Below are 144,179 nucleotides of genomic sequence, written 5' to 3' on the forward strand. Positions count from 1 at the left end.
TGTCCATAATGGGCAGCATTAATACCACATGACAGCTAAGGTCAGAAGAGCTTTATTTAACAGCTGGTCTTATGTCTGTGACCCCTCCTGTTGTTCATTGATAAGCCTGAAACATGCACTTGTCAAGGTTCAGATGCACATTTAGCAAATATGGCACTAGCCATCGATCATCTTAAGTTAAGATACTTTATTGATCCCAAGTTGGGAAATGTTTTTGTTACAGCAGCATGTACTACTTTGTTCTACTCCACTACAATTCAGAGGTTAACCTGGTATTTTTACTCTACTACATTTATTTTTGTTACTTTGCAGATTCTGATTAATGATGTGAAATATACACAACCCTTAAATCAGACTTTAGTTACACCTGAGTAAAATTCAGCCTTATCAGTTTGTCTGTTTTGCACATCCTCCTGTTAATATCTTTGGACGTCCTGCACTAAACTGTTTTATTGTAGAGATCACTACAGTATCTTCTTGATATTTTCCATTCTATATTTCTATCATTGACCCCTATTTTGTATGTAGGCTACTCTTAATATTTAAATGTTTTCATCAAATATAACTTATTCAACAACTAAATTCAATAACGTGCTTTAACCACTAGGAGGTGCGGTTTAGACCAGTGGTCTAGTTAATAAAACATAATAATATCGTACATAATATGACTATAAACTTTATTGTGAAATTAAAACAGAACGTTAAAGGAAAATACAGTTTCAGTCTCTCGATGTGAAGCTTATGCATTGTACCATGAACTTGTATAGACTTGTAACAGTCAACTGCATGAGGAGTTGGAAAGGTAGTTCAGAAAATCAGTAATATCTTTAAAAACTACAAAAAAGTCCCTTTCTATCAGCTGTGCACCGTTATGGTGTAAATACAGACTATCTACTAATTGGATCAAATATAAAAGTCAGCCGAATTAGTGTTGATACTGCAAGGAGACGTATTGTGTGAAAAGAAATGGAAGATGTTGTTTAATTGTTGATATATTTATGGTCCACGTCACGTATTCAGTTTTGGCGGCATCTCTTCCAGTTTGTCAAAAGATCTTCTGATCAGGGCTCTATAAATACATATCTAGGGCAGATATGTAATATTTAATGCAGCCGAACCGTGTATTGCAATGCCGTTATGTGATGACTTTCAAAGAGAAAAGCAAGAACACTCGGAATAAAGTATTATTTTATTTTTTTTAAATGTTTTCCGATTTCATATCACATAAACACCATATCCCGACGTGCATTGCGGCGTGATTTTAGCCTATCAAAACCTCTGAAAACAGAAATGTGTCTCTCAGAATCGAAAGAGAAAAACCTATGGGAAAAACACAAAAGCATTGTACACAATTTAAACCAATTAATGTCGTATAATTAACTAGGATAAACTGATGTTTTTTAGTGGATGAGTAGTGCAGATATCACTGTTAAATCATTTGATCATTGGTTTTATTATGAAAACGGCGAGACCGGAAATACTGTTTTCAACCCGTAACTTTACATGGAAGCTTGCCGCATATACACGTTCTCCTGACGAAACCTCAAATCATCTTCGTAATATCTATCAAACTATAGATCCTACATATCGACTGGACGTGGATTCTAAAAGTACAATATATACTTCTCACTAGAAATCTAATCATAAAGCGTTTTAATGGCCAAACTATCCTACAATTTAGGATTTTACAGAGAGGGTTATTTGTGAATAAACAACCCTCTGTAACGTTTGCATTGAACGGGAGCACTAGAGGCCGACAATTTTAAAACGTAATTATAGGTCGTATTAAGCGCTTGAACAAACGACATATTTGGTCGTAATAAGGGCTTAAACAATCGACCCATTTGGTCGTATGAGTTGGAGGACTTGTTGTTTATTTAATGTATTTTACAGGCAGCCACTAACCATTAAATGTTATTATCACTGAGAAATGATGATGAAAAGCCACTGTGACTGTGTTTAAACTCATAAGCACAAAAAAACACTCTTATTCTAGTATTAATATACAAATGTCAAGATGTTCATACGAAGAATCGTAAATGAACAGCATTAAAAGTTAAACTTTCAGTTTAAGCAATAAATGTATGCCAGTCTGGAAATTACAGGAAAAGACTCAGTTTAATGCTGTCTAATTGTAAATGTTCTTAAATTAAACTTCCCAATAAATTAAGCAAAGTAAATCATCAGCTGAATCTGATAAACAAGTTTGAAACTGATGAAGAGAGGAAGAATATCATTGTGTATGATACAAAACAAGATATGACATCACGTCTCTAAACCCAAGCCTCTCCCGTGCAGAATCCTCTCGCCGGGTGCGTTGGCGCCGCCTATAATCCCCCAGGAGGCTGAGGCTGGAGGAGCGTTTCAGCTCAGGAGCTCTGAGCTGCAGGGACTATGCCGAACGGGTGTCCGCACTAAGTTCGGTATCGATATGGTGCTCCTGGGGGAGCCCGGGACCACCAGGTCATCTAAGGAGGGGGGAACCGGCCCAGGTCGGACACGGAGCAGGTCAAAGCCTCCATGCCGCTCAGTAGTGGGATCGTGCCTGTGAATAGACGCTGTAGTGAAGCCTGAGCTATACAGCGGGACCCAATACACACTCTGTATAGAGAACAGCAGTGACGCGTCCTAAAACCCGGAAGTAAACTTCTTCCGGTTCCTTCGTCAAAAACGCAATGCAATTTCTCCATAGGATTTTGGAAAATAGCTCAAAATAAGGTCTGTGGTTGTCACACATTTAAGAGAGGGATCACGTTTTGTTCAGCCGGATAATGTCCACTTGTCAACCCTACTTTTATAATTTTTGAATTATAAATCTAGTCGCCAGAAGCAAAATGCTAACGTTATGCTATAAACGAACTACAAGCTAGTACAGCAGCAGTGTCGCAAGACTTCAACGTCACGCCAACTTAAGATCGTTTCAACTGACTTGCACTGAAACTGCACTTTGAACACTTTAAATATATTATTAACATTTTAAACTGTCTACCCTGGTTATCTAGGCCCTTTTTTTGTTTGTTTAATGTATACCACGTTTATCTAGGCCCTTTTTGTTTTGTTTTATGTATACATGTCACACTGTGGGAAACGATATTTCTGGATGTATAACACATGTAGAATTTTTAACAATAAAGCTGACTTTGACTTCCGCGTGCTTGCATATTTTAACAAAGCTTTTCATTTTAGCCACACTGAATTTAACTAGAAGTCATGGCTGTCAATGACCAGTCTGATATCGTTTTACAAAGATGACAAGAAGTGTAGATAGAGGAGAGAACCACTATAAGTCAGGACACGTACAACAGTGCAGCCGAGATGAAGGTGTGCTTACCGGTGTTGTCAGGGCTAGCATGAGGGACAAGGTTTATAGTGTCGGTGAGTAGTGATAGCAAGAGTACCGTTAACCGAGAGTTAATTTATTCACATTAGTGACATTAATTCCCATCAACAAATCCATTTTATGTGTCACATGAAATCTTTATTACAAATATCACACACCAGAAAACACAGAAATATCCATGAAATAAACATACAGTATATAGACTATAAACAATTAAAGCGATAATTGGGAAGGCATTACAAATGTAAATATATTTTAAATAATAAAACAATCCCACCACCACAGGTATCTACAGGAGAAGAGGGAATTCTCTCCACAAAATGTGAATGCCCACGTGGAGAATGGAAATGCAGTCATGCGGCTGCATTAGCCATCTTTGCCATCCACAATTTCAGCTGCACTGACACCCTCTGTCAGTGGAAGAAGCCAAAGGCAGCTAAATGTACGCATTCAGTGGAGGAGCTATTTCCTCCAACCAATAACTCATTCAACCCGCTGACAAGAGAGCCCACCTCCGAAGATCATGACTGGCTGAGGGACAGACTCTGGGGCAGGTTCTCAGGAATTTCTTGGCTTCTCTCCCCCGAGCCAGAAGAGGAACACTACAGCTTGGAAACACTTACGGCCCGTCCACACCACAGCTTCGAAAGCTTCAAAAACGGTTTCCAACGCGTCTGCCCATTCACTTTGAATGGGGTGATGTCACTTTTAGCCGAACTGCATTGTGGGAAGCAGAGCGGAGCTTTCCTGGCCTTTCAGGCTGCAAAAGTTGAGCAATGTTCAACTTTTGTAGCTTCTGAAGCTTTCGGTGGAAGCGTCAGCCAATCAAATCATATGCCAGTACAAGCTCTATCCAATCAAACCGCTGCTTGTGTGTCAGGGGCGGGAGATTCATGTGATTGGTTGTTGGTCGAGCTTCCCACACGCCCAGCTCCAAGCTTTTTTTGAAGCTGTAGTGTGAACGGGCCGTTACTGTTCCTGAAATTATCAAATCTGTTGGGCATCAGTTACCTGAGGCAATTGTGGCAAGCATGGCATTGTCTGAGGAGCAACAGAGGGCAATTCAGGTGGCTACACTGGTCAGCGAACCAACCCAAACTGGCATTTGTTCAGGAAAGGAAGGTTGACTGCCAGCAACTTTGGAGCTGTCCTGAGGTCAAAACGTGTGACTGCTTCCCTTATTGCCAGGGTGCTAGGGCAACAACAGGCCCTTGATGGTGTTTTGTCTGTACAGTGGGGGACTATGAATGAATGTGAGGGCGTCAGGGCATTCACCACTGCAACCCAGATGCAGGTCCATGAGTCAGGTTTGTGGCTCTCCCAATCAGGATTGTTGGGGGCATCTCCAGATGGTCTGGAGGTAAAGTGTCCCTACGGAGCCAGGGAAATGACAATTAGTGAAGCATTGCAAATCAAGGGCTTCTGTATCAGTAAGGAAGGAGTAACATTCAGCCTGCGTGAGGAGCATCCTTACTGGCACCAAGTGCAAGGTCAGCTTCACCTCACTGCAAGAAAGAAGAAGAAATTAAGAAATTGTGAATCGTTTTTAATTTACATTTACTCGCCTTTGCAATGTTGTAGTTGTTAGGGTGTTAGGTTTCCTGTCAGCTCGTCTGTTGGGAAGATATAAAATATTAGTTTCATGGAAGTCACACCGTCACATATAAGAGCATTAAGACATACAGTACATAGGCTAAAACAAAAACATCTAAAGATATAACCTTGCACTTTGATAAGTCTCGTGAACATTTTCACTATTTTGACATTTTTATAGATCAAAATTGAACTAAAGAAATAAAGGTAGATTAATCCATATTGAAAATAGGTGTCAGCTACTACACTAATTATATTAGTTATATTTCTTAATTAAGATAAGATATTACTGTATTGATCCCAATTTGGGAAATGTTTGTGTTGCAGCAGCATAACAAGAAAAACTAAATATAAGTTATTATATATACAAAAGTATGTGAGGGATGGAATATTAAATTGAATATAAATGTACATGTGATTTTACGTCCAAGAGAAGCTATGGAGCAGAGAGTTCTCTGCCAGGCAGAGGTGATTTGTTATTAGTTCAATATGTCAAACTGATTTCCCTGACTACAATCTTTAGTTACATGGTGACACGTTATGCTGCTTGTACTACAGATACTAATGATAGGCAGGTACTTGCTTTCAAGCAGAACACAGGGGGAAAACAAACTTAGCGGGAGTGTTTACGTGTTCGGCGTAATGACGTACAACGGCCTCGACAATTTCTGTAGTCCTATTCAGCCACTCGGTAACAACCATCGTTTTTCAGACACATAAACTCTAAAAATCACCAGTGGGGTCACTGCTGATGTATTTAATGTCGTAGAACAAAACGTGATTGATCTCTTAAATTTGTGTCAACCACAGACCTTATTAGTGCGAATGCTGTTTACAGCATTCCACTATGTTACTTCAAATCTTTATTCTTCCCCTTAAACTTATTTCAGCCAATACTTTGGCTCTCCATAACTTCAGCTTATTTTCAGTTACAGAAACCATTCAAATATTAAACTATTCAGCCTGTTCAGGAATCGATGGGAAACATTCAACTTTTTCAAAAATATTTCATACTTTTTGAAATATTCAGCTTTTTAAACAATTTTTTTAACATTGAAGTCAATGGGAGATGCCTTCAAATCAGCCAATACTTTAGCTCTCCATAACTTCAGCTTACTTTCAGCTACAGAAACCATTCAAATATTAAACTATTCAGCCTTTTCAGCAATTGATAAGAAACCTTCAACTTTTTCAAAAATATTTAGCTTTTTAAACAATTTTTTTAACATTGAAGTCAATGGGAGATGCCTTCAAATCCTGTTTTCCTACACTTTGCGCCAAATGCATCTCCTTCCACATAATTTCAGCCAGACCCTTCATTCCAACTTTCAAATGACCACAAGACCTTCAGCTATTCAAACTTGACTTTTACTTTTGATATCTTTTAAACATTCTGAGATATTGAATTTAGTTTGGAGCTTGGTAGAGAGGCATTTTTCAGATTTTTACATTAGAGTGGATGGGAGCAGCTCGTTAACTCTAGAGTGCTTAGATCTCAAAACAGAGTCCAGGACAGCTCAAAATGCTCCCCCAAAAATGTTTTAAACTTGCCATACTTCCCAAACCCTACACTCCTCAGACATATTTTTAGGAAAACCTCTCCTAGGTTGGAAAATAAAAAAAGATTAAGAAAAAATATTAAACAAAATGCCTCTTGAGGGCATGAAGAGAGAAAAAGTCCAGCTAGCTCCCAATTGATTCCCCTGTTAAATTGTTCTGGATCTTTCTTCAGAGCAAGGAGAAGTACACTTAGACAAACTGCTCTCATCTCCACATTGTACACACAAAACCCAAAAAAACAACATATTTCAGTTAATTGGGGTTCCCTGATGCTCACGGTCTGCTCATTTTTTGATAAGAGCCATAGTTTTTGAACAGGTGGCAAAATTGTCAGATATAATCCTCAATGCATTCTTATGGGACTCAGTGCTGCAGTTGGTTGTCATGGTGTTGCTGCGCAGATTGGAGCCACACACACGTGAGTGACATCATCAGAGCATTCTCTCTCTCTCTCGCTCTCTCTCTCTCTCTCTCTCTCTCTCTCTCTCTCTCTCTCTCTCTCTCTCTCTCTCTCTCTCACACACACATAGGGTGACCAGATGTCCCGCTTTGCGCGGGACTGCACAGCATTTTCCCGACTTTTGGTGCGTCCCGCAAATTGAGACGATGTCCCGCATATTTCATTTTGATTGGCTAAAACGCTTTTCTTTAAAATCAGATTCATCCAATGGCTGTTGAGAAAGCAGGGAAGGCTATCATCAGGGGGCTGTGTTTGCTGTCAATCAAACTGTAACACACGGCGGGTGCTGGTCAAGTGTTAACCAATGAGAGTAACTCACTCACACACACCCCCCCACCCCGCCAAACAACAACAACGAACACAGGCGACGCAGCAGGTTATGGAAAATGGAGGAAACTGAAACTACAGCTAAGAAGAAAAGAAGATGCACATACAACAACGACTGGGAAGACACTTACCCGTGGGTGCAGCCAGTGCATGGGCGACTCTCAGAGAGTTTTGCAATATTTGCAAGAGTAATTTTTAAATTTCACATGGCGGTGAATACGACATCAAAAGACACAGAGAATGCGATTCTCACAAGAAACGTGTCGCTCAAAAAGAGACATCCCACTCTATGGAGACATTCCTACTCAAACCAAAAAATGATGGCCACTCAGACAAGGTAACAGCAGCAGAAATAACCAGTGTTTACCATACAGTGCAACACTCCCATTCATACCGGTCAAATGACTGGTAACAAGCTAGCGCCGACCATTTTTCCAAACTCTGAGATAGCAAAGAAAATGTCATGTGGTCGTACAAAAGCAGCGTCCATAATAACAGATGTGCTTGCCCCTGCCTCTGTGGAGAGTTGTTTGACAGAGTCAAATTTGATGTATTATTATGTTTCTGTTCCCTCCTGGCCAGTGTTGGTTTTATTTTTATCTATTAATTTATGTTGTGCCTACTTGTACAGGTAATACTGACTAGTTGAATTAAGAAGATGCATTTCTAAACACTTGAAGTGAATAATGCCTGCTGCCTTAGTTTACTTTTCTTTATTAAAAAACTGCATTTTGACTTCACTTTCTGCTCAGTTGTTATATATTTGTTACGTTTTTTTTCTTCCGGGGGTTGGGGGGTGCTGTTGAGAGGGTGTCCCACATTGTCCCACACAACCATACTCCTTGTCCCACATTTGGTTTGTTGGGATCTGGTCACCCTACACACACACACACACACACACACACACACACACACACACACACACACACACACACACACACACACACACACACACACACACACACACACACACACACACACACACACACACACACACACACACACACACACTCTCTCTCTCACACACACAGACACAAACACTCTCTCTCACACACACACTCACACACACAGACACACACACTCCCTCTCTCTCACACACAGACACACACACACACTCTCTCTCTCACACACACACACACACACAGACACACACACACCGATGATGATGAATGATCAAGAGAAGAGAGAGAGGGAGATCAAGAGAAGAGCGAGAGTAATGTAACCTCCTAATGTAATGTATAACTCCTATGAAAATGTTCAAAAAGTGCTCAAACTTCACATGTGTGCTAACAGTCCAGCCGTGAAGACATATACGGGACAGTTTTGAGATTTATTCAAATGATGTTGCCATGGCAACACAATGCTCACCATGAAACACGGTTTTCTCATAACTTCAGTGAAAATGCTCGAAATTGCCCAAAACGTCACAGGTTTGGTAACGATGCAGCCATCAACACATCTAAGAGTATTATGGGGTGTCATCAAATGCCATTGCCATGGTGACAGATAATTCACCATCAAGTTATTCAAAAGTTTACAGTTCAAATATTCTGCTGCTTTCCCAAGCCTTTTTACTTTCTTTTCTCATCTTAATACAAATTCATTCACTACTACTTACATCTGGTATTTAACTCCTTCAGCCTATTTTCAGCTGCAGAAACCATTCAACTATTACATTATTCAGCTAGTTCAGGACATCAAGGCTATACATGTTGTTGTTTATACCTTTTTTTTTAAACCTTTTCTTTTAAATATTAAGCTTTTTCTGCATTTGTTTAGCTAAAAGCAGCTACCATTCAGCTAATAACACATTCAGCTTTTTCTGCATTTTCAGCTAAATTCAGCCATAAATGTTCACAGTTTACAGCATTCGCACGCATTTTCTGCAGGAAATGCATTTTCTAGTTTCGAGCTATTTTCCAAAACCCTATGGAGAAAATGCATTGCTTTTTGACGAAGGAACCAGAAGTGCTAAAAATGCTAACTTACTTCCGGGTTTTAGGACGCGTCACTGCGGTTCTCTATACTCTGAACACACACCTGGGACAACACACTGGGGCCCTTTCTCATTTCTCGAACTCCCCTCCTCGACTCCCCTCCTCGACTCCTATCCTCGATACTTAGTCCCGCCATCAGGAGATGCGAGCGGAGGAGCCGAGGAGGGGAACCGAGGAGAGAGGAGGGGAAGCAGCAGGCGGTTAGAGAAATGAGAACTCGGCTGCAGTCGGATAGTTTAAAAATCAGCTCCTAAATTCTAACCCTATCGTCTATTCCTTGACCTCTGAGTGAAACGTCACGGGGTTAAGGGATAGTGGATAGGAGAATTCAAAAGGACTTAGGAGAAGAGACTGCGGTACTTTAGAAAATCCGAATGCACTTTCACTATCCGACGTGTTTATGATGCGCCAGCGGACGTCATTGTGTGCGTCTGCTGCTGTGGGGAAACCATGGAAACCACAGTTTTCTATACAGCGGACTACAACATGGATGTTTAATAAGAACGAGGGACTACTGTGAACTCATCTAGAGACTCTGCACCGTGCTCTGATGCTGCTGCTTTGCTTTATGAACGTGGACAACAGAGAAACATATTGACCAAAGTTGGAATTGAAATACAAAAGGAAAGTGAAACTTATGCTCGTCCCCCTCTCCCTCCGGTCCACATTAATACAAATGATCCCAATACGTATGATTGTATGAACTAAAGATCTTAAAATCAATACAGATGTATTTATTATAAACGTTAGACCATCTATCACGGTGTATATCACCATTCAAACATCTTTTAAAAGTTGAACAAACCCCACACAGCTCAGTAAAGACTGAAATGTTGACTTTATTTGATAATTTCAGTGAAAACTAACGTTCATATTTCTCTTTTTGATTATAATACTGATGAACGTTCAAAACAAAGCACTTTGGCAACTTACCACCTATGTTTTAAAATGCTTAATAAGCACCGTAACTTTCATGATATCATTTCTCGGTCATAATCGGTTGTTTCCGTGAACGGCCGACTGTTGAGTGACGGCAAATGCTGCGGCTGCAAGGCATTGTGGGGCAGCATTTTCGCTTCTCCTGTCGGTTAGGGAGGTCCAGTGGTTCCTAAGCTAAAGGAGGTTATAAAGGAAGTTTGAAACCTCCTTTCCTATCATTCTCATCATTCTAGAGAATTCGAACGGCACTTATCATGGCTGCCACTGAGGGACTTCCGGGTCATTTAACTCCTTTAGGAAGGTTCCTAAGCTAAATGGACTATTCGACTTCAGCCCTACTCTCCTCTGAGCGGTCATTTGAAAGAGACGTCCATTAATGATGACAGAAGGCACAGCAGCCCTCTGTCTGATGGACAGATGTGTTCATGATGACTTATATATTTACTTTGATTCATTCACAGTGCGGTGTAATGAGACAATAACAGGCTACAGATGCGGACACGCACACACACATATGTATATATTTATATAAATATATACAATTTCAGAATCAAACAGAGCACTCTCATAATAACGTAACACTATCAGAGACTGGATATATCCCCCCCCCCCCCCCCCCTCTCCCCTCTGGTCGCTACAATGAGGAAAATAAATTACGGGCCAAAAGTTGTATTTACAAGTATTACAAGTAAGCAGAGGACACCAAACCAACAGAGTCTAGACCTGTCTGTCCGCTGCATCTACGCACACACTGTACCACACACACCTACACAGTACACACTGTACCACACGCACGCACATACAGCTCCTAAAACAGGCTACAGCCGTTGTGTATTTTATTGTGAAGCACTAAATGGTTTTAGAAAAATATCAACTCTTTGTTTGCAGATATCTACTAAACTAAAGCAAATAAAGAGAGTATGCCTGTTATACTGAGTGATATGTATTATACACACTGCTCTGCTTTCTGCACGGACCTCACAGCTGTTCTCACTGTAAACATCGCGTCGCGATGAAAGCAGTTAATAAAATAATATCCAGGGGATGCATGCAGAGCTGTCATTGGCTGAGATAAGTCCGGGTGTGCGTCACGACTCTTTGAAACATCTCTGTTGCCGGAAATGCATCCACGAAGGAGCCGTGGAGGACCGTGGAGGACCCATCAGTGTATCCTCGGTTATAGCTCATCCAGAGAGCCTCCTCGACGACCGAGGGGTGGAGGAGTCGAAGAGGGGGATTTGATGAAATGAGAAAGGGCCATACTCAACAACAATGTGTTTACATGTTGCAGCTTCATCTCTCTACATTTATTTGGATCTTCACATGGAAACCTTCACAAACCACTTATCCTACAGCGCCTCCTCCTGGCGGAGAGCAGCAAGGAGCATCAATATATCACACCAATTCATTACACAATTTAAATCCCATGTCCATTCACAGTTCACATCTCTTGTCTCATTCAAAAGACAAGACAAAATAAATACCTTAAAACTGTCATTGCAATGTTTCTGCATGTTTAACGGCTTCGAAAGCCGTCATTTGCCGGAGGTCCAGATTGTTTTTTGTTTAGTTTTCTTGGGACTTATCTTATTTGTTATGCATGGTAACACCATTTGGGTGATTTTGACCGACGGAGTTTGGGTATGGCTTTATATTACACAGTAAACCACTGCTTATCAAGGACCACATTCTTTATAATTTTAGGCCATTAAAATGTAACTTGCATCTCCTCTCTTTCATGAACATATTTAGAAAACAACCAAATAACTCAAATCAATCTCCAAAACCCGTTTTAAACATCCTTGGAGAAGGGTTATAAGTAGCGGTATAAGTGATTCATTTTAATCAAACCCTTGTTAATGACCTCAAAGATTTAACTAACCTGATTGTTATACATGTCAGTCTGTCACATCACGTTACAACTCTACAGAAATAGTAGGCTACTTAACAGAGAAAGACAATTCCCATATAAATACAAAAAAGGTCAAGAGTCTGGAAAAAGTCTTGATTCTTGAAAATAATCTGTTGTTCAAAGTTAATCCAAACATAGACATGTATCTCTTTTTTTAAGTTTTGACGCTTTCTCTTATTTAACAGATGAAAAATATTTTACCAATTACTTCACTAAGCCAATCGCTTTAACTACTTCTGCTTTGGCTTCACATTTGCCAAGCCTTTTAAATGTAAAGAGAACAAGTTATCTTTTCTACGAAAATATTATAGGACAGGACTCAACGGTCCCTTGTTTACAATAGAAAAATGCAATTTTAGATCAAATGTATCTATGGTGTAGCAAGTTCAGTTTTGAAATAGAGCGAGCAAAGGACAATAACGTCTGTAAAAACGGGACAAACAGTTACAGGTTCAAACGACTTTAAATACATATGTTAACGCACAAGGTTTAATTTCTAGAATAAAGTGAATAACCCCATTCATTCATTTGTAATAGTTGTTGTCCACTCCAGGCCTGTAGGTGGCGGTATGCACCTTTGGTTTGTAGTCCGCCAGTTAAATCCAGAAAAAGAAATACTCACTGCGCATGTATAACAATCTGTTGTTTCGGGCGGGATGATTCAAAACAAGATGGATTTGATATCTGCGGTGCAGTTTCTGAAGTTAAATCAAATTCCCCCAGGTAACATTTTGTATTTCATGTATGCTTGAAACTACCATATTTTATGACTTAACGGGGAGTAAATAAATGGTAGGCTATACTTTTGGCCGACCTGTAAACATAACGTAGTTATTTCCCGGGTTCTGTTCCCTGCCTTAGTTTACCTTCCAAATTAAACATTGCCTCCTGCTTTGGAAGCTAAACAGGTCAAACGGAACTTCAGACATTATATCTGAAGTGTTGTATATCAGTGGCTATTTCTGCAAAACAACTCTGAAGCTGCTTTAGCCGTATTGTAACGTTACAAAGAATAAACAAGTTCTGAAAGTGTTGGAGTATACACTGAACCAAACCCTTTACATCTTAATTATTACATGTTACTTGTTAGACGCTTTTATCCAAAGCGACTTAAATACTCAATACTGTGGGCAATCCCCACAGGAGCAATTTGGGGTGAAGTGTCTTGGCCAGGGACACAACGACATGCTGAATGCAGTGGGGTTTGAACCTGTGACCCCCCCCTGATCCGAACACCAACGCTCTATCCACTGCACCACACGCCTCCTTAATGTTAAACCTAAGATAAACCTTTACATGTTGTCCTTTTTTGCATGCACTTAGTCCTGGCCCTGAAACATTAACCCGTTTTTTATTTCCCACATAATTCTCCAAAGTTCAGTGTGTTGTGGTGGTGTGTCACTTTAGTTAATTTGATAATAACTTGTGATTTACAGAATGGGTCGACGCAGTGTGGGACTCAGAGTTCACAGAGAGAACCCCACTGGAGGACAGCATAGAGGACGAACTCGCAGTCAGTGAGAACAAGTCCTTTAAGACCCTGTACCAGTGTTTACTGGTCCATGCTGCTGACCAACAACAACAACAATCTGCAGGCAGAGATGGAGCGTCACAGGTAAAACTCATCCTGCACCTTCTGTACACAGATAGAAGGATTACTGAGAAGGAGATACAGGCTGTATAGCATGTCTTACTCTAGTGATGTGTGCATATGTTTAATACGACATACTTCTAATAATCCCTGAGGAAAAATAAACGTTTTACTTATTATTATTTGATTACATTAAACACATTGGCCAACACACACACATTCACAAACAGGACCTAGGAGAGGGTGTCAAAGTTTGGTGTCATGCTCAAGGACACCTCGGCAGTGCCAAGGAGGTGAACTGGCACCTCTCCAACTATAACTCTGCACTCTGTGTTTTGGTCCGATTGGGACTTGAACCTGCAACCCCTTGGTTCGCAAGCCAAGTCCCTACAGACATAAAACTGCAGCCAATATACAGCGGCTCATGTTTATATTTAACTGTGGTGTGTACATATAACAACAACATGAGTCTGTTAAATGTGAACATGCAAAGATGTTTGTAATTGAACTGATGTGATCATCTGGTTATCAGAGTGACAGTCTGTGGGAGGAACAGTAAAGGATGTGCAGAGAACAGACTGGGGCAGAGAAGCAATAGATCAGCTGCTCATCCATCATGTTGGTCACATACCCGACATTAGCTGTATGTATTAATGGGGGATATCTGTTTTCTCCTGTCTGGTTGAACCAATAAGCACTGTCTGTCTGTATGTCTATCTTTCTCCCATAATGCCCTGCAGAGTATCTGGGCGATCCTGGGGGAGAACAAGGTGTCCATAAAGTCTCTGGTGGCTGTGCTTTCCTTCTTTGTCCTGGGAGGAAAAGCTAAAACAGCCAACATCCAGCACAGGGTGAGCAGTCTGCACGCCGCCTCCATCTACCTGCTGCTGCTGGGAATACCAGGTAAGGAAATCTGAAAAATATACACCTTTTTAGAGCAGGGGTGCCCAACCTTTTTTGAACCGAGAGCTACTTTTAAAGTAGCCAGTCTGCCGAGATCTACCAGTCCAAATAGAGAGGCGTAGCCATTACTGACAGCCTACTGCCAGGTAAATACACACTTCTACTTGTATAAAACTGACCTTCGTACGATGAATACTTCATAAAATACTGCAGATCCTTTATCTTACCTCTTTCTAATCTACACACATACAAGTATTTAACTGAAGTTACATAACAGTGTTGTTGATACAGAGTTGGAGTTTATCCACACGTCACACTACAGTGGGTAATGTTTTCAAGAAACATTGAACAGTGCTGCCACATATGACACAGGGAAAAAAGAAAATACTCTGAACCCTTTCTTTGCCATTATATAAAAATAGTGTTGCTACAAAAGTATAAATTAGGCTTACTAATAAGACAACTCAGATCTGAAGCTACACAGGAATCTGCTGCCAAAGTGCAATAAAAAAAGACAAAATTAATAGAATCAAACCCTTTTTTTGTTGCATTTTAGTAGAGTATAAAAATAAATGCCTTTAAAATAGGATGCAAGCAACACTAGTTTCTTAACCTGAATTGATAATAGACTATAATCAATTTAAACAGAACAGATCTTAATGTTTGCATTCTTATACCATTTTGTACAATAATTATAATGAATAAGTTCAAACAAACTAAAACTTACAGCTGATTAATAACGATATCTAACTTGAGTTTTTATTATATCAAAAACCTGTTGAAATGCTACTGTTATTTTTTACTGTCCCCCAAAAGCGCGTCAGCAGCCTCCAGGAATGCTTCTTTCACAACTTCGCCGTCTTTGAAAGACTTCATGTGTTTCGCAAGAACGTGACTGACACAATGAGATGCTATGGTAGCAGCCTTGCTCTTGTTGTTGGGCCTGGTGAAAATGGACTGCTGTGCATTTAGCTGTCCTTTCAGGCCCCTCCCCTTTTGGAGCGTAGGGCAGAATTAGGAGGGAATTCCGTCTCGTAGCGTTTGTGCACTGTTTTGAAATGTCGCTCCTAAATGACCCTTCTTCGATAAAGCCACGCTCGCATTGCAGATGAGACAGATGGACTTTGAATTGGAATAGATACAAAAATAATCATCCTCCCACTCGGAGTGAAAATGATATATTTGGGGCTTTTTTGCTTCTGCCATTGCGGTCTTGTGTCTGTACGGACTGTCACTCCTGTTGACACGGACAACGTCAGCGAACTAGTGCCCACTGCCCACAAGTCACGCCCCGACACATGGGGTCACGTCGGCCAATCGCAAAGCTTTGATGCATTCAAGTGCATTATTCTGGCACAGGAAGATTATGTTATAGGACATTAACGATAAAACGGAATATTGTTGTTCTATTTTTAGACACATCTCGCGATCGACTGGGAATCTCCCCGCGATCGACCGGTCGGGCACCCCTGTTTTAGAGGGTCTGCATATGATACAGTTGCAAGGTCTAATTTGTAGCCATTGTGTGTGAACACATTTGGAAGCAGTTTTTAAATAAACTAGTTTATCCAGATAATCAAAACACTTTATTTGGAGATGAAAATGAAAGAAAGCTCATTTTACATTTTGTAAAAGTGCACTTAATTACTGCTGTAGCTAGGTCTTAGTTGAAACAGGAAGTGTGTTTGTAAACTAAGGTTTACAACAGACTGTTGGGTGATTACTTTAGAGCAGGGGTAGCCAACACGGTGCCCGCGGGCATAGGGGTGGGCGATATTGAAAAATATAATATCACGATATTTTTCAAGCAGTATCACGATAGACGATATTTTTTTCATGTCGGTTATTATGGTTATTTTTCAAGTTACTTAACAGTACAACCACCTACAAGGCAACAAAAACTAAAATAAAAAGGAGTAACAGACCAAAATACCATTTCAAGCTGGTTTTAATTCTGCAATGAATCCCTGAATGAACAATTCAACAGGAATTTTGATATGGCTTCCTCAGTGTTCAAGTAGGTAGGCCTACACCCTACACAACAAACGTTAACACTGGTTTCTTCACCAAGTAAAGTGCACTCTCTTGCTAAATAAAATAAAAATATTCAAGGCACAGTTTCTCAGTATAAAAATGCATTTTCTGTTTTAGGTAGCACTAGCAGTGATGTAACATCAATAAACATGAAAAAGAGAGTAAAACATAACTAGAGAATGCAATTCCTGAAGAAATTGCTAGTGGGAATGCTATATGCTGAACATCTGACGCTAAACTGCTATGCTGAAATGTAATGTGTAAGAAGAAAGTGAAGAATTTAGATTGAAATGATACATGAACACTGGGGGCTTGAATGTGTGATAAGAGAAGCAAATAAAGTAAAAAGGCTTGGAAAAGCAGCAGAATATTTGAACTGCTGAACTAACTTGATGGCGAATGATCTGTCGCCATGGCAACGACATTTGATGACACCCCATCAGAGATGGGGTCGTTACTAAAAAAAAGTAATATATTACATATTACTTTTAAAAAAAAGTAATATATTACACTACTTCGTTACTATCTACATAAAGTAATTTGTTACTTTACTCGTTACTTTACTCGTTACTTTACTCTCAGGGCCGGCCCGCCCCTCCCTACAGGCAGATCACGCAGACTGCTAAAGTTTCAAATGTTCTCTTTAGTTCACGCATAAGACTGATCCAGATAGCTCCTGAATGTTTTCCTATCTGACCATGGCTGTCCTCTGTCTCCTGCTATCTGACCGTGGCTGTCCTCTGTCTCCTGCTATCTGACCGTGGCTGTCCTCTGTCTCCTGCTATCTGTATATTTTGCGCAGTCTATCTCTGCTCACGCTGTTGCGTCAGCGTGTTCTCCTGCGTGTTGGCCATGTGTTGCACTGGAGCCAGACTTCAGCCGAGCACGTACGAACTGCGCATGCGTGAGTGGCAATAACTCTCCTTACCAGCAGGCAGCGGTAGTGTGTATTCGTCATTCAAAACAAGCAACAACCGGAAAACAGAGAAGAAGAACTACGTGTGTGTGATATAAATAAACAACAGCTATGTGCGTTAGCTTCACCTAGCATGTGTTCTTTGCAGGTGTTTGTTGAGGTTTGATTATGACTGATTTTAGAAAGTAACGAAGTAACGCGTGTCGGGGCAATGTTAGTAACTGTAGTGTGATTACTGGATTATAAAAGTAGCGCGTTACACTACTCCGTTACCGACAAAGTAATATTATTACAGTAACGCGTTACAAAGTAACGCGTTACACCCAACTCTGCACCCCATAATACGCTTCGATGCGTTGATGGCTGCATCGTTACCAAACCTGTGAAGTTTTGGGCCGTTTGGAGCATTTTCACTGAAGTTATGAGAACCATGTTTCAAGGCGAGCATTGTGTTGCCATGGTAACACAATGCTGTTGGCACACATGTGAAGTTTGAGCACTTTTTGAAAATGTTCATAGGAGTTATTCATTACATTAGGAGGTTACATTACTCTCTCTCTTCTCTTGATCTTCGGCATATGATGATGACACCCCATAATTGACGTAGAGCTGTTGAGGGCAGGACCATTAACCTTTATCTGAAGTCTGCTGCTCTGAGCATGTCAGTTGGAGTGAAGACATCATCGTGTTCCATGACACAGGTGTTTATATTTTAGCTAACGAGCTAAATTGCTATGCTGATATGTAATGTGTAAGAAGAAAGTGAAGAATTTAGATTAAAATGAAATGTGTACGAAGAAAGTGAAGAATTTAGATTGAAATGATACATGAACACTGGGGGCTTGAATGTGTGATAAGAGAAGAAAATAAAGTAAAAAGGCTTGGAAAAGCAGCAGAATATTTGAACTGCAAACTTCTGAACTAACTTGATGGCGAATGATCTGTCGCCATGGCAACGGCATTTGATGACACCCCATAATATGCTTAGATGCGTTGATGGCTGCATCGTTACCAAACCTGTGAAGTTTTGGGGCGTTTGGAGCAGCTTCACTGAAGTTATGAGAAAACCGTGTTTCATGGCGAGCATTGTGTTGCCATGGCAACAGCATTTGAAGAAATCTCAAAACTGTCCCGTAGATGTCTTCACGGCTGGACTGTTAGCACAAATGTGAAGTTTGAGCACTTTTTAAACATTTGTATAGGAGTTAGAGATGTCCCGATCACGTGATCGGGGATCGGAGCCACACACGTGATTTTCAAAAGATCGGAATCGGGAGAAAAAGATCAGGGATCTAGATCTTTTTTTGGTTTTTTTATCAATTTTTTTTTTTTTTTAATTGAATGTTACAAAACAAAAATGACCATGTTCACGTCTTAAAGTCATCCTGAGGCCTTAGTTTTGGTTTAAAACTACACGACATCATGTATGTGTTGCTTCTTTTGGGCTTTCATAGTGCTTATTTCTCTCAAATCTGGCAACAGAGTGGGCGCAGTGTCGAATAGTAGCAGTAAGCTAACAAGAGGCTACGTTCAGCTGGTGACTCGGGAGTCGGGACAGAGAAAATGTCAGGAGTTTGGAAGTATTATAACATTGAAAGTGAAGGCAGTGTAACAGCCAGATGCAATGTTTGCAAGGCGGAGGTTCCGCGTGGTGGAAAGAACAGAGCTACGTTCAACACGACCAATCTAATATGCCACCTGAGAAACAAACACCATCAACAACACGACGAGTACATAACGGCCACTCAGGTAACGGCACTGAAACAACCGACACTTTCAGAGACTTTTTCAGAAACAAGTCCTGTTTCTCGCTTGAGGCCAGGAAAAGGCTAGTCACTGTGACCTTTTTACCTGTGCTGGACTATGGTGATTTGTTGTATATGAATGCACCTGCCAATTACCTGAGCAAATTGGATGCTGCGTATCACAGTGCTCTGAGATTTGTCACAAATTGTAAAGCGCTTACACATCACTGTACACTGTATACCAAGGCAGGTCTGCCATCACTCTCTGTACGGAGGCTCAGTCACTGGTACACTTTTATTTATAAAGCTATGTTGGGCAAACTCCCGTATTACATCTGTTCTCTGGTAAAGCAGAAAGTTGCGGGCAGCTATTGTCTGAGATCGCAGGATGTGGTCTTGTTAGATGTGCCAAGAGTGAGGACTGTCTTAGGTAAGACGGCTTTTATGTGCGCAGCTCCACTTGCTTGGAACAGCCTACAGTCCAAATTAAAATTGAGCAATTTTATTTCTCTGAATGTTTTTAAGGCCCGTCTGCACGAGATGCTTTCTGACACTATGGGTGTTTATAAGTGTTGGTGAATATGTAATTATGATGTCCTCTATTGTTTGTTTTTATGTTGTTTTTAAGTTTCATGTGGAACTAAATTGATGCAGGTCTCCCTTGTAAAAGAGATCCATGATCTCAAGGGACCTATCTGTCTAAATAAAGGTTTGAAATGAAATGAAAAGGAAAGAGAAACTGCCCCAGAACAGTGAAAAGGCCAAACAAATAACAGCCAAGATAGCTGAATTCATCGCGTTGGATGGCCAGCCGTTATCTGTTACCTTTGTTTTCTCTTAATGCATTGCATAAAGATCGGATCGGGAAAAATCGGTAAAGGCAGAGTGTCAAAATCAAATGATCGGAATCGGATCGGGAGCAAAAAAAGGTGATCGGGACATCCCTAATAGGAGTTATAGCGACATCACGTTTTATGGCGAGGGATGCGTTTCCATGGAAACAGCATATGGTGAGATCTCAGATTTCGCGTAGAGCTGTTGAGTTATGGACCGGTGATATACAAATGAAGATTCAGGGACGATTGGACCGTGTCGATTGGACTTACAGCGACATCCTGTTTCATGGCTAGTTGTCTGTCGCCATGGCAACGGCATTTAAAGATACCCCATAATACGCTTAGATGCGTTGATGGCTGCATTGTTACCAAACCTGTGGTATATATGGTGCAAAATGCGAGAGCGTGTAAACCCTGATGTGAGCATTTGCAGAAAAAAAATCTGAGCTTATGTGCATACATTTACACTTGTATAAAATATCCACGTAACTGTGAACCAAATTTACACTTGTAAAAAAATATCCACGTAACTGTGAACCAAATTTACACTTGTAAAAAATATCCACGTAACTGTGAACCAAATTTGAAGTCACAGAAGAAGAAAAAAAGTTTTGTAGCTTGTAGAAAAAAAATAAACTTAGTGATGAAATGTTCACTTGCAGAAAAATACATATTTTTTAAATATATTTTCCATTACAACTGCAACTTGGTTATTACAACCTCTCAAATCAGTCATTACAACTTGACAAATCTGCTCTGTGGCAGTATAAATAGACGAATCTGCGGTCTTGACTTTTGCTACACTTCTTGCGATAAATGTGTCGCAAAAGTAATTTTCACCTGTAGATGTGGGGGAGGGAGGGGGGTTGGAGCGAAGGGGCGGAGCTATCAGAACGACGAGGCTTGGGTCAGTCACTCATGCCCCTTTCACACCAGCGCCTTTTCAGCTCCGGCTCGGAGCTAGAGCCTGAAAAGCGCCGGGTTTTCCAGTTCACACCGGAGCTGCGCCGGCTCTTAGCTCCGGAATCCGCTTCATTTCCAGCTCCAAAAAATTGTCGGTCCAGAGGCAAGAGCTTTGGAGCTAAGAGGTGACGTCGCTTACGTCTCTCTTACGTCGAGGCGTGCAGGAAACTAAACCCACCTCCCATGGGTCGACTGTCATGCCTGCCTACAAGCAGTAGTGCCTATAAACACACTTTATAAAGTCAGGCAACACTAACCAGGCTTCGTGTGATTCTGTTTATTTGTGCCTTACTTTGACCATCCGTTCGCTGTTATCGATCATTGTGGAGAGAGGCAGACGTGTTGTTTTGTATTATTGCAGCTATCGGATGCAAGTAGTCAGTTTAGCTTCGGTTGCTATGCTAACATCACCCGTTTTATACCAGAGAAACTTTCATAACAGCGTTGTGATACCAAACAGTGTCAATTCAGACTGACACACATTCACTTAGGCTAAGGGAACTGGGGATATGCATCAGCTGCTTGTGTGAGTCGGACAGTGAATACTTTAGAGCGGCCGCTGCAGTGTGAGCTAACGGGAGCTAACGGGAGAATAAACTCCTGTGGAAGAGCAGCCAGCACTGCAGCGGTCGGTAAATGCTGCAGAAACACATTAATAAACAATGAACCACGGCACTCTGGAGCAAAGTATAGGGTTGGAGAAGTCGTTATTCAATTTATTCTGGCTTCGTGTGATTAAAAGCAACACGATCATCGACCCGACGCAGTTGTTGTTGTGAGCTGCCGTAATGGCTGCCGTTTGGGGGCAAATCAGCGATGTAAACGGTGACGTCATGACGCAGCAAGGGCAGCTCTGGGGCGCCAGTGGGCGGTGTGCACAGAGCGGGAGCTGAAAAGGGAAACCGGAGCTGAACCAGAAAAGCTCCCGCTCGGAGCTAGAAACTGAAAAGCGCTGGTGTGAAAGCCGCAACAGTCACAGCCACAGTCAGGTCGAACCGGATGACTGCGGGGCTAACGGTTTATGTCGCTACCACTGACATGGCGCGTCAATCAACGGTAAGTTTTGCCCATTACTTCTCCAGTATTACTTTGAATATTATTATTGTGATTGAGGATTAAATCCGCTTTGAAGACCACCTTTTTATATCGTGCAGTTTAGCGGCGAAATGACGTCAGTTAGCCAGCTAACGCTAGCTTTGTTGAGTTTATGCTAGCTAAACAAGTAGTGGTTATAGTCTACAGCAGTAATTCATATATTATAGCCTACTGCTTTGGCACTAACGGTTGATAACCGTTTATGAAAATAAAACCAATTGAAATGTACTGAAATATTGACAAGTTTTATAATTGTCTTGGGCTCCTGCTGTGTTTTTAAAGCCTTTGTAAATTATCCATGCTATTTAGCTAACGTCGAAGTAGTGTATGTGAAATCAACCTCACAATAAGATGTGTGTATAATACAATTATTAATGTCATATTTCAAGATGATTACTTAGATATTACAATATGGTTGGTTGAGCTGGAGTTCATTATTGAGCTTACATGTTAACGTCAGTCATCTGAAGAACGAACCCAAACCTTGTTGTTTTTATTAATTGCATTACCAAATGGGTATCAAATAAACAGTAAGCATTGGTAACACAACTTCCAAAGTTACAGTAAAATAAAAAGGACCCTGGCTCGGACAATACACAATCCAACATGTTCAACAGAAGAGAATCAGTTGTATTGTTTGTATACATGGTTCTTTACATATATATCTGTTTGTTTAAGGTGTCCAGGTGATGCAGACAGGCTGGACCAGAGAGTGAGAGACAGAACTGGACTCCTCACAGCAGTGAACTTCAGCACAGGTACAAAGACTTTTTTTCATACTGTACCAAGAATCAAGAAAAATATTGGTTTAAATAAATGAAGTATTGACTTGAATACACTGATATACATTCCATTAAACAATACTAAATACTAGATCACCTACACATCAGTGAAGTTGAGGGTTTTTTCCATGCAAAAGGTTACATTTAGATGTTAACAAGCAATATGACTTTGTGAGCTTTCTAATTTAATGTATTGAAGGCAAAGCTATTTAACACATAGTGAGAACTGCTACTATTTATCTCTCAATATTGTCTGTAAAAAACGTGGTAAAAGTTATTCTTTCAGTGAGACAACAGAGCAAGCTTCTACAGTTCCACTACGTTTTGATAACAGTTCAATATTATTTTGATAATAACATATATTTCAATGTTGATGAATTTCATACTGTTCATTCATAATCTGATCACAATTAAAAAATAATTATATCAACAGCCCCTAAACACACCTCTTTCACAAATAACACACTTGTTCTGCAATAATGTTTTATGTTTCCTGTCATTTTTGTTAGGAAAGGACATGCCTGAAAGACACGACTCGGCATCTCCTCTTTCTCTGAGGGTCAAGAAGAACATCCAAGAGGAACATTAAAGGCTGATGTTATGAGATTATAAGACCAGGACAGGACATTCACTAAGAAACTACTTTTATTGTGAAAACAAAGATCTGCACACCGAATATTTTTGTAGTCTATCAGGACCATAATTTGTTTGTGACGCTGCCTGCACCTCGGAGAAGGGGTGGTTATAGTCAGGCTTATAAAGTGTGGCGAAAAACACAGTCAGCTGATGGGATGCATCTATTTCCACATCTACACTCCATCAGCTGATTATTTCTATTTGCCTCGCTTTATGAGCTTCACATCACTTGTGCCTTGTACCGCAGAGTTTGCAACGTCACGAATAAATGGGGCCAATCTTCAGTCAGATGTGAATGTGTAATCAAGGAGTGCAAATACAAATACAATTTATTGAAATGTGAACCAAAAGTTAATCAAACATGTTTTAAATAAAAAGCACATATGGACAGAAGGTGTAAACCTATTAAATGTATAAGTAAATACATTTAGTCAAATAAAGTGACAGACTAGGCCTGTGCAGTTGGTATCAGCTATGCCCAGCATGGGCTCCTCCATCAGGCCTGGTCCTCCTCGCAGAGGAAAGACCCTCAGTCCTCTCCAAACCAACAGACAGGACGTCCATCACATAGAGGTTTCTCCCTGAAGTCTCTGCAGCCCTCTGGACACCACGCCGTCTCAATCCGTCCACACTGAATATGAGAGGGGGAAATTAAAATAATAAATGCTTTAGACAATAAGAAATATAAAGTTAACTGTTGAGTTACTTAGTTTTTTTAGATTATCAATACTATTACTGTATAACTAATATCTCAGGTTAAGAGGCACATTCAAATAAAGATTGGTCTTTAAATACATTTTGTCTTTTGAATTGTTTGTCTAAAGTCAAGCATCTAGAACTGGTACTTGTAGTTTTACTGATACAGTCTGGTTATTATGCTGTTTGGAGGAGGCATCACAGGTAAGAGTACTAACTAGCTACCATCACATGTACCTTAGCTTGACTTAAATGTATTAAACGTATAATTAAGTGATATCAAAATATAAATAACTAATGTCATGCAAACATATTAATATGTGCTTGATTCCAGAGTTGAATTTAGCACAATTGCATACAAACGTGAAGGGATTTTAAGATTCTGAAGTCTTCGTTCTAAATAGAAAATAGCATGGATAATTTACAAAGGCTTTAAAAACACAGCAGGAGCCCAAGACAATTATAACACTTGTCATTATTTCAGTACAGTTCAATTGGTTTTATTTTTCATAAACGGTTATCAAGCGTTAGTGCCAAAGCAGTAGGCTATACTATATGAATTACTGCTGTAGACTACAACTAGGGTTGGGTATCGTTTGAATTTCCACGATTCCGATTCTAGTTTTCGATTCCGATTCTTAACGATTCTCAATTCTGATTCTTTGAGGGGCAGGGTAAAAAAATGATACATGCTTCTTTCACCAAAAAAAAACAACATTTATTTGAGTGACTGAAGCTACAACACAGCAACAGTCCAACTTTTAAAGGAAACCCCCCCCCCCCCCCCCCCCCCCATTTAAAAACAGTTCTTATTGAGGAAAACAAGCATATCTGCCTTCTCAGGCAGTATGCGTGAGCGTTCAGCACAGATTGTGTCACCAGCAGTCGAGAAAACACGTTCACTGGGTGTAGAGGAAGCCTGGATACATAAATATGAGAAGGCCATGTCTGACAGGCAAGGATAGGTTGTTCTCATGTTCCACCACCAGGCCGCAGCGTCATCAGAAGTAACTATGCGTGGCATAGCCTTGTACATGTGCAGCTCCTTCTCTACCTGGTCCTGGATGGACATGGAATTCTGCTGTGGTGTCACCTTTTGGGCATCCTCATCAGCAAACAGCTCCTCCAATGGGGTCATTTTGGGGGTTTTGCAGGGATGCATTTGCTAAATGAATAAAGAACAACATATCACACAAAAGGAAACTTCCATTCAAAGCATAGATCATGATTAAGAAACCTCGCATATATATATTTTTTGCAAACATACACTTACATTCTCCTCTGCCTCACTCTCCATTCCTTCCATGTTCTCATCACCATCTCCTCCACAGTCTAGATCTGTTGACTACAGATAACAATTGGCATTATTTATGATCAATATTTTAATGATTGAGGAGACATTATTTGTTCATGAATAACATTTCACCTTCTCAGAGTCGGTCAGATTTTTGGCCAGGAACTTCCCCTTGATCCGGTCCCAGACAGCAGCATTATCGTCCATCTTTTGTTTGAAGCGTGGATCCAAAGCAGTAGCCTCTTCCAGAAAGCTCCTGATTTCATCACTCTGAACACAATTATTGAAAATGTAGGATTAAGTCATGAATATAATTATTTAATGTATTCTTCATTAACTTCTTTATAGCCTCAGTTATTTTACCTGGTAACGCTTTGACAGATTTCCCCAAACTTGCTTTTTAAGGTTGGACACAAATACTGTGTCCCCATCAGTAACAGTAAAATGCATCTCAAGCTTTTTGAGAATGGGCAGAATCTGTCCAGATGTCGGGTTCTTTTCCGAAGAAACGCAGAGGGTGTACATAACCCTCATCAGTCTGATGAAGTCCTCTGCCCGCCTGAGGTCTTCGTCAGTGAACCGGGCAAGTCTGAGTGATAAAGAATATTTGTATTATTAACTATAAGTTACAAATATTACATTTTAAACAAAAACAATGCTGTTTGACAAGGGAACTGCTCCTCTTTAAATCCATCACTTATCCACACTAATCAGTATAGTTTACATTGCTAGCTACTTTTTAAGTCATCTACATTTGCATTACCACATGCTTATAGTGACAACTCTCTGCACTAGTTCTGGTGGCTAGACAATCACTTCCCTGATAATGAAGTATTAGTGTTTTGTATGAGTCATATAACTATAAGCTACTGGATGCCATTTTCTTTTGGATCCATAAAGTAGCTATATTTTTTATCTATCAGTCTGACTACCTGTCCCTCTCCGTAGGCTTTCTCAACCGTTGATCCAAGCTGGCTGCCTGAATTGCTGGGTATTGCTCGAGAAATCTCTCCAGCATTAGGTGGAGAGAATTCCAGCGAGTTCTCACATCAAGTATGAGCGAGTGTTGAGGCAGCTCTGACAAACAAGAAAATCACAAATACTTTAACATATGGGATATCAATTTAACATGGAGTAGTTATCATTTGACATGTATGTTTTACATAGTTTTTGAAATGTTAATACCTGAAAAACGCATACAGTGCTTTGTATTGCAAAAAACAAGCATTATTTAATTAAATACAATTCACAACAATCAAATGAATGTAACTCAGTGAGTCTTACTTAGGATAGCCTGCTTCTCCTGGAGCACGGTCTTAGCCATTACCTCTTAATCCACACAACAAGTGCACGGATCTTTGCTATCCATTGAGACATGATGGCCAATGAGTAGAGACTCTGTGCTGCCAGATTCAAAGTGTGAGCAAAGCAGCCCAGCTTCACAAATTGGAGCCTGTGTATGGCTACATCCATATTTGCAGCATTGTCAACTGTGACTGCCATTATTTTGTCAAAAATGCCAAAATCTGTCAAGACATCTGCAATCTCCTCTGCTATGACGATTCCTGTCTGGGCTTTGTAGACAGTCTTGGTTTGGAGCACTTTTTGCCTCATTTTGCCTTCCACTAAATAGTGTGCTGTGACAGTAAGGTAGTGGTCTTGCGCAATACTAGTCCAGCCGTCAGATGTGAGGGCAACATGGCTAACTTCACTAAGCTCAGTGATTATATTTGACTTTTCAATCTCATACCAAGATGGTATTAATTGATTTGTCAGATAATCTCTGGTAGGGGGGGTGTAGTTGGGGTTAAGAGTAAAAAGCATGTCCCTGTAAACACAAAAATGATATTGTTATTGTGGGTGAGGTCTGGGCAGCTAGAAAATGTGTATAATTGTCTTTGTGTACCAAAATATAGGTGCTTCTACTTCTGAGAAGGGATGCAGCCTTTTCACCACAAAAGCGGTGACTTTTCTGTGGCACTCCTCACGTTTCTCTACTGTCATCTTTCCCTTTGCTGCTAAGGTGAATGGGTTGACACGGGCTTGGACGGGCTTGTTAGCTTGAGCCGTTGTAGCCGGGCAACTACGCGACCGCAAACTTTCATCTACAAAAATATAGAATATCCACACATTTTACACACAACCTCTCAAACAAAACAACCATCCTTTAGTTTTGAGTGATGTTAATTTACATACCTGATTGCGAGGGCTCCGCTGAGGGAGTGCTCGGTGTTGGTTGAGCCGGGACGACAGCGGAAGACGACGTTGGTTGTGAGGCGGACGGAGACTGGCGAAACAGGTTGAAAACGGTACACTCCTTGATCTGTATACCGTGCAGGCGAAGGTGTTTCGTCATATTGGTCGTGTTCCCTCCTTTGGAGGAAATAAGTTTGGAACAGGTGTTGCACTCTGCCGACCCATTGTCTTTCCTAACAAAGTGAAGCCACACTTTAGAGCGTCTACCGCTCATGGTGATCCCAGGTTAAGCTGTGTAGAAGTGTAGGTACAACGCTACATTTCCCGCCCCAGTAGGCTACGGAGAGTGGCGAGAGAAATTTCCTCAGGCATCGAAAAGCGGAACCGAAATTCACATTTCTAAACGATGCTGTTGGAATCGAAATGTTGGAACCGGTTCCGGTTCGGAACCGGTTCTCGGTACCCAACCCTAACTACAACCACTACTTGTTTAACTCAACAAAGCTAGCGTTAGCTGGCTAACTGGCATTATTTTGCCGATAAACTGCACGATATAAAAAGGTGGTCTTCAAAGTGGATTTAATCCTCAATCACAATAATAATATATATATATAATATATATAAGTAATACTGGGGAAGTAATGGGCAAAACTTACCGTTGATTGACGCGCCATGTCAGCGGTAGCGACACGAACCGTTAGCGAACCGTTGGCCCCGCAGTCATCCGGTTCGACCTGACTGTGGCTGTGACTGTGAGTGACTGACCCAAGCCTCGTCGTTCTGATAGCTCCGCCCCTTCGCTCCAACCCCCCCTCCCTCCCCCACATCTACAGGTGAAAATTACTTTTGCAACACATTTATCACAAGAAGTGTAGCAAAAGTCAAGACCGCAGATTCGTCGATTTATACTGCCACAGAGCAGATTCGTCAAGTTGTAATTTCTGATTTGAGAGGTTGTAATAACCAAGTTGCATTTGTAATGGAAAATATATTTAAAAAATGTGTATTTTTCTGCACTAAGTTCATTTTTTTTCTACAAGCTACAAAACTTTTTTTCTTCTTCTGTGACTTCAAATTTGGTTCACTACGGAGCCCTGGAGGGTTCATGGAGAGAAAAATAAATGAAGCGTGCGCACGAGTTACTAAAGCGTGCGCACGGGTTACTAAAGCATGCGCACGAGTTACTGAAGCGTGGCCTCGTTTTGTGTGTGTGCGTGTGTTTGGGCATTTGTTTATGATAGTATCGTTCGTTCCGGTGCACTCCGGCAGGACTATAGCACATCGAGATTAAGATTAAACGAATTTCTTTCATTTGGGAATACACATATAACTATGGAGAACCAGATTTGTGTAAATTACTGTTCGTGGTAATTTGAAAACAAATGCCGGTGGTGTCGGACAAACACACACACACACACACACACACACACACACACACACACACACACACACACACACACACACACACACACACACACACACACACACACACACACACACACACACACACACACACATCATGTGCCCCGGTGACAGGACATCTCCTTCATAAAACGAGGGGAATACTCTGGTAGTTCGATGTGTGTAGAGGTGTGTGTGGTTGAACGTAGCAGCCTCGATCTCTATTCAGCGGTTCTAATGAAGGGAAACGCAGTGAAGTAAACAGTAAAAGGCACCGCTCTTTGCAGCTGGTGCTGCTCTTCTCAGATTCTGCTGAATTACACATTACTGCCTCCAGTGCCCTGTACGACGAAGCCAGTTCAACAGACCCTGGATATGTTTGATTTACCTGGCTTAACTAACCCTAACAAACGCGATGTCGCTAAGTGGTCCTACGAAGCTGGTTATCAACTCAGCAAATCAACCAGGGTTTCTCTGTCCGGTTGAGAGTGCGTTCACGTGAAAGGGACGGGGTTACCAACATTTGACCAATCACAAACATGGAGACGGGTGCTGACAGCGCAGCGTCATACTTCATGAATGAATAGTGTAAATAGCAAATCCTGCTTCGTAGTACAGGCCACTGGTGCCACAGAGATTTCATAAAGTGAAGGAGGTTTTCCTTCTATAAAACTGCTGTGGGCAGCAGATACTGTAAGTCACGGACAGGAATCCCTCAAAATAAATAAAACGTGGCCACGTTTTACTTTCTCGTTCGCACGAGTAAATAAAGCGTGGGCACGAGTTAATAAAGCGTGCGCACTGCGCAAGAGTTAATAAAGGGTGGCCACGTTTTATTTATTTTTCTCTCAATGAACCCTCCAGGGCTCCGTAGTTCACAGTTACGTGGATATTTTATACAAGTGTACATTTGGTTCACAGTTACGTGGATATTTTATACAAGTGTACATTTGGTTCACAGTTACGTGGATATTTTATACAAGTGTAAATGTATGCACACAAGCTAAGATTTTTTTTATGCAAGTGCTCACATCAGGTTTTACACGCTCTCGCATTTTGCACCATATCTACCTTCATAAGTTTTGGGCTGTTTGGAGAATTTTCACTGAAGTTATGAGAAAACCTTGTTTTAACATTACTCTCTTCTCTCCCTCTTCGGCATATGATGACACCCCATAATTGAAGTAGAGCTGTTGAGGACAGGACCTTTAACCATTATCTGAAGTTTGCTGCTCTAAGCATGTCAGTTGGAGCGATGACATCATCGTGTTCCATGACACAGGTGTTTATATTTGAGCTAACGAGGTGTCCAGAGATCAAAGGTTTCCATTGTTCTGAATGAGAGATAAACCTCTTACATGTGAACGTTTTGTGGAAGAACCGTAACAGATATCTGTGAAATTTCAAAACGTGAAGCATGGCAAGGAAGTTGAGTATCTGAAGTGTAATTTCTGTGTAGTTCCGGGTTAATAATGTAGCCAGTTTGGCAAAGGTGTGCGGCTGCTACCTTGAGGAAATATCTGTTCTGGCGCTTTTAAAGCAACTTTGAGATTTTAACAGTATCAGGGGCACGCAGGCCATGGTGGCCGTAGGATGTACAATTATTTTCGGGGCTTCACGGCCAGACCGGCCGTCATAGCCGCCGTGAAAATTCTACCCTGGTGCACTATCACGATAGATATGATATCTCTGAAAAGGCATATCGTGGAGACCTAATATCGAGTCGCACGCGGGGCATGTTCTAAAAATAGCTCGCCAAGCAAATCCAAAATGTAAAAAATACACAAAACAAAAAAGGAAATGTAATTAAAATAATCTACCCTAGGCCTATGCATAAACAAAACCTCAATCATAGCGAAATCTATCTACTTACTACAACTATATACAGGGTTCGTACGGGTGCTTGAAATCCTTGAAAATGCTTGAAATTTGAGGTGGTGTTTTCAAGGTTGGGAAAGTGCTTACATTTTGGGAATGGTGCTTGAAATTGAGATAAAGTGCTTGAAAATGTAAATGCTTTACTTTTACAATAAATTGCTGTCTGACTGAATAGTTCGCTTTTTAGATTAAAAGAAAAGAATTGCTTCGCTTCTACATGAAACCGCTCCGCTGCACCTTCCCGCGCTATGCGCGCAACCTGCAGGTGTTTGTGTTACGTGTGACCTGGGCATTCTGATGAGAGATAGATGACTGTGTGCCAGGAGGTTGCCGTTTCCATGAGCGTTGGCTGGCAGAAGACAAATACAAGCCATGGCTAAGACGAGGGTCAAGCCCACGAGTAGCCTCCTGCAAAGTTTGCAACATAATGATGGGAGAGTCTGCGCTGACGAGCAACATGAAAGGTACGCCGTAGAAGAGCATTTTAGATTAGGCTAACGTTGCATGTTACGTTTGTTTAAGCTAACGTTAGCGAGCTGAATAGCGAACTCCATGAGGGATAATAATAATTGCAGGGGACAATCATTTCAGAGGAGCGTACCTATGTTATGTGCGTTACAGTTGCCATCGTGTGGTGTTCAGAGGATGAAGCTCTCACGGCATTTCATGTTATAGTCACGAAATATAATCTATTGATTCGACACAGAGCGATTTTGAAAGCAATGTATTTCTACTGGTAGTATGTTTCGTGCCTAAACCAAATGTGACTTGCTCTATCGAAATCAGTCACATTGACCCGTAGACACATTTTCGTTTGTATTACTGTTCTGGGGGAAGCTCGCGAGTGTGTTTGTGTATTTTTGCGTTTGTGTATTTTTGCGTTTGTGTACCGGGAAACACTTACAAGAAACACCGGCTGTTGTTATGCTTGCTGTGACGTTACATTAGTCCGTTCTCTGCTTGTAATTATGCCGAAGCTTCAAAGTTGTATTTATCATCTGAATTTGCCGAAACAAGTTTAATATTCTGAAAGCCAATACTTTGTTTATTTGAAAACAGATGAAAACAAACTGTCTTTTATATAAAATTGAAGTATTATACAAGTACAACTACATTTTGCTTTAATCCCATGTAATTGTAGAATGAACACAGTCTTCCTTTGAAGATGTATAAGTCAGGAGTCTTGAGTAGTCAACATTACCTAAAGTCATTGTACACATTTGTAAATATTATTTTCCACTTGTTACCATTGTGAGTCTATTTGTATGCAGCTCTGCGTGATTTTGTGGCTACAATTCAGGCTAATACATATATATTATATATATATATATAATATAATAAAAGTACAAGTACTCAGATCTTGTAGTGAAATTATAAGTATTCAGATCTTGTACTTAGTAAAAGTAGAAGTACCAGAGTGTAGGAATACTCTGTCACAGTAAAAGTCCTGCATTCAAAATGTTCCTCAAGTAAAAGTAGAAAAGTATTCTCATGAAAATGTAGTGAAAGTAGCGACAGTAAAAGTAGTCGCAGATTGGTCCATTTCAGAATAATATATCTGATATGTTTTATAATGATTGATCATGAAAGTGTTCTCAAAGCTGGTGAAGGTGCAGCTAGTCTGAAGTACTTTGTATACTGCTTGTGGATTTACTCCAGGTGGAACTAAAGTCTGATTTAACACTTGATTATATTTCACATCATTCATCCAGATCTGTGAAGTAACTAAAAGGTATTAAATACATGTAGTGGAGGAAAAGTACACCATGTACCTCTGACTTATGTTCACTGCCAACCTAAAAGTACCTCAACAATTAATCAATAATGTATTGAAAAGTTATTTGGCTGATTATTTTATATTGGCTCAGCCAGGTTATATGGGAGGCCCAGTCTACATACAGATCACTTAGTTTTCTTTTCTTTAATTTTTCATCCTGGTGTAGAATGCTATTACGAAACACACATTTGGTTATTTATAGCATAAAGAACACCTGATTTAATGTGAGGTAGGGAAATAATCATTTGAGTATGTGTATATAAATACGTAATTTACAACAGCTGTAAGATGCTTGAAAAGCTGGAAAATGCACCTTGAAAATGCTTAAAGTGCTTGAATTTGACTTTGGAAAAGGTGTAAGAACCCTGTATATATCTATCTAACACCCCTCCTCCCCGACCCCACAATGAACCAATTGTCGACCAATCACGTTCTTGCTTGATTTGTGGGACCAGCGTTCAGTCAGGAAGAAAAGCAATGTGGAGCGGCAGCCGCACACTTCATAAGGAGTGTGACCGTGATTTTCCTTATGGCAGAATCTACAACACATCAGCTCCATTGAACAGCCTAGTCGAGCCAGCCTATACAACACATGAGGGGCAGAGTTTTACTCTGTGTGTTGCAACTTGCATATTTATTTATTGCACTTGACGCACACACACGCATGGCGTTATTTCCACTGGGAACAATTTTCGAAATCCTGTTTGTGTCCCCCCACTTTACAAATATTTGTATTATTTTTTTAACGCAAGCCGTCATCGCCACAGAGGAGCACACAGCCTCTGTGAGCGAGCGAGACAGAGAGAGCGAGAGAGACAGAGAGCACACCTTTATCTATTTAATATAGATAAAGTAAGAAATCATTCCAATGTGTACTATAGGACAGTAAAAAAAAAAAAAAAAAAACTGTTTAAAAGGGGAGTGATTAGTAAGATATGCATAAATGAAAAGATAGAATGCTAACTACTAGGTAACATAAGATAAGAATAAACAAGTGTAAATGATTTGTTATTGGTTGTGATCATATTCTAAAGATGTTTGGATTATTGAAAAGTATACAATTCCCTTTCATATGAGTGTTGAGAGCTGTATCCATACATTCATTTTGTGCTCAAAGTGCACCAGATTGATGCATTTCACTGCAACCGGGGGTGCATGCCCCCGGACCCCCCTAGAGGAGGTGAGGTCCACCCCCAAATAAAGCAGGTTAAAATAATTAAATTGAATACATTTTCTTTGAGCAGTGGCGAGCTGTGACTTTTATACCTAGGCCCTCTGACCCCCCTCTGAATATCAAAACAGCGGCCCGGGGTGCAAAACGCATCAATGACAGCGACCCTCTACCACACAAAACAACACCATTTATATAAACACCTATCATAACAGGGCACCCAGCCACAGCCAAGTAACAATTACAAATTAATTAAGTCGGCACGCCGGCCCACATTGAAAATGACTTGGGCCTACCTTTGATGATCGAATCACTTAAACACAAAGTCCATCCTCCTGTCATTTTGGATGAAGCACTTCATGGCGGGGTCATGCAGCTGATCCTTTGCCACTCCAGTTTATCATTGTAACTCAATCTTGAAAATGACTCGGTTAATAATTTTGCAAACGATGTCATCACTATCACTGAAGTGAGCCATCATGAACGAACTTATGCTAATCATAAATCTATCGATCATAAATCTATCTATTAAATCAGGGCTCTCCAACACGTCGATCCGGCAGCTTTTCAGTAGCTCGCCGCTCGATTATCGATTATAGCGTAGTAAGGTTGCTTCTTTATTTTTCGGCCGCGGCCGGACAATAAAGTTTTTTTTATTTTAGAATTTGTTTCTGTCACACGGATATCAAATTGGTCCGTGACGCAGTGATCAAGGAACAGACGTGACAGCGGCACAGCGACACCACACACGGACCAGTCTTCTTTCTCCAGCAGCACCAGTCCAGAACCAACAGCAGAATGACCTGCTCTGAATCAGGCCCTGTCGCTGCGGCTCAGAGACACAGAGGGAGGGATTTGTGTTTTTTTAAAAACACTCGTTATCGTCATGTCAGGTTTTTGGTGGATTTAATTAAGTCTTGGATTGCAGAGTATGAATGTCCTCTTGCTATTTTCAGTTGATAAATACTTGTGTAAAGTTTGTGAAGGCAGGAGGAAAGCTTCCGCGATCACCGTCTCCTCTCCGTTCCACCAAACCCCCCCCCTCCCTGAAAATAATGAGTGACAGGCTGATAGTGACCCGATAGAAACTTTATTATTCACTTAATCACTGATTGAGATATGATGAAGCTAACTTAGTCTCATACATTCATGGGATTAATGTAACAGTAAGACAGAGAATGTAAGTATGTAAGCATGCAGTATTTTTGTTTTTATAATGCTGTTGTAAATACTCCTGTTGTCTGCTGTGTTCAGACTCAAGTCATGTGTGTGATGCCACATTCAGGACATTCAGTATCCTTTTTTTAACAGAAGAGTCAAGACCGTTGCTAGAAGCTGCAGCTAGACTGCATAAGCATTAGTTTTTTGTTTTTGAGGATGGAACAATTTCACACACAGATATATGGAGGCTAGACCTATACAGTTGATTTATTATGGTTTATAATTTCATGTCAAGACGAAGAAGAAGATGAAAAAGATGGCTGAACTGTTCAGTGTCAATCCTGTGGAGATGGAGGTTATAAATCTCCAAAATCATGTTCAGCTTAAGTCTCAGCAAAACTCACAACATTTCTGGAGCCTTGTAGACCCAGAAAACTATAAGAACATCATCAAGCACCACTGAACATGTCTGCTTTATTTGGCTCTACAGACCTTTGTGAAGCAGCTTTTTCTGACATGAATGTCATGAAATCTAAATACAGAACAAGACTGACTGTTCGACATTTAAATGATTCTATTAGAGTGAACCTAAGTGGGTACACTCCAGCATACACCTCTATGGTGGACTCCATGCAGTGCCATTCATCTTAAGGACATTTATGTGAATGTTCAGTGACTTACTTACTATGTGTGCCATAATAATATGTGAGACATTTTCGTTTTCTTGGACCTTGATGTGAAGTTAGGATTTGTGATAAGCTTTAGGTATTGCAATTTCGTACATGTACAAAAGTATAGCTTAATTCAACTGATGAGTACTATGTGAATAAATGTAAGCGATGTGATGCAAGTAGCTCTTGGCCACTTACATTTTTTCAAAGTAGCTCTCAGGTGAAGAAAGGTTGGAGACCCCTGGATTAGATTTATGATTCGAAAATAATAAAAGTAGGGTAGACATGTGGATATTATCCGGCTGAACAAAACGTGCATTTATCTAACAGGTTCGTTTTCCACAGACCTTATTTCAAGCTATTTTCCAAAATACTATGGAGAAATCCCATTGCTTTCTGTCGAGGGAATCCGAGCGCAGCTTACTTCCGGGTTTTAGGACGCATCACTGCACAACTTGCACTTGCACTTCACAGCGGGTGGAACTTGTCATAAAGTCCGCGAAAATAAAGCCCACCCATTTAGAGGGAAGATATGATTGGTCAATTGTACTGTCATTTGACATTACTCTCTCGTTGAGTCCTGGCCCTCTGTGAATATACAGAGGGATCAACAAGCTCTCCCGTCTTCACAGTAACTCGCAGAGACAGCATTTAACTAAATTAATTAAACTAATGAAAAAAGTAACAAAAAATATATATATAAATTTTTTTTTTTTTAATGTTTTCAAATATTATTTTTTAGAATATTTTAGGCTCTCACAGAGGGCCTAGAGGGCCCTGACGGCTCGCCACTGTCTTAGAGTAAACACTGAAAACGGGTCCCACAGACCCAAACAGCACACAAAGGTTAAAGGTAAGCATATAATAACGTTAAAATGTGCTAAATATATAGACTGCAAAAAACAAAAAAAAGAGGAGTAAAAGTAGCTCACGACTTGTTTTATTTTGTTAAAGTAGCTCTCATCCTAAAAAAGGTTGGTGACCCCTGCTTTAGAGTATGTCCCTTTTGCCTAATATTTTGTGTTTATTTCTTTACTTTGTTATTTTTATTTTGCAATGCAGGAGGGAACATGTAACTTAATGAACATGTGCTTACTTTACAAGGTTTTTCACACTTAAAGTAAAGGGTGTGAAAAAAAGAGAAAGACTGAGAATAACAAAAAAAAAGTAAGCTAAGGTTATAGTTCGCACAACAATAATAGCAAAAAAACTATTCGAAAAAAATGTTTACGGTTAGAGATGTAATTCAGTGCAAGTCCTGCTCTGTCCTGGGTCTGCCTGTTAAGTGCCTCTGCTTTTACAGTGATGAAGAAGGCCAGGAGCATGCTGGGTAGTAGAACAGTCTTACTTGCGGCTCTCTTCCGGGAAACATTGTCTTTTATCAGTGTTTTGTCTTAAAAAAATAAAATTTAAATAATACATTTCTATTGATGAGGCAAACATTTTTATTTCTTCCAGGGAGCATCGCCAACAAGGTTTTCCATGAAGTTTTGTTGGACATGTGTTCGGACCTGACCTCTCACTGCTGGCCTCAGGACTCCGGGAAGAAGCGCAAGAAAGACGGCCTGAAGAGCTCTCAGGCAGAGGGCAAGCGCTCCAAACCTCAGCGCAAAGACAATGCAGAGGTAAGGTCCTGAATCAGAAATGATGGTAGGATAGGACTTAAAGCCCAAACAAGCAGGTAGAATTTTGCCTTCTGGAAAAAATGTCATGATGTGAGAGTACCATGAGAAGGGTACATTTTCAAAATGGCCCCTTCTTATAGTCTTTAAAAAAAGATAATCACTGTGACGGATTATTTATTGTCTCTACCAGCTGATAATCAAAGGTCACTGAAACGTTTTACATTACATCTACTTAGGTTTATTATGTGGTATCCAAAATAGATGCACATGTACTAAATCATTTAGTTTTTTTAAATGAATAAATGGATTGTAGAGGGTTCCTGTCTCTGTTATCCTCAGATGGACGTGGATGAGGCAGATGAAGAGGAGGAGGAAGAGGAGCTTAATTTCTCTGGTAAGGACCTGATGAAGATCAGAGAGGCTGTAGTTCAGCTGGTTCAAAGCCTCCTCAGACTCCTGCAGACGTTTCCACTCAAAGACAGGCCGCATAGTGCCGGCAGCTTCACACAGGTAACATGATTCCATCATCACACCTAAACACACACACACAGACACACACACACATTTCCAGCAGTGTTTCAAGTTTGCATTTCCTCTGCAGATCTTCAGCAAGTTGCTTTCCTTTGAGCCGATTGTTGGAGGGTCAACATTTTCTGCTCAGCAGTGAGTTTACTTCCTCCTCTCTCTGTTTGGATGGATGATGTATTCAAGACTTGAACCAGCTGACAGTATTTTCTGCACAGAGATATCAACAAGCTGAAGAGCGTTCCCGAGATGGCTTTCTACGGCCTGCAGCTGCTCTGCTCGCCAACACACGGAGAACAGAAGGAAGTAAGATCCAATGATTATGGTCCATGAGGGGGGGCCATAGTAGGCACACTAAGGTTTACATGTAAACTCAATTGACTAAAAATAGAAAGGTTTACCAACTTCTGTTTTGTGGATTTGTTCACATGAAAAGTAACTGTTCGTGTTTTATCTCCAGCTTTGTAAATTCATTACTTAAAAAAAAAATCCTATTTGATATATCTTATCCTCATTCAAATTTAAATATTAATAATAGATTATGATGGAATATCCCCCAGGAGACACATGGGTAACTGTTACACACACACTCCCCACACTGCAGTGACAAAGAGCTAGATGAACATATTCTGTTTGTTAAAAGACATAACGTAGGGCTGTTCCTAATCTAACTGATGTGTCTGTTCTGCAGTCCCTGCGCAGGGTTTTCCACCAACTCCTCTACGTCATCCTGATGATGAAAAAAGGCAACGGAGGGAAGCCCACCCCCCTCGTACCCAGCCCGGCCGTCCTCTCCACCCGTGACCAGGCCGTCCACTTTATTTGGTAAACAGATATTTTACATATGAACCAAGTAAAGTAGTCAACCATTTGAATAAGTTGCACAGTTTTCGATTTCACTGAATATCCATGTCGAAATGTATAAAGTTCGAACTCTTAATCATGGATATAAACTGAGGTATAAAGAAATGTTTCAGGGTTTCTCTTTTATTTCTAGTGTGTAATTGCACCTGTTCAGCAAAAGAAAAATTGGAGAATCCTTACTGCCATCTGATTTATCAGCATCTCTCCGAACAGTAGTCTTGGGTTACAAATATATAGAAGTCAGTCAGAAGAAGTCGAAGAAATCTAGATGGTCCGGTGGCATGATCCCCCAAAAAGATTTTTGGCCCTAAAGTTCTACATTTGGTGGTCAAATATTTTATTAAAGAAAACATTGGATTTGTGCGTTTTAGCCAAGATAATGCATAAAAGCTATTCATGTTTAAAATAACTTAATTCCTGATCAGTCTGTACTTAAGCAAATGAGAGTCCTAGACCTTAGAAATGTAAGAGACGATCCCAACAAGGTGTCGACGATCAGGAAATAAAGGATCTCCTGATAATTGGCCAACTTACGCTTGAGATTCTTTAAACTTAAGTCCGACGTCTGACTAAATATTCCAGGGGCCGCTTGCAAAAAAACATGCAAAATAGGAGAACAAATAATCATGAGATTCCACAAATAAATATAGAGCGGGATGGATTTTTAGGGAACATTTCTAGCCATTTGCTGTAGCTCTACACATGTTATGAACCTTAATGACTTTGTACGTGATTTCTGTGTTTGTGATTACAGTCATCTTGTGGAGGACCTAAAAGAGCTGGCGCGGCCTTTCCTGCAAATCCTCCTGCAGCACATCTGCTTTCAGGTACATCCTCCAGTAAACACTCAGCAGTCATTAACTTCCTGTTGTGTAAAGTTCAGATTATTTTTCAATTCCGAGTTTACACATCTTGTTTCAACTCTCCAACTCCACTCCTTGTGTCTTAATCCTACCCATGGGAGATGCGAGAAGAGGAGGCGAGGGAGAGAACCAAGGAGTTAAGCCAACAGGAACCCCCCCCCCCCAAAAAAAGGAGATAAATCCTCACTCGGAACGTCTTCTTAAAGCAACGTCAATGAAATGTGAAAGGAGGCACAGCGGCATCAGCTGTCCAATGTTGTTTTATACTGGAATGGTTCGCTGTTTCATTCTTATTAGCTGATGCTTGATTATAACTATGATGTCATGTTTCTACTGTGGATGTTTAGATGGTGGAGAAGAGTGAGATAAGGAGCCATGGAGCCCAGGCTGTGGGCATGTTGACCTCACAGATGACAAGTGCAGACTACGCCTGCTTCATCAAGTGGCTGTTTAACTTCACAAGAAAAGCAAAGGTGAAGCTTCAAACCGCTACACATCTGTATATTCTGTATAGATATTGATCATGATGATTTCAGCTTTTCAGGAAAATACTACATAAAAGTATGGCTACTTCAGAGTCACTCATTGAGATATATAGGAGAAATGTGTTTCTGAAATGGCAGTTTAATTGATGTTATCATTTTTCAGAAGCATTGAGAGATTATGAACATTGTGCAGATGTTGAGGTGTGAAATACTTCAACCTCTTTTAGGTTTACCCAGTATTATCAGCTAACTGGTAGTAAATAAGAAAATATGTACTTTATTAATCCAATTTTGGGAATATTTGTTGTTGCAGCACCATAAAACTAAACAAGGCATTGCACATCATAACAAATTAAAAGAGTAGAAATAGTGATTCTAAAATATAAACATCTCGAAATAGAAATAAACCAGCATTAGAGAGTAAGAAAAATATACAGATGACCATGAAGATAAAAAAAGTATAAACTGTCTGACAAATAAAAACATTATTGAAGGGCCAATTTTCTGTTAACACAATATAAGCAGGATATCATGTACATAAGTGTGCATGGAATGGAATATTCAATTAAATATCAATATAAAATGTACAGTGTGAATGTTATAAGTCCAGTTAACCAAGGAGAAACTATGGAGAAGTGGGTTCTCTTCCAGCCAATGCTACAAAAAAAACAACATATAGTAACGGAAAGGTAAAAATGAACTGGAAATGCTGCTTTATTTTCCGCAGTGCAGCGCCTTTCAGCTCATGGACAGACAACAGTTTGAAGCCTATAGAGGAGATGCTGATTTCCTCATTTCTAAAGTTGGCTTTAAGTCACTTTAATCTCAATATATTTCACGCTTCATTACCACTATCAGGAATATTCTGCATGTGTCTAATCTGTTATTCTGGCTCCTGTAGGTGGCGGGTCGGCTGTTTTCCATAGACGTGGTGATGGTTTTGCTGGAGCAGCCAGAGAGGAAGGCTGAGGAGTGTCAGGACCCGGAGCTCCAGTGCTTTCTGCCACACAGGTTCCTGATCCAGAGTCTGCTGTTCGCTCGGCGGACGGATGACTCGCCAACGGTTCAAGGACACTCCCTCGCCTGCTTGGCCCAGTGTCTGGAGCTGCCTTCCCCTAATGTCACCCGGGCCGTCCACAACCTCTTCTCTGCCAGTGAGGACACACAATGGGCCAGTAGATGCACTTCAGTTTGAAATGCTAGTGCAGAATTGGGCTAATGTTGGACTTTAAACCAGGACCAGTTTTAGCAGACAATGCTCTTTGTCCACCCTCTTGGACCCTCCCCCCTCCTCACTTCTGTCAAGCGACTTTGTTAACCACTTTGAAAAAAAGGTTGATGATATTCGCTCTTCTTTTTATGACTCACCTTTACTCACCGATGGGTCACCAGACCCTCCTTCCACCCGCACACTAACCTCCTTTTCCCCTCTCTTGCCAAGTGAGGTTCTTACCCTCATTACCTCTGCCCGCCCTACCACCTGTCCTCTGGACCCTATCCCTTCAAACCTCCTTCAGACTATCGCTCCTGATATTCTACCGTTTCTCACTCATTTCATCAACACTTCTCTAACTTCTGGTCACTTTCCAAACAGTCTTAAGGAGGCAAGAGTAAACCCTCTCCTGAAGAAACCCACTCTCAACCCGTCTGATGTTATAAACTACAGGCCTGTCTCTCTCCTCCCGTTCCTGTCTAAAACACTTGAACGCGCTGTCTTTAAACAACTCTCCTGTTATCTCCATCAGAACAACCTTCTGGATCCGCACCAGTCTGGTTTCAAGGCAGGTCACTCCACAGAAACTGCCCTCATTGCTGTCACTGAGGAACTGCACACTGCTAAAGCAGCCTCCCTCTCCTCTGTCATCATCCTATTGGACCTGTCTGCTGCATTCGACACGGTGAATCATCAGATCCTCCTTCGCACTCTCCAAGAACTTGGAGTTTCAGGCTCTGCACTTTCTCTCCTCACCTCATACCTCAAAGACCGTACCTACAGGGTAACTTGGAGAGGGTCCGAGTCCGACCCTTGTCAATTAACTACAGGGGTCCCTCAGGGCTCTGTTCTTGGTCCCCTCCTCTTCTCCCTGTACACAAACTCGCTCGGATCTGTCATTAGCCCGCATGGTTTTTCATACCACTGCTACGCTGACGACACCCAATTAATTATGTCCTTTCCCCGCTCAGAGACCCAGGTCGTCGCACGCATCTCTGCTTGTTTAGCAAGCTCAACCTTGACAAGACTGAACTGCTTTTCCTTCCGGGAAAAGATTGTCCCACTCTTGACCTGACTATCAACATCGGCACCTCTATTGTTTCCCCGACCCAGACTGCAAGGAATCTGGGTGTGATCCTAGATAACAACCTGTCCTTCACTGCAAACATCGCTGCTACAACCCGTTGCTGCAGATACATGCTTTACAACATCAGGAAGATACGTCCCCAGCTGACCCAATAAGCAACGCAGCTTCTGGTCCAGGCTCTCGTCATCTCACGCCTAGACTACTGCAACTCCCTCCTGGCTGGTCTACCTGCATGTGCCATCCGACCTCTGCAGCTCATCCAGAATGCAGCGGCTCGTCTGGTCTTCAACCTTCCTAAATTTTCCCACACCACGCCGCTCCCTTCATTGGCTTCCGGTAACTGCTAGAATTCACTTCAAGACACTGGTACTTGCGTACCATGCTGCGAATGGATCTGGCCCTTCCTACATCCAGGACATGGTTAAACTGTACACCCCAGCGCGAGCTCTACGCTCTGCATCAGCCAAACGACTCGCTGCACCCTCGCTGCGAGGGGGACCCAAGTTCCCATCAGCAAAAACACGTGGGTTTGCTATCCTGACTCCAACATGGTGGAATGAGCTCCCCATTGACATCAGGACGGCAGAAAGCTTACACACCTTCCGGCGCAGACTGAAAACTCATCTCTTTCGACTCCACCTCGAGCGATAGAATTACTAACAAAGAACTGCTAACAGAGCACTTATATACTAATAAAGGACTGGCTTATCTATAGCCAGTTGAGTAGCACTTGAAATACTTGGCTCTATGAAACCTGATGTATTTATATGATTCTGTTTTCTTCAAGGTTGTGTCTTCTTGGTCGAATGTACTTATTGTAAGTCGCTTTGGATAAAAGCGTCAGCTAAATGTAATGTAATGTAACTGAAGTATGAAAACACATCTCATTAAATTATTAGGGAACATAAGTGGACATTTTATATATTTTCATATGTATATTTTAGGAGCTGTTGTGTTTGTTTCATGAGCTGTTTCCATTAAAGTAACATGTCTACTCTCACTCTGTGTAGCTGGAGCCCAGACAGTGCTGGAAGGTGAAATCACAGAAGGTACACGCTTTTGTTTTTTTATACACACTTTCCTATTTGACTGACTACAGAGGCTAACAGTGTTTCCCAGGATAGAAACCCTTTTTTAGTTTAGTCTGCTTTGTTTTTTTAAAAGGATAACTTATAACAGCTGAAGGTAACATTTGTGACGACAAACACAAGGCCACTAAAACTTCACAATCTAAAATCAAAACTATCTAGGATATATACCATATAGCTGTAAAAGTGTGTTTTTAAAGTCAGTTAGCGAGGCTTACAAGCTGATTAAGCATTCAGTGATAGTGTGAGAAAGATACAATGAGGACATTTTAAAATATGGTGAACTGTGCTGTGATTGTTTCAGGAAGTTCCCAGGCGACTCAGAAAACGTTCCGCACTCTGCCGTTCAGGACTGTGGAGTTCAGCAGCACTGAACCCTCCGACTGTGAGGGTGAGAATCCATCCTCTGCTCACATTCAAATGATTATTATAACATGCATTAGGTTGTAAATGTATACACTCAAAGTCTGACATTGACAACAAATAAATGCTATGTTTGATGCAGCAAGAGAGAACCTTGCTCTTCTCCTGCGGCGCGTGAAAGACTCAAAGGTTAACGTGAGGAAATCGGCACTGCAGGTATTAGAAACGTAGTTTACCAAATCCCAATATTGATCAGTATAATATCTTATCCTATATATGTGTTACACCCTGGTTTTTTGTGCATTATCCCTGTGCTAACTAAAGAGAGGCACAGGTGACCTTTAACGCTGTGGCTTTGCCTTCCCTCCACAGGCCCTGGTGGGTCTGCTGAAACACAACGTGGTCCCCATGATCTGGGAGAACCTGGAGAAGCTATCGGAGTGCTGCAGAGACCCTGCTGTGTCCGTGAAGAAGAAGGCCCTGTCCTGTGTGGGAGAGCTGCTCGCTGTGAGTCTCAGCCAGCAGCCACAGAGAGAGACGACCTGAGAAAATGTGTTGCACATTCTAAAGAGTTTTTTGTCCTTTGCTCTGAGCACCAGGCTAAGCCAGAGTGCAGCGTGGTGCAGAAGGCGTGGCTGCAGGGCGTGCTGCCAGCTGTGATGGACGCTGAGAGCTCGGTGCAGGACAAGGCCCTGGAGGCTCTGGACCAGGTGGTGCTCTGCTCAATCAAAGCATACTTTGCCGGCCGTCACCTGGATGCGGGTCAGAGGCTGACCTGGGACCTGCTGACCTTGCTCTGTAACGAGTGCAAGAACCTCAGGTTGGACTGAAGACTTTATTTGCTTTAGTTTCGAAGTAAAAACTGTACTAAAGTGTAAATAAAATTATAACCAATATATAAATCCATAGATTAAAGAATACAAAAATCCACAACATGTCATGACAAAACTGGAAGTAAAAAAATTAGCAGTTTTTCCTTATCTATTATAATATATCACATTAACTTCAATCTTGATTTTTGTTATATTTATGTTGATACTGTATATCTGACTAGGGTGCATTCACACCTAATAGTCCTCTGTCTGGTGCACACCAGACGACAGTTTGTTACATTGTTTCATTTTTCAGAAGGTTCGGTTTGCGTTCACATGGGCAAAACTCAAATGGACTATAAACTTTAAACACAAGTCATGTGCACGGAAATGCTGTTCAACCATTGGTCAGACATTAAGGGGGTAAAAACGCAAATCCCGGCAATTTCTACCGAAGCCTCCGCCATGGAGCATCGGCAGGTTATTTTCATGCTGCTGTTAATCTAGAGATCAACAGACATTAGCGGCCCGCGCATATGATTATATAATCAGACAGCGTCCGTTAAAAAACATTATAGCACATATAATGAGACGTTCTGCAGTAAGGAGGGGTGTTTCACTGACGACAGGTGTTCTTACTTTTATGTAGCCTAGCTGACGGAGAATTGTTACTTTACACGACACTGTTCAACACTTCATTCTGCTTCACTCTTTAACTAAACAACCGCGGATGTCTTGAAAGACTCTTTCGCTAAAGATTTTGAAGACATCCGCGTTCTTGTGACACGTAAATACTACGCTTCCTATGTTTTGATGCGGACTGCGTTCACACCAGAGATGAACCGCTCCAGAGTTCGCAAGCAAGCGCTCCGAGACCACCTATTTTAGCGGACCAGAGTCCGGTTGTTTAGTTCACTTCTCGGTGGTCTCGGACTGTGTTCACACCGACCCAAATGAACCGCACCAAGCGGCTAAACGCACCAGGGTTCGATTCAACCGGACTATACAAGGCAGGTGTGAACGCAGTCTGTTGACCGCTATCTTAGTCAGCCCCTATAATTGTTTTACTGCCAAGGCCTAATAAGACATAATTTCACAGCGAATTTGACTGACATCAGCTTTAATTAGGCATTTTGACAAACTTAACAATTATTTTTTTTACTTTTTATTTAACCAAGAGAAGTTTCATTGAAATTCAAAATATCTTTCACCTGAGAGTCCTGGCAAAGATCAGCAGCGCAGTTACAGACAACACATTAACAGAGAACATATAGTCACAATCAGAAAAGTCAACATACAAATCATCTACAGACAAAGCTGCCTACTTCTCAGTTCATAAAAAGCACTTCAAATCTGTTAAGAGAGACCAGCACCCTGAAAATAGCATCATTGCTTAAGGAATGATCACATCGTAATTGCTGCTGCTGACCTTATTTCTTGTCCTCTGTCCCTAGCCGATATTTCAGCAGGGCCTTCGGCATCTGGTCCAAACGGAACATGGTAACACAGACGTTCATCACCAACCTGATCTCCCACACTGAGGCTGAGCACGCCTCCGGGGCCTGGCTGCTGCTCTCTAAGGTGATCGCTTCAGCCTCCAGACTGCCCTACGAGAAGATCCTGGACGCCTGGGACACCATGATCAGGTGACAAGGACAAACAATTTAGCTCATGATTTATTTCCTGCTCAGATTTCAGCTGAGAGGATTTTATAATGTCTCTTTTTGCTCTTAGTTCAAATGATCTTCCTGTTACAACCAGCTGTCACATCCTGTGTGTGATGGGAGACATCGCCACACATCTAACCACAGATACCAGAGACAGGATAATTGGTAAGTTCATGTGGTGTGCCAGGTGGGGAGGGTTACTTTCAAAATATATTCCGTTACTATTACTAGTAACCTGTCAAATGTATAATTCCGTTCTACATGCATTTGTTAGTGTTTTTCTTTGATTTGTTTTTCATATAAAGATTCTGTTGGATGTTTGTTCCTGGAAGTATAGCTATGCAGGGTTCTTACGGTCATTAAAAACCTGGAAAAGTCATGGAAATTCAAAAGTTATGGAAAACAATATTTTTTCCAAAGTTTTGGAAAAGTCATGAAAATGTAACTAAAGTTGCATTAAATATAATTTATATTTGATCTAATCGCCGAAATAGTAATACTATAATGATAATAAATACTGTGTATAGTAATGAAACGTAAAATGGCATTTAACTGTCAAGGTATTCTGTGCAGCGCAATGTGCTGGAAATTGCATTTAGAGCTCCTCAAGCTTTTTCTTTCTGTGCATTTACTGCCATGTTTCTCTGTCTCCAGATGATCTCATGTCTTGGTTGAAGACCTTCTCTTTGCCTCTGGAGGTGATCTGTGCCGCTGTGGAGACTCTCTATCAGCTCGGCCGGAGTGAAGATATCAAACAGACTCAGGTTGGAGATCTTGCCACTTTACAACTAGTGATAAACAGAAGTTTCTTTTTCTTGACCAGCATCAAGCAAATTGGATGTTGTTAGAAACATCTCACTCAACACCTGCTTGAGTTTCAACAATCAGGATACATGTATTTATTATCCTTGCAAGAATTGAAGTAGTCATCACATACAGCAATATGCTACAAGTAGTTCCCCGAACAGTGTCCTTCACATGCTTATATACAAGAGAGTTTACAGTCTTAAGATAGAGAAATACTGATTCAAGGCAGTATGCAATGCTTTGGGCAAGTTAGCTGAGGCCCTCATCAGAAATGATCATTCTTGTCTTATGCCAATCTCCCTAGAGGCTAAACATCATGTTAAACATAGTCGCATAGTTATCACATGTCTATAACAACGGGTCATGCTTATCTCCTAGGATGTCACACATCCTGTCATATACTTGGACCTCTGTTATCATGCGCTCTTCTGTCCTTAGAAGAGCACGTTCAGTATTTTCCCAATCGGATGTTTAATGCTTTTTAAAAAACAATGTCTCTTTATTCAAATCTTTACACATATTCTCCCATTATGATGTCAGCTTCTGTCCTTTATCATTATTAAATCAAAATACTACTCATCTCAAATTTCAACTTGTCATGTGGTATTTGATTTACTTTGTCTTCTTCAGGCTTTTCTGAACCAGCACTGTGGTGAGCTGGTGTCGGTCTGCGAGGCTTATCTGGCCCCCATCATTCTGAGTGAAAAGGGGACCCAGAACCTGAACGAGGAGCTGATGGTGAGATCTGACCCTTCACTCTCTTTTCCTTCTTACCCCAACATCTTCTTTAAGGGTCACCTATTATGCAAAATCCACCTTTACATGTCTTTTATATATAAATATGTGTCCCGTCTGTGTTAAGAAATGAAAATGAGCCGATCAGATTTTGGCCACTTTGTGATATCACAATGTTTTTGGCAACCATTAGCCAACAACCAACCAAGGTAACTGGTTGACAAAGTACTGAAACTGACTGTGTCACATAACTCACATAAAATGCTTTCTCGTCCAGGTCAAACACCTCCATACTCTGGGCGTGGCGTCACTCCACTGTCCTGCCAAGGTTGGCAAGAGGACGGTGCTGCTGGTGGAGTCGGTCCTCACAACACGTTCTGAAAAACTGCCAGGTAAGAAGGATTGACATCTGTGAAAAATAAATACTAAAAATAAGGCTTCCCCCTGGAAAAACCCTGAATGAAGTGTTTAAGGGTTGTTTAATCTACCAGTGATACCATATATAATCCAGAAATCCAGATGATTTGTAAAGATTTACCAGACAACAAAACATTGAATAGGAAGGGGCGGATGGACCAAGATCAATAATAATAATAATAATAAGCAGCACTAGCAGAGTAACAATCAGCCCGCTGGTGGACAAATACTGTAATGGAGACCTGTTTAGCATTTGTGTATTGAAATGACTTTATAGGATGTGTTGGATGTCAGAAAACCCATGCTTGAGACAGAATATGAGCAAGGACTTCCTTACCTACAGTTTAATCTTAAGTACAGTTGAGTAACAATTGATGCATCATCAGTGTACAAAAGATGCACTGCCAAAGTGTATTAATCCATAGTATTTGAGGAATATCCAATATTTAAGTAAAATCTAATTTATGGGCTTTCAAAATGTACAGTAAAAAATAAATGTATTAATGTGTTGTTATTGTGTATGTTGGTGATTGACAGGGTGTCAAGAGGAGCTGCCTGCGTCCCTGCCTCTGTCCCAGTTCAAAGCTAACTCTATGCCGACCAAAGTCAGAGCGCACGGAGTCATCACTTTAGGTCAACCGTCTCCTCTCTCTTCCTGTGTCTCTTTCAGTAAAATGAAATGTTGCTCCCTGCCAGAGGTGGAAGCAAAGTACTCATTTAAGAGAAATGTCCCCTGTGACTGTAATGCTAGTCGTTGTTATCAGAGATTATTATTTTCTCAATGATTAGAAATGTAGCCGTTTGTAAAAATGTTGAGAAAGTTATATTGCAATTTGTCAACAATGACAACTTAAAAAGGAAAGAAGCCAATCTTAACATTTCAGAATTTTCAAACATGTTTGTTTTATGTGAAAACGACGTAAACCAACTTAAAAGTTGCTCTTCAATTCAAATTCTTCTTAAGATTTCTGTACAAAAATCCCTATTTGCATAGTAGCGAGTGACTTAAGCTATCAGATACATGTAGTGCAGTAAAAGTACAATATTTCCCTGTGAAATGTAGAAAAAGTGGCTTCACTACACACAACACCGGTACCTTTTTTTAAAAATTATACTTAAGATCAGTACTTGAATAAATATATTTAGTTACATTCCTCCTCATAGCCTCACCCCTGTGCATTTCTGCCGTCTCGTCATACATTAACGTGTGTGTCTGCTACAGGTAAGCTGTGTCTGCAGCACGAGGATCTCATCCACAAGTACCTGCCGGTGTTTGCCAGGGAGATGGAGGAGGGCAAGGAGGTTGCCGTGCGCAACAACGTGGTGGTGATCATGTGCGATCTGTGTGTTCGATACACCAACATGGTGGATCACTACATCCCCAACATCTCTGCCTGTCTGGGAGACAACGAAGCCATCATCAGGGAGCAGACGCTCATCATGCTGACGAACCTGCTGCAGGTGGGAACTGATCAAGTGACAGGATGCAGAGTATCAAGATGGACGTTTACCTGGGAACTGCTTTCTTCTGTCTTCCTCTCTTTCCACATAGATTGTTTTTTAACTTCTGTTCATGTCATTATATCATTTATCTGGGTGGCGGCATTTCAAGATTTAAATGTGCAAATAAGAGCAATTTGGCTTTAATATTGTTTATGATTGTGAGCCTCTCCGCTCACACAGGGTTCAAATAGGGACGGAAAGAGCCGGTTGGTTAATCACAGGCGTTTATTAGCTCCAAACAAAGTATACACGGGTCTCAAACGTTGCCCGTGTGGGAACCTTCACAGGTCCTTTGGCGACCTTCCAGGATCCCGCCTACTGCAAAACAGCCCAGAACCAGGTTACGACATGCTTTTATTCCGTCCCTGATTACCTGATTCCGATCAGCTGTCTCGCCTCCGGCCGAGCCACTCCCTTCACTCCAGCAGCCGGTGCCCTAACCACACCCCGCTGCCACAATGATATTGAGCTTAAAAACAATTAATATAAAGGCTATGTATTAAGAGCTCTATGAAGAGACATTATCGAGACGTACAGAGTTATGTTTGATTGAAAAGTAGGCTTTTTTATAACTTAAAACTAGATTATAATTAGTTTGGAAACATCTGATCGCTCATTAAATACACAACCAGGTTCTGCTCATAAATGTACACATTGACAGATTGGACAGCAAAAAATATTGCCACATTCAAACCTCTAAATCTGCCTTCTTTCAGCTACTGGATTTTACTCCTTTAGCTTGGTGTGTTTTCCATGTCTGTCCTAATGCCGCTCTTCTTCTCTTCCAGGATGAGTTTGTGAAATGGAAGGGCTCCCTCTTCTTTCGCTTCATGGTGGTGCTGGTTGACCCAGTCCCTGCCATCGCCAGGTATGTTACTATGCATAGAAAACAAATAAATGTATTTTAACATCTAAACATGATTTTACAACGATGTTGACCCTGTTTCACATTTGAAAAGCAATCATTCAAACAGTGTAGTGCTCCCACCGACCTTTATCCACCTTTTCTCTGGTCTAGCTACATGCACAGAATCCGTCAGCGCATTAGGTAGTCGTTCACTACGGAGCCTGTTTATAAGTAATCGTCACTTTACTTGGTCAACTGAGGTCAGCTGTTTCGATAACAGACACTCAGTTTTCCTGCTCTTAATGTGAACTAACCACAGACCAAACTACATGATGGACTCTGGAGTCGTATATGGCAGATATGGTTATCCCCAGTACTGTTAAATGGCCACCTGTACTCTAAGCACCTAAAGAAATCCACCCTAATATTCAACCTAAGCGCTTCCGGTTTCCTGTCCCAGTCTGTGTGAATACTGCCTGCTCCAACTGCTGCTGAAGAAGAACCCAGAGATGTTCAGCCAGCACTTCATCGAGTGCATCTTCCACTTCAACTCCTACGACAATCACAAGTCCTACAACAAGTTCCCTCAGAGTGAGAGGTGAGGATATCATTTCTGTCATCCCGTTCAAGTTTGGCTTTGTTTCGCTGATTAGTTATGATTATTACAAATGTGACATGTTAAACTCAGTTTGTTGTTACAACTGCACACATAAACTGAAACTGTGCACTGCAGTATCTATCCTGTTACAATACATTCAAGAAGTATTTGTAAAGTGAATTGAATACTTTTTCCTCTTCATTCATCGGCTTGTTTTTTAAACATCTGCAGAGAAAGGCTTCAGTTCTCCCTGAAAGGTGCTCGGAACCGCGAGAAGCGTTTTCGCATCTACCGCTTCCTGTTGGAGCACTTCACAGACGCCCAGCGCTTCAACATCACCATGAAGATCAACCAGACCGTCTTAGGTGTGTGCTTTAGGATATGGAAGCTGGATAGTGCTCGTCCATAGATCACCAACTCCTTTACAGCTTGATAACTCAAGTGATCAAATAAACTGAATGAACTCTTCTTTTGATGAAAGTTGATTTATCATACGTTAAAATCCTGGGGCATCTTTCACAATTTCTTTGTGAATTCGAATATTAACCAATTTAGGCCTGGAGGAAAAAAATGAAATCACTTAATCTTTTACATTTCTCTTCCCAGCATGCTTTGCAGACGATGAGCTGCCTTTGGATGCAGATGGTGCGGACATTTTGTCAGAGACCTTCAGAATCTTGAGTCTGAACGAGATGAAGCTGCAGGCCATATCCCGTCCAGCAGGAGGCGCTGCAGCGGAGGAGGTGGAGGAGGAGAACATGGCCACCATGGCTCGGGCCGTCATGCAGGCCGCACAGAAGAAGGTGGTGTCGCAGGTCAGCAGTGTGGGAAAACTAACTTTTTAGTCAGTGACCCTGGCAGTGATCTGACTCCCTGTTATGCAGCGAACAAGCTGATCCCCACGATACAACAGTATGTATATTATTATGTAGAATATAAAACATTGTGCAGCTCTCAGGTTTTCTGCTTTGATCCACAGGTCCAGAAGAAGGTCTTCATAGAGAACGTGGTTCCTGTCATCATCACCCTGAAGTGCCTGCTGGAGCAGAAACGCTCTCCTGTCCTCAGAGACCTCATGGCCTACCTTCAGGTGAGACCCCACCACACCGTCATTTGATTAAATAAGAGGGAATTATTGTTCAGCACGATGACAGGCATCATTAAAAACAAGATCAAACGCTACAAGTTCTATTGTATGAATACTGTATTGTATTACTTTAGATATTTCTAGGTTTGGGTATGGTTTAGATTTTAATCATTTCGCGTTTACTAATACTTTTAACCGAATATTCAAATTCACTTTGAAGAACCATTGGAGTTGGAATTGGAATGGTTTGGGGAAAATGCATGACAAAATCGTAATGTTACATGCTCTTAAACTGACCTAGACACCAATATATATATATATATATATATATATATAGCGTTGAATTTGGTTGCAAACAAATAACGTGTTTATCTTGATGTGACCAACGTGTCCCTCACATGATACCGGGGATAAGAGTAGACCAATTACTTATTTACTACATAGATGAAATGGCGCTGAAACACAAACAAACATTCATTGCGTGATTTGAGAAAAACACAGTCTGGGGATAGTGATATTAGAGGTGTTATTAAAGTAGCGGAGAAAGAAATAATATCTTTACAACGCTACTCCATGAAACTCTTGTTCCCATCAGGTGACGATGCAGGACTACCGTAATGAGGTGAAGGAGTTTTTCTCCGGAGACGAGCAGCTGGCGGCAGAGCTGGAGTTTGCTCTGAAGACGGCAGAGAAGGAGAGAGAGATGGAGGAACAGATGGATCAGTGCAGCCTGACCAGAGTCAGTCGGACCTCCACTGCAGAGGTCAGAACACACACTATATATATATGTATATATATACATATACATATATCAGGCATGAAAATCACTCACCTTTCGGCGAAATTCGCCGTTTTGAATCCAAAATAGGTCGTTTGTGTGATTCATGTAGATCTGCAATAAAAATATTTTTGGGTTTTGGTGGGGGGGGTCTGGGACCCGGAGTAATCTGCGGCCGCGAGCTGTTATGTGCCATCATAACACGCATGGTGTTCTTTTTTTATATATTATAATGCAGCGCGAGCTGTGTGCTCGAGTCTTCTTGCCTGTCGGCTCTGCTGCTCCGCGATGATGGTCTAGCTTCAGCAGCCACATTACCTACGGGTGCGTTCGTTAATATTAACTGTGCGGTCCGGAGTCACTGTGGCACAGACTGGACCGCTGGTGAACAGCTGTTAGAACGGGCCGTTCAGGTGTTCAGAGCAGAGCTCCCTGTCGGAGCGCAGAGCGTGATATGCACTGAAAAGTTTTTCTGTCGCAATATTATCGTTGAGCTAGCTAGCTAGCATACATTGTCACTATCTGCTAACGTTAGCTTTAGCCTTCGTTTTCTAATAGCTTTTTTTTCATAGGCTATAAACGGAGGTGGTATAAGTATAGATCTTGTACTTGAGTAAAAGTAGAAGTACTCAGATCTTGTACTAGAGTAAAAGTAGAAGTACTCAGATCTTGTACTTGATTAAAAGCAGAAATACTCAGATCTTGTACTTGAGTAAAAGTAGAAGTACTCAGATCTTGTACTTGATTAAAAGTAGAAATACTCAGATCTTGTACTTGAGTAAAAGTAGAAGTACACTACTCAGGTCTTGTACTTGATTAAAAGCAGAAATACTCAGATCTTGTACTTGAGTAAAAGTAGAAGTACACTACTCAGGTCTTGTACTTGAGTAAAAGTAGAAGTACCAGAGTGTAGGAATACTCTGTTAGTAAAAGTACTGCATTCAAAATGTTCCTCAAGTAAAAGTAGAAAAGTATTCTCATCAAAATATAGTGAAAGTAGCGACAGTAAAAGTAGTCGTTGTGCAGATTGGTCCATTTCAGAATAATATATATATATATGTTTTATAATGATTGATCATAAAAGTGTTCTCAAAGTGTTCTCAAAGGTGCAGCTAGTTTGAATGACTTTGTATACTGCAGGGTAGGTAGTTTCTCCAGCTCTCCCCAGGTTGGCAAAAAAATGCATCTCAAAATGCATCAGATTGATGCTTTAAAATATGGAATATTCAAAATGTTCTTACCCCCCTAGAGGGATAATGTACTTCTCACCTTTTTCACCCCTGACCCGTTTTCATGCCTGATATATGTATATGTATGTATGTATATATATATATATATATATATATATGTGTAAGAGCTTGTGCCTCTTCGGGGGGTGCTAACACTTAACCATAAACTTTATCGTTTACTTTATCCGTCTTTATATGTAGCCTAGATATGACTTTTCTCCGCGCGGGCCGAATATTCGCTGCTGATTACTACCGAATATCCGGAGCCCGAAAAATGGTATTCGGAACAACCCTAACACACACACACACACACACACACACACACACACACACACACACACACACACACACACACACACACACACACACACACACACACACACACACACACACACACACACACACACACACCATGTATACATCACTTCAGGGGACATTACATTGACTTACATGCAGTTCCTGGAGACTTATCCTAAATTTAACCATAAATAACACAATTTCTCAAACGCTCTTATTTAGCCATCAACTTTTAGATTTAACTTGAGGTTGTTTTAGGCATGTGGAAACTAACAATGAAGACAATAAAGATGAATACTTGATTCAAAAATACTTATATTATTAAATTAACTTAACAAATTGTGAACAAAATTAACATTGCTTTTCATTTAAATTAAATAAATAATATTTCACATCAAAAGAAACAACAAAGTTTTAACAAATCGTATTAAATAATGTGATAACATAATTGTGAACAGAATAGCTGAAACTTTAACAAAATAAATAACTCAGTTACCTCTAATCATTAACCCATGTTTGTATAATTTTGTTAACTCCGTGTGTTGCTGACGTGGAAAAGTTATTCGTGGATGGGGGGGCTACAGAGCTACTAGAAAGACAGTCGAACCCGGTGCATTTCTCCATCTGAATGTGGTGCGCTTTAGCTAAATGTTTAGACAAATTGCTCGTGTTACCACCCTTACATGCTAAATACTATTGACAACGAGCATTGTCCACCTCAAGACGTATAACATTTAACCACACCTTAGAGCGCTTTCTCTTTTTTTTGTCTTTTTGCATATTAGAAACGAGTTGGCTACACTAACGGCCCGTCTACACTACAGGCATCGAAAAATGCTTTCAACGCTTCGCCCATTCATTTGAATGGGGTGACGTAGAAGATTTTTAAACTTCGCCGAACTGCATTGTGGGGAGCATGGCATGGCTTTGCAAGCCTCACGAGCATCTATCTGCATCAAAAGTTGAACAATGTTCAACTTTTGAGGCTCGATGCTTGGCATCAGCCAATCAAATCCCGCGTATGCAAATCTGACAGTACAAGCGCTAGCCAATCAAACCGCGTGTATGCTGGGAGAGACTACGCAGGTCATTTCCTCACATTCAAAAAAATACGGTGCTGTATGATCAGTCTCTGTTGTGTTCATCTACCGGGATACAAACCTGAGGAGCCAGGCATGGAGGGAGGTGGCAGAGACAGTGGATGAAACTGGTAGGTTTTCGCCTGTTTGGGGATTTTATATCCAGTTTACTTCGTTTTAACATTGCTATTGCTTTGTATGCCGGGGGCGGCCGGGGGATTCCTGATTGGTTGTTGGTCGCCTTGGGCGCGAGAAATCGCCAAGCCTCAGACACGCCCAGCTTCAAGATTTTTTGATGCCTGTAGTGTAGACGGGCCGTAAGACTGCGATATAATGTTTTTGTAGCAATAATATATATGACATTTTTTAAATGTCTCCAGTACCGATAAAAAGACCGATAACGTTGGAGCTTAACGGCGCGTAAAACACGTGATGACGTCACCAACGAATCGACGACTGAATTAGTTGGCAACTAATTTGGTCATCGATTCTAATCGATTAAGTCCATTAGTTGTTGTACCCCCACCCTCAACCATGGTGTTTCTCTCTCCTCAGCGGTCAGTCCAGGCCTCTCCAGCCAGGTCCCGGGTCCTCCTCCCGTTTACCTTTGCTACACCGCAGCCCCCGCGTCCAAACCCCCCGTCTGCCAGGCTGACACACACTGACAGGTCGGCCTCCATCAGCTGCTGTCTCTCAGGACTCAGTGCAGGGAGGGTTATCCTCAGAGGAGTCACAATGCCTTTATGTGTCCTATCTTCAGCTCATATTGCAGACTGAAGCATTAACATTTGACTCAATTTAAACTATATTCAGTATTCAGGTGTATGTATTTATATATATGTATTTATATATATTTATATATATGTATTTATATATATATATATGTATTTATATATATATATATGTATGTATATATATGTATTTATATATGTATTTATATTTATTTATATATGTATTTATATATATTTATTTATATATATTTATATATGTATTTATATATATGTATTTATATATGTATATATATGTATTTGTATGTATATATGTATGTATATGTATACATTTATGTAAATGTATGTATGTATATATGTATTTATATGTATATATATATATATGTATGTATATATATTTATATGTATGTATTTCTCTCTATGTCTGTGTATATCTCTATACTGTGTGTATCTCTATATGTTGTCTCTCTCTCTGTGTCTGCTCTCTCTCTCTGTATGTGTCTTCTCTTCTGTTGTGTCTATCTATATGTAGTATTTATATTGTTGTTATCTCTCTTCTCTGTATGTATATATATATATATATATGTATGTATATATATATATATATATATGTATGTATATATATATATATATTTATATATATATGTATATATATATATATATTTATATATATATGTATGTATATATATATATTTATATGTATATATATATATATTTATATGTATGTATATATATATATATTTATATGTATGTATATATGTATATATATGTATGTGTATATATATATATATGTATGTGTATATATTTATATGTATGTATATATATGTATGTGTATATATTTATATATATGTATATATATGTATGTATGTATATATTTATATATATGTATTTATATATGTATGTATGTATTTATATATATGTATTTATATATGTATGTATATGTGTATATATACATGTATGTATATATATATGTATGTATATATATGTATATGTATATATGTGTAGGTGAATAAAGGATTACACCCTTTCTATATACAGTCTATGATTACACCAGGTTTTTATTCTCATGCATTTGTTGAATAGTTCATTGTGCAGAAACAGACGTTAGGAAAGAGAGAGGGGGGGAATGACATGCAACACATGCTGGTAATGCTGGTCCAATAGATCCACATTTTTACATTTTTTCCCCCTGCTCCTCAGGATTTCCTAAGTTCATCTTTATTTTTGTAAAGGATCTTTACACAAAAAGATAATAATGTGTGTGTATTTTTTCAGGCGTGTGTGCAGATCGGGGTCATTGGCTCTGGAAGGAACAGGTATGACACACTGGAGGTTTACACTAGTGCGTGCATGTGTGTGGTCCCGTCTCCCATCACCATGAGGGCACGGCAACTAATAAACACCAAACTATTCAATTTGAACTCTTATTTATGATTTACCTACAACCAGTTAGACCTGGAAGACTAGGAAAATGATTGAGGTAAAGATGTAATTAAATAATTTCATATAATTCCCAATCTTTCATTTAGCCCAATAAGACTGACAACAAGTTTTTTTTATCCTCCATCAGTATTTCACAGTTTGTCTTATTTGACTTTCCAGTGATGCCTAAAGGAGCCGTGGACAACAGAGCCATCAGCACACCAAAAGGTAAGAGCTCAGCCCACAGCGGACAATATTTATTCTTCTACACTTCTTTATCCACTCCCCACCCTAAAGCCAACTGTCCATTTTTTTTCCAGGCGACAACATTGATTTTACTTTTGATGATGAAGTCAGCGCAATCTTCAGTGACCGTATAACAAGTAAGCCCGTGTGAAATCTCCCGGTTTTGTTTTCAGTTGAGTTCTAGGAAATCAACCGTATGTCCTACAGAACTATAGAGGTGCACATATTTAATAGAATGTTTTTCTCCTGTTTCCTTACAGGTGTTATCGCAGAGTCCAGTGTTCTGGATGTGCGGTCCAATGAGCAGAGGTGAGTTTACTTCTGTCCATGCTTAGGTAGGTGTTTTAGAGACATTTCTGTAGAGAACGTGTGATTTAAAACCCTTTCTTTTGTGTTTCAGAGCTCCTGGACTCAGACAGTGGAACGTGCAGTCTCCTCTGCGCCAGAAGAAAAAAGGATCCATAGTTTAGTGAAGATTCATCTCCAACTCTGTTTTTATATCTTCACAAGTACTACTTTGTCTTGCATCTTCATCACCATCTATGTGCTGTTGTTTGATATTCTCTCATATTTACTGTTTGTCTGTGTAACTGTTTGTCTTTTATCTGTTTGGTAATAAAAGTGACCTTCACTTCAGAATATTTTTTGACAAATTCCACAAGTGATATTCAGTCTCTATATCACAAACACTATTGCATTAGAGCTTTGGTGGGCAATATTGGAGAAGTCCGCCGGAGTAATATAGATCAGTGGTTCTCAACTGGTCAGGCCTCGGGACCCACTTTTTCTTTAGTCAATAGATCGCGACCCGAAATTTTGAACCACTCAAATCTATTCAACAAAAAATCGTACAGTAAAATATACTCTTTTCAGCATACATTATTAAGTAAAGTGAAGTACAGTGCATATATCCCTTCACAGAACTAAATTATGCTTTTTAAATAAGGTTTAATGAGATGATGGAATCAAAGCTGAACTGCATAATATAAAAAGGCACATGCTGAAAACCCAACCCCAGAAGGGGGGTCTGGGGGGATTCTCCCCCTGGAGATTTTTTGAAATACTAACATATAAACTACCCATTCTGGTACGCTCTGAGAAGAAAATAAATAAATCTATTACTACCCGACATATTAATAATATTTTATGCCATTGTTTGTTTTTCACTTTGTTCTGACAGCTTGCTGCTCCTCACAGAGAGAAGAGCAAAGAGGAGATAGTCTGTGTGAATTACTTTAAATTGTGTGTAAGGGTAGATAGCCCCCATTGTTCTGTGACCTGTCAATCATCAAACTGGGGGTCATATTTCATTATGTGTTCCTTTTTATCTGAAGTTGTACCCATGGATGTATAAAGAATAGTTCTACCGCAAAGTTATTTTCCGTGGGGAATTCCGGCAACAATCTTGATTCTGATCAAAGGCCAGAAGACTCGGAAAAACATCAGCAAAGATGTGGGCTCAGAACAGTCTCATAATACACACATGCGCACAGAAGGATTCACACTTCTATTTCATGATCCACAAAAGGATTCACACTTGTGTTTTTCAATGCACACACAAATGTATTCCGTTTCATATACATGTAAATAAAATCCAAATACAGAAAAAAGTTTTACATGTGTATTTTTGATCCTCACATATTTGTTTTCCGCTTAAAACCTCTGCACCTGCAAACACAAACCGCTTTCGTGTGTGGGTTTTTTGAGACTCCCCTGACGGTCAGCCGATTCGTACTTGTAATTATTTCTATCTATAGCCAATCAGATGTTTCCTCAATTCTAAGCCAATCACATGAGCGCGCCCCCACAGGGTAGATTTCTTGCGTTCATGACGTAGAACTTCATGTACGCATTTTGCGCAGTCCGGAGCTGACGAGAAGACAGCTCCATGGAGCCTGCCTGCAGGCGCTAATCTCAGGACACCCTCCACTCTCAGTACACTTCAGCGCCACTTTCCGAACAGGAAATGCACGCAAATACAAGCCTTTATATTATTAAGGTACAGCGCCACTTTCCGAACCATTAATAAATGCTTGTGTACACAAAAACGGCAGGCAAATACAGCTGCTTTATTTATGTCTGCATGAAGTTGTTGTGAGTGTGGAGGGAGCAGCTACAGGTTAGCTTAGCCTAATCGACCAGTGCACTACGAAGCCAGTGCTAGACAGTGACCTGTTAACGGGGGGGGGAGCCCCGCCGGTCATTATCGGCCGATATTCACTCTTAATAGTTTGATCGGTGATCTCTATAAAGGCCGATCAGGAGAGCTGGATCTGATCGATATGGACATAAACGCGAGTGAAGTATAACCGTACGCAAGAGAGAGATCAGATCAGCTGCTGAGTCTGATGGAGACACGCTGCTCTGCATGATCACCTGATGCTCCGCCCTCTGTTTAGCGAGCTGACCAGACTGCGCAAAATGCGTAGATGAAGTAATCTTACCCTCGTGGGGGCGCGCTCATGTGATTGGCTTAGAATGAAGGAGACATCTGATTGGCTATAGATAGACAAAATTACAAGTACGAATCGGCTGACCGTCAGGGGAGTCTCAAAAAACCCACACACGAATGCAAAGCGATCCGTGCACAGAAAGCTGTTTGTGTTTGCAGGTTCAGGGGATTTAAACGGGAAACTAATAAGTGAGGATCAAAAATACATATGTAAAACTTGTTTCTGTATTTGGATTTTATTTACATGTATATGAAACGGAATACATTTGTGTGTGCATTGAAAAACACAAGTATGGATCCGGAAATACAAGTTTGAATCCTTCTGTGTGCATGTGTGTATTATGAGACTGTTCTGAGCCCATATTGGAGTGGCAGTGCGCGAAGTTTATGCCGAGCGACAAACAGCATTTTGAAATGGAATGAAACCCATCGACGGCACACTATTCAAAACAGGAATGAACGTCTCCTACCCCCCCCCCCCCCTTCGGTCACAGGCTCCTCCAACAGTGCAACACAATAAAACAGATGCACAGAAAACATAGTGCAAGTCAATACAAAAAGAAAAATAGTAAAAAGTGAAATAGTGCAATAAGAGTCTATACAAGTGATTGGAATATGATATATTAGACACATCATTTCTAAGTAGCAGCCAGATGAATGTTATTGATGTTATTTCAAAGTTCAGGTGTTTAATAATCTTATGGCCTGTGGGATGAAACTGTCCCTGAGTCTGGTGGTTTTAGTACGGATGTAAGATAAGATAAAATAAGATAAGATGGTACTTTATTGATCCCAATTTGGGAAATTGTTTTTGTTGCAGCAGCATAAAAGACAAGGCATTTTACAATAAAACAAAACTACAAACAAACAAGAATAGAAAATATAGGCTACGTGTTGAAATAGAAAACATACATGTAGATATTATATATGCAAATATACATATTCAAAAATATATGACAATGGAATATGGGTCAATATCAAATATTGAACAGATTATATATGTGTAAAATGTACAGCGAGGTTGTATTAGAGAAACTATGGAGCAGAGAGTTCTCTTCCAGCCAGAGGTGATTTATTGTACAGAGTTATTGCAGTGGGCAGGAATGTGTTCCTGTATGGGTCCTTGTGACAGCGGAGCTGCAGCAGTCTGTTGGAGAAGGAGCTCCGTTGTCTGTCCAGCTGCAGGTGGAGAGGATGGGTGGGTTATCCATCATGGACAACAGCCTGTTCAGTGTCCTCCTCTCCACCACAGCTTCAAAGGGGTCCAGCTTGATGCCGATGACAGACCCAGCTTTCCTGATCACTTTATTGATCCTGCTGGTGTCACCGGCTCTGATGCTGCCCCCCCAGCAGACCGCAGCAAAGAAGAGTGCACTGGCCACAACAGACTAGAAGATCTCCAGCATCTTGCTGCACACGTGGAAGGATCTCAGCTTCCTCAGAAAATAGAGTCTGCTCATCCCCTTCTTGTACACAGCGTCAGCGTTGATCCTCCAGTTCAGCCCATAAGTGCACTCCCAGGTACTTGTAGTCCTCCACAACAGCCACATCCTCTCCTAGAATGCGGCTGTTGTGCCAGACGGCAGCAGACAGAACAGTTTGTGTCTGGGGTGATGGGGGTCTTTTATAATCCTGAGGGCTTTCTTTAAGGTTAACCTGGTATTTTTACTCCACTACATTTATTTTAGTTACTTTACAGATACTGATTAATGATGTGAAATATAAACAACCCTTAAAGCAAACTTTAGTTACACCTGAGTACAATTCAGGGAAGGTGATTGTCAAGTGCCAACAATCAGGAGAGATATTTGATTGGAGGACTGGCTTATAAAGCCAGTTGAGTAGCACTTGAAATGTTTTTGCTCTATGAAGCCTGATGTACTTTATGATTCTGTTTTCTTCAAGGTTGAACGCACTTATTGTAAGTCGCTTTGGATAAAAGCGTCAGCTAAATGTAATGTAATGATTGTTGGTGCTTGATAAGACTAAATATTTTGGACATCCCTTTTCAAGAGTTCAATATTACTCTAAACGTGTAATAACGTGCTTTAACCAGTAGGAGGTATGGGTTAAAAACATAGGTTAAAAAGCTGTCAAGTTTACAGTGTTAACAAAATAAAATATACTGCTGTTTCTGGTTTAGTTTATGATGGATATATTCTGTTATTGTTTTGATATTTGTAACACAAAAGCGATGGAAAAACCCCACAGCAACACAGAAAAGATGGTCTTAACATGAGTAGTTAATATAAAACAATAATATCAAAACAAATTATTACTACTAACTTTATTGTGAAATTAAAACAGAACGGTAAAAGAATAGTTTCCAGTCTATTTTAAATAAAGAACTACGACAGATGTGTAATATTTACAATGCATTCATGTGATGACTTTCAAAGAGTAAAGCAAGCACTGCTGAATAAAGTATGATTTATCTTTTACGAAACGTTTTTTTTCATATGGAATGCAGTTGGAGGTCAACCAATCACAGATCTTGAAGCAACGGGGAACAATAGCTGAGGATTCTGGGTAGTGTAGTGTCTTCGGCCATCCTAAACTGAACAAATATTTGTTTCTCCGAATCGAAGGGGGAAATTACAAAAGCATTGCACACAACTTAAACCAATCAATGTTGTGTAATCAACAAGGATAATCTGGTGTTTTTGAGTTGATGAGTAATGCAGATATCACTGTAAAATCAATCGACAGTAAGGGGAATACTTACTTCCGGGGTAAAATCCTCCGTTATCCAATGGGAATGGATGCTCACATTGCTATCCGTAATACAAAAATCCAAATAAAAGTCCTTTGAAATCCCATATATGAGCTATCAGCCCCGTGTTTAGATAAGAATAAAACGAAATCTCTCCCTGATCAAAGACTCTACCTACCGTACCATTTTATTTTGAAACTATATATCAGAATGTCCTGATTTTTTCTGGGTGAGTAGATGGGGTATCCTTCTATCACCCTGCATTGAGATGAGTCTTTGATCAGGGAGAGATTTCGTTTTATTCTTATCTAAACACGGGGCTGATAGCTCATATATGGGATTTCAAAGGTCTTTTATTTTGAAACTCCACATCAGAATGTCCTGATTTTTTCTGGGTGAGTAGATTGGGTGTCCTTCTATCACCCTGCAGTGAGATGAGTCTTGGATCAGGGAGAGATTTCGTTTTATTCTTATCTAAACACAGGGCTGATAGCTCATATATGGGATTTCAAAGGTCTTTTATTTTGAAACTCCACATCAGAATGTCCTGATTTTTTCTGGGTGAGTAGATGGGGTGTCCTTCTATCACCCTGCAGTGAGATGAGTCTTGGATCAGGGAGAGATTTCGTTTTATTCTTATCTAAACACAGGGCTGATAGCTCATATATGAGATTTCAATATGAGATTTCAAAGGACTTTTATTTTGAAACTCCTTACATTTTACATTTACTCGTGGTAGTTATACGTAGTTTGTTTTAAATAATTATTGATCACATTATATAGTACATATTTCTTAATTTAATATGTTTGGTTTGTTTTTATAGGTGCTTTTGTTATTGACCGAGTAAGCGCTGGGATTTTACCGTAATGCTTCTAATATTCGCGCACCCCAATATCACGTGCGGGCTGGCTTGACTGTGTTTTCCCAAGTGGAGGCTGGCTTGACCGCAGTCGTGCACGTTAGTTAGCATTATCCACGTCTTTATGCGGCTCTTCTGATGATGTACTGTAGTACTAGTAGCAGCTTCACTTGTAGCTTCGGTGCTGCTAGCCTCTTTCTTCTTGTGAATTATATTCTTTTTAGAAAAGAAGTCAAGTAAAAAATGTTTGCCTGCCATTATAGAGCTTTTTCGTTAGCGTTCTTGAGGGAAAGAGCTGCCGCAAAATCGGCGGGCGGTAAGCTGGCCGTGGGTGTGTCACTGACACACCCCCAGCTCTCCGCGGGGTCACAAGCGTGATGACTAATCATAATTCTGATCAATGTTTTTGTCATTATTACAACAAATACACACTTGCAACTGATAAGACTGGCAATGATTTTATATTTATTAGACTATTACAAAAAAGATCATGCTCCAAATAAGTGGGGGTACGGCGTACGCCCGCGTCCAACGCCCACTACACCACTGTTTATAATTAGAAAAGTAGTTTATGCCTAAAACTTTCTTTTCCAGTCCTTTTCAGTTTTTATCAGTAAAAACATGTATAGGTTTAAATGTTTTATATTATAAAGACTCATTCACTTCTCATGCTCCCCTGGGAAGATTTTTAAATATTGAAGTTAAAAGCATCAATCTGGTGCACTTTGAGAGCAAAATGAAGAGATCTATGGTTACATCTCTCAACACCCATTTGAAACAGAACTGTAAACAGATTTACTTTTTCTTTATGGATATTTTACAAATCACTCCCCTTTTAAACTCTATTCTTGTTTTACTGTCCTAGTATTTCATAACTGTTTTCCATTTATGCTCTTATTTTTTTTATACCTATAATGATCATATAAAGGTGTGCCTTGGAAATTCTTATTTACATTAATCGTGACCAAACCGCTTTGAGACCCACTGAGATAACTTAGACTGCAGTTAACTCCTTACATCCGTTAGCGTAGCTAGCACCATATGCTAACCACAACGATCTCCGGTACCGGTGTTCTCTCTCTCTCTCTCTCTCTCTCTCTCTCTCTCTCTCTCTCTCTCCCTCTCGTCTCTCTCTCTCTCTCTCGCTCTCTCCTCTCTCTCTCTCTCGCTCTCTCTCTCTCTCTCTCTCTCTCTCTCTCTCTCTCTCTCTCTCTCTCTCTCTCTCACACACACATATCAAATTATGAATTTCTCACATAAAAAAAACCCACATACATTTATTGGGGGTGCTTAGGGGGTCTTTATAATATAAAACATTTAAACCTATACATGTTTTTACTGATAAAAACTGAAAAGGACTGCAAAGACTTAGTTTTAGGCATAAACTACTTTTCTAATTGTAAATGTTCTCAAATTAAACTCCCCAATAACTTAAGCAATACAAATCATCAGATGAATTGATAACCAAGTTGTAAACTGAAGAAGAGAGGAAGAATATCATTGTGTATGCAAAACAAGATATGACGTCACGTCTCTAAACCCCAAACCCTCTCCGGTAGGCCTACAGAGTCCTCTCGCTGGGTGCGGTGGCGCGCGCCTGTAATACCAGTACCGGGAGGCTGAGGCTGGAGGAGCGTTTGAGCTCAGGAGTTCTGAGCTGCAGGGACTATGCCGAACGGGTGTCCGTACTAAGTTCGTTATCGATATGGTGCTCCTGTGGGAGCCCGGGACCACCATGTCGTCTAAGGAGGGGGGAACCGGCCCAGGTCGGACACGGAGCAGGTCAAAGCCCCCGTGCCACTCAGTAGTGGGATCGCGCCTGTGAATAGACGCTGCAGTGAAGCCTGAGCAATACAGCGGGACCCAGTCTTTATACACTCTGTATACTCGGAACACACACCTGGGACAACACACACACTCAACATGTTACAGCAGCTTCATCTCTCTACATTTATTTGGTTCTTCACATGGAAACCTTCACAAACCACTTCTGTGTGTTTGTCCTGCAGCGCCACCTCCTGGAGGAGAGCAGTAAGGAGCATCAATCCCAGCAGGCACTGCAGCAGCAGATACAGCAAACTAATGGATGTAATATAACATATTGGCATTCAGAGAGGTTTTGGGATTTTAATAACGTGACGTCATCAGTGAGCCCCATATTGGTAATTCTTATTAGCTATTAAAGTGATGTGTAAATGAATCACATCAATCAGGAATATATACGACACAGGCTTTTTTAATGGTCCAATTTTTTTTATTCTAATAATATCATTTCTGATAAAGACAAATGTTCATGCAAGAGTTTGATAAAGCATACCGAACAAAAACACAGCACACAGATATCCCTCTGAATGTGACCCTTCTTTGGGATCATGTTGGCCAATTGATTTAATAATGTCCAGATAACAGCAACTACCAAACATGATTCAACACTGAAACACAGCAGGGGTAAATCTTTGGTAAAGATGTGGAAATCCAGGAATAATATGACAACACATGATCAACTGAGAAAATGACATCATCGAACTCAAGAGGTCTTCTAAATGAGGCAAAACCACATACAACAACAATGAAGGTGCTTCAAAACGCTGGAGGTCTAATTGCTTCTTTTCACCAATATGCAACTCCCCCTAAGGCACCCATCCCTTCAATTGAAATAATTTCCCCTAAAAATGTAACAATAAGCAAATACTGATTGTTTAGGTTGATTTTTTTTTTTAAATCAGCAAACATTCTTCAAAACAAATTTATGACAAAAACATTGATAGTTTTCCAAATGATTAGCTACATCAGAGCATTGCAATACATGATATCTCTACAATAACTCATTTCTTGTCAGTGTAACCTGCTCTGTAAATGTTTCCCACCTTCAACTTGTAAACACAAACACACTGTCAATTAAAACATAAATAAATGCTCCAATGGTGTCCCTTAACTGAAGTTACTCACAACATGGGATGCACAGCCTCTTGAATCAAGGTTACAATAGAGGAACAGCAGGGATTCTAACAATGAGAGGCACACACTCCTATAATGACTTATTCTGTGAAAGGAGCCAATTGAATGGTCTACCCAACATGCAACTGTCACACATCTTCAGTTAATTAAATGTTTCATGTCTGAGGAAATATTCCCTTCTAAAAAACATAAAATAGATGTGTCCCCTCAGATGGTTACAACTCTTAATTCTCTACAAAGAAAATCTGAAATATGTCAAGGACCCCATGAAAAAAAACTATAACATCAGCCATGAAACACCACTAAAAACCTAAGACATGATCCAACACCAGCTGTAACTGAAGAAGAGGCAGTGATAAGATGTGTCTGTGACTTCCTTATAGCTGTTAGCTGTCCACTGACTTGTCTTTGGCAACACATCTGACACAGTAAGCTGTACAAGAGCAGTGTTTGAATTAGTGTTCTATGTTCTCAGCTTCATTTCATGGGGTCTGTAACACACTTTGTACAATCTACTCTACTTCCATTACAACAGTTCAAAATTAATCCACACACGTGTTGACGACACTTTACAATGACAGTCTAGCTGTGCAGATATCAGAAATCAAAGGGATATTAGGGCAGCTGTTTACAGAACCAGAGCAGAAGGTGCTTCCCTCGTTAAGGACTGGTATGAGGATGCATTCTACATGCTTTCACACAAACATGCTCTCGTCTAATGGAAAATAAAACACCAAAATGTCTGTAGATAGACTATTTTAAAATAAATGGTTAAGAACATAAAAATGATGGCTAATACTGATCCCCTTTAGGGGGTTCTCTGTCCCTGCTGTAGAGGTCAGAGGTCAGGGACACTTAGGGACGGACTTGGGTTTACCAGAACTGGAAGGTCTGCCTGTTTATGACCCAGCTGAGACTTCTTCATTCTTATCTCATCAGACACATTGGGTTACTTTTTCTCTTTTAAATTGTTAACAAGTTTTGATCACTGTTAGCAACGCTAACATTTCTAAACTAAAAATAAACTGCAATTAAAAAAATATTCAAACTGGAGAAAACTAACATTCAAAGTTTCACAAATTCAATGCCAATGCATTTGTTTCACACTAATTATTGTGGACTATCATGGGAGCGGTGAGCAACAGTGCAAAGGCTTATAGAATAAGTACGAGTCACAGTAACAGAGCAAGCTAACTGGCACTTCCTTTTAAGGGAGCGTGGCTGGAAATGTAAGGCACTACAGTCTCAGCATCCTTCAGTCCTCCATTCATCTGCTTGTGGGGAAACCAGCAGTGGGACTGAGATGGAAGGGTGTCTGTCCTCATTCGGAAACTCCCACAAAGTTTGTCGACTTATCACCGACCTCACATATGCATAATGAGGAGAGGGGAGATCATTCTGCAGCTCAGCTAGGAGAGGAACAATCAGAAAGCTACTTCTCAGGTGGAGTTACAAGTGAGGACAGAGCATGAGGAAGCCGTACAGAGGAGACGAGGGGACTGTTGAGTGTGCTTACAGTCGAGTGAAAGGGCCCATGTGAAGAGGCCCTCTGATTTTGGGAGAGGAGCAGGAGTTGGTGGTGAACATGGAGGATGGAGAGGAGGAATATGGTGAAGAGGAAGCAGATGAAGAGTCTCCGCTGTTCAGGGTGAAGACGCTGGAAATGGCCACGTCCACGATGCCCTGGCACAGCTCTGAATACAGTTTCCTAGAGGGGGGGGGACAGGAGTGTCAACAGTGCCTTCAGACTTTTACATTGCTAAATGTAGTCTATAGGAAACTTTAACAAGCAAAACTGAAAAAGCCCCACCTAGTGTCAGCAGAAAGTAATGAAAATGAAATTCCCAAAATATGCAAAAAAAATACATGTTAAAAAATATATTTTAAGATCATGTTTAGTCATCCGATTCGTCTGTACATTGCTGTTTTAGTCTGTGTTCTTCTAATTAGTGTCTACAGTGTGCCTATTGAGCCGTGTTGAGCTATGTGGGGCAAGCCCCTCTCTCTGCTGTTAAAATGAACGTGTACTGTAAAAACTACACTGCACATGCTCAGAGTATTTTTCTATTCAATGTGTGCGGCACTATCTTGTTTAAAAAAGCACCCGAAGCTTATATACACATCTAAGTTGTTCGTGCCCCACCACTTTTGTACCTATAAAAACGCCACTGGTACCAACACATATCTGACACATTTGCATTCAAGTCACTGTTCCAAAAAACTAACTAATGAAGAGCAACATTGCAACTATGGTCACCCTAAATGGGAGGAAAACAACAAAAAAGTGAATAATATTCCAACAATTTACTTAGTAAATATTTACAAAATAAGCAGAATAGATTCTAAGCTGCTTTCCCCCTATTTGTAAAATGAATCCACAAAAACATGTTCAAAGTTGATTGCAGGAATACATGTATGATTGCAAGGCCTTAAGAAGTTTAGATTTTGAGATGTGTCAAGACAAGTCCATCTGGGGGGGTTACAGGGACATCTGCTGAATGTTACTGACTGTGCACAGGCTGGAGCTCCGTTGATCTCAATGAGCCACACTTTGAAGCTCTCGTCCACCATGAAGTCAAACCCGAAGAGTTGGAAGCTCTGGTAGGACAGGTGCTTGGTGCTGATTGACGGCTCGATGCATGTCAGACAGCTCCTGTTGAACCAGACATCAAATCATTTCACATCACCTGACTGTTTGACAAACATGTAAACATCTTTGTACTAAACATCTTTTAGAATTCATCAAAAACGTTGCAGGTAATCATGTACAATGTGTTTGAGCGCTAGCCGACAGAAGCGCGTGTGTTACATAGTGATGTACAAGTAAACAATGGAGTCCAATGGAGGTGTTTCAGGCAGGGGGGGGTGTGTGTGTGTGTGGGAGAGAAACTCCCTCTGGAGGGAACTTTGAGATTTTAGCCTTTGCAGAACATTTACATGAACACAAACCTATATAACACACTACAGGAAAGGGCAAACCCCCAAAAGCATAATAGGGCCTCTCTTGCAAGGCAGGCTACTTCCACTTGGATTCTAGATTCTGCTGTTTTCTAATGCCGCTCAGAAGCAGAACTGTTCTGTTCTCTTAGCCTGTACTGTAAAGGTATTACATCACAGCCAAATTGGCATCCCAAGATGAGTGCAGCTGATCTTATGGATGAGCACACAGCAGGGAGAGGCCGAGGCTGCATTAGCTGAGCAAGAGGAAATGGCCCATGAAGATGCGCCAAGCATTAGAAGCTTGTGCGCAATGCATCCTGGTACATGTAGGCACTGCCACTGCAAGCAGGAGGACTCAGCTGTCTCAGCCTTTATAGCACGCACTGAGGAGTTCATTGCTTCAGTTGACTTCACATCACATCAGCACCGATGGGATATCCACATAAAGGGTTCTTCCCTAAGGGATGGTAGCTGGGATTTCATGGATACCAAAGTCATATTTCCATAGTTGTAACACGTGACTTAGATTCAAATCTGACTAAAGTGCCTAAGAAGAAATGCACCACTATTACTAAATGCCATAGAGCAGTTACGATCTCTTTATTTTACAAGCTGAAAAGCTAAATGTCCACTAACAAACAGTGTGATCTCTCTTTTCAACCCAGTCATCTAATAGAGTAAAGTTTCTTTGAAAAACAAGTGACTTGCACCATGAGAAGGTTATTACATACATATATTCACTGTCAACTAGGACAGACTTGATTAGACAACTCCGTGACATTTCAGTAGAAACGCTTGGGGAACAACACAAAATAAAAACAATACAAATGTGTACGTTTTTGAATTTACGGTGGGCTACAGTATGAACAAGCAGGACCTACTTGATGATCTGCTTGATCTGAGGTAATATGGAGGTCTCCAGCGTGACGTTGTGAGTGTTCAGCAGGTACAGCCTGAATTCATCGAAGAACATCTCGTTCCCCTCCTCGTAGCGCCCGTAGTTCTGGGAGTGTTCCATCTGGATGCAGTGGTTGGTCAGGTGGCTGGTCATGTCCTGCAGGTCGGAGCTGTTGTAAGGCTCCGAGGACGTCCGCAGCACGCCCTCCCGGTATAGATAGATGTTGTACTGATGGTCAACTAGCACCCAGCTCCTAGCAATTGCACAACATAACAGCTATTAGTGAGAAAGCCCAGCCAGACTAGCATATTATCAGTGGGCTAGTTAGTAGACCTACCTGATGTCAAACTTCCGATTTCCCGGCTGCAGAAGCAGAGGCTTCTCCAGGTACTTCTGAATAACATGAACCTGTCCCTGATTATCAATGTACTCCAGCAGCTGATTAGCATCAGTGGAAATTAAAATACCAGCACCTATGGTAATACAAAAAAGAAGTTGTCATTGATGATATTTTACACAATTTTAAACTTTGAACAGTATTGTCCCAAACAAGGAGGATTTATTAACAGAAAATGTATGGTTGCCTTTTTTAATGCTGAATGGCATATTTCCAGGAAACTTGTTAACATCTCTGGTGGAATTATTGTATGATGTTGTGAAGAAACTCAGTTCTACTGATCTGTCAATTAAAAGTATCTAATCCTATGAGTATTATTCCTAGGAAAAAGGCTCTTCCAAATACCTCTGAAAAAGTATGTTATCCATTTGATCCTCTTTGATATTATTTTAAAAGACACTGAAGAAAAAAGTCTTTCTAGGGTTTACTATTACCAACAAATGTATAAACATGGATTAAGGTTTTACCTTTAGCTCCAGAAGAAGACTTGGCTATCCACACTGTGCCCTCCCCACTTTCATTTTTGGAGTGATAGGACGCCAAGAAAACTTCCCGCTCATCCGTTTTGGGATTGCTCTTCAGGTGGCTGATGCCATTGGTAGCTGGAGCCACAGGGGTTTTGAGGTTAGTGGGATAGATGATGTAGGATTCTGGGAACCAGCTAGAGGAGTCTGACAGCTCTGGGCTCGTCTTTATAAGCCTAATGGTAAAGAGAGGAAGTGGTCAGTTAATGCAATTCCATTTGAATAATTAATTTGCACAAAAGTACATTAATGAATTAGAAAAATGCATATACTGACTTGACTAAGGATGCCTTCCTGCAAAGCTTGTCTGCTCCCCTGTAGTAATTGACCAGCTGCACCAGGCCTGGTTCATGACCTGTGAAGTCCAAGACAGGATACTTTAAAATGCATTAAAATACTCGTGTGTCTTTGACTGCACATCACAACATTCCCACAGGAAGCTGGAGCAGGAAGTGCCGCACAGTCACAGCAGCTGTGTCATCTGCAGCTGTGGGTGGACACCAAATATAGCATACAAATGTCACCATCATATGAAATAAGAAAAAAGCATATTTACCCAGACGTCCAAAAGGCAGTCTGTTGCGTTCACCAAGCATCAAGTTGAATCTGGGATTGTCTCTTTTCAGCCTCTTCCATTGTCCGGAAGAGAGGAGGATTTTGGAAACTTCTGCATAAACAGTGCTGTTCTCGTCACGGGTAACAAACGTATACATGGTGGTATTTATAATGCCACGCTGAGGGGAAGTAACTACTAAAAACGATTGAATGTGTAAATAACTTAGCTGGGTGGCTAGTTGTGATGCTGTCTGGTTGGCACTGCAGCAGACAGACTGTTCGGGGTTATCTCCTCTGTCCGTGCCATGACGATGAGTCAGTCATATCCAGTCCACTCTTCCCAGTTAACTCACAATATTGTTCCGAAGCCCCCGCAGAAGACGCCTGAGGCTAATGGGAAGTATAAAACATCGTCACATGTGATGTAGAGAAGTTTGAGGTTGCTGCGCATACAGGGCTCCTCACCCCAGACCAGGGTGTGACTGACTGCTGCTTGCGGCTCCTGGGGCTGGTCCTGTCTGGATTAAGATCCCGTCTCCGGTTTAGCTTTAGCTAACGGACTGCGACTGCTATGAACAGCTATCCGGGAAACGTTTCCCGTACCCCTTCTCAAAGACAAAGGCCTTCATAATAAATAGTCCAAAACATGAACTTATTACATAGTTAGTTTCACAATATCACAAACACAGCATATTACTCCCACCATGGATGTAAGAAGACAACGGCGGCGTTTTCACTGAAGCTTAGAAGTCGCTGTCATCCGCTGTCGACAGCATAAACAAAAAACTGCCCGGTTGTGGTAGTGTGTAGTTTACGAGTGCAATTATATCAAGACTCATTCATATGTATTTACTTATTATGTACAAAAAAAAGTTAATTAACACCGTCTGCTAAAAATTGTCTGTAAAATTCTGATTTCTTCAAAATAATGTAAATCGGATTTTATTGTCCAACTGATTTTCAACAAAGCCGGTACTACATTTCCCAGAATGCAGGACGATAAAGCGACGATATTATCATTATTGCATTTATTTTTGGGTGTTATGGCCACACGATGGCATTGTAGACCTCTAAACATTTTTATTGCGGTCGGTACCTCCTGTTGAAACTACAGTCCGGATAAAATAAGTTTCAAAACTTCCAGAGAAGGATTATAACTCTGGGTAAGACTGTCTCCTTGTTTATCGTTTTTGTCACGAGTCAAAAAGCTTTATGTGGTGCTTGGTTGAGCGGCATAGTAACACTAAACGGATCCTACACACTTCTCTGGGAGAACCTGGGGGATAAATGGAGCACTCCTAGTTGTGACAAGTTATGGGCCCCGTTCCGATATTTTCAAATTAGGTATTTGCTTAAATTTAGCTATTTATATTCTCATAGTTTCACCATAAATCGACGTTTGTCAATGTAATAACTACAAGCGTTAGTTTAATTTGGACTAGTTTTATAATTTAGGCAAGAGCGATGCTGAAAGACTAGTTTAGGTTCTCCAAGAACGAATTGGAACGAAACAGGAAGTTGTACTGATGAGGAAGCAACTGGTGGCGCGAAAAACTAAACTGCAGTTAAAGCAGCTTTCAGCACGTTTACATTATTATACACCTTGTGTTTGTATTATAACACCCACTTTTATCGTAATATCAGAAGATTTATAATTTAGTAAGTGTCGTCCTTCATTCCAATATATTGTTTTGTCGTGTATATTTTCACTAAACGCTTGTATTATGTATATCAAAAGGACCCGTCTACGCACTGTTTATAACTGCATGTCATGGGGACTGCTAGGTTTTTAACTTGTCATTTGAATGAATGCTATCATGAATTTAAATGATACTGCAGAAGCCTTGGTCAGTGAACGCATCTCCAGTAGAGCTGCATGTTTATCAAATTAGATGTTTTGCGTAGCTGCATGTAGTCAAAGGGGCGTTCCACCAATTTGACCTATTCTAATTAACTATTTAAGGTTTGTAAAAAAAAACAACCTTTATGTTTAGAGGTTATCTGAGCTTGGTTATGGAGATCAAGCATGTTTAAAACACCAAGCAGGATCTGTACCTTGGCTTTTACTGAGGTCATATATTTTTAATAACTTTTGTCCCCTCTCCTTCATCAGACTGGAGCAGGCCAGGCATGAGTGGAGCACACCTGGACGAATGGCAGAGGAGGTCCTTTGACATTTCATCTGGCAACTGTACACCTGAACAGACGGCCGATGCCTACCGGGCCCACATCCTCTCCATTCAGTATGCATGGGCAAGCTCCCAGCTCTCTCAGGCTGGCATGGACAGCCTGCTCAGGACCTACTCGGAGCGCTACGCCGCAGTGCTGGACTCAGATGACCCCCGCACTGGGCTGAACAACTATGCAGACAGCGCTCTGCACCTGGCTCGCAGTCAGAGGAACCACAGTGACAAATGGGAGTCGTTCCTCACCATGGAGAGTGTGCTGGAGCTGCCCTGCGTGCAGAGGATGATTCAGGCAGGGAAGGGGGGAGGGGGCTCCCTGGTGGCAGCAGGAGATGTTAACATATCTGTGGGGCAAGAGAGCAGAGGCAGCTCCCTACCTTCTGCTTTTACTGGGGACCACTCAGACACTGCATTGTTCAAACCTACAGTTCCACCCCAGCCTAAAGCAGAGGTTAACACCAGTGCCAGTAATCCAAACTCATTCTCCCGTCCTCCAGCTCGACCACAGTCTGTGTTCACTCACTCTTCCTCAGCTCTTCCCCAGGGAAACCCTGGCCCTGCAGGGGGAACACAAAACTATCAGTCCTCCTACTTACCCAACTCCAACACATCTAAGCGGAAGAACTTTTACAACACAGACAGAGGGGATGGTGGCAGGGGTCAGCAGGGAGGTCAAGCAGGCAGTGACCCGCGAGCTGGAAGCAACTTTAAAACGGCTCGCGAGCAGTTCATTGTTGAGCAACAGAAAAAACACTCCAACCAGGCGCAGAGAGGTCAGGCCTCCTGGCCGGCAGCAGCTGTGAAGAAATCTCTAGGAGCCAACAGGCCGCGGGGTACATTTTCCAAATTTGTGTCACCCATTCCCCAACAGGAGGAGGAAGAAGGAGGAGGGCCAAATGGTAATTCCAATCAGGAACCTCAGATCGTGGACGAGCGTCTGAAAAACTTTGAGCCAAAGATAATTGAGCTGATCATGAGTGAGATCATGGACCACGGGCCTCCTGTCGTCTGGGAGGACATCGCAGGCCTGGAGTTCGCCAAGACCACCATAAAGGAGATTGTAGTTTGGCCCATGCTGCGACCTGACATCTTCACTGGCCTCCGGGGTCCACCTAAAGGCATCCTCCTGTTCGGACCCCCGGGGACTGGAAAAACTCTGATAGGGAAATGCATAGCCTGCCAGTCAGGGGCCACCTTCTTTAGCATCAGCGCTTCATCGCTCACATCCAAGTGGGTGGGTGAGGGAGAGAAAATGGTGCGAGCCCTCTTTTCCATCGCCCGCTGCCACCAGCCTGCTGTCATCTTCATCGATGAGATCGACTCGCTGTTGTCCCAGCGGACGGACGGGGAGCACGACTCCTCACGCAGGATAAAAACAGAGTTCCTGGTTCAGCTGGACGGAGCAACGACGTCAGACGAGGATCGCATCCTGGTGGTGGGCGCCACCAACCGGCCTCAAGAGATAGACGAGGCTGCCCGGAGACGCCTGGCCAAGAGGTTATACATCCCCCTGCCCGAGGGAACGGCCCGGCGGCAGATCATCACTAACCTCATGACCCAAGAGAAGAACCAGCTGGGGGAGCCGGAGCTGGACAGCGTGGTTGCTGCCACAGAGGGCTTCTCAGGCGCCGACATGACGCAGCTCTGCAGAGAGGCGGCGCTCGGGCCCATCCGCAGCATCCAGCTCAGTGACATCGCCACCATCACTGCAGACCAGGTGAGACCCATCCAATACAGAGACTTCCAGGACGCCCTGCAGACCGTACGGCCCAGTGTCTCATCAAAAGACTTGGAGCTGTATGAGGAGTGGAACAAGACCTTCGGATGTGGACGTTAAGTGTGGCTGCTTATCCTGATTGTTGTTCAAATTGAGGATTTTATTTTGAACTGAGTTTTTTATTTCAGCTCTGGAGGAATCCATACAAAAGCACAAATTGGGCAGAGATAATAGCATGTGCACTTTGTGAAATTGTTGTTAATCCTATTGAGAGAAAAAATATTTGGCAATAGTGTAGTCTCAAATAAGGTATAGATACTTAAAAGCATCACAAAGATAGTTATTTTAATGCAGGGATTTCTGTCAAGTTGCATTACATTGGGGTTAGTATGTCCAAAAATTCCTTTTAATTGAATTAATATTTTTCAAACCATCCCGATGTTTTGTGAACCATTTAATGTTCGTTCCTACCAAAACGCTGTTGCAAAACAAATCCAGTTGTCAGTGCTCTTAGTGCTGATGGGATGAGAGACTTTTCTGTATGAAGAAATCGCTCTTCAATTGTTCCCAGCTGTTTGTTACTGCATTATCCTCTGGTTTGTTTGGATATTTATTTCACTGTTGCTGTGTGATTTGCTGAAGGCATTAAGATATATTGTATTAGTATCATTTTTGTAATGCTGTGAGGATAAACATTCAGCATGTTTAATAACCATCCCAATAGATATTCTCACCTCTCTCATATACTGTGTTTCATGACTGAATGAATTTGAGTTTGATTCTTAATTGAATTGCCAAAATTGTATTTTTTTTCCTAATAAATAAAAATGTTACCATCCTATACACCTTTGTCCATGTCGGAGAATTGAAACGCATAAATATTAAGTTTCCAATACTTTGTTGCATCTCTGCACTTGATCTACTTCCCTTCTAATCTGAGTTTTATTCACACATCTCTTATATTTTGTTTCATTCTGTGGTTTTCCTGATTTGCTAATCATATCCACAGAAGTTGTGCAAGAGAGTATCCTAAGTTTAAAAACAAACCTGAAAGCTTGACTCCCTTCCTGTTGGTGATTCAGACAGCAGTGGACTCAGCAGGAACATCTGTCACTGCAATACGTCCTTTTTTAGAGGATAAACAGCAATCCACATGCTGATGTAGATGTTTATATTTTAAACTTTGTGTCCAGTTAATTTCTCATCGTTAATAATAAGCGGTCAACAGATTTTCTTATCCTTTTTAAGTTGAATGCCTCACTGGTCATGCACTGCGATATTGAGCAGGACCATTATAGATTGGGCACACATCAAATGAAATTCTCATGTAAATTTCATGAATCAATCTTTGAAAATCTGGAAGACCATGAAAAACTATTTTTCATCTTTTTGTCAAGTCGCTGATAAATATTTCAGACGTGTGTTTGGCCACTCTATGTTCAATAAGCCAGCAGTGAAAGACTTGACACACACACACACACACACACACACACACACACACACACACACACACACACACACACACACACACACACACACACACACACACACACACCCCTCCCCCCCCTTGGGCGTCTCTTAACAGGAGGGCGGCCCACAGCTGGACCGGGCCAGATGCACAGAATTCCTCTGGTGCTGCTGGGATCCACAGAGCACGGCTGAATACTGGACATATGGTGGACGCTTGTTTCTCACTTTGACTGGCTGTGAGGCAGTGGTCACGAACATCACACAATATGTTTATGAGAAACGGAGGTATGAACTTTTATCATGTTTGTTTTTCAAAATTGTAACTTTTTTTATTGCCTGTTTTGATATCGTATTATTTAGTCTTTTTCAGGCATAGAATCTGATGGAAAAGTATGGGATTAGTTTTGTATCATAAAGATAAAGCAACACTTTCTCAGAATAAAGCAAAACTATGAGTTTAAAAGAAGGAAAAAACTGAGTCAAGCAAAATAAAATACATTTCAAAAATAAAACTATAAGTTGATCTATAAGCAATCCCATAGAAAAGGCATTCAGAAACAATGTAAAAGAAAGCATTACAAAAAAACAATCTGTTTCTGGAATTTTACCAAGCAGTATTATTCAGAAAAACAATATTTAAAGTTATAGCCATCCTTTAACATTTCCATGACTTTTTAATATTATTTAAAAAAAAAAATCTAGCAATATTTAAAAAGTAATAAATAACTATTAAAAAAATGCACACAATGTGCGGTGGTCTATTGGCAACATTTACTGTAAGACTAAACATGGATCCATAGGAAACTAAGCAACATGTGTTACAAACACTATAACCGAACACTGAAGTGGTGTGCAGCAAGATATCAGGGAGCGTTCACAATTTTTTATTTCACATTTGTTTGGCTTTACTATACGTTTTCCCCTTATCTTTTTTGCTTTTTGGCTCAATGTAAGATACTTTTACCCTTTGGGCCTCAAACAGTTCAAATTAAACCATGTGACACGCACAGAGGGGACATGTTTGTTGGAACTGCTCAGAGACATCTGAAACGAGAGAGGCCTCATGCACACACTGCTTCTTTTGGAAGTGGTCAAATGACGGTTACTAAGTAATTTAACTCAAGAACTGTACTTAAATTCAATATTAAGGTAGCCTACTTTACTTAAGTATTTACATGTCCTTCTACTATGTAAAACTCACTACAATTCAGAAGTAAATATTGAACCTCTTACTGAACTACATTTTTAAATTATTTTGTTTACCATGAAAGTTCAATTTGATAATAGAAATATAATCATCAAATAAGTTAAACTTTAATATAGGTTATTGTAAATGTCTCTTATCCTTTGGTGAAGAATATCATATTTGAGTGATTATGATTATTATATATCTAATATCTCTTTGTTTTATTGGTACTTTAATCACATTTGGTTTATTATACTTTTGTTTTAATTGAGTAATAACTTAAATGTAGGACATTTACTTGAGACAGTATTACGATTCTGTGATCAAACTTCAATACTTCAAATATGAAACATACCAGTAACTAGCTGAGGAGTAATGACATGAATTCTCTATGAAATGTAGTGGAGCAGTATAAATACTTCAGTCAAATACAAGTATTTCAGAGTTGTGCTTGAGTACAGCTGTTGAGGGTATTCAATTATTTTCCACCACTGGGTAAAACACTATGCCTACATTTTGATGCACATTTTGCCTCACATTGTAGAAACGGTGACCACATTCTCAAAGTAGGCGATGTAGCGTATATTCTAGCCTTTATTATCAGGGCACGTTCTTTAGAGGGTGAACAACTATCTTGTTGGATCCTGTTGACAGCATATTTGGAAAGTGTGATTCTTGAAGGAGTATTTCCGTCAGTCAGCTGGCTGAAAGGGGAAGTGAGATTTGGGATCCTGGCAGGGCCCGAGTTGGTTGGCCAGATTATCCCTCTCATGCAAATGCCCCCCCCCCCCTCCTCTTTTGGGTCCCAGTCAAGCATGGGGGGCTCAGCGCTGGCCACAGCTGCTTCCTGTTTCTGCTAAATCACATAGCAGCCATCTGGACGGGGCTGCGCCGCTCACCACGCCGAGCTCCTCCTGCGGCCCCGGCCCAGCCTCTGCAGGCCGGCCGGGCCCTTAGAGCCCCGGCCCCTGCCTTCTGCTCCAGTGCCTGATCCTCTCCGTCCCAGCTCTCCTCAGAGGACACACACTTCAGGTCCTGGACACACGGCACATGTCCACATGCTGGTGTGTGTCTGTGCGTGTGCGGCTGCTTATGCTACCAGTACTCCCCTGATGGCACAGTTTAACACGAGGGTCCCTGAGCACACAAATACCTTAAGGTTTCAGCCATGTGTTGTTTGTCTGTTTGCCATCCTTAAATTATAAGATTATATAGTCTGAATTTAGGATTTATAACTACAAAACACGCTAGAAAAAATATAAATATTTGACAGAAATAAGATCCTTTTGCGAATAGGTAATTGTATGTGATGGGGTGTTTATTTATTCACCTCTTGCTACATGTTTCCTTTGTTTTGACTGAAATGCCAGTCAATCACTCTTACTTGGCTCATCCTAGACTGGTAGGAGTGAGCAGAATCTTGAATGACATCTGATCTTAATTATTTCAGAAGGTTTAAGAGTGTGAAATGAAGTCTTCAGATTTCTCTGAGAAACTTTTAATAACTCCAGGAATAGCTTTCAGTTTACTGTGGACATTTCCATATTATTTGACACTTGGTTAATACAGTCCAGAAAATAAAAAAAATTCCATTAAAGGGGCCCTATTAGGCTTTTTGGGGTTTTCCCTTTCCTTAGGTGTTTTATATAGTATATATAGTTTCTCTCCCACACCCCCCCTGCCTGAAACGCCTCCATTGTACTACTTTGTTTACTTCTGCGACATAGTGACATCACTATGTAACACTCACGCTTCAATTGGCTAGCGCTCCGATTTATTGTATGTGATTAAGAGGCGGGACATCTCCAAGCGGTTGACCAATCACAACAGAGTCAGCCAGCTAACCAATCAGAGCAGACTGGGCTCTGGTTTCAGACAGAGGGTGAAAAGAGGTGCTGCAGCACAGGCAGTCTGAGAAAAATAAAGAGCTTTTTGAACAATAAAGCATGGAGACATGTCCCAGTAGAGACACACAATACAAATATGAACCTGAGAATAAGCATGATAGGGCCCCTTTAAAAACAAATTTAAGAGTATTTAAGGCGATCCAAACCATGTAGCGAAGCAGTCGTTAGAAACGTCTTTGTGCTTTGTCCTAAAAACAAAAAAACCACATCCCCACTCTTAGTGCATATATAAAATATCCTTTATTGATATTTTGCAAGCATAAAGCTCCTTCAAACCTCAAATGACTCATTTACATATTGTGAGTGAAACATTTCTTAGCCATCATATACAAAACAAAACAGGGTAACATTTACTTCGGATAAAAGTCCAAATAAATTCCAGCAGCGGTCATGTTTTCACCTCAGTCACATTAAGTACAGTTGGACAGAAATAGATGCAGCTTTTCTTAACTACTCTACAGACAAACACTGATCACTGCAATAAATACAAAAACAGACAGTTGTGTAAATGTGATAAATAATATGCAGGTTGTTACAATACAGGAACAGGTTGAGACTTTGAAATGTAATGTGGGGATATATACAATGATGGTTTTGTATTGGTTCATTTTTACACCTGTTTTAATTTAAAACATTTTTTCTGGATTTAAAACTGCAGACCACTTCAGTAAACAGAGTTGTACTGAAAAAATGTTGCTGTCTTGCTTTTTTTAAAGAAAAGACACATTTATACATAATATACATGTGGCGACTGAAAATACATAATTTAAAAACCTATGCAGGATGTGTGCCCGCTGTGTTGCCTTCACTGAACATTATTTTGTTTCTTTAAAAAAACGACACAAGAAATTCCTTTTGAACACGGAAAGGGAAAAAAACATCTTATATTCTTACATTTATCTGTGTTCAACAAACATGCATACTTTGTATAAAACACCTTTCAGAACTCAACAGTGTATTTTACATTTTGTATTTCAGATCTGCGTGCACTGAAAAAACTGCAACATTGACTTTAGTTGAACGTATTATATCAACGAATTACAGATAATTGCATTAGGTTAAATGAAAGCAATAATCTTAAATTGAACCTATTTAAACGCAATGTTATTGCTACTAATTGGACCATGTGTAATATGTTCTCATAATAGTCAACATTTCAGTTTTTCCAGTGTACAGCTGTTTGTCTGTGGATGTGTTCAGTAGCGGTGCTCCCCTCGCGTGATGTGTGAGGAGAACTCATATCGGTCTTGGCTGCGGTGGCCGCACAGGTTGCACTCGAAGGGGTCTCTGAAGCCGTGGCAGCCCATGTGGATGGTGTACATGACGTGGTCCAGGAAGAGCACGCGGCAGTGTTCGCAGCGGTGGGCCCTCACCTGCTCCCCGTCTGACGTCACCACCTTGAAGCCCTCGGAGGCCATCTCCATGCTGGCGGCCCTGATGGCCTCGTACTGCCTCTGCATCTCATCCTTCACCAGCATGCCGTTCCTCCCCCCCGAGGTGATGTGGTTGGTGAGGTAGATGAGGCCCGAGGCGGCCCCCCCCGGGCGGTCCTCGTTGTTGCTCTCGGTGTCCGTGGAGTCCTGGCTGTGGCTGGGCGAGCCGTCCTTCTCGCTGGACGCTGATTTGGATTTGGAGAGGAGCAGCAAGTTCTCGGCGGCGCTGTCTTTGGCTGACAGGTTGTGACCGGCCCCCACGTGGCCCTCGGCCCCCGGCTTGTGGAGAGGGTACAGGGAGCCGAGGCCCACATCGGACGAGGAGGCAGGGGAGGTCTGCACCAGGGGCCGCAGCGACTCGGCCCCCAGGTAGCTGATGGCGCTGTTGATGGCCTGGTCGATGACATGGGGCTGGATCAGCTCGCCTGAACCCCCGTCGTAGGAGAGGTCCGACAGACGCTTGTCCCCTGAGGGCCCAGGAAGAGAAAAGAGAACAGGGTGAGTTTTATCATTTACTTTTACTTCATCATCTGATGCTGGGGCTGCTCCTCTCTAGCTGAATTTGGAAATGACTCACTGTTATATTTTTTTCTATTTTCGTTCTAGCATTTCCCTAAACCTTCTTCTCTCCCTATTTTGTTATGAGGGTCTTAATTAAGGGTTCATAAACAGAAAACATTTTTATTCACAATTTTTATCAGGCTCAACAACAAATAAATATAATTTATTTTCTGTTACACAGTATGGCAAGGAAACATTTAAACATTGGGGTGTCATGAAATATCATTATTTGCAATTACCGTGATATTTAAACAATAACATCATTTTAATAAAACACATATGATAATTACATCAAATAACCCAGCGACTCTTAAATCATTTTATATATACACAGTTATCGTCACAGACTGTTTTCACCTTCATTGCATTTTTTTATATAATATATTTTCTTTAAAAAAAAAGACAAAATGCTAAATAAGATGAAGATAAAGATGAACAGCCTTATTTTTGTATTTCATTAAAACAAATAATAATAATAATAATAATCATATTTATATTGAAAATGACTTTGGCCATTATATTGTGTAGTGAAAATCCTTATGCATAATTATGAACAGAAAACACATCTCTCATTGGTGCAGCAGTTACACACAGTATCCAGCAGAAGCAGCCATAGTACACAAAGGAAGCAGATTCAGCCCTTACCAACAAACTTCTGTGGCATAGTGCTCTTACGCTTAGCTACATTATTCGTTAGTCTGTCTAGCACCAAGGCTCTGTCAGATCCCATCTGGCTTAAGTCTTCCCTCTGCTCATTCTGGTTGCTTTCTTCCTTTACTACTGGAAAGCAAGACAGAGAAGCAGGTTTCAGTCAAAGTAATTTGAGTTTTGAAAAAGCGTGAACCATAGCCTGATAACACATGATGGTATTTTGTGGTCTGATGGTGTTTTTTTTCACAGAGCACAGAGCGGACTATTCTGACACATGCGTAGCAGTTGGCCTATAAATATACAGCGTACATGCTCACAGATGAGGTAAAGACGTGTTTCTAAGCTTCAATGCAGAGGGTAACAGCCCCCTTTGCATTCAATATCTGCTGAATGGACACATAGAGAACTTAATGCAGACATTATATTAAGTATCTGCAGTCACTTTAAGTAGATTACAAACGTTATGATCTTATATTCAGATGAAAACGACAGTTATTTGACCTGTAGGAGCATTTAGTAACAGCTTCATGGTGCACTGCTGTTGCATGCATAGCGAGTCCTGCACTAAGGGTAAAGTAGGCCATCAGATTTGGGTGAAAGTGAAGTGTGTGTGTGTGTGTGTGTGTGTGTGTGTGTGTGTGTGTGTGTGTGTGTGTGTGTGTGTGTGTGTGTCTCTCGGGAGGCACCAACCTGTGTAGATGCTGTTCTGCAGCCCCATGCACTGCAGGTAGTTGTGACACCTCTCCTTGTGCTCTTCCAGAGAGCTCCGCTGCTTATAGCTCCGCCCACAGTAAGCACACTTGTGGGGTTTTCCAACTGCGGAAAATGTAATTGTGAATTCAATGAAATACATTTTGGTGTAGTCACATAGTTAAGATTCAGCATACAGTCAATCTACTATTAAATTCCCCTTTTGGTTGCGGGAAAATATAGGAAGTGATGGATTTTACATTGGCAAATGTATTGGAATAAATAGAAGAGGACACAGCACGCCCACATGGTTTGATTGACACGTGATCTTTGGGAAGTCCAGAGCAAAATCGTCCCAAATACATAATATCATGTTTCTTGGTAAAGCATGGGCACGGCTGTAGCTAATACTGAAGTCACTGATGTAATGTCCTCTGGGTTTTTAGGGGGACATTTTGGGAAGCTACTTCGGGGAAGTTTTCGTTTTCCTTCTCTTACTCAGAGCGGGTATTTTATTAGCTGATTCCAGTGTATTCTTAATTGAAGTTTTACGCCTACAAAATACAAAATATAAGGGATTGACTGTTTCCACCAGAGGTTTATTCCTGGTATTGTAAAGAAGACTTTAAAACTAAATATGAATACAAAGTTGTGAAATATTGTCTATTGAAATGCTAAATGAACAGTCGAATAATACAATTTCTTTTTTGATATAACAAATAGTACAAAAAAACAACCTTTCAGTGTCTGATCAGAATTTGAGTGGGACAAATGGGGTGACTTGGCTTGGTGACATATTGATTATTACAATGAACATGATGAATATAAATGTACTTTATGTAAGGTGTATAGTCAATCCCAAGTGAGTTTGCTACTAAAAAAACTTCCACTAAATCCATATTAATCCACTGCTGAAAGTAGTCCCCTACAAATTCACAATTTACTCCAGTTTGAGCAATATCTGCCAAAAAACGACCATGCCCTGCAGTTTTAGGGAAACTGTTAAGCCTTTAAAAAAAAAAAAAATGGTATTCTATTTTTGCGACCTGTTAATAAATACGTTTAGATGTCCTTTAGTAGGAATGAATGTGGTTGGGGCTGAGTGTCAAAAACCAAGTAGGGAAGTTGAAAAGCAGTGCAAGACAGACCAACACACTGCTGCCTTTCATGGTATTTATAGAGAGTACAAAAAAAACATACATTTTTACATGGATAACCCACCACTGTGATCATAGCTCACTTTATGTGTCAGTTAAGGTAGTTTCGCAGGTTATCCCTTCCCCGTTCTCTTTAGTGAATGCTTTGTCAGTGTACTGTTTACACCCAAACATTTCATTAACACATACTTCTGCAAAACATTTGCAAAAACAAGTGACACCATATCTACACCCTGTCAACTTCCCCTTTATACGAGCTCTCACTGTATGCACTGCAGAACATGTCCTGCCTTTTGTAAAAGACACTCTGCGTTCCTAGAACTACCACGAAGGTTTGATGCGTCTGTGTGCATGCTCACCAGAGTGGGTGCGTAGATGTCCGCTGAGGGCGTCCCTCCTGCGGCAGGCGTAGCTGCACATGTGACACTTGAAGGGTTTCTCCCCTGAGTGCAGCTTGATGTGACGCAGCAGGTTACCCTTCTGGGTGAAAGAGGCCCCGCACTGGCTGCACTGGAACGGACGCTCTCCTGAGGACAAGGACACAACAGACCACATTACTGTAAAGAGGCAGAAAAACACACAGAAAAAAGCATCTTGTATGTTTTACTGGCACCCAATTGTGTTTTAATGCACCCTACCAGGCAGTTCATGATTGCACCCCTCTCCCTAACCTCACTATGATTGATCCCTCCACTGACAACAATAAGTCTTCTCTATGTGGGGGAGAAAGTGTGTTGCTGCTGTAGGAATACGGGGTCACTGCACTACAAGCATCCCGGGCACAGAACAAGCGGGACGATGGAGCGTCTCCGGGGCGATCCAGCAGCCTGCAGAGTGACACTCTCTCTCTCTCTCTCCGTACTCCCCCTGCCCCACCGACTCCTGGCGCTCTGATCGAACACGAGCCTTTCAGACTCAGCCTGCCAGTTCCGTAATGCACCATTGCCTAGGTCAATTTGATCTGAAAATCTCATTTTTTCCTCTTCTTCGTCTCTAAAATAAGAGCGGCACATCACAATGCAAATTCAGCCTCATTTGAATAAAGCGGAGGAAACACTTTGTGTTGAGAGCCAGTCTTCCTGATCAGCGCTTCTGGAATAAACCAATATCCAGCCTCTCTGAGTGTTGTGGCATTCTGTGAGAACGTTTTAATATGCCTTTTTTTTCAAAGGCCCCCCATAAAATAAGAGTCACCAGTGAAGCAGCAAAAATATATAAAAAGGGAGATTCATTAAAAATGCATTTCAGGAGCAAAGACTCACCACAGAATATTTTCAATTTAAATAGGAGGCACTTCATTATATATTTTATTGTACTTTCTTTTGCATTTACATTAGTCTAGTGTTCCTTTCTTCCATTTTGAGTTTCATTAGTTTCTGAAGCTTGACAGTTAAGTGCCTTTTTCAAAAATGTTCCCCACCACTGCTTTGGCTTCATTACAATAGAATATCAATTTGGAAATTTGAAAAACTTTTAATAGCCAGATAATTGTCACTTCAAAGAGATTCCATTTAATTGCTGCAGATATCCTGTTTTTCAACTGAGGGCATGTTTTTTTTATCGGACCGGGTTATTTTATTGCACAATAATTCGATCAGTTAATGTTTCTTGTCATGTGGTAATTCAGAGTCATTTAGATGAACAATAATGAATGCTAATGGTGTGCTCAGAGTAAATTTCACGCACGATAGGAGGGTTTACATGCACACAGCCAAACGCAAGGATGCCATTACAACTACCACCTCTACTCTACTTTTAGCTTAATTCTTGCCATTTAAAATCTAAATAAATGCTCTAAATATGGGCGGGAGCCACAGCAGACACCTTTCTACCCCTCATCCATCCTCTCTAACAGTGAACATGGGTGCAAAGGAAGGGTAAGAAGTATTGCAGGTGGCTTACCGGTGTGGCTCCGCTTGTGCACCATCAACACATTGGGCCCAATGCAAACTATCCCACAGATATCGCACTTGAGCTTCCCGTTGGGCAGCCGGATACCACCGGCCGAGGAGAAGGCCGTGGCTTTGGGGCTTGGCAGAGAGCCGTTCACCTTGGCCCCCGAGGCATCGATCACGCGCAAGTCTTCCGCGCACTCCTCATCCTCCTCCATGCCATTCATGTCACAGGACAGCCCATTCTCCTCATCACTGCGAGCCTCAACTTTAATGTTACAGGCTGGAAAAGAGGGCAAGGGGGGGGGGGGGGGGGGGGGGGGGGGGGGGGGGGTGGCCACGGTTTAGAATACGAGCATGGTTCTTTCATGATGTTATATACTAAAGATGGGCAATTATCAGTGTGATATTGATACTGTGACATGAGAGTAGATAGAGCTGCTTATTGTAACATTGTGATGTAGCCTTGAAGTTGCCTTTGCCTGGTTTGAAAGGATACATAATAGGATGGAGTGACTATCTTGTAAGACCTATTTGACTGTCCTTACTGAATGAATGAAGGTTTCTAAAAGATGTGTGGCGGTTATGTCCACTTTACCTCACTGAGCTCTTTTTTTTAATGCCAGATCATTTATTTGACCTTTTAAATAATGCTCTTTTTCATTTAGTTTGGTTTGATTGGAATTCATTCTGAATAAAGCGTGTTTTTCTTATTATTATTCGTTGTCTTGCTATGGCTTTTATTTTGGCAAAAATGATTCTATAAATTTCCATTTTTTTTCTCTGAATAAGGCACATCATATTATGTGGTTTTCCTACCGGGGAAAAAACAAACTTGCTCATTTTCCAAAGACATTGTTAATTTACTCAAAGTATGAAACTCTTGTGCAGCCATGAAACCAAAATGTAATATGTCCTGGCTTTATCCTTGGTTGAGCTAGACACTATGTAATAGCACTGCAACTGCACCATAATATACCTAGGGCAAAAACGGTTTTGCAATAGCAAACCTGCATTAGTGCACAATGCAACATCTTCATGTTAACAAGGATGCTGCAACAACACTTCAAAAAGTCCCCCTCTTACTTCAGAGCTCTTTGTGAATTCAGCCTGAAAAAAATCACCAAACATCAGATAAGATCCATCCGCTCTCACTCATCTACATTGTAGACTATACTGATCCTTTATTTCAAAGCAGCATGCTATCAATCACAAGGACACAAAGGTGGAAAACAGGCTCACTGTTTAAGGATGTCAGTGATGAAGAACCATAAAGATCATCTCACACATTCACACTTTGATGAAACAAATGACAGCATGATAAACAGGAAACAGAGACACAGGAAGCAGTGTGAAACTAGGGACGACAGCGGTGTCTATCGGAGCAATGTGAGCACTCACACGCATACGACAAACACGTATTTGGCCTTTTCACTATTCAGAGGGGTACTGTGTAATGCAGAGAACAGAGAATATTATTTATGCGACACTACCATACGCACTGCTGTTCCCAAAGAGATCAGAAAAGCGAACTGAACTACCGGCTGCTTCTTTTCCCACCAGAGAACTTTAGACACATTTAAGAGAACGGACAGATCTTGCAAGTCCCACAGCTAACAGCCTGTGGTTTGCATGTCACCGTGGCAGCCCGATTTCCCCATGCCTCTACCTCTGTTTGTACAACTGAAGAGGAAGAAGTGGAAATCATGAAATATAGGAATCTATGGAAAAGGGGAAGCTCAGAAAGAGGGCCTGTCTAACTGAAATACCAAGAATTATGGAGAAGTGACAGAAAGGGAAGCACAGGAAAGGAATTGTATAACAGTCTGTAACTGAAACATGGTTGTTGTTTGTTTTTTTGTCTCATTTTCACCGAGAGCCAACAAGGGAACATAAATCCCCGAATGTACAAAATGTTTCCCAAAGAGAGCGAGAGGTGGAGCAAAATGTGAGAACTTGCAGCGTAGGATCATGATATGTTTATGATCGCTATTCCGATCAAAGTCACATAATCTGATCGTCCATCTCCACTTTCTTTTTTTTATTTGCAGTTGCATGACTAACAATCTGCTTTTCTGTTCGACTGTTGACATTTTTAGGACAAATTCTCTGGTATTTTTGCCAAGAAAATGAGATAAGTGAGACACCAGCATTATCCCCAAAGGAAAGGAAAGGCTTTAATGTTAATAAAAATGATGGTAAAGTTCTTATGAAGTTCAAAAGCTGACAATGGGTTATGCTACAGAACTGTTACCAAACATACTACATGTGCTTCGAAAATGTGATTACTATTCAGAAGACAAAAGACAAAACTCTGAAACTGATATTGCTATGATGCTCAGTTTTACACCTAGAACCAGTTAAGCAGATAAATATATATTATTTTGCCCTGCCGTTTAATTGAACGATTCTCAAATTATTTGAAGCAAATTGAACTGTTTAAACATAATTTGGGCTATCACCTATATTTATGAATTACTCGCCACTGAACACCTTTTACAATATATATTATGTTAACTATTTCAACTTTGCATCCATAACTTCAGGCTTACAATTTCAACCATGTGTTTATGCCTTTTAGCTAAGCATTTAAACAGTGTAACCACCCATTAGTTTTGGCTGACAATTTTAACTGTGATTACTGAATTACTTGATGCTAAATATTTTTATGCTTTTTCCTCATTACTTTTAGCTAACTATTTCAACAGTGTATCATTACTTTAAGCTAACTATTTCAACAGTGTATCATTACATTAAGCTAACTATTTCAACAGTGTATCATTACTTTAAGCTAACTATTTCAACAGTGTATCATTACTTTTAGCTAACTATTTCAACAGTGTATCATTACTTTAAGCTAACTATTTCAACAGTGTATCATTACATTAAGCTAACTATTTCAACAGTGTATCATTACTTTAAGCTAACTATTTCAACAGTGTATCATTACTTTTAGCTAACTATTTCAACAGTGTATCATTACATTAAGCTAACTATTTCAACAGTGTATCATTACATTAAGCTAACTATTTCAACAGTGTATCATTACTTTAAGCTAACTATTTCAACAGTGTATCATTACATTAAGCTAACTATTTCAACAGTGTATCATTACTTTTAGCTAACTATTTCAACAGTGTATCATTACTTTTAGCTAACTATTTCAACAGTGTATCATTACATTAAGCTAACTATTTCAACAGTGTATCATTACTTTAAGCTAACTATTTCAACAGTGTATCATTACATTAAGCTAACTATTTCAACAGTGTATCATTACATTAAGCTAACTATTTCAACAGTGTATCATTACTTTAAGCTAACTATTTCAACAGTGTATCATTACTTTAAGCTAACTATTTAAACGGTGTATCATTACTTTCAATGGTGTGTCCTTTATATATAGCCTACAGTCTATGGGTATGTCCATACCTTTTAGCTATCAACACTGTATAAATAATTCTTGCAAACAATTTCCACTTTGTATCCGCGACTTTTAGCTAATATCTAAACAGTGTGTCAACTACTTTAACCTTACTATTTAAAATATATGTTCATCACTTTACCAAACTATCCATTACTATAAGCTACATTTTAAGCGTTTATCAATTCATTTAAGCTAGGTTTTTCAACATTTTGCACCTGTGACTTGTATCATACTAGCTGTTTGAATTGATGAAATAAATAGCACCTGCACGATGCAGTCAGTCTTCAGTTTTGGAGACTTTGCATGTAGTAAACCATGCATTTCTCACTTGAACCACCAAGGTGTTTCAGTCAGGCAAGCACTTTAATAGTGATGTAAGGAGGTTTTTTTTTTTTTTAGTAAGTAGGGGATTTGCTTTGTTAAATTATGTATATAACAGAACTTGAAAGCAAAACTATTTCTCTGCACATGGAAAGGTACTGATCTAGGAATAACAACAACAACAAAAGAAACAGTACATAAGGTATTATTTGACTTATTGGAATTGTGGAACAATGCACAAACAAGTCTTTATGTTTATCTGTGGATGTCAGTTCCTGAGACATATAATACACCAGCTAAGCTCTCAGGTTATCATCCAGCTGAAGCAGACATTAGGGAACCATGAACACAGGGCTGCCACTCACTTCTCATGGATATGGGGAAGTTGTGACTGAATTGGGAATAGGAAGAAGGCTTTTTACTTTTTATCTTGTTTGTCACGGTCACACATCCTGATTTGCTCGTTTTGGGAAGCAAGGGTCAGACAATAAAAATAATTATAGCCTGATGTGGATCAGAACTAAAACATTGACTTGGGAAAAAGAAACTGACATATATAAAAAAGGTATAATAGTGGAGTCAAATATGCTTTTTTTTTTTACAAATATATAAAACTATATAGACTTGAGAGTGGATAGCAGAAGCAACTTAGCAAGTGTGTTAGTGCTGCAGCTTGGAAAGCCTGCTTGAGGTTCCTGTTACTCACTGGTGCTGCTCTCACTGCCTGAAAATAACCCTTTGTGCAAAGTAGTGGAACCACATGTGTTAAACCACGCCAGCAACACTCTTAGCAACGCGATTTGCAGGAACACCAGAAACTGCCTGCTTTTCCCCCCTCACACTTTCTTTTTCAGAAACTCGCCTCCATGTTTTCGGGAACTAAACAGCTCAGTCTCCCTCTTAGTCTCATGTCATGTCCCTGAAATAGCAAAGGCTCCGTATGAATCACCAAAACTGAAAGAGAATTTTCTTGAGACAGAGATCTTGACCCCTTGTGATTAAATATGTCTGAGGCGACACAATACACTTCAGTTCATTACAGGTTTTTTTAGCAATTCTCACACTGATATGGACTATCTATTTTGACCTATTTACCTTCCTCGTGCTGGGGTCATATCTGTGTGGATTGCAGCAATGTGAATGCGCAGCAACAGTGTCGATCCTGGGCTGTAAAGACTTATTTGCAACAGGAAGCAACCTGGGTTTTGAGGTTTTAAGCTTTCGATACTTTGAGGTCCTTTGTCCCACATATAGTCCACTTGCTTTTTTGCCTTTTTTTTCTTGAGAGAACTGAGCAGCACATGATCCTGGCTGATAATTATAACTCATTTGGGCTTTATCGCAGAGGCAGTCATGCGAATATCTAACAGATACTTGCACTTCCCTTCTTTTATGTTGTCCCTATATAGACTCGCACACACTTATGCGAAGTGTTCCTACTGTCATAGGGAATGAACAGAAACTCACATATGGGACATAAAGCCATGCAAACTCACCGCCAGCTGTGCCCTTTACTCTCTTTGTGCCGCATGAAAGTCAGACGTTCAAATCGTCTGCTTTCTGACTATTTCCCTTTTTCGACAGATTGTAATAAACGTTGACTGAGATGTACACAGTCACATAAAACAAGGCGATACAAACGGCCCCTAACTCAGTTTTAATGGTTTGTCATTGCGGCACAGAAGATTCCTGCTTGTGCTCAGCTCAGCGCCTCACAGATCAACAGTTCTCAAGTGAAATAGAGAAACCCTTTGTGAGTAGGCGTGTGTGTGTGTGTGTGTGTGTGTGTGTGTGTGTGTGTGTGTGTGTGTGTGTGTGTGTGTGTGTGTGTGCGCAGGTGTGTGACCCGTGTGGTGTAGTGATGCGCTGATCGCTCTGAGCTCGGCCCTGTTCCTGAACTCTTTATCTCCATGAGTGTTGAAACTGTCTGATGGCAAGTTCTTCTTTGGAAATTCTTACACATCCTATTTCAGTTGAGCCGAGTTGCAGCTTTTTTTTTGCACATTTCACACTTCAAACTTGTCTTCTTTTCGATGTCTCTATCTTCTATACCTCTTATCTTTTGTAAATATTGAATTACATGTTTCATTAAATGATTGGGACCATGTGAACTCAAGTAATTTAATTGCGTTTCAATACTGTGACGGTCCCTACCATTGTGGACTTCAAAGCAATAATACTTAAAAGGTAATACCTGCTTTTATTCAAGCTTTTAAAACGTTGTTCTGTTTGATACATTCTGTTCTGATGTAGCACCGATTAGTTTCTAAAGACCAAGGATGACTCCACCATGAACGTTTCCTGTTTTCTTTTTCAAACCAGCCATATTAGGAGACTTGAGAGAAACATACGCCGCCAGTCCCCATAGCTTGCTTCATCCTTATTTCCACCATGATATTCCCTGGCTTAATGTTCACAAGCTGAAATCAAGGCCACATTAGCTATTCCTTAAGATTGGGCTTATTAATGACATGCCATGGATCACAGGGATTTTTTTTTTTACCTTTTTCTTCCAATGACCTAAATGTGTCTCATTGCAGCTTAAATTGAATTTTTACAAGGGATTTGGAACGGCAAGTATTTCCCACTGGATGTGTACAAGATTAAGTTATAACATGCTTTTTATATATTGATTATGCTTTTGATACAGACATAACTGTTTTACTCTGATCTGGAGGCTTTGGAAATGAATGCATAAATGGGTTTGACTCCTTTTTAATTGCTGCTTCATGGATACACTCAACTTAATGTACACTGAAAAACTGAAACGTTGACTTTAATTAATTGTATTATGTCAAGAAATTTCTCATAACTGTTTTAAGTTAGTTGAAAGCAATAATATTAAGTTGAACCTAAAAAAAAAAGCATTTTAACTTGACATTATTGCTTTCAACTAACCTACATTTGTCACCATAATACATTTAATTAAAGTCAAAGTGTTTAGTGTAGATTATTTGATCCTTTATTTTATTATCAGGGATGTTCAGAGTGGCTGTATAGGTGCATTTGTGAGCCTCGTACCTTTGTCCCCCCTGTTCAGCTGGTGGGTGGAGCCGGCTGACAGGTCCTCAGGGACAGCCATGGCCTCCTCTGCCTCCTCGGACGCTTCGTTGGTGGGGGGGCTGTCTCTGCCTGGGGAGACACACAGCAGCAAACACCCATCACTCACCACGCGGCCCCTCGACGGCTCTAATTCAGACGCAGAATTACCTCTGGGTGTTGTAAGCGCCTGTTTGTCGGCCTATTGTATCTACTTTCCGATCTTTACAGCTCAATCATGCAGTAGGCAGTCTTTTACCTGGCATCTGGGCCATTTCCTGCGCCTCCTCCGTCTCCATGCGGTGCAAGTACTCTAATGGGAGAGAGATGGAGATGTAGATGTGTGTTAGTTTAATCAAGTGCATGCGAGGAAACAACATTATAAGAAGCTCGAGAGGAGTAAAGGGTTCACCCCAGCGAGATCACTTTTGTCACCGCCGCAGACGCACCACTGTCCCCCACATTACATTACAAAGAATTACAGACATTTTCATTACAAGTCTGACAGAGAGGCTGAGCTCGCAGAGTGGCTCTGCTCCGGCTGATGTGGCCTGCTGGTAGCACGGGTTGGGAATGGGCTTTCAGACCACATTTGTTATTTATTGTTAATTTCCTGCCACGTAATCATCCAAAAATACAAACTGACTGCCGCAAAATTAAGCAGAAAATTAACTGGCCCCAGGTCACGGAGATGCGGGTGTCTGCCGTTCCCAGCTGATCGTCGCTCGTGTTCTCTCTAATTTACTGAGCATGCATCGCTGAACCCGCGGCCTGGGCACAGACGCATGCAAGCCACAATCAGAAACAATGAGAGGGGAGGACAGGGAGGGAGAGAAGAGGAGAGAAGGAGAAGACAGAGGAGCAGTGAGATAGATAGAGGCTGAGATGTAGATAGCAATGAGAGGGCAAGAAGTCAGAAAAGTAATAGCAACAGGATGGCACAGAGAGAAAAAAAGATTATAGAAAAGCAGGCCGAAGAAGAGAAGGTCTCTTTATTTATGATTTCTTTTTTTCTTTTTATTTGAAGCGTTCCTCCGGCCAGGGCTGAATATCCGAGGAGTCACCAGTGTTCATGGCTCCATTAATAATGGATGGCCCTCAAGCCTGCAGCAGATGGGCCCGACAGCCTCAGCCCCGGCTCCGCCACTTCAAGAAACCCTTGGTGGGGCCGCTGCCCAGTCCAAGCAGCCTCTCAGGGAGAAGTGAAGCTCCCGAAAATAGCAAAACAAGCCCAAGGGAGAAGGGGAACCTAGGCCTTCCTGTTTTACTGACAGATGGCTCCACACATTTGGAACAAATAGTGGGAAGCCGCTCTGTCGCAACACGCAATATTCTGCGGAGTCAAGTCAGGAGCTCTGAAGACGCCCAGGAAGCAAGTGTGAGGGGAGGAGGGCAAAGGTCACTGGTGCAGAAGAGCTGTTCAGCACAGGGGTGTCGCGTGTTACTCTGAGGCTCTGCAGCGGCCTTCTTCAGCATCTGGAGTTTGGAGGTCGGGGGCGGCGGAGGGGGGTATATTCTCATGTGCCCTTTTTTTCTGGGCAGATGGTACGAGGGGAAACACGGATGTGTTGGCTTCGAGGGGGCGGGGGGCAGAAATAAAAAAGAGAGTTCCTACATTCAGCCACAACCAACTTGCGTAGGCATGTGGAAAGTAAGGTGCACGTAGAATATTCAGGAAGCAGCTACTCTCTGATGCTATTTATATGCAGTTGTATTTACCTGTTAAGTGTTACAGACATGTTGGTAAAAACTTTTTTAAAACTTCTCCCATATTGACTTCAGTTGTGATTTAAATAGTGTTACTTAATTTTCCACAGTTTTAATTTTTATTACAAAAACATACTTTCTGATGTGTGTGTGTGTGTGTGTGTGTGTGTGTGTGTGTGTGTGTGTGTGTGTGTGTGTGTGTGTGTGTGTGTGTGTGTGTGTTTGTGTGTAAACTGGGGGCAGGTGGAATCTTTTAACGGGTGAAATGGAAGTCAAAGAAAATACTTCTGACACATAGCGCGGGGGGACTGGAAAAGTTTTGGTCTGAGTATATGTCAAGTGAGGAGAGACAGGAAGAGGCTTGTGGGTTGACAGAATTCTCGGTCTTCCTCCTGTGTGTTTGTAAGTGTGTGTGTTTGTGTGTGTATGTGTGTTTGTGTGTGTGTTTGTGTGTGTGTTTGTGTGTGTTTGTGTGTGCGGTGGGGGTGGGGTGGGGTTAGAGGCGTCTGCTCAAAGTGAGGTGCAAAAGTGGCACCAGGGAGCAGGGTGGAGATGAGAAACCGTTAACAGATACTGAGGACCACACCAGCCAAAGTCTGGATACCCGGGAGGACGCTCAGACGCCAGTGTGTGTGTTTAAATGAGCATACATAACACACATTTTATTTTAACGGTAAATATGAGGCAACGCTCAAGAAAAGATACAAAAATAAATCAATAAGGAGAAAATATGTAATATAAGGAGAATTAATTAACAAATATACATTTCTTGAGTGTTTAAGTTTAATTAAATTAAGTTTAATGTTAGTAAAAATCATGAGATTTTATTATTTTTTTAAATAATTATCCAATATAAGGTATAATTGATCAACTCTGTTACTTTAAATTAAAAAAAACATTTAAACCTAAAATTAAAGTTGGATAAAAGGCCAAGTCGGTTTAGGTTAATATCTTTTTTTAACATGTTGCTGACAATAACAATTTAGACGGCAATAACACATGTTACAGCATTTAAATACATCAGTATGTAATATCATTTTTTAATGCTGACCTCCCACCGATTACATTCCCAAACATTATCATTCATAATTCTCGTATAGTTCCTATACTCATAGTTTCCACTTTGCACGTAAACATACTAAGTGACAATTAATGAAAATATCTGAATTAATAATTTTCACTCCTGTGGGTTTTACGAGAAGTAATGAAGCTGTGGGCGCTTCCTTATCAGCTATTAGGATTAGAGATGATCCTACAGTGCTGAGCAATGTGGTGCACGATCACCTTTGTTCATATGCACATGGAGATTCTCATCAGTAATTCATGAAATGTATGGGTGTTAGTGGGTAGATAGTGTTAGCGGATGTGTTCTGGGGAGCCTATCGAGGGGGTGAGGGGAGAGCAAAGGTGCGCTGAAGAGAAGTTTCCTTCATTTGCATCTGACACACTTCACTACTCTCCTATTCAGACAGTACAATCATTTTAATAACTGTCTGCCTGCCTCTAACCCCCCGCCCCCCCCCCCCACTCTCCTTCTCTTACTTCTGTTTCTACTGACAAGAAAGATGATGTATGTGCAGACAGATTTGCAGCTTTCCAACTGAGATATGAAAATGTCCTATTTGTGCAGGAATTGGGGTTCCTTTTCCGAGTTTTAAACATAACATTAGAAATCTAACTTTCTTTATACTACTTTTGGTAAGTTTTTTTTATTTTTTTTAAATATTGGATTTGAAGTGTCACTTGAGGGAATTTACATATTATTATTAACTTCCTTAGATAAAAAAAACTCAGAAAAATATAAATTGTACTTAAGAAGCAAATGGCAAATGCAGTCATATTTGCAAAAATGTATAAATAAATAAAAAGCATATTAAATACAAAGAAGATTGGGAGAAATGAATGGCAACTTATTGACTTATTGCAGCACCATCGTCAATAACGATAAAGGATTATGAAAAGTTACAACCATTTTTTATTTGATAAATATATTTAGCTTAATCAGGAACTTTAGGTTTTGCAACATGTAAGAGAAATATGTAGACAGTTTTTCTGTCTGGGCGTTGATGAACTACTTTCCTCCTCAGTGTGAAAAGTTGCATCAGTCCTGCCTACATATGTGTCTTTATCCTGCCTTCACACAACAACTGAGACTGTGGTTCGAACAGGTGAATGCAAAGCTAAACGGTATGAGAACATAAAAGATTTATCGATTATTACCTTAAGGAAACACAAGCGTTAGTCTGTGCGTATTGATTTCCTGTTTAAGAGGCGCTAAAATATTTTCACAGACGGTTTGGTTTCTAGCCCCAGACAAAAGTTGCGATTTATTTAAAACTTGTTTTTTCAGATTAGTTGTTATGATAATGTTTTTCGAAAAATAGACCGTCTGAAGTTTACTTGGCGCGCGCATGTTGCAACAGGTGCTACAACAGGAGTGTCAAAAACGAAAAACAGGTTTAAATGATAAACAAATGTATTTATAATAAAATGGAAATGTTAGAAAATAGATTCGTATATTCATATAAATATAAGTGATTGTGAAATAATGTATCCATATGTTCCCAAAAGAAAAACACACAGGAAAAATGAGGAACATTCCACTACTTCCTTAAAAAAAACTGGCTACTTTGTCAAATAAAACGCGGAAAAGTGAATGTATCTTTCTTTATTCAATTTTAAAGTACTTTAATTTACCAATCCGTTACATATCCTGAATGTATTACGCGCACCGAACGGGATTAGATTCTGCGGCGCACCTGCACCGAAACTAAAGGAGTCTTTTCCAGCCAGGTGCAAAATGTCTCCTAAAACTCTTGAGAAGAAACAAGCCCAATTTGGAACTGTCGAGCTATCTTTTAGAGATTATTCTGGGGCTAAAAGGCGCGGTGGAAGTCACTTTACCTGCTATTCCTTGAGTTTGCAGTATGAAGTTCTTCCAACTCTCCCCGGCTCCATGTGCAGAAGGTCGCAGCGCCGCGGCCCCATGGAGCTGCGCCCGGAGTCCCTCCCCTCTCCACTGCACTTCCTCGTTCCAGCCCAACATGACTATGTCTGTGAGCTCTGCTGGGGCATTTTGCTCGCTTTTATCCACAGGCCGAGTCTGCAGCGGGGAGTCAATCCTCCGAGCCCTTGGCACTTGCTTTGTGCCGTGCCAATACAAGCTGACACCCAGTAGACCATTACTGGCAGCCATGCATGAGATGGGATGAGGCGCGCGAAGAGAGTGGACCATTCATTGTTTATTTATTTCTCACCAAAGAAGGGGGGGGGGGGGGGGGTCCTTACTTGCATATTGGACAGCTCCCCTTCTGTCACCTGTTCTGGCACGCTGAAGCAGTCCATGAAATTAACACAAGTGTTTTCTTTCCCATTTAATGAGTTTTTGTTCTCTCTTTAATGATTCCCCTGTTTGACTTTCTTTCCAGTTATTCTTCCCCCCCCCCCTCAGTGTCAAAGCTTCTGTCCTGCCTCATCACAAAACAGGTTGTCCAGAATCTGGATTATATCAGAATTGAGCACATTGTTTCTTCATTGTTTCGTTCTCAAACAGTGCATCCTCACTGTGTTTCTGTCCTGCAGGAGAGTCACTGAAATGTGGTTTCTCTCTGGTTTTGTGTGCAGGAGTTTACAAACCAACACTCTGCCACTTGCTCTTTGAGTCCGAACCCAGATGAGATTTCTCAGTTTCAGAAGCGTTCATCAATATGAGCTCTGTGCCACTCTTTCCTTAAGTTTGGCTGCAAAGGCAATAATATACATTCCAAACTCCTTGACTGCAGAGGTGACTGAGTGGATTTACTCAAATTTAAAAGTAGTTTACTTAAGTACTAATTCCATTTCCTGCTCCACATGTCCCTACAATTCAAGGACAAATATTGTACTTTATGTATTTGATAACGATTTAATTTGAAGACTCAGGTTCTAATTATTATAACAAAATATAATCAGCAAAATTGTATCATGTATTATTATTATTATTATTATTATTATTATTATAGGTTCAGATCATATTTAATGATATCTTTTTAAATTGTCAAGCACCTGGACATTTATAGAGTTGTTTTTTTAAAGCTCCTATACTTTACTGCCACATTTAATTATTTGACATAATACAATTTTGAAAGCATTTTAGTTCAGAGAGTAAGAGTATTAATACACTGTGGTATTCCTACTTTTACTGAATTCAAATATCTGAATCTTTGAGATGCACAAAATTGAATGTAATGAGTAAAGCGTCACACGCTTACCGTCCATCTGCAGCACATAACTGCAACACTTTATCTCCCTCCATCCATGCGGATATTTTGAACATACCATGTAAGGGCAGGCCTTTTTAGATGCCAAATAACTACTTTTACAATTTCTTATAATGCTAACATAATTGCCAAGTGTCAATCTCTCGCGTAGTCGTGAAGTTAAAGCCACGGAGTGATGAAAATATAAATTGTGGATTAATATTTATGGAAATTCTAAATAAATAATGAGTCACTACTGTGGATTGGCTAAAATAACTCACCTCTCATTTTCAGACATGTCCTGTCATTATCATCTCATTTGAATACATGGTTATGTAATTACTGATGTTCTCAAAGCTTATTTAAAGTAGAGCTTTTTCCTTCAAGAACTGAAATTCACTCCTGATTAAGTTACAAGGTTAAGTCATATTAAAGTAATTGTCGTACTTCTGTTTCTTCTGCTTGTGACTGTTATTCTCCCAGTCTCCCACTCTCCCCAGACCCCTCGGAGCCCCCTTATCTCAGGAGAGGCTGTGTGTGCTTGATTGCTGAGTCACCTTTCGTGGGAGGCTGCCCTTATCTCCTAAGAAACACAGCATTCAGGCAGTTGGTTGCAAAAGGAGGAACTTTGGGCAGGAGCACTGTGGCCCTGCTGTGTCTTCATGGCCATGTTGCGCATTGCAGCAACGCTCGCTGACTTCCTCAAAGCCTCACTGCCGACGTCTTCCTCTCTCTCTAGGTCTGAAGCTGCAGGTGTGGAAACGTTGCAGGATGAGCAGCTCCTGAGGCCACACACAGAGGGAATGCTGGGCCTGAAATGTGACTCGGCGCTATCAGTGAACGCAGAGGTGTCCAACTGTGACCGTGCTGCTCCATGCCTCAGAGATACCATGTCTTCCCAGTGACACAGCAGCTTCTCTCCCTAGCTCTGAGAGGCGAAACAGTGTCAGGACAATGATTCAGTGAATGTTTTAGAGAAGTCACAAATGAGGTCGGATCAATACTCACCGCTGGCTGAGTTGCTGATCATAATCCTAACGTCCGACTGCTACAAAACATGTGTTCATTTGTATTTGTCGCAGCTTCCTTCCTTTGATTCCAACAAACCACTTGGATGTCTTAAACAGACAGTTCTAAAGCGTCATCTTTCATTTTTTTGATTTTAGTTACAGTTTTGATCACTTGTTTGGCTCCCGATGATGTGTTGATATTGTGCGACTCGTGTTTAATCAAAATAAATAATACACTTTTCACATATTCAACAAAAAAAACAGACCAGTCATTCAAATCAAAACAAAAGAGTCAGAACTCAAATAAAAGAATAGGAAACGTATACTGTCTTTTTGTGTAGGATAATATAACTTAATGATAACTTAACATGTTAGAACTGTCTGTTTAAGGCGTCTAAGTGGCTTGATGGATACAAATGGATGAAGCTGTTAATTCATTAATCAACCTGTGACCAAAACAGAGGAGCAACTTAATGTAAAAACAATCTTTGTATGTATGCTTATAAAAAACACATTTCATTACAGTTAAACAGCCCCTTAGGGAAATGTAACGACAGTCCATACATGCATGATGCCACATTCATCACCTCAATGTATTCTCACATGTAGACGTCTAACCTTCTAATATTCCCTAGCCCTAAGATTTCCATCGACATAACTACACTGTAGCTATGTACGAATGACAATAGAAGTCTTGAATCTTGAATCTGAAACTTCATTCTGTTGTTAAATACTGTGTGTCGATGGCACACACTGAAAACACTGAAACGTTGAGTTTAATTAATTAATTTTATTATCACAACAAATGTCACACAACTGTATTGGGTTAGTCGAAAGCAATAATATTAAGTTGAACATAATCTGTTGACATAACATTTAATTAAACTCAACGTTTCAGTTTGGTCAGTGCAGGTTGCCCATCTCTATGTCTCTGTAGAGGCTGGCGCTGTGGGAATTGTAGTTTTTATACAATATTTGGCCCTTTTTACAAAACAAAAGACTGGCTCTAACAATATTTTTATGAAAATGTGCCTTCAAATTGAAGCAGATTTGTGCAGAGGGATTTTTCAAGGTGACTTAATTCTGCAGCCTTTAAGGTTTTACTACTTGCTGTAATCCGCGGCGGCAAATCAAACTCTCCTCCGGGTTAATCCACAACCTGAAGCCAGCCGTGTTGCTGTAATTAATATCATTACCTGGCAAAGCTCAAAACATCATCAGGCGATGTATCCGGTCGACTACGGAACAATAGGCTCCGGCTGCTTCTTATTTCATGGATCTTTAAGCAGTATTCACGGTTTCACATTTGGAAGCACGAGCAGCATGTAACCCTTAATTGGTTTCAACACCTTAATAAGTCAAAGGCGTTCAAGACTGATAATCACATTAAATAGTCCAATTTATCTATAAAGTCAATTGCAAACTGAAAAACTCTCTTTCTTTAGGAATGCATTATGCTGTGAGGATGTCAGAGTAAATTAAATTCCCCCTCTGCACACTAAAGCATCTATTTCCTTATGGTAATTATCTGCTGGAATAGACGTGTCACTAGAAGGAGTCAGGCATGCTTGACATTTAGCCTTTTTATGGAGCGGCGATGAGTAAAAATTAAGATGAGGGAGAGGAAATTAATCTGCAGCCCAGGCATGCATTGAGAGATCCTGGAGGATAGGGGCTGAATCAATCATGATGTTTGTGAGCCTGTTTTCAAAAGGAGTCGGTGATGAGATTCAGACCACAGGCTGGGAAATCTGAAGGTGGGGGAGGGGGGCGCGTTTAGAAAACAGAGTTGCTATAAGGAGGTTTATGCAGTTTTGAATGGTTTCAAGACAACACTAAACATTACAACGCAGGTACAATACAACATTTTAAAGAAATTATTTTGGAAATTTTCTTTTGCTGAGAGTTGGAGGAAAATATTGACGTTATTTCCATGTCTTGGGATAAGAGCTCGCCGGAGATGTCAAAATGTTTGTTATTTATTTCAGGTGCTGAAAGGTACATTTTTCAACCTTTTGACAGAGCTGCTTTAGCCGTTTCCCTGTTTCCAGTTTCCCTGTGGGTGAGCGCTGTCAATCTTCTCGTTTAACTCGGCAAAAAAGCAAATAAGTGTATTTTCCAAAATGTCAAACTATACTGTCAAACTGTCAAATACATCTCCAAACGTCCTCAATAATGAAGGCTAATTCCTCTATTTAAATAGTGGGGGATCATATTGAAGGCTAGCTTTCTAAATGTAGCTTTAAGTGAAGATTGTCCAGCACATTAATTGGTGGTTACTGGACGTCAATCACCAGGAGGGCACCCTCTAGTGCATTGTAAAGGAACAGATACATCTTAGTTAGTATTATTTATTACACTGATCATTAATGAAACATTGTGTTCAAATAAATTGAGACCAATGTCGGACAGGAAGAGTATATTGTGTTAATACAACTGCAAATGGAATTCAGTCATTACATTACAGTTACTAAACCCATGATGCTGCTGTTCTTTAAGTTTAGGACTGTACTGTCTTACCAGGAGTTTGATGGAGGCGGATATCAGCTTGCTCTCAGTTGTCTGAGGAGAGAAGGACAAGTCCATGTAAGCTCGAGTTAGTGGAGGTGTTGGGAGGCATCTAAAAAAGGTGAAATGGGAATCCTGGTAACTTAAAAGTGACTTTATTAAAATTAGAATTCTACGCTGGCTTGGCAAAATTGCCAATTAGCCTTTGGAGTCATCTGTTCAGTTTTGGACGTGTGAAGTCTGCGGCCTCACTGTGAGGACAGGACTGCTATTACTAAAACGTAAAGGCAGGCTTGTTTGAATAATGTTTGGTTTCGTTTTTCTACACATGGCACTAGACATGAAGTGTAGAGGATTCTAAATCTTTGAAGCCATCTTTGACCAAATCGAATTCATAAAGATTGTTAATAACAAGTAACTAAGTAAAGTAATTGAATGCATTGTCAATGCGTAATGAGTCATTGATAACATTATTAATGCAACTTGACCAAACACTACTCTATGTCTCCTGGAGATCTGAAGGGTGCTTTCCACTGTTTTAAAAAAGGAAACTAGATCAGGACTCAGTATATCTCCGCTTCTGCTGCTTCAATTCAGTCGACAAAGTGTTTGGTAGAATATTCTGCATGCACCTTTTTTTGATTTAACTATTTGTTAAAGTAATTCAATGTAAAAATAGCAGATAATTGTATTTTTAGCAGTTCAAACGTGGATTTTTCCTGCTTTTCTATGGATTATATAATATTAAATTGAGTTTTTGACAAAAACAAGAAATGACCTAGGACTTTGAGTAACTGGGATGGATGTTTTTTCCTCTTTTTCTAACGTTTTATATACCATTTATGGATGAATCCAGCAAATCATTGAATTGAATCATTGGTTGCAGCCCTAAATCTGTATGTTTTTTTAAACATAATGACAATAAGATCATGTAGTTGCGATGTGGATGGGACTTGTGATGCATCGGTGATCACAGAACCGTTAACCTAAATCAGCAGTGTGCTCAAGTAGAAATCCTCGTGAAATGTAAATCAAACAACATATAGATAAAGAGAGACAGGAAAACCAGCTCTTCCCTATTTCCTGTCTAAGCGCGAAGCGGCAAACCACAGACATAGAGCTATAGCTGGCAGGCACTTCATAATGATGTCCATTTGCATTGCAGTCACATCGAGAGAAGCACAAGCCTCTAAATGATGTGTGCAGCTCATACTACAGAATGCATTTAATGTGTACTTCTTGAGCAAATTATCTGAAGTTAATAAAAAAAATATGACTAATGCATCTCTTATACCTGGTTTTTATACTGTTAATGATCTCACTAGTGCATACAATCCTTACTTCCCTAAATATGTTCTGTGTATGGACCCTTTCTCTGCCCTTCTTGATAGAAACACACACACACACACACACACACACACACACACACACACACACACACACACACACACACACACACACACACACACACACACACACACACACACACACACACACACACACACACACACACACACACACACACACACACACACACACACACACACACACACACACACACACACACACACACACACACACACACACACACACACACACACACACACACACACACACAGTGAGCAGGCAAGTGAGTCAGTGAGAGAGCGAATGTTTAAGAGGACAATGCGAGAGCTCCCTACCCAGAGTTAGAAAACCACTCATCTAAATCAGGGAAATTATGATAATGGGGCATCTCATTATTCTCCAACTCTCTCCGAATCAGTCACTGACATCACATCATTATAGACGTATTCATACAAACAGATTGGATGGCATAAAATGGAAGCAGACACCTTCAAAACTTTCTCATCGCCTTTGTCTAAAGCCCCCCGGCTGCTTGTGTGTGACAGGAAGTGCAGGTCTCAGGAAGGGGTTGCAGGGCGTCGTGGCGGTCACCATTCGTGACAGGGGGGCTGCGTGGCCAAAAGAAGGACTCCCCAATTCAGTGATTGTCCTGTGAAAATATCACAATTTTGAGTCAGAAAATCCTCATTTATTTAGATCAAGTAAACACCACAGGCTGCTACACACTGATACTTAAAAAAACACCAGGCACTTGTGTAAGAGTGAGCTTTGGCAGGCAGAGATCCTGAGGACGTCTGACCGTTGCAACAGACAGTTAATCAATCCAAGTGCTTGTCTTTTTTTCTGTTTTGGGGAAAAAAGATGGGAGGCCAGCCTAATCAGCAGAGGAAACAGATCTCAGCACCAGGAAAATGGATCTAGGTTGTGAAAAACCACGATTACCACGAGCTGCTCTGGATCCAGCCATCTGGAGATGCCTGCTCCAAAAGACGGTAAAGTTCCCGCAACTGGGGCCCGACTAGGAAACAGGTTGCACCTCCTTAACAGACAGGCAACACTTCCAGAGCGGAGGGAGGTTTGAGTGTTAAAAGCTTCCACTTGTACACTGACGTTATTGCTGTTAATATGTTACATTTTCTTCAATTAAATATTCTCCGTTGCTCTTGATGGCATGATCTGCTTTAAAATCTCCTCTCTGCAATAATGTTATTTTGCCCTCAAATTAACCCTCTTGTCATTTTCTCCCCAGTTTTCCAAGACTTCCAATTTCCCTCCTGTCGGTCTTCAGGAACGACATCCATTTTTTTTTTTAATCTCTGGCTGAACATTTCCAATTACTGTAGTCTTTACAAACTGACCATTAACTTGTATCTCACCGGCCCACTCATCCAATACAATACCATACACATTTAGCTGATGCAAAAGCCTAAAGAAATACCAGTCAAATACATATAAAGAAGAAAAGCTCAAATACTTAATAAGAAAAAACAAATATTATAATAACAGTAATATAAAAGTCATTGTGCTAGCCCGTTTCAGTCTTTCAGACCAATCAGTCTAGTGGGATTTGATCCTGTTGTATTTCTCTTAAAATGTCTATTAACAAACATACATGTTATTTTCTTGATTTCTTACTGATTTGTTAAACAACCAATTCATGCTTTAGGTTAGTACTGGAAATATATATTGATAATATTCAAATATTAAATTACCTGCTAACTTTTTTGATAATCCATTCATCTGTAATTTTAAATAAAAACTCAAAATATAAATCAGATGTTTCTGATTCCAGCTTCTTAAATGTAAATATATTGTGTTTTTTATAAATCCTTCCTGACAGTAAATGTAATATCTTTATCCATTGTTTTTTGGACAAAACAAGACAATTAGGACGTCATCTTGTGCTTTTAAAAACACAGACCAACATCTTTTACTATTGTCTAACATTTTAGAGTGCTAACAACTATCCGTATATTCATTAATGAAAATAATCTTTACTTGCGGCCCTACTTAAGATGCTTTTTGGGTAATGATAATACATCTCAAGAAAGTTATACTCCTGAAATGAAATGTAAGAAAATTCTTTCTTCTAAAAAAGCATTATATAATACTTTGAATAAGAAAAATAAAGCTGTGAAAACAAATTGTAATACATTTTCTAACCCTCTGATGTCTTAATATCAACGATGATAACTCTGAGCTATATTTCATTTACAATGAATAGCAGTAAAGTACTGAATGAGCACATCTGTGTGCTGCAGCCAGAATATAACTGGAGGCATGGTATCAGTGGAGAGCATTAGAGAGCCCTCCAGTGGAGAGCTATGATTTACACCAATGCAAAAATAAAGTGGTTGGCAGTATTAATATAAAAAATATTTAAAAAATAGACTAAAAGTGGCCATATCAAATTTTTTAAAAACTCAAGTAAAAGTCCTGCATTTAGAATCTTACTTAAATACAAGTACAAAAGTATTTGCATCAAAATATACTTAACGTTTCAAAAACAAAAGTACTTTTGTCAGAATCACATATATTAAAATGTGTTAATTAAAGCTAATAAAGGTGCTTGATTAAATTACTTTATACTGTATACTCTTGCTGGATATCTTACCTATAATAATATGTCAATATGTTTATTTATGAGTGGCTTTGAATTTTGTATTCGTAAATAATCTGAACCTATAAAGTAACTAACGTTTTCAAATAATTGCAGTGGAGTAAAAAGTACACTATTGCCTTCCTCAATAGAGAACCGCAGTGACGCGTCCTAAAACCCGGATGTAAACTTCTTCCGGTTCCTTCGTCAAAAACGCAATGCAATTTCTCCATAGGATTTTGGAAAATAGCTCGAAATAAGGTCTGTGGTTGACACACATTTAAGAGAAGGATCACGTTTTGTTCAGCCGGATAATCTCCACATGTCTCTCCTACTTTTATAATTTTTGAATCATAAATCTAGTCGCCAAAAGCGAAATGCTAACGTTATGCTATAAACGAACTACAAGCCAGTACAGCAGCGTCGCACGACTTCAACGTCACGCCAACTTAAGATCGTTTCAACTGACTTGCACTGAAACTGCACTTTGAACACTTTAAATATATTAACATTTTAAACTGTATACCCCGTTTATCTAGGCCCTTTTTGTTTTATGTATAGGCTACATGTCACACTGTGGGAAACGATATTTCTGGATGTATAACACATGTAGAATTTGTTTACAATAAAGCTGACTTTGACTTCCGCGTGCTTGCATATTTTAACAAAGCTTTTCATTTTAGCCACACTGAATTTAACTAGATGTCATGGCTGTGTCAATTACCAGTCTGATATCGTTTTACAAAGATGACAAGAAGAATGGAGATAGAGGAGAGAACCACTACAAGTCAGGACACGGGCAGCCTAGATGAAGGTGTGCTTACCGGTGTTGTCAGGGCTAGCATGAGGGACAAGGTTTATAGAGTGTCGGTGAGTAGTTATAGCAAGAGTACCGTTAACCTAGAGTTAATTTATTCACATTAATTCCCATCAACAAATCCATTTTATGTGTCACATGAAATCTTTATTAGGCAAGGCAAGTTTATTTATATAGCACTTTTCAACACATGGCAATTCAAAGTGCTTTACAAAAAATGAAAGACATTAAGAAATGGCATTTAAAATCAGTCATTAAAAAGCAAAGCTAATAAAATAAACATTAAAAGAAAAAATACATGGATAAAAGTTACAGTGCAGTTTAAGATGTGAATAGTTCAATTAAAAGCAGCGGCAAAAAGAAAAGTCTTCTTGCTGGATTTAAAAGTAGTCAGAGTTGCAGCGGACCTGCAGGTTTCTGGGAGTTTGTTCCAGATGTTTGGAGCATAATAACTGAACGCTGCTTCTCCATGTTTAGTTCTGACTCTGGGGACAGAAAGCTGACCAGTCCCTGAAGACCTGAGAGATCAGGATGGTTAATCATTTAGCAGGAGGTCAGAAATGTATTTTGGGCCTAAACCATTCAGTGCTTTATAAACCAGCAGCAGTATTTTGAAATCTATTCTTTGACACACAGGAAGCCAGTGTAAAGACTTCAGAACAGGAGTGATGTGATCCACTTTCTTAGTGTTAGTGAGGACTGCAGCTTCCTAATAGATGTTTTAGTGAGACCTGTGAAGACACCATTGCAGTAGTCCAGTCTACTGAAGATAACGGGACAAGTTTTTCCAAATCCTGCTGTGACATTAGTCTTTTAATCCTAGATATGTTCTTTAGGTGATAGGCTGATTTAGTAACTGTTTTAATGTGACTGTTGGAACTCAGGTCAGAGTCCATGACTACACCTAGATTTCTGGCTTTATCTGTTGGTTTGAACATTGCAGACTGAGGCTCAGCGCTAACTTTTATACGTTCCACCTTGGCTCCAAAAACCATTACCTCAGTTTTATCTTTGTTTAATTGGAGAAAGTTCTGACACATCCAGTCATTGATTTGTTCAATGCACTTACTCAGTGTTTGAAATGGAGCATAGTCTCCTGGTGAAATGGTTAGGTAAATGTGTGTGTCATCTGCATAGCTATGCTAACTTATTTTGTTGTTCTTCATTATCTGAGCCAGTGGTAGCATGTAGACGTTAAAGAGAAGAGGCCCCAAGATTACACATTTTACACACCAGAAAACACAGAAATATCCATGAAATAAACATACAGTAGGCTATAATTGGGAAGGCATTATAAATGTAAATATATTTTAAATAATAAAACAATCCCACCACCACAGGTATCTACAGGAGAAGAGGGAATTCTCTCCACAAAATGTGAATGCCCATGTGGAGAATGGAAATGCAGTCATGCAGCTGCATTAGCCATCTTTGCCATCCACACTTTCAGCTGCACTGACACCCCCTGTCAGTGGAAGAAGCCAAAGGCAGCTAAACGTACGCATTCAGTGGAGGTGCTATTTCCTCCAACCAATAACTCATTCAACCCGCTGACAAGAGAGCCCACCTCCGAAGATCGTGACTGGCTGAGGGACAGACTCGGGGGCAGGTTCTCAGGAATGTCTTGGCTTCTCTCCCCCGAGCCAGAAGAGGAACACTACAGCTTGGAAACACTTACTGTTCCTAAAATTCTCAAATCTGTTGGGCATCAGGGACCTGAGGCAATTGTGGCAAGCATGGCATTGTCTGAGGAGCAACAGAGGGCAATTCAGGTGGCTACACTGGTCAGCGAACCAACCCAAACTGGCATTTGTTCAGGAAAGGAAGGTTGACTGCCAGCAACGTTGGAGCTGTCCTGAGGTCAAAGCGTGTGACTGCTTCCCTTATTGCCAGGGTGCTAGGGCAACAACAGGCCCTTGGTGGTGTTTTGTCTGTACAGTGGGGGACTATGAATGAATGTGAGGGCGTCAGGGCATTCACCACTGCAACCCAGATGCAGGTCCATGAGTCAGGTTTGTGGCTCTCCCAATCAGGAGTGTTGGGGGCATCTCCAGATGGTCTGGAAGGGTCTCCCGCTGTGCTGGAGGTAAAGTGTCCCTACGGAGCCAGGGAAATGACAATTAGTGAAGCATTGCAAGTCAAGGGCTTCTGTGTCAGTAAGGAAGAGAAACATTCAGCCTGCGTGAGGAGCATCCTTACTGGCACCAAGTGCAAGGTCAGCTTCACCTCACTGCAAGAAAGAAGAAGAAATTGTGAATCGTTTTTAATTTACATTTACTCGCCTTTGCAATGTTGTGGTTGTTAGAGTGTTACCCCCTAAACGCACCAGGAGCGTCTGCGCCGCGTTACGTTGCGGCTGCGCCACGCTGCGACCTCCTCCTGCGACCTAACACACCAGGCGCGTTTCAAAACGTTGCGGAAGCGGAGCCTCGTGTGTGCAGCCTCGCAGTTCTTAATTAACTTTAAAACATTAATATGTAGTTGTTACCTTCCACTCCACAAACTGCAGCGACTAAAAACCAGGCCTTGTCCTTTCTGATGTTGTCCTTGTAGTAAGCATTGGTTACATCGTATACAATGGTGTGTTTCTCCACTTCCATTATGAACTCCTCGTCGTCCATTGTGCGTATCGTAGTGGAGGTGTTGTGATGAAGGAGGGGGGTCTGCTAAATTAGTATATACACGGGATGGGCCTGGCCCGGATGCTCACCTTTCCACTTCCTGCGAGGGGGGTGCTGCCTGTCCGACCTTACGGCTGCGCCGCGGCAAAAATAGGATTCATCCTAATTTTAGAGAAGCGCTGCGCCGAACCGCTTCTGGGACGCGTCTGAGACGTAACGCGGCGCGTGTGGTGGAATAGCACCCATTGACTAGAGTGGCCGCGATCCTTACGACCGCAGCGGCGCAGCCGTAACGCGGCGCAGCCGTAACGCGGCGCAGCGCAGACGCTCCTGGTGCGTTTAGGGGGTTAGGCTTCCTGTCAGCTCGTCTGTTGGGAAGATATAAAATATTAGTTTCATGGAAGTCACATCGTCACAAATAAGAGCATTAAGACATACAGTACATAGGCTAAAACATAACATCTAAAGATATAACCTTGCACTTTGTCTCGTGAACATTTTCACTATTTTGACATTTTTATAGATCAAAATTGAACTAAAGAAATAAAGGTAGATTAATCCATATTGAAAATAGGTGTCAGCTGCTACACTAATTATAATAGTTATATTTCTTAATTAATTAAGATATTACTGTATTGATCCCAATTGGGGAAATGTTTGTGTTGCAGCAGCATAACAAGAAAAACAAAATATAAGTTATTATATATACAAAAGTATGTTAGGGATGGAATATTAAATTGAATATAAATGTAAAATGTACATGTGATGTTACGTCCAAGAGAAGCTATGGAGCAGAGAGTTCTCTGCCAGCCAGAGGTGATTTGTTATTAGTTCAATATGTCAAACTGATTTCCCTGACTACAATCTTTAGTTACATGGTGAAACGTTATGCTGCTTGTACTAATTAGACTTATCATATAAGCCACACAGGTTTTAATAGGATGTATTCATTATCTTTATTTTGCGGTCTTTTCAGCAGTGCCATCTCTAAAACGGCGATACACTACCCATCATTTACATTTCACCGTGACATGGACAACAATGTAACGTCAGCTTACCTCATGGCACGAATCCAGACTCTCCTTTGGAAAACATTGGCCGGGAAACGATAGAACGAGCACGTTTCATGCGAAGACCTGTGGCTGCAACCCGGAGCAAAGCAACAAACCATTGCGTAGCTAACTAGTAGCGCTAGCTTTAGCTAACGTTAGCCAATGAAACGAACTGCCGAGTAAAATTGGAAAACACTGGCAATTAATTGTTCTATAATTTATAAAACTACGGTGTTAAAAATGACCATTTCAAAAATAGAGATTCTAATGGTAAGATATAGATATACACATACTAAAGAGACTACAGATAGGCTACTAAAGATAGGCAGGTACTTGCTTTCAAGCAGAACACAGGGGAAAACAAATTTAGCGGGAGTGTTTACGTGTGTAGGCGTAATGACGTACAACGGACTCGACCATTTCTGTAGTCCTATTCAGCCACTCGGTAACAACCATCGTTTTTCAGACACGTAAACTCTTCACAAATCACCAGTGGGGTCACTGCTGATGTATCTACTGTCGTAGAACAAAACGTGATTTATCTCTTAAATTTGTGTCAACCACAGACCTTATTTCGAGCTATTTTCCAAAACCCTATGGAGAAAATACATTGCTTTTTTGACGAAGGAACCGGAAGTGCTAAAAATGCTAACTTACTTCCGGGTTTTAGGACGCGTCACTGCGGTTCTCTATGTAGTCGAGTAAAAAGTGGAGCTGCCATCCATGGAGGACCTTTACTCCCAGCGGCTCAGGCAAGACACTTCACCTGAACTTGCTCCTGTGGGTATTGTCCACAGTGGTGACCATTGCATGTATGATATGTGTAATGTGTATTTGTAAAGCGCTTTGAGCATCTGGAAAAGCGCTATAATAAATGTAAGGAATTATTATTATTATTAAGAAAGCCCTCAGGATTATAAAAGACCCCCCATCACCCCAGACACAAACTGTTCTGTCTGCTGCCGTCTGTCTGGCAGGCGGTACTGCAGCATCAGGACTAAAACCACCAGACTCAGGGACAGTTTCATCCCACAGGCAATAAGACTGTTAGACACCTGAACTTTGAAACAACATCCATAACATTCTTCTGGCTACTACTTAGAAATTATTCATCTAATATATCATATTCCAATCACTTGTATATAGACTCTTATTGCACTATTTCTATTCTATTTTATTTGTATTTACTTGCATTATTTTACATGTTATATCTGTTTTATTGTGTTGCACTTTTGGAGGAGCCTGTGACCTAAGATGTTCATCGACATAACTACACTGTAGCTATGTACGAATGACAATAAAAGCCTTGAATCTTGTATAAAGTTGAATATACTTAGGTAAAGTACAATTACCTCAAAGTTGTACTTAAGTGCAGTACTTGAGTAGATGTACTGGTGGTGGGAGAAAGACATCTCAGTGAATACAACAAAACAGAAAGAAATAACCATACAAATATCATGAGAATGATCAATAATTTCTAGTAATGAATAAAATAGCACTTGCTTTGAGTCCTTGTCAGATAATGGCTTATTTTGCTGCCTAAGTGGCCTCGTAAAAGTTAGTGTGAAGACTCACTCAGTGAGCGTGCAGGCCGGGAGACAGCTGGGACGGAGACTGCAGCCTCAGCAGCAGAGTTAGCATACGCAGCCCTGCCTGTATATCCAGGGATGGTGGTTCGGCTGGCACAAATCACAAGTTTACACATTATTTATCAGGATCTGTTACAGGAGGCTGAACATCACCGCGTGAGAGGAATTTCAAAGGCTGAGGCTGCTCCAGAATCTGCTTTAGTCACCCTGGGTGCAATAAAAAAACATTTCAAGTGCAAAACATATTTCATGCTGGATTAATAGCACTCTTGAGATGCGCGGCAAAGGAGTGTGTGCGTCATAAAAGTGTGCGTCATAAAAGTGTGTCTCACCGCGCTGTAGGCACATACGGGGGCACCACGCTCCTCTTCAGGGTCAGTGGGAGAAAGTGTTGGTCCATGTTGTCGATATTATGCATGTTCTCAGAGCCGATCGTACCGCTGCACATACATAAGATCACCAAGGTCAGCTCTGTGCACTATGGATTGGATTCATGAACTCATGCTAACATATGTGTGAGTGATTTGCTCTCAAACATGTACTCACGTGTACAGAGGGATCTGACCTGACCTCGGACATCCACTGCAGCTGAATAAAGGAGGGAGGGGTATTGCTTTAAAGCCGGTGATCATTATTAAAAGGATAGTTGAGGGAGATGTTAGGTTGTTTGAGGTACTTATCCATAGTCATTGTATTACCTTAAGAAAAAGGCCCATCTAGAAAATTTGATTTCAATTTAAGTGTTCTCTGTATTTAGAAGATTGTCAACGCTTCATTGATCGAGGCAGCGGCAGGCCAGCAACGTCCGTGTTCTGCGAGGTAAAATGTTTTTGTCAATGGAGTCTGGCGGCTTTGAAGAGACAATAGATAACAGCCTAAGTGCCACGACAGAAAGGTAAAGTGGTGATAAATATATAATTACAGTGTACACTACAACTCGTATTATTTGGGCCTTTTTCGGGAAGCTAAAACCACCTATCCACAGCACTCTTGTCTGTTTCTACAAACTGTAGAAAATACACTCACTATGGATGTTACCTCATTCAACCCCACTTCAAACTATCCCTTTTATGTAACTGCTCTTAGAAAGAGAGTCTTTGTTTGTTAAAAACTTACAATGATATTGGTTTCTTGGCATCACTCCTGGATCGAAGCTGCTGCCTGTTCCACTCTGCTCCAACCAACCTGATCTCACCAGAATGCGTGACTCCACCACGACTCCTTAACACCACAATGCGTGGTGGAGTCACGAACTTTGTTACATTTGCGTGTCGGCACCACGCAAACAACCCCAATGTAAAGTGAATGAGGATCCTTTGTCGTGGTGCACACACGCATTTCTACAACGTCCCGCAGTGAGCTTTTACTCTATATAACGTTTTTTAAATCTACTTTATAGCTTGTAGTAACTCACGGGAGGCTTCTTTTATTTTATTTTTATTCATAATTATTTTTATTTTTCGTCAGAATGTAAAAATTACATTAGTTACAAATTTGTGTTCTCAAAAAACAGTGCATTGTGTGTAATGCAACTGTTAATTTTATTAAATTAGTTAGTTTTTAAGGAAGGTCAGAGCTTCAGCTGTGTCAAATAGATTGTTCCCTTTAGTTAACGTTATTTAAAAGATAAAGATCATGTCCCCTGTATTGTATTACGAGCGTCCATTCCCATTGGATAACGGAGAATTTTACTCCCGGAAGTAAGCAGCCTATTCTGCTTACTGTCGATTGATTTTACAGAGATATCTGCACTACTCATCGACTAAAAAACACCAAATTGTCCTTGTTAATTACACAACATTGATTGGTTTGAATTGTGTACAATGCTTTTGTATTTTCCCCCTTCGATTCGGAGAAACAAAGATTTTTTCGGAGTTTTAGGATGGCCGAAGACACTACACTACCCAGAATCCTCAGCTATCGTTTGGGACTACACCATGTGCTTAGCTTGACAAACCCCGTGATCAGTCCTCAACCTCTGTGATTGGATGCGCGACGTTTACACAGAGCGTCAAAAAGGACTTTGAAATGTAATGGAACCCAGCGAGGCACACTATTCAAAACAGGAATCGAACGTGTCCTACCCCCTCCCCCCCTTAGGTCACAGGCTCCTCCAACAGTGCTACGCAATAAAACAGATACACAGAAAAAATAGTGAAATAGTGCAATAAGAGTCTATATACAAGTGATTGGAATATGATATATTAGATAAATAATTTCTAAGTAGCAGCCAGATGAATGTTATTTCTAAGTTCAGGTGTTTAAAGTCTTCTGGCCTGTGGGATGAAGCTGTCTCTGCGTCTGGTGGTTTTAGTCCGGATGATGTGGTACCGCCTGCCAGACGGCAGCAGACAGAACAGTTTGTGGCTGGGGTGATGGGGTCTTTTATAATCCTGAGGGCTTTCTTTAAGGTTAACCTGGTATTTTTAATCCACTACATTTATTTTAGTTACTTTACAGATTTGGATTAATGATGTGAAATATAAACAACCCTTAAATCAGACTTTAGTTACACCTGAATGAAATTCAGTGAAGGTGATTGTCAAGTGCCAACAATCAGGCGAGATATTTGATAGTTGGTGCTTGAGAAGACTAAATATTTATCTGCAGATCCGTTTAAAGCATATTCATTACTCGTTATTCTCTAATAGTTCATTAAAGACTGTATATAATTGCTATTTTGTACATCCCTTTCAAGATTTCAAGATTTTCTAAGGTTTATTGACATATCATGACATATACACAACAGTGTAGTTATGCAATGAATGAAAAACTTGGGTCACAGGTTCCTCAACAGTGCATTACAAGACATCTATCAATGTGTGTATACTTCCACCATTACACTGTCGTATTCTGCACATTTCTTTAAATAAAGCCTTATTAGTTTGTCTGTTTTGCACATCCTCCTATCAGGCACTAAACTGTTTTATTCTAGATATCATTTGAGTATCTTCTTGATATTTTCTATTCTATATTTATATAATTGACCTTATACTTTCCCACTATTTTGTATGTACTCTTAATATTTAAATGTTTTCATAAAATATAACACATTAAAAAATGAAAGACATTAAGAAAAAGGCATTTTAAACAGTCGTTAAAAAGCAACACAATCTACCTGCATTGCAATTACTCTAAACGTGTAATAACGTGCTTTAACCAGTAGGTGGTTTGGGTTAAAAGGCTGTCAAGTTTACAGTGTTAACAAAATAAAATATACTGCTGTTTCCGGTTTAGTTTACGACGAATATTATTTTGTTATTGTTTTGATATTTGTAACACAAAAGCGATGGAAATAACCCATAGCAACAACAAAAAGATGGTCTTAACATGACCCAGCGGTCTAGAAGTTAATAAAAAACAATAATATCAAAACAAAATATTACTACTACTTTTAATGTGAAATTAAAACAGAACGGTAAAAGAATAGTTTCCGGCCTATTCTAAGCCCGATCTCTGTAGATAAATAAAGAACTACGACAGATGTGTAATATTTAATGCAGCCAAACCATTTATTACAATGCATTCATGTGATGACTTTCAAAGAGTAAAGCAAGCACTGCTGAATAAAGTATGATTTTCTTTTTTACGAAACGTTTTTTTTCATATGGAATGCAGTTGGAGGTCAACCAATCAAAGAGCTTGAGGACTGATCACGGGGTTTGTCAAGCTAAGCACATGGTGTAGTCCCAAACGATAGCTGAGGATTCTGGGTAGTGTAGTGTCTTCTGCCGTCCAAAAACTCCGAAAAAACATTTGTTTCTCCGAATCGAAGGGGGAAAATACAAAAGCATTGTACACAATTCAAACCAATCAATGTTGTGTAATTAACAAGGATAATCTGGTGTTTTTTAGTCGATGAGTAGTGCAGATATCACTGTAAAATCAATCGACAGTAAGGAGAATAGGCTACTTACTTCCGGGTGTAAAATTCTCCGTTATCCAATGGGAATGGACGCTCGTAATACAATACAGGGGACATGATCTTTATCTTTTAAATAACGTTAACTAAAGGGAACAATCTATTTGACACAGCTGAAGCTCTGGCCTTCCTTAAAAACTAACTAATTTTATACGTTGTAGAAATGCGTGTGTGCACCACGACAAAGGAGCCTCATTCACTTTACATTGGGGTTGTTTGCGTGGTGCCGACACGTAAATGTAACAAAGTTCGTGACTCCACCACGCATTGTGGTGTTAAGGAGTCGTGGTGGAGTCACGCATTCTGGTGAGATCAGGTTGGCTCCAACAGACTTGGATAAGACAGCAAGAGAGGTCTTTTAGCAGAAGTTATCAGGGACCTTTAGTAAGAGACTCCGCTCTTTAAACCATATACACGTTCACTTTACTACATCAACACACTTACATACTGCAGACATGTGACAATGTTCACGTCGGTAAATGCTGCACCGCTGTTAACTAGGGATGGTAACGATTAATCGAATATTCGAAATTATTCAGGTATTCGAATATGAATTATGAATATTTGTATTCTTAATATATATTTTTTTGGGAGGGGTGCCTAAGTTGATTACATATTATCAAATGGAATAATTCAATGTACACGACAGTGCCATAGCTAAATGTGTTAGGTCTAAAGGTGTGTTTTGCTCCGCTCACTGGTCCCTCACAGCGGGCAGAGCTGCAGGTGCTGATCCCTCTCTCTCGCGTCCGGTTATACTTCACTCGCGTTTATGTCCAAATCCATCAGATCTAGCTGGTTCTAGCCAATGATATGGCTGCTGCCCCTCCCTACACGCAGATCACGCAGACTCAAACCTCATCTTATGCCCAAATTCCAGCTGAGAGGGTCTTCTCTACAGCTGGCCTGATTGTGAATCGCCTCCGCACCCGCCTCTCCCCTGAGTAGACATGCTCATATTCTTAAACAAGAATGAGTATTGAATAGCTGCATTCTGTGCATAGGCCCTGGCCCCTGTTATAGGTTGCTGATCTCTGTTGTAATAGGGTTACGTTACCCTAACCGGTTATGTTGTTCGTGTATGACCCCTCTTTCATTTAAAAACCAAGTTATGTTTTAAGCATGAAAGCTGTAGGCCTATAGCTGTCAACTGTTCAAACTGTGATCACCAGTTCAATACAATTGACAAATTCGACTTGGTTTCTATACTTATTTGAAGATGTATTTATTTATTTTTTATAGGATATGTACATTTCGGTTAATCGGTTAACCCTTTTTTTTGGGGTCGAATATTCGAATATACCTTTGCTTTCAAATTACCATCCCTACTGTTAACGATACCTTTCCCAAAAATCTATATATATATATATATATTTACATGCTGTCCATTGAAAGCCAGTTGGCTAGAAAGCTGGGCTGAAGTCGAATAGTCCATTTAGCTTAGGAACCTTCCTAAAGGAGTGAAATGACCCGGATGTCCCTCAGTGGCAGCCATGATAAGTGCCGTTCGAATTCTCTAGAATGATGAGAATGATAGGAAAGGAGGTTTCAAACTTCCTTTATAACCTCCTTTAGCTTAGGAACCACTGGACCTCCCTAACCGACAGGAGAAGCGAAAATGCTTCCCCACAATGCCTTGCAGCCGCAGCATTTTCCGTCACTCAACAGTCGGCCGTTCACGGAAACAACCGATTATGACCGAGAAATGATATCATGAAAGTTACGGTGCTTATTAAGCATTTTAAAACGTAGGTGGTAAGTTGCCAAAGTGCTTTGTTTTGAACGTTCATCAGTATTATACTCAAAAAGAGAAATATGAACGTTAGTTTTTACTGAAATTATCAAATAAAGTCAACATTTCACAGTCTTTACTGAGCTGTGTGCGGTTTGTTCAACTTTTAAAAGATGTTTGAATGGTGATATACACAGTGATAGATGTTAAGGACTAACGTTCATAATAAATACATTTGTATTGATTTTAAGATCTTTTCATAGTTCATACAATCTTTGGGATCATTAGTATTAATGTGGACCGGAGGGAGAGGGTGACGAGCAGAAGTTTCACTTTCCTTTTTTATTTCAATTCCAACTTTGGTCATGAAGAATATGTTTCTCTGTTGTCCCCGTTCATAAAGCAAAGCAGCAGCATCAGAGCACGGTGCAGAGTCTCTAGATGAGTTCACAGCAGTCCCTCGTTCTTATTAAACATCCATGTTGTAGTCCGCTGTATAGAAAACTGTAGTTTCCATAGTTCCCCCACAGCAGCAGACGCACATTCAGGACGTCCGCTGGCGCATGAGAAACACGTTGGATAGTGAAAGTGCATTCGGATTCTCTAAAGTACCGCAGTCTCTTCTCCTAAATCCTTTTGAATTCTCCTATCCACTATCCCTTAACCCCGTGACGTTTCACTCAGAGGTCAAGGAATAGACGATAGGGTTAGCACTTAGGAGCTGATTTTTAAACTATCCGACTGCAGCCCTGGACTTCAAGGACTTGATCAGTGACTTTGCCTGTAAGAAGGTTAGGCGCTGGGCTCTTGGTGAGTAAGGCTGAGCCAGGGCTCGTGATAACTGTTAAAGGGCAAGGCTATGGTAACGATATTGGATCACTACACAGAAGATGCATGATGATAAAAAGACTGAGAACAGGTGATAGGCTCTGATTTAGCACCACCATCAGGCCTTTTCACTTCCATTTCCGTTTTGTTGTCCATTTACACTTTAATACCCGCTTATTTTGTAGTTGGTATGTATATTTAATAAAACAAATCTGCTGCTTATGTTATTTCTTTTGTTATAGCATTTTATAAATGATAATATTGGTGTTAATGTTCACTTTATTTTAATTTAAGAGGTCATGTATATTTAAGTTATATTTATTTTGATTTATGAATGTTCCATTCAAATGTTTTATTAAAAAGGCATGTACACCATAAAAGATGACTATTGAGGTCTATTGTCAGGAATGTTAGTGTTAGTGCAGTCTGCACAGTGTTATATTTTCACCGCTCAGTGTCTGTAAATATTGTGCGGTTAGTATTGGACCACAAGATAGATTTAAGCCTGTACAGGTAGAGTTATTTAAAGCATACATGAGTCGGTTGGGTTCTGGAGGTGTGGTTACAGCAATTGTGCTTGGTTGGCGTGGCTTGGGCCTGGTGGTGGGGCCCAATGTGATATCTTTTCATGGGGCCCAAAATCCCTGGCGGCGCCCCTGCTCCCACGTCTCAAACTGCATAAATGCATCAATCAAGCCTCCATTCACTAAAAAGAAAACACTTTAAACTCATCACTACAGCCTCTGCAAGCATATCCTAAACTTGAATATGTTATGTCAAGGTAATTATGATTGAAGTACTGTAGGCTCAGAAACAAAATAATAAATCATGATTATGTTCTCACAGTGGCGGTTCTAGAACATTTTACATGGGGTGGCAAAGGGGGAGCAAGAGGTCATGCCAGGGTGGCATGGGAGGGCGGACAGTATGTGGTATTTTATACTGTATATAACCTATTTATTGTTAATTCATGCCCTAACACAAGTGTTCTTAATGCACAAGAGAAACAAGGTGTTCAGACAAACAATCGGGTGCCCTTTGAGTCCCCCAAGCTTACTTCAATAATTTTAAATGAAAGGAAACTACAAAATGTATTTTAAAGCAATTAATTAATGGAACAGGTTGTTTTGCATTACAATGTAAAATTAAATATATATTTTGTTTTTAAAAAATGTGTTGTCTTAGTATTAGACAGACATATTTGCATGTGCTCACTAAGCATTATTACATATTAATTTAATATTAAACAAATCAAAATGGCCAATTATTCCAAAATGTTGCTGCTAATATAATCATATGCTTGTCAACTTTAACTGATCAAAAATAAATTCTGAAAAAATACTTGAATTATCTATGAAATTGCAATATTGACACACGTCCCTCAGTTTGTTTCAACCCCGTCACACCATACCATTTACCCTCCTAATGGATCAGTCCATGTGTGATCTGCATTGAGGGAATTACATCACAAAAGTGTCAGTTTCTTCTCTTACCTATATTTCAGTTTTTGTATTTTCAGATTAAGATTGACAAGCTCAACATTTCAACTCTGTTATATGAATTAATAATAGTATATAATTGTTTATTACAAAATAAACAATAGTTTTGCAAAATATTACAATTTTGTAATGTCCTTGATTTCCATGTGGTGCCATATCTTAGCTAAACAAGGTATCATGGCTACTTTTTGTCAAAAACTTCAACCCTGTTAAATTTGTTCAAGTAAATTCCTAATTATTTATATGTTGTGCCTGGGGGTGGGAAAATGTAAGTAGTCCACTACCAGATGTTGACCAAACATTTTGGTTTAATTTTTCAAAGATATAAAGACCCAAAAGGCACCCGATTCAGAGAATACTCTAATTCTGCATACTGTAAGTACTTAGTTATAATTAAGTACACACATGGCATCACCCATCTCTTCAGAGAGCTAAAGGTGACCTGTGCAGCAACACATTTCAATCAATAAATGTCAATACTAAGAGCTGCTAGATTGTGCTGCTGTAATGGAACATGTAAGGAGAATAAGAACATACCATGTGGTCCAGCTGGAGTCTCATCTGCCTCCTCATCCCTGCCTCAGTCCCTCTTTCTGATACTTCATCTTTATTCCTCACATACATTTCTTTTTCTTCACTAATGTCTTCATCTCCTCCTGGCTTCCTCCTGCTCTGACCCTCCTGGTCTCTTCAGTGAACTCTCTTTTCCTTTTCCTCTTTCTGTTCGTCCTGATCACTTCTCAGATATGTCTTTTTGTTGTTGTTGAATCACTCCAGCTACTCTGGCCTGCAGGAGTCTACTTGTGAAAAGCACTGGTACAAATGCTTGTATAACTTTACACGTTAGGGCCATGTAGCCTAGCCAGTGGCGACTGGTCATTAGGGGCAGGTGGGGCACAATGCAAAAAATAAATAAAAAAATATATTAAATATATTTTAAGATCATGTTTAATCATCTGATTCGTCTGTACATTGCTGTTTTAGTCTGTGTTCTTCTAATTAGTGTCTACAGTGTGTGCCTATTGAGCTGTTTAGAGCCATGTGGGACAAAACCCGATCCTGCCCCTCCCTCTTACTGTTTAAGTCAATGGTGACAGTAAAAACTACACTGCGCATGCTCAGAATATTTTCCTATTTAATGTGTGTGGCAAAAAAATAATGACCATAGGGGCAAAGTGCTGCCATCCCCACCATACGTAATCTCACATAATTCAGAGCTGATTGGCTGTAAATACGTGTGCCGCGAAAAGTGTGGTGTGTGAAGAGGAGACGAGAGAGCTGCAGTGACGCGTCATAAAACCAGGAAGTAAGCTGCGCATGGCTTCCCTCGACAAAAAAGCAATGATATTTCTCCATAGGATTTTAGAAAATAGCTCCAAATAAGATCTGTGGGAAACAAACCTGTTAGATAAATGCACGTTTTGTTCAGCCGGATAATATCCACATGTCTACCCTACTTTTATAATTTTCGAATCATAAATCTATTGATTAGATTAGATTTATGATAGACTTTTGAAACTACAAGAACATAAGGAGGACTTTTACAAAAAAGTAATAGAGATTTTTGTCCAGAAGGATAGGCAAATGGACTTCATCTTCAAGTCAAGGTAAGACTGCAATTTTATTGAAAATGGGATCTTACTAAGAGAGAACAATTCAATATTTAAATGATAAAAATACATTTTGTGGGTATCCTTCTGTTGAACTGTCTGTTTAAAATTAATTGAAGCATCAGACAAAAAAAGCTTTTGAAAATAATATTATATTTTGATTTAGGTCAAAATATAATATTTGTAAACCTGAAGAGTCAGTGCCAGTGCCTCAGCAGCCATGAACCTCACTGCAGAAGCTTATAGACATCTAAGTTTTTTGTGCCCCACCACTTTTGTACATATAAAAACGCCACTGAGCCTAGCTAATACAGTAAGTAGCATATCATCAGAAAGTATTTATCAGACGCACACAGGCAGCTGTGTTTAGATCCAGTTTTTACGGGATTTTACGCTTATTGTTCAGTTCAATGTCCCGCTTCATTGTAGGAATTCTGCCATGTCTCTACCACTTTAGTTTGACCATCTCTGTTACTAAGTTATGGAATACTAAATAAATAAGTAATTAGATATCTTACCGTTACTGCGTTCATAAAGAATGATAAGAATAATGTGTCTTGAACTGGTTTAATGAATTAGTGTCTTGACGTTTCACAGACTGTTACAGTAGCTTGTTGTGGTAGGCTGGTAGCCTATTTTAGAGCATATAAAAAGAAAGACTTGTGTTATGTCTTCCTTAATGCAATAGTAATTGGGGGTGCAAGTGGAGTCTCGCAGAGGCAAAACTGTGGCACGCTTACACTGTAGGTACGCCGCAGTCTGCGTGATCTGCCTGTAGGGAGGGGCGGGCCGGCCCTGCGAGTAAAGTAACGAGTAAAGTAACGAGTTACTTTATGTAGAGAGTAACGAAGTAGTGTAATATGTTACTTTTTTTTTTTAAAGTAATATGTAATATGTAATATATTACTTTTTTTTAGTAACGACCCCATCTCTGGACACGACGACTATTAAATGTTGGGAAACAGGCACACAAATTTCCCTAAAACGATTAACAGATTCTCTCAAGGCTAAATCAGCCACAATGGTGCCTTGGAGTAAAAATCCTCCATGGCCCATTGACCTCGCTTTCCTCCCACTTTCTGTGACTTGTAAATGAATCAGGTTTAAGTACCCCAATGGCACTGAGCCAACAGCAAACTACAGATGACAGTTTAATAAGACAGTGTTGTGTCTAGACCAAGAGACACAGATACCTTATATCACTCCTGTTCTTAATTACTACCTGCCCAGGCTGTTGTGTGTCAATTGGTTTGTGAATATGAAAAGGTAGGCTAATAGTATAGCCTACAGCCCTTGTCAAGGCTACACAGTCAGGTTAGCTAGCATGTGTAAATCATAGGTGTAAATACAAGGCCAAATCTGAATTATTTAATACATACACACATATTAATCTGTAATAATAGCACAAAGTTATACTGACTCAATGTAAGGCTCTAATTTGTTTTTAAATGTAGTGACGACATGGCAGAAATAAACGTTAGCTATTAACTAGCATAGGCTATAGCTATGTTAGCTATCAATTAGCTTGATTTGAGTCTGCAACACAACAACAAATAGCATGTAACTATATTTTAGCTTTAGTAAAACGAAATACTTACATACAAACACATAGTGTCCAAGGTAACAAAGGAAATTTATACATTTTATTCGGGAAAGTAGTCACTCTGTGTTACCATTTATCAGGGTTGCCAACTTTGGGTACCTGGTGGCTGGAGTGAGATTTTGATATCATGGGTTTAATTACACATATGCACACTAAATGACTGCTATCGTGTCAGCAGTGGGACCTTAGCATATATAGGATAGGCTACATACAATATACAAATACACAATATTGGACACAGAATATAAAGGGCACACAGTTTCATTCACTAATGAAAGTCAAACACGTTTGTTTCCATTATATATTGTCCAAATATATTAATTAACACACTCTCACTCTCATATACTCTTTGACTCTATTTTGGCCTAGTAGAACAATAAGCAGCAGACTTTTACTTGTTGTCATTTCTACTGGATCTTAGATCTGCGCATGCGCAATACGGGTCGGGGATTGACCAACCGGCTCCCACTGCTCTGCTGTCTGTTAACGTTGTTAAGAGTGGTGGGGGCGGGGAGGGAGCGGATCGACAGCTTGAGCAGCTGTCAACTCAACATTGTAAATAACCAACCAAAAACGATCGCCGGTTCATCTTGTTTTTGGTGTGAGAATAATAATAGTAATAATAATAAATTGGATTTATATAGCGCTTTTATAGTACCCAGAGACGCTTTACAATATGAGGGGGGGGGGGGGTAGATAGACTGGGGCAGGTAGACAACAGACTAAGAAAGAACAACAAAAACGACAAAACAAAACACAGTGGCAGTCAGGAGGAGGTCGAAAATGAGTGGGAGGGTGTTTTTACGGATAGAGAGAGGTGAAAAGATGGGTTTTGAGGCGGGACTGGAACAGAGTGAGGGACTCGGACTCACGGAGGTCTTGGGGGAGGGAGTTCCAGAGTTTTGGGGCGGCCACAGAGAAGGCTCTGTCTCCAAAGCTCCGGAGATTGGCAGTGGGGGTGGAAAGCAGGCCGGCCGAGGTGGATCTGAGGGTCCGGGGAGGATGGTAGGGGATGAGAAGGTCAGTGAGGTACGGGGGGGCCAGATGGTGGAGGGCTTTATAGGTAAGGACCAGGAGTTTGTAGTTGATGCGGTGAGTAACGGGAAGCCAGTGTAGTTCTTTGAGGACCGGGGTGATATGGTGCCATGATTTAGTGACAATAGTTTGGGCAGCGTGAGATTGAGAGTGAAAGCGTGTGTCACACGCCAGATGCGTGAGAGTTGGCAACCCTGATTTATAAATAATGTGCCTTCCACTAACACTACATCTGTCCATTGAGAAGAAGGGGGCACTGTACTGTACACAACATGTTATTTAACACTTTTTAAATGCAACCAAACTATGGGAAGGACAATTAAGGTCCTGGCTAAAACTAGATTAAATCAAGTTAAACGATAAACAATTTAAAGGTAGAAGTGCAGGATATAACCTCAAGGCCCTTTTTAAAGTGTAAATTGTTGTCATTGTTAGACATCAAGGGGTTGATTGTCAGCGACTGGCCGAAGAGGCTGTGATTCATATATTTGTAAGAAAAAAGTCCTTGTTTTTTATTAATAACCAAACGTCTGATGAAATCTTGTTTTTAATGAATGCCATTCGAGACTATTATTTTCAGACAACATATTGCCCTTTGGGATCAAAGTGATCGATTGCAAACAATATTGATTATACTGCCACTTACTTGAAAAAGTGTTTGGTCTATGAATAACATAGTATATGTCTGCCAAAAGCCCAAGGTAATAAAGATATACTGTCAAATAAGACTAAAGAATGCAAGACTTCTTTTAACATTCAAGAAGCTGGAGGCAGAAAATGCTTGGCATTTTATTTGAAAAATGATTAAGGCGAAACACTACAGACAAAAACATTGGGTTCTTTTTTTTGCACTGGTCAATTTTAAGAGGGTATTTGGCTTTCATATCATGTCTTCTTCTACGGTGGCCCTGAAGTGCAAGACACCACAGCATTTCAGAAAACACCACAGCATTTCACAAGACACTACAGCATTTCACAAAACACCACAGCATTTCACAAAACACCACAGCATTTCACATTGGACGGAAAGGGTATTCCTTTAGGGAGAACACTTCTTGTTTGTGATTGGACAGAGCCAGCCAGAGAAGCACTGCTGTGATTGGTTGTTTTTGCTGCCAGTCAAGAAATGACGCTTGTGATTAGCCCAACACATCAGCCGTTAGCTCAGCTGTTAGCACACACTCAGAGCTCACAGCTCCTCATATCTGTTCAGAAACTGGACAAAAGTTAAACATGTACAAACCACAGACTGTCTATGTCATGGTGAATACAGTCGCTGCTTTATTTATGTCTGTATGACGTTGTTGTGAGCGTGGACGGAGCAGCAGGTTAGTTTAGCCTGATGGATCCGATTCCGATAGGATTTACATAGAGATACGGCCCGCCCCCTCTCCAGCGTCTTGTTTGAATGACAGGAGTAAATACATAATTAATGCTTTATTAACTCATGGTTTTTAAGGAGCTTATCTCCATGTAAATACTATGGTAGACCACCCAATATTCGCATCGCTCTAATCGCTCGAGTTTCACCGCGGCTGTCAGCTGTGTTTGCTCCTGTCAATGCTGTCATTCAAACAAGAGGCGCTGGAGAGGGGACGGGGCGTATCTCCATGTAAATCCTACAACAAAATGAACATATTTGACCGTGATTTAATTGTAATACACGTTTCAAAGTGATGCCGAAGTAACTACATACTGATAGCAGTTAGTAAAAACCATGAATTAACGCTTTGACAAGTCTGAAAACAAGACGGCAGGCGAAAAGCTTTTAAAATGCATGTTTTCTGAATCGGATTCATCAGGCTAAACTAACCTGTAGCTGCTCCGTCCACACAACAACATCATACAGACATAAATAAAGCAGCGACTGTATTCGCCATGACATAGACAGTCTGTGGTTTGTACATGTTTAACTTTTGTCCAGTTTCTGAACAGATATGAGGAGCTGTGAGATCTGAGTGTGTGCTAACGGCTGATGTGTTGGGACCATACCTTGTGGGACCATGGTTGGGACATATTTCGCTGTCGGGTGTTGACCAATCACGAAGTGTCATTTCTTGACTGGCAGCAAAAACAACCAATCACAGCAGTGCTTCTCTGGCTGGCTCTGTCCAATCACAAACAAGAAGTGTTCTCCCTAAAGGAATACCCTTTCCGTCCAATGTGAAATGCTGTGGTGTTTTCTGAAATGCTGTAGTGTTTTGTGAAATGCTGTGCTGTTTTCTGAAATGCTGTGGTGTCTTGCACTTCAGGGCCACCGTATATTTCAGACTAGTGGAAAGGAAACATCCAGCATATGAATGTACTTTTTTTGTTTGTTTCTGTTGATTTCTAATACATTGATAGTATTTAGGATTAGATAATGCCTTATTAATCTGCATTTTTAGACATTAGAAACAACTTTCATGGTCAACTTTTATATTTTCATTTATTTAGTACTGCTTTTTCTTCTATTTTGAGATGTTTACATTGTATAATTGTTTATTTCTAATAATGTGGAATATTTTGTTTTACATGATGCTGCAACGTAAACATTTCCCAATTTGGGATTATGTCACAAGTATATCTTATTTTATTTTATTTTAACTTGTGATACAAAATATAAGTGTTTCAATAAATCAACTTTTGAGGTTTCATGTTGATATCTATAACTTGTATTATGTTAGTAGTGTAATTCACGTGTTGCATCTCACAAAATGTTTGTACATTAATCTTTAAAGGCCATTATCTCCGAATTAGTTTTTTACTTTCATTTTTTCCCATAATCACCTAGACTCCTGTGACAATTTAAATAGCTGCACATTCATTTTTCATTTAGATGTATTATTCAATGAATTGATTCTTCAGTTTATGTTGTGCCCCTGAGTGTTTGGGGCCTGGGGTCTTAAGCGAACTTTGACGGCTGTAAATATACAATCCAATTCTGACCTGCCATAAACTGTGATAAAGTATTAATATCAATGGTGTTATTTGGAGCAAATGTATATTTAATCTTCTGTTATTTTACCATTGAGTCTGGCTCTAAAGGAGGCATCAGGGATCCTCCTGGAGTTCCAGGCCTTGTCTTCACTCAGGTCAACACACCCGAGGCATTTGGAGCTGTTTGTGCCCTCTCTCTGAGACCAGGAGGCACCCGAAGTGCAGAGGCCACATGCTGGAAATCTATGAATTTCTGTCGACCTTTGACCCCTAGATCTACCTCCGCTCCAGCGCTGAGTTGACCGCAGCAATGATCCAGCAGGGGGACGTCGTTTCGTAAAGGAGCCAGGTTGACATGCCCAGTAGGGGGGCGACATCCAGCATAAGGAACGTTTGCCCGTGCAGTTTCCAGACTGGAGTTCAGCCGTCTGATGACGTGCAGCTCTGCAGAGAACGGCTTGGAGGGATCCAAAACTGCTGTCATTATTGCCCGGGATGTGTGCTTGGTATAACTGCCGTCAGGAATAATGATGCAGTGAGCTCCGGTCGCCCAGAGACAGTCTTTGTTTATTGCTCAGATCAAATTACTGATATGCAGAGAGACAACATGACCTGCTGGCTGTGGAGGTGTGGTTCATCACATACCTTAGCACATCATTACTGTGAGAACATGTTATTCTGCAATATAATGGAGAACAAAGATCTAATAAACGTGGTATCTGTATTGGAGGGCACACACCATTAATTCACCTCAGGGTGAATTACGACAATAATGTTTCCCCTGAGCAGATATATTTTTGCAAACCTTTAACTACTTATTTATCAGAATGACCAAAAACAAGGGTTTTGTCGGGGCGGCTTTTGTCCCTGTAAAATAACTACACTGAAATGTTGTTAATGAGGAGACTCGGCCCGCCTCAGGGTTTACTGCGCTGACCCAAGAGAATGATACATTTCTTCCTGTGATGGATTTGGAATAGTTTATTTTCTTGAAAAAAAAACCCAATATCAACAGAAGATAGCAGCTGTTCCTCCAAAACACCACTAGATAGAGCAAGAGAGCCTGTATTTTTCAGATGGTAACAACAGAAAATAAGACTGTCCTGTCCCTTATGAATTAAATGACAATCCACAAATATTACAACAAAAATACACGTCCCTGTTGCAATATAATGATGATACATTATGGGACTAAAAACACCATTATAGCCCAACAAGGTTACCATGAAGCAGAATACCTCTGACACACTTTAAGTCCCTAAAGGAATATTAAAATGATTTTTTTGCAGGCTGAACAACGACCAAAAGTTGTGTTAGTTGACTTCAAATGTGAGCTGTGTTTTTTTAATGTTGACAGTAAACTAAATGAAAATTATGTAAATCACACGGATGTAAAATGTGTTTTTTTACAAAGGGTGTAATCTGGTGAATGCACTGACTTGAAAGAGCTGTCTTTTATTCACTGGAGCAAAACATCCCTTGTGCCTTTTAATTAGTTTGCTTGGGCTGTCTGAAACGGAGTGTGCAACTGTAAATATTTCACATAAATAAAATACAGCATAGGCACACATACTGATACATGCTTCATATAAATGGTGAATGCACAAGTGTAAGCAACCTAGCTAGGTTTCCCCCCCATATTTCTTGGTATGAGGATCAGTGTTAATGTGTCAGTGGCCATGATGGTGATGCTTGCTGATAGATGATTTTTCACTCAGGCTACCATTAGCAAATGTAAACACCCAAGAGCTGTTTAAAAGGATGTGTTAAAAATAGCCTAATTAGAGTTATTCTGATAACTGAGTGGTGAATATGCCTGACTCCCACACAATGTTCCTCCACAAAAGAAGAGCACAACACTTGTGAGATCTGATGTGCGCTCCTTTTGCAAACCGCTCTCCAGATGAAAAAACATACCATTTGTTGCGTCAGTCTGATGCCTCATGAGAGCCCTGATGATTGTACTTTCATACATTTCTAATGAGGTTATATTGGTCCAGAGGTCCACACGATTTATCACATTTGGAGACTATTAATTATTCCTACATCAAAAATTCCTCCATATACCACGTTTTTATTCCCCCAATGCTTTGTTGTATCCCAATTATTTCAGGGCTTTTACTGTTGTTGCAGGGATTTAAATACCAGCATCCGCCTGTGATGACTCTGTTTTTCGCAGAGAATCAGATATTGCCGGAGCAGGGAGTCATTACCATCAGAGCAACCCTTGTTACTGAATCCTGTGTTATTAGTCAGCTTGTCTGCCATTCTCCAGACTCCTCCACAGCCTGAGAGATTATTTAAATTGCACATTTTGCCCATGGTGCTAGGCCCAATGCCACAGTACAGCAGCCATTAATTTGCACAGGCCGCATTCATCTGAGGGAAACCTGCTGCTGCTGCTGCTGCTGCTGCTGCTGCTGCTGCTGCTGCTGCTGCTGCTGCTGCTGCTGCTGCTGCTGCTGCTGCTGCTACAGAGGGTCATCAAAGCAAAGTCACCATGGTAGTGTTGTGGCTGAAGACAATATGGGCTGATGCTGCTCTGGGCAGGGCATTATTTCTGTTAATAAGACAACGGGTGACCCAGGATGACACTTCGGGATCAGACAGGCAGTGCCGGGAGGAGATATGGCTGGAGAGGGGGGCATGTAAGAGGAGAGAGGACGCTCAAGAAAGCAGACAGACAGCATATCACAAACTGTGATAGGGAATCAGCACTTCAAGAATCAAACACATATGAACAGATGACAGACAGGTATTAATGTTTGCAATTGTTCATTTAATTTCAAGTATTAGGCAGATACGTGTATATGAAAGTTCAAAGCCATCTCTTTTTATGCATGCTTTCAGTAACAAAAACCTTAATCCATCTCTAATGCTTAAGGGGATATACTGAAGGTCAAAATAGAAAAGGTGTTTACTAAGATATTACAATTAACTTGAATGTTTACAATATAACAATCATTTGACTGAAATGTGATGTTTAAAATGTGTCATTATATTACTAAATATGTGCTACTTTGCATGCATTTCCAGACATTATAATGATTGGATAAAGCCAGTTTCAACATTATTGTTTTCATTTTGTTGACATAGAGTTAAATGTTTTAATTTTGGATATCTCTTTCCATCATAAAATACTGTTAACGGCCGTAAGAAAAGAAACTCTGCCAGGCTATTAATAATTTATAAAGTGCTCAAAACCTTCCGAATATAAATTGTAATCAAACCAGAAATTCTGGTCAATATAAGTGTTAAGAGGAAACTACCTTATTATGTACTGTAAAATGAGTTACTACAGGCAAGAGGGTAAACAAATCATTACTATAGGTTAGATATCCCCATAAAATCTCCCCAGTTGATTCATGACTTCAAGGAAATAGTCATTTGTATCACCAGTTTTCTGAAATTGCATTTTTAATAATGCAAATTGGCCATTATTTAATGCAATTTTTTGTGTAATTTAGTAGGAATCTACGACTGCAGTAAGAGTTCATAAAATACACACATTTTGGTTAATGTGTATTTTACGATGTTTACTTTCCACTTTCCACAAAACAAGTGTAATGGAAGCAAAGAAGCCCATTCTCTGAAAATTGACAGTGCATGAAAAACCAATGGGTTTGCCTGTAGTGCATTGCCCTAAAGCATCCACTCCTGTGAATATGGCCATATGTCTTGTAAACTGATGAAAATGCATGATCACATCTATAGCCTGAGGGCCTTAAATCATAGCTCACGGCCCGGGTCACATGCATCACAGGGCAGTGAATTGATTGGAGCCAAATGACAAATATGTATTAGATTAGGGAAAATTGGCTTAAGTGAAATCTCTCTCATGGTGTGTGGGCACCCTCGACCATTTGGAAAAATCCAAACAGAACGCAGAGATGGAGCTCCCTGAGCAGAGGGGGTAGCCATGTCCTCAGAGAGGGGCCGAGGGCTTTATTGCAGCGGTGCCTCCCTGCCCTCGGTCGCTGCAGCTCTCCGCTTGTCACACTCAGTTAGCTCAATGAAGTAATGAATATGCTGCTGTACATTTTTCATGAGGGTGGACGGAGGGAAAAATCTGCTCTTTATAATGCTTTAATATGGACGTTTTCACACACACTCATCCCCCGCAGAGCACCCTCTAGGCTATCATGATGCTGCATGAGCATGACGTTTAATGCTATCATTCCCCAGGGAGAGTCAGTAAAATGCAATGTCACTTTCAGTGATGAATATGTTGACTACGAAAGATATATAAGCAGTAAGTTAGGATAACAACGCATGTCTTTCTTGCAAACCAGGCAGGGGCTGCACAGGAAATAAGTGGTGGGAAAAAAACCTTACTGTAGCCTTCTGTGAGTCACCTATTCAGGTATTACATCATTAAAGTTAATTAGTAATTGATTAGATTACCAGGAAGGAAGCACACCCTTGAGCTTTCAGAATGGGAGTAATAAATATGAAAGGGGGAAATACTGAGCAAGAGATACATGCAAATGAACGAGTGTTCAAAGATATTCAGCAAGAGAATAATTAAGCAAAGGACAAAGGGTTGGTACATTTGTCAATATTTTTTAAAAAGAATGACTATTTTCAGCCATTAACATTCATGCTGCAAGCCCATGATAACTGCAACACATCTGGGACTATAGTGAAAAGATGAATGTAATGAAAAACAGCAATACCTTGTTTAAATAGTTAGCTACATGCGATGGATAACAGTGGGAGGAGATAGCTACATTTAACGGATTAAAGTTTTGAAATTGTTAGCTTGAAGATCATGTTTATTATGCTAAAAATGATGCTGAAAGCTCAAATAAATGTTCAAAAATAATCAGCTAAATGTAATTGATAAACAGTTGAAATAGTTAGCTAAGGACTTGATAACTAAAATAGCTAGCTTAAGGCAATGGATAAACAGTTGGAATAGATAGCTAAAGGTCATTGTTAAAAGGTTTGAATGGTTTGCTAAAGGTAAAATATAGATAATTAAAATAGTTAACTGAATGTGATAGATAAACAGTTGAACATGATAGCAAAATGTAATAGACAAACAATAGAAATAGTTAGCTAAAAGATAAACAGTCAAAATAGTTAGCCTAAGGTAATGGATAAATGGTTAAAATAATATGCTGCAGTAAGCCAAATGGATTAAACGAAATCAATTAGTCATATATAATGGCTAGGCTAAAAGTAATTGATAACATGTCGAAGTAAATAGCTAAAGTAGTTGATTAACAGTAGAACATATACAGTAAAAGTAATGGATAATGGTGTAAGGGTCTAGCTTCCGCCACTCCAATATTCTAGTTTTATCCACGTTAATGCCTTACTTACATGTAACCTCAAATGAAGGGTGGTATCGTGTTGAGGTTTGTCACACAAAAACTTGTGAACCACAGTTTTTATATAATTTCTACTTTTAGGTGTATTTTAGGCTCCATCGTGAGGTGTACAGTACCAAAGAACCACTCCCATATTTTGTGCTTTTGATCTGTGCCAACACCACAGCTGACACCACACCTTTGATTTTCAATTACAATAAGACGTTACATTAGGCAAAGGAACACAGAGGGTAATGGACTTTCTCTGTTGCACAGGAAAGACAGACTTGTCCCTAGAGACCTTGGTTTCCATTATTAAACCTTCACCATGTTGCCCACCTAGGCTGTTTCCATTCCCCCTGACTAAAGTGAAATTACCCTTTGAGGCTTAAACAAAGTGAAGAAACCTAAATGTGGTCGCCGACAGTCTGAACCACCACTTTCTCTCTGACCAGGTAAGGATTTGTATGTTCTTTTGGTGGGCAAAAAAGTAAAAAAACAAATTCTTCCAGCTTGTGTCCATTGAAGTCTAACATCTTATGGTTTTCATGTAGAAAATATCCCAAGGGAGTCTACAACAGCATGTAAGCCTCCGGCTAATATATTCACTGGTCTTTCTGACATTACGTATCAAGACCTGGATGATAAATTACTATACAAGGGTTGTATAAAATGAAAAAAATAATACTCTAGATTAATGTGTTGTTGCAAATACAAGCACTTTGTATTCCAGAAGGGCCTGCACACAAGCTGCTCCCTTTATGATAACCTAACAATCCACAATGCTATCTCCACTCTGACAGCAACTTATGCAGATGTGCATGGCTTCGCAGTGCTCGGCTGAATTGAACCCCCCTTGAAAAGTGTTCAGCAAGCAGGTCACATTGGCGTTGGCTGTCTGTTGTGGATGAAACGCTGAAACGCTGTCCTCCAAGATGCTCTAAGTCGTATGACTCACCTATCTGGCCCGTAGCAGCCTGTGATGGATAGGGCTAGATTGAGCAGTCACATCTAACCCATGTCATTTTGACTAAACAAGTTTCTTCCCGAAGATTACTCCTTAATGCTTAAACAAAGTTACATGTTTGCTTCCCGTATTCTTAAATGACCAAGTAAACAACGCATATCCATCACCGTGTGATATCATGTGCTCCCAGATTTATGAATGAGGAGACAGTTCAGCTGCAACACCCTCATCTGGAGGCAAGACAAGGCAGGGAGGTGAAATTGAAAATGTGAATGTCTGGATAATGTCAGAGGAGGAGTGCTCGAGATATAATACCAAATCTATAAAGGACAATTTCAGGCCAAAGACTCTAGTGCTCAGGCGCTCAATCATGAAGTGATTCGCTCAGATTGATCAAGGAGCGTCGTAATCACATGGGAATGTTACATGTGGCTCCAAGGAACTGTCAGGACATTCAAAGCTGGATTTCATGGATTTGAGGTGATGTGCTTTCAAAGAAAAAGAGAATCATAAAAGTAGTTTACTAAAATGTAGCAGCTGTCCACTAAAATGAATGTTCAGAAGGGAGGAATTCTGAGGAATGAAGTCACCATCAGAGTTTCACAGCAGAAATTCAGAGAGCTGGGTCCTTTGAATTTATGCTTTAATAAAAGAATCGCAAATCTACTAATGAAGTGTGCTGTTGATAACATACCCAGAATAAGCAGGAAACCTAAATGCACTTACAGATAACAAGGCTTCTTTTATTTAAAGTGATGCCGGTTAAAAGCTCAGTGCTCCCTTAGAAATTGAAATAAAGGCTGCAAACGTGGCATTAAATATTCATGACCTTCAGCCTGTCATCTAGCACCTTCTGTGTGAAGACACATGTGCAACATAAAACTAAATCCTACATAATTATTCTGTTTTATTTTATATAAGAAGCTCATAAAGATAGATCTTAACAGCTGCGTGAAGCAATTCTTCTTAGAACAGATATAACACAGTTCCCAAAACTATTGCTTGATTTCTCAACATTCAAACACAAAACTGTTAACCATTTTCAAAAAAACAAAGTCTTTTGCAAAAAACCCACCTTGCATTTCAAACACTGTTCAGTCTTCTTAAAACTGTTTTTTCCAAACCAAACCAATGCAACCAGCATGTTAGATCAAACACTGATATATATATATTTTTAAACACTACCATCAATGTACTGTAATGTTTTGGCTTCGTGCAGCTTTGTTACATATTTTAATGTATAAGATATAATTCCCTTTTTGTATTATTTTAATATTTTTAGGATGTTGTTGTCTTCTCCTAAAAATAGGATGCAATTTTAAGTAACATACATTTAAAGATGGTTTTCATATCTAATACAAACTATGAATAAATAATAATAATATTGCATTGACACATAGAATACAATCACCAGAAAGTCAAGCTTTCAAAATGTGAGTTTATCACGGAAGTGTTTTGATGCAAACTTCAATCACATGGCATTTTAAGATCTTGACTTTTTGAGGTTTTTTAGCCTCAGGATTGACTCAGCAGTTACAGTTTTTCTCGATTGCTAACACACATTTTTTTTTACCGTTTTTCTCGATTGCTAACACACTTTTTTTTTTTAAATTGCTCAGTTTCTCAGAACACTAAACACAATTCACAAAACCCCACACCCAAAGTGCAAAACACCTAATTTCTCCTGCTAAGTGAAGAACTGCCCTCAAAACTACATAAACACTTACCAAATGCAAACTTTTGCACCAAATATCACACACTTCATTCATAACACTAGATAGTTTGACCACCCAACTACACACTGCTGAGCATAATCTAAAGCACTTTCATCTGTTATGGGCTATGCTCGTACAGAGAGGTTTCTGCAGAGAAAGATTGCTTGAGTTTACAGAAATACAGTAAAGGAAGAAATACAAATGAGTTGTTGAAAAAAAATCACATTTTATTCAAAAATAACAATGCAGCAACATGCATCTCAGCACATAGCTACTATGCTTCGGATCTCTCTAAGTGTGATGGCATTGTTTGCCAAAACCCAGTTTGTAACTGCTGCTTCCTGCCTCATTGGAAACCCTTGGCCTTCCACCTCTTTTTTTCTCAGTCCTTCAGATAAACAACAAAGTGTTTAGTTTGTCGGTCACGGTCAGTGTCTGTGTTGCATAAAAGTAAGTCTACCACAGTAAATTGTGCAGGATTTGTGTACAGTTATAGTATGCAACATGCCAACAATTCAAGTACAGTAATGAAGTAAATACATTTCACACAACAGATATAAGCACTGATATATCATGAGAGTATTCTTCTTTGTCCACGTCCTCTCCCTCCAGCTAAATGGACTGTACATATATAGCGCTTTATACAGTCTTTACGACCTCTCAAAGCACTTTACATACTACATGTCATTCACCCATTCACACCCATTCATACAGAGCAGTGTATGTTACTCTAGGACCTAACATGCATACACATTCACACACCGTTGGCCATGCCATCTGGAGCAACTCAGGGTTAAGTATCTTGCCCAAGGATACATCGACATATTGACTGCATGGGCTGGGATCGAACCCACAGCCTTCTGGTTGAAAGACGACCACACTCCCTCGCAGCCGCAGTCTCCCCAGCTCTACCTCTACCTCTACCTCTTCCTCTTGCTCTTGCTTCCATGTTGGCTTCCATTGTTGCTGTATGAAAGTACTCACCTGTGGTCTTTTTATAGTCCTAACATCCTGATTGATGAGCCAACAATTATGCTATCAGGTGTTTGGTCAGGTGGAAGGTGTTTCTTGATCATTGGTCCATGTGTGAGGCATTTTGAATATCAGTGTTTTAACACGTGACTTTATGTCAGATTCCTGTGTCTTACGTGGAGAAACGTGTGCAGTGGTTTGCAAAAAGTGTGAAAAGCTGAAAACGTGTTTAGAGTTTTGGAGATTTGAGCCGATGTTTTGCTCTTTGAGTGTCAGTTAAAATAATTGTGCTTTATGTATAATTTTACTGTGTTAGCAATCGAGAAAAACTGTAAAGCATAAGACCAGACATGAGAGCCGTTCCGCATAGTGCTCTTTCAAAAGGGTTACACTTGAGAAGTAAACTGCACTAGAAGTATTAGATCCTTGAAGAAAGTAAAAGTATTGATTTTGCAGTAAAAAGGTGTTTATTACTATTATATGTGATGTTAATATGGACTAATATTATGGCTGAACTGATCTTACTTACATTTTACTGCATACTTTTAAGGTTGTGCTTCCTCTAACTCTTTTAAATACTGTTGGGTAATTCAAAGTACAGCAATGCATGATGGCAAGGGGAGGCTGTGGCTCAGTGGAATAGTGCGCTGATCTTCATGTGCTGAACTTTGCATCAGGGGATAGCAAGTTCAAGTCCCACTGCAGTCAACATGTCGTTGTGTCCCTGGGCAGACAACTTAAATTAAGGCTGAATATTCTGAACACACCACATGACTTAGTTGAATACTTGATTCAAATTGGTTTATTTGGACATTTTGCGGGACTGCTGCTGAGGATGCTTTGAGCATGTGACTATGTCCAATCATATCCATCTGCAGAAAGTAGTCCGGTCATTTTAACAACTTCATCTGTGGCCAAATAAACCCTCGAGTAAATGTATATAGTTACTTTCTACCATGTGTTGACTGAAACAGATGATGGCTAAAATGCTAATGAAAACAATATTCAGTACAAAAAGGACTCTAATTTCTTAATAAACTGAGCAGTTCATTTTCCCATGATGATATGACATTCTCCCACAAAGTCCATGCATTTAAAAGACGTCCTTCCAGTTCAGTCACCCAATCAGGATTCCGCACAAAGCACAGCACAGAAACGGCCCTCCTCAGAATCACTAACGACCTCCTCCTCTCCTCAGACTCCGGCAATCTCAACATCCTCATCCTCCTCGACCTCACAGCAGCGTTCGACACCATCAACCACACCATCCTGCTGTCCCGCCTAGAATCATCTCTTAACATCACTGACACTGCACTCTCCTGGTTGAAATCACACCTCACCAACAGACACCAGTTCATCCACATAAATAACTGCACTTCCTCCACTGCCCCTCTGAACCAAGGCGTCCCCCAGGGTTCGGTGCTTGGTCCTCTTCATCCTCTATATCCTCCCCCTTGGAAAAATCATCCGCCGCCACAACCTCCAGTATCACTGCTACGCGGATGACATCCAACTCTACATTTCCACAAAAACCATCACTGCCACAACTCACTCCATACTCACCAACTGTCTCTCAGAAATTAAATCCTGGATTCAAACAAACTACCTTCAACTGAACAGCGACACATCAGATAACATCATAATCAGACCCACATCCCGCACCAACACCACCCAGAACTTCAACCTCACCCTTGACAACACCACTCTAACCCCCTCTCCTCACATTCGCAACCTTGGAAAAGCCAGCTCAAATTCGACAAACACACAAACCATATCACCAGGACCGCCTTCTTCTATCTGAAAAACATTGCCCGTCTCCGCCCCTCACTCTCCTTCCCGGCTGCTGAAACCCTCATCCACGCATTTATCACCTCAAGACTGGACTACTGCAACAGCATCCTGTATGGTTCATCATCCAAAATTCTAAATAAACTACAATACATCCAGAACTGTGCTGCCCACCTCCTCACCCACACCCGCTCCAGAGACCACATCACCCCCGTCCTTCAAAACCTGCACTGGCTCCCTGTCCGTCAACGAATACACTTCAAAATCTTCCTGCTAACACACAAAGTTCTCAATAACCAGGCCCCCCCTACCTCACCGACCTGATCCACCACTACACCCCCTCCTCCTTAATTTGTGTATTATGCTGTGTTGCTGTTTTAATATATATATATATATATTTTTTTATTCTTTATTCTATTTTATCATGTTTTATCAAACCACTGTAAAGCGTCTTTGAGCACCTGGAAAAGCGCTTTGAAATAAAATGTATTATTATTATTAGATAAAAAATGTCCTCCCTTGAGCTGGGTTTGGGTTTGAGTTTGTTTGAGTCTCCAGACTCAAACAAACGTTTAAATTTGTCCTCTCACTACCCTATTTTCTTTACAGTAATGTATCATCATGTCTTTCTTCTCATGTCTTTACGATATGTGCCTCTGCTCTGTTTTTGGTGTAACTCCCTTTAATGGTGTTATCCCATTGCTGTTGCCACTGCTGATTCACTTTGCACTACAACCCTTTCCCTCTAATTTAAGAAATGTAATTTGATATCAGCAATTCATTTTTTGACTGCTTCTTTTGCAAGCTTGCCTGCTTTCTTGTTTTTCCCAGAATCCCAAAATGTGTTAGGAGCCACTTGAAGGTCCCTTCAGGTCTCTTTTTACGTTAGATGTGGTCTGGAGGAGGATAAGTCCTGCTCCATTGGACTGGACAGGAAGTAGGATCTACATGAGTCTTTGTGTGTTTAAAATATGCATAACATCAGTCCTAGATTTATATTTTTGTTCTTCTATATGACAAAATATTTAAATATAAGAATAACTTATAATCCTCACAGTTTTTTGGAGAAAATTGAAATATTCATCTCAGTATCTATCTATAAGTGCGGTAACTTATTTAATGAATGACTGGCTGAGAAACAAATCAAAGAAGTCAAAAAGGAAGGAATGGGCTGGAAATTCAAAGTGCTATATATTGATAGAAAAACATCAACCAAGGATAAAATCATTATGTTTCAGATCCACATTCATTTTCTTTATACGGTGTAATTTTAATGTAAGACAATCTGCCTGAAGCTTTATATAAAATATGTAGAGTCACTGAAGTTATACTTTAGTTCAACCCTTAGATGCATAGCTCTCTTTATAGAAAAGTATGGAGATTATACGGTGGCCCTGAAGTGCAAGTCAAAACAACATTTCAGAAAACGCTACAGCATTTCAGAAAACGCCACAGCCCTTCAGAAAACACCACAGCATATCAGAAAACACTTCAACATTTCAGAAAACGCTACAGCATTTCAGAAAACACCACAGCATTTCACAAAACGCTACAGCATTTCACAAAACGCTACAGCATTTCAGAAAACACCACAGCATTTCACAAAACGCTACAGCATTTCACAAAACGCTACAGCATTTCACAAAACGCTACAGCATTTTACAAAACACCACAGCATTTCACAAAACGCTACAGCATTTCACAAAACGCTACAGCATTTCACAAAACGCTACAGCATTTCACAAAACACCACAGCATTTCACAAAACGCTACAGCATTTCACAAAACACCACAGCATTTCACAAAACGCTACAGCATTTCACAAAACACTACAGCATTTCAGAATACACTTCAATATTTCAACTTATACGGAAAGGGTATTCCTTTAGGGAGAACACTTCTTGTTTGTGATTGGACAGAGCCAGCCAGAGAAGCACTGCTGTGATTGGTTGTTTTTGCTGCCAATCAAGAAATTACGCTTCGTGATTGGTCAGCACCCGACAGCGCAACATGTCCCTGAAAATCAGCCGTTAGCTGTTAGCACACAGAGCTACTACAGCTCCTCATATCTGTTCAGAAACTGGACAAAAGTTAAACATGAACAAAACACAGACTGTCTATCTATGTCATGGTGAATACAGTCGCGGCTTTATTTCTGTCTGTATGCCGTTGTTGTGAGTGTGGACGAAGCAGCTACAGGTTTTCTGAAATGCTGTGGCGTTCTCTGAAATGTTGTTTTGACTTGCACTTCAGGGCCACCGTAAGATTAGGCTAAAAATACATTTATGTTTATGTATTACAGTTTTTCTCGATTGCTAACACACTAAAATTATACATAAAGCACAATTATTTTAACTGACACTCAAAGAGCAAAACATCGGGTCAAATCTCCAAAACTCTAAACACGTTTTCAGCTTTTCACACAATTTGCAAATCAACATGGCACTTTTTGCAAACCACTGCACACGTTTCTCCACGTAAGACACAGGAATCTGACATAAAGTCACGTGTTAGCAGGTTTAAAACACTGATATTCAAAATGCCTCACACATGGACCAATGATCAAGATACACGTTCCACCTGACCAAACACCTGATAGCATTATTGTTGGCGCATCAATCAGGATGTTAGGACTATAAAAAGACCACAGGTGAGTACTTTCTTACAGCAACAATGGAAGCCAACATGGAAGCAAGAGGAAGAGGAGAGGAGGAGGAAGAGTACTCTCTAATGAAATGAAATGTTATCAACCATGGTTTGACGATGAGAGAGGCTGGACAGAGGGTTCAGCCTAATCTAAACCGATTTACTGTCGCCTCTGTAATCCGGACACTTAGACTTGAAAACAGGTTAGTTACCAGTTTTTAACCCTGCATAATTCATGATATATCAGTGCTTATGTCTGTTGTGTGAAACGTATTTACTTCATTACTGTAATTGAATTGTTGGCATGTTGCATACTATAACTGTACACAAATCCTGCACAATGTACTGTGGTAAACTTACTTTTATGCAACACAGACACTGACCGACCACTATGTCTTTGTTGTTTATCTGAAGGACGGAGAAAAAAAGAGGTGGAAGGCCAAGGATTTTCAATGAGGCACAGGAAGCAGTTTTGTTTTTTGTATTTAAAAAGCTGAAAAAGTAGATAATGAAGTACTTTGTGTCCGTAGATTTCGTAAAGCATCTAACTCTTAATGGCAGTTTGTGATTTTGAGGCTATTTCAGTGAAACAAGGCTGTTTTGAACATTTGACAGATGTATGCTTAAATTCTCTGAGAAAGTTACTAAAAAGATACACTTTTGTGTATAAAAGCTGAAAAGTAGATAATGAAGTACTTTGTTTGAGGTGATTTCATTAGGATTCTGACTCTTAATGGTCCTCTCTAGATTTGATTCAGGGTTTGTTTTAAATGATTTGTGCTTTGTGTGTACAGACACACAGAAAACACTGAAAAACACAACAAGAAGGACTGTAATACACATGTATCAGCCCTTGCTATAATGATGACAACAGTTTTTAGATGTAAAAAAACACTTTTTTTATTTTTCACACAAAATCAATAGTTATACTGATTGTAGCATCCCCAGGACCGTCTCCAGCTTAGAATTCCCCATATTACTGGAGATACCGTGATGGAGTTTCAGTCAAAATATTCACGTGTATGCTGTTTTCGACATAAAGATGCATTACATCTACAAACAGAGCATACAGTGAGAGCACATGATACACTTTTGATGTTTGTTTCATTTCTGAGATAATGTTACAGAATGTTTCGGAAAATGAAGATTCCAGAACCACTTTAAATGTTAAATGTTAAAATGTCTTCCAGTTTACAAACTTCAGCCATTCTTTTTACACAGGGGTCACTACTCGTTCTGTTTTCAATCGTCCCCATCACCACACTTATTAAAAGGGTAATGACTACATTATGATCTATATATATATATACAGAGAGTTTTGCATAGTAGTTTCCCATTTTTATTTTACTTAAAGAAAAAAAGTCAATGTATTGAACAAGTCCTTGGCTTCTTCTCCATCCAACTGCTGGTTGTTAGTCTTCTTCTCCTCCATCCAACTCGGCATGGATCTTTTCAAGTCTCTCCTTGAGGCGTCTGCAATTTTTGAGATTGTGAAGAAAAGCCTCCGAAGCGCCTTGGATCCTCCAATCATCCGTGAAAATGTCTTTATCAATAAGAGTCTGGTCGATCTCAGTAATGAAGTCGGTGAGCCATAGTCTTTTCATTAACGCGTTGTAATTGTTTCTGAAGTAAAAATCGGACATGTCATTCAGAAAATTGTGTTGCAATATCAACCAACACCGCTTTCACTGTGTCCATAAACAGAGACGTTTTGGCCCAAGGAGCAAAATCAGCAGCATTAGTATTGCAAGATTCGGGTTTCCCCAATGGTGGTGATGATGGTAGTCCAGTAGTCTGTTCCTGGCTGCAACTCGCGGGTGTGGTAGTTGCATTCTCCAGCCACCTTCCTTGTGTGTTTGTTTTCCCTTTCCCTGTCTGTGTGGGCGTGGTGCCTGTCACTCCTGGCTCCTGGCTCAAATCTCCACCAGCTGCAAACAGTTGAGCACTCTCCTCTGCGACACCCCTGA

The 144,179-nt window shown here is 40.3% G+C and overlaps 4 protein-coding genes across 9 annotated transcripts; 2 read left to right on the plus strand and 2 right to left on the minus strand.

The window, feature by feature from the left end:
* The first annotated feature begins 12,767 nt into the window (after window positions 1-12,767).
* On the plus strand, window positions 12,768-58,878 carry ncapd3 (non-SMC condensin II complex, subunit D3). The gene is made up of 35 exons (XM_034101491.2): window positions 12,768-12,851; window positions 13,565-13,743; window positions 14,460-14,622; window positions 37,333-37,499; window positions 37,839-38,009; window positions 38,101-38,162; window positions 38,243-38,330; window positions 38,716-38,849; window positions 39,643-39,715; window positions 40,099-40,224; window positions 41,138-41,390; window positions 43,547-43,585; window positions 43,929-44,015; window positions 44,130-44,203; window positions 44,360-44,494; window positions 44,587-44,807; window positions 46,254-46,445; window positions 46,534-46,631; window positions 47,121-47,230; window positions 47,904-48,011; window positions 48,286-48,400; window positions 48,963-49,058; window positions 49,648-49,886; window positions 50,717-50,796; window positions 51,236-51,373; window positions 51,605-51,738; window positions 51,980-52,188; window positions 52,353-52,463; window positions 53,056-53,223; window positions 56,399-56,511; window positions 57,847-57,887; window positions 58,174-58,221; window positions 58,314-58,376; window positions 58,500-58,548; window positions 58,640-58,878. Exons 1-35 carry the CDS (start codon window positions 12,785-12,787, stop codon window positions 58,707-58,709), a joined length of 4,221 nt encoding a protein of 1,406 aa, XP_033957382.1. The 5' UTR covers window positions 12,768-12,784; the 3' UTR covers window positions 58,710-58,878.
* Window positions 58,879-66,606: 7,728 nt separating this feature from the next.
* ttl (tubulin tyrosine ligase) lies at window positions 66,607-73,355 on the minus strand. Its single transcript, XM_034100872.2, has 7 exons — window positions 72,538-73,355; window positions 72,258-72,336; window positions 71,925-72,157; window positions 71,398-71,533; window positions 71,044-71,313; window positions 69,732-69,875; window positions 66,607-68,930 (listed from the first exon to the last, which is right to left on the minus strand). The coding sequence occupies exons 1-7, from the start codon at window positions 72,692-72,694 to the stop codon at window positions 68,735-68,737; spliced, it is 1,215 nt and encodes a 404-aa protein (XP_033956763.1). The 5' UTR covers window positions 72,695-73,355; the 3' UTR covers window positions 66,607-68,734.
* Window positions 73,356-74,089: 734 nt separating this feature from the next.
* On the plus strand, window positions 74,090-77,269 carry fignl1 (fidgetin-like 1). The gene is made up of 2 exons (XM_034101092.1): window positions 74,090-74,195; window positions 74,650-77,269. Exon 2 carries the CDS (start codon window positions 74,667-74,669, stop codon window positions 76,557-76,559), a length of 1,893 nt encoding a protein of 630 aa, XP_033956983.1. The 5' UTR covers window positions 74,090-74,195; window positions 74,650-74,666; the 3' UTR covers window positions 76,560-77,269.
* Window positions 77,270-81,223: 3,954 nt separating this feature from the next.
* ikzf1 (IKAROS family zinc finger 1 (Ikaros)) lies at window positions 81,224-99,126 on the minus strand. Of its 6 annotated transcripts, none has more exons than XM_034100772.1 (8): window positions 98,785-99,126; window positions 94,433-94,486; window positions 94,156-94,266; window positions 87,397-87,669; window positions 85,854-86,021; window positions 84,338-84,463; window positions 83,642-83,776; window positions 81,224-82,902 (listed from the first exon to the last, which is right to left on the minus strand). In XM_034100772.1, exons 1-8 carry the CDS (start codon window positions 99,113-99,115, stop codon window positions 82,199-82,201), a joined length of 1,902 nt encoding a protein of 633 aa, XP_033956663.1. In that variant the 5' UTR covers window positions 99,116-99,126; the 3' UTR covers window positions 81,224-82,198. The 6 variants fall into 6 exon arrangements, with proteins under 6 accessions (XP_033956663.1, XP_033956664.1, XP_033956665.1 ...); XM_034100773.2 differs by having other exon boundaries at window positions 83,642-83,773; window positions 98,785-99,111; XM_034100774.2 differs by lacking the exon at window positions 83,642-83,776 and having other exon boundaries at window positions 98,785-99,111.
* Between the last annotated feature and the right edge of the window lie 45,053 nt (window positions 99,127-144,179).

This window comes from Pseudochaenichthys georgianus, chromosome 15 (genome assembly GCF_902827115.2).
Source record: "Pseudochaenichthys georgianus chromosome 15, fPseGeo1.2, whole genome shotgun sequence".
Taxonomy (NCBI): Eukaryota; Metazoa; Chordata; class Actinopteri; order Perciformes; family Channichthyidae; genus Pseudochaenichthys; species Pseudochaenichthys georgianus.

What these genes read in the sequence shown, in the direction of transcription:
- ncapd3 (XM_034101491.2), top strand. Translation starts at nt 12,785, where the DNA reads ATGATTCAAAACAAGATGGATTTGATATCTGCGGTGCAGTTTCTGAAG. An exon ending in GCTGCTGCTGGGAATACCAG is followed by an intron (nt 14,623 to 37,332) that starts GTAAGGAAATCT and finishes TATTTCTTCCAG; the next exon opens with GGAGCATCGCCAACAAGGTT. An exon ending in AAGATATCAAACAGACTCAG is followed by an intron (nt 47,231 to 47,903) that starts GTTGGAGATCTT and finishes TGTCTTCTTCAG; the next exon opens with GCTTTTCTGAACCAGCACTG.
- ttl (XM_034100872.2), bottom strand. Translation starts at nt 72,694, where the DNA reads ATGTATACGTTTGTTACCCGTGACGAGAACAGCACTGTTTATGCAGAA. An exon ending in AGGAAGGCATCCTTAGTCAA is followed by an intron (nt 72,158 to 72,257) that starts GTCAGTATATGC and finishes CTTTACCATTAG; the next exon opens with GCTTATAAAGACGAGCCCAG. An exon ending in CAGATCAAGCAGATCATCAA is followed by an intron (nt 69,876 to 71,043) that starts GTAGGTCCTGCT and finishes CTGGTTCAACAG; the next exon opens with GAGCTGTCTGACATGCATCG.
- fignl1 (XM_034101092.1), top strand. Translation starts at nt 74,667, where the DNA reads ATGAGTGGAGCACACCTGGACGAATGGCAGAGGAGGTCCTTTGACATT.
- ikzf1 (XM_034100772.1), bottom strand. Translation starts at nt 99,115, where the DNA reads ATGGTCCACTCTCTTCGCGCGCCTCATCCCATCTCATGCATGGCTGCC. An exon ending in GCTGAACAGGGGGGACAAAG is followed by an intron (nt 87,670 to 94,155) that starts GTACGAGGCTCA and finishes CCTCTTTTCCAG; the next exon opens with CCTGTAACATTAAAGTTGAG. An exon ending in ACATCTACGCACCCACTCTG is followed by an intron (nt 84,464 to 85,853) that starts GTGAGCATGCAC and finishes CATTTTCCGCAG; the next exon opens with TTGGAAAACCCCACAAGTGT.